This window comes from Hyaena hyaena, unplaced genomic scaffold (genome assembly GCF_003009895.1).
Source record: "Hyaena hyaena isolate Hyena2069 unplaced genomic scaffold, ASM300989v1 scaffold_4, whole genome shotgun sequence".
NCBI classification, from domain to species: Eukaryota; Metazoa; Chordata; class Mammalia; order Carnivora; family Hyaenidae; genus Hyaena; species Hyaena hyaena.
In genome coordinates this window covers 5868034-6008136 of record NW_024080636.1, presented here as the reverse complement: position 1 = coordinate 6008136, position 140103 = coordinate 5868034, and the positions used below count along the sequence as shown (strand labels likewise).

General features: G+C 53.4%; 4 protein-coding genes across 9 annotated transcripts in view; 2 read left to right on the top strand and 2 right to left on the bottom strand.

Moving 5' to 3' along the window:
• TTC38 (tetratricopeptide repeat domain 38) overlaps positions 1–18161 on the bottom strand; it is a 22908-nt gene extending 4747 nt beyond the window's left edge. The window contains exons 1-11 of one of the 2 annotated variants that reach the window (XM_039236915.1): positions 18073–18161; positions 17047–17124; positions 14671–14752; positions 13340–13511; positions 11990–12163; positions 9371–9446; positions 6532–6651; positions 4629–4688; positions 3498–3536; positions 2195–2276; positions 71–236 (exon numbers count right to left, since the gene is read on the bottom strand). In XM_039236915.1, the coding sequence (XP_039092846.1) occupies positions 71–236; positions 2195–2276; positions 3498–3536; positions 4629–4688; positions 6532–6651; positions 9371–9446; positions 11990–12163; positions 13340–13511; positions 14671–14752; positions 17047–17124; positions 18073–18105 (1082 nt within the window). In that variant the 5' untranslated portion in view covers positions 18106–18161. The remainder of the gene's footprint in view (positions 1–70; positions 237–2194; positions 2277–3497; positions 3537–4628; positions 4689–6531; positions 6652–9370; positions 9447–11989; positions 12164–13339; positions 13512–14670; positions 14753–17046; positions 17125–18072) is intronic. The other variant, XM_039236921.1, reaches the window with a different exon arrangement.
• A 4103-nt stretch (positions 18162–22264) lies between these two features.
• Positions 22265–30078, top strand: PKDREJ (polycystin family receptor for egg jelly). Its single transcript, XM_039234535.1, has one exon. The coding sequence runs from the start codon at positions 22265–22267 to the stop codon at positions 29132–29134; it is 6870 nt and encodes a 2289-aa protein (XP_039090466.1). The 3' UTR covers positions 29135–30078.
• A 3703-nt stretch (positions 30079–33781) lies between these two features.
• On the top strand, positions 33782–38681 carry CDPF1 (cysteine rich DPF motif domain containing 1). 2 transcript variants are annotated; one of them, XM_039237672.1, is made up of 4 exons: positions 33782–33826; positions 34496–34608; positions 35430–35541; positions 37381–38681. In XM_039237672.1, the coding sequence occupies exons 2-4, from the start codon at positions 34496–34498 to the stop codon at positions 37525–37527; spliced, it is 372 nt and encodes a 123-aa protein (XP_039093603.1). In that variant the 5' UTR covers positions 33782–33826; the 3' UTR covers positions 37528–38681. The 2 variants fall into 2 exon arrangements, with proteins under 2 accessions (XP_039093603.1, XP_039093593.1); XM_039237662.1 differs by lacking the exon at positions 33782–33826 and adding an exon at positions 33836–34148.
• A 6970-nt stretch (positions 38682–45651) lies between these two features.
• PPARA (peroxisome proliferator activated receptor alpha) lies at positions 45652–115379 on the bottom strand. 4 transcript variants are annotated; one of them, XM_039235366.1, is made up of 8 exons: positions 115295–115379; positions 112607–112756; positions 68624–68859; positions 58964–59124; positions 57209–57347; positions 56273–56475; positions 49329–49776; positions 45652–46538 (listed from the first exon to the last, which is right to left on the bottom strand). In XM_039235366.1, the coding sequence occupies exons 3-8, from the start codon at positions 68829–68831 to the stop codon at positions 46291–46293; spliced, it is 1407 nt and encodes a 468-aa protein (XP_039091297.1). In that variant the 5' UTR covers positions 68832–68859; positions 112607–112756; positions 115295–115379; the 3' UTR covers positions 45652–46290. The 4 variants fall into 4 exon arrangements, with proteins under 4 accessions (XP_039091297.1, XP_039091288.1, XP_039091305.1 ...); XM_039235357.1 differs by lacking the exon at positions 115295–115379 and adding an exon at positions 113693–113829; XM_039235374.1 differs by lacking the exon at positions 115295–115379 and adding an exon at positions 113446–113525.
• Between the last annotated feature and the right edge of the window lie 24724 nt (positions 115380–140103).

Below are 140103 nucleotides of genomic sequence, written 5' to 3'. Positions count from 1 at the left end.
CAGCGCCCCCGGCGGGCACGCCCCCAGCACCCCGTTGCCCCCGCAGCAGGGCCCAGTCTCTGGTGCCTACTCGCTGGCGTCCTGCAGGGTGGTCAGAAGCTCCTGCGTGGTCAGGGGGTCCCGAGCGCCCAGGGATGCCATCAGGAAGTGCGCGTCGTTGAACAGCAGGATGTGGTCACGGCTGTGCTTCTGGGTCACCGGCAGGACATCCTGCCACCGCTCACCCACGGACACCCCTGAGGACACGGGGAAGAAACCCCAGGCCTGGCGTTCGTAGGAGCACGTCCTGCGCAGGGGCCCCTGGACCCCCACACCCCCCAGAGGCCAGGCAGGTGAGCAGGGCTGGCAAACGGCCTCATACCTTGGGCCCGGTTTATGTTAACTTTAATTATTTTTTACATGTTTATTTACTTTTGAGAGAGAGACAGACAGACAGACTGCAAGCAGAGGAGGGACGGAGAGAGAGGGAGACAGAATTCCAAGCAGGCTCCAGGCTCTCAGCTGTCTGCACAGAGCCCGACACAGAGCTCAGATTCAAGAACTGGGAGATCATGATCGGACACCTAACCGACTGAGCCACCCAGACACCCCTAACTTTGTTTAATTATAAAAGCAATAGACGCCTAAGGTAGAAAGCAAAGTAATCTATTGAAGGGTAGTAAATGAAGTTTCTGGACCCTTTGACAACCCCCCAAACTGTTTTTAAAACTCTTCCTGAGGGGTGGGGGGACCTGGGTGGCTCAGTCAGTTAAGCATCCGACTTTGGCTCATGCCATGATCTCACGGTTTGTGAGTCTCAGCCCTGCATCAGGGTTACTGCCGTCGGCACAGAGCCTGCTTCAGATCCTCTCTCTCCCTCTCTCTGTGTCCCTCCCCTGCTTGCACTCTTTCTCTCGCTCAAAAATAAAACTATTTAAGAATACAGAAGTAAAATAAAATTCTTCCTGTGATTACCGTTGGTATGACACCTGAGAGGTAAAAGGTGTTCGATAAAAATCCTCTCAGTTAATAAATAATCTTCCCACCTCTGTGTCTGGCTTTCTCAACTCTGGACAGCCCGTACTTCTCCGCTCCCCAGGACCACCTCCCGATTCCTGGAAGTTACTAGCTGCTTCCTGCCTCTCGGGGCACCTCCCAAAGTGGAGATGTTGCACTTGACCTTTGTCTCTCAGCCCGTCAAGTCAGACACGTCTCTTGAGTCTCCACTCTAGCGGGGTGGGGGTGGGGGGGCATGTACTTTCTCTTCCCTCCGCGTGCCCCTGGCCCAGGACTCTGCCTCCCAGCCTCTGTCCTTCTGAGCCTCCCCCCAGTGTTGAGAGGCTTCAGGGTCCCCAGAGAGTTCCAGGTGGCTTCAAGGCCCTCCCGCTGCAGGCGAAGGGCTCACAGGGTCTCCGGGTCAACAGAATTCCACTTTTTTCCAGGCCCCTCGACAGCCCAGCTATCCATTTTGCCATCTGACCATCGTGAGCTGGCCTAGAATACGCGGTAGCAGCCTCCGCTCTGACCCCCGGCCTCTGGCCTCCGCCCACCCGAGCTCAGCCCCAGCTGCCCGCCTCTCAGCCCGGACCACACAGACCCTGCTCTCCGGTCACTCATCCTGTAGCAGGTGCTGGTATCCGTGTCCTGGGGGCAGTGGATGGACTGCTCCCTGCACCTAACACCCTTCCCATCCCCGCCTGGCAAAACCCTACACACCCTTCCGGGCCTCACATTTCACCTCCTCCAGGAAGCCTTCCTGGAACCCTCCAGAAAAAGCTTGCCCTGCCCAGGCCTCATCCCCACATTGTCTTGCTGACCCGGGGCCTAGAGTGGATCCGGGCTGGGCCTGAGGGAGCAGGGAGTAGCGTCTGGCACCAGGCTACCTGCAGAGTGTGGGGTGACGTTGAGAAACCTCACTCTCTGAAATCCCCGGGAGTTGAGAAACCGTCACCTCTCTTGTTCTAGGACAGGAGGCAGCACCAGGGACAGGCGGCCAGGTGCTGCCTGTGCCCCCCAGGTGCGGTGTGCGGCCGCGGGAGGGCTGGAGGCACCTGCAGAGCCAGCACCCAGGGCCACAGATGGGCAAGCCGCTGGCGCCTGCGGCGGGGCCTGGATCAGGAGCGCCTGCCCGGCTCTGGGCCCAGGTCCCCTTCCTCTAGGCCTGTGGGAGGGGAGAGGGCAGCGGGGCGCGAGCGGAGTGCGCAGACCGGGCTACCTTCCATCTGCAGCCGGTACAGCATGGAGCAGCTGTCCACCACATCCAGCATCGCCCCGCTGGCCTTCAAGCTGGGGAGGACCTGGAAGACACAGGCAGCCGGGCACGTGAGGGGCCGCAGGGACGGCCGCGTGCGGGCCAGCACGGAGCCAGCTCTCGGCCAACAGGAGCGCCCGCCGCCGCCCCCTCTGCCTCAACTACCAGGACCATCCCCTTGCCCAGGCGTGTGGCCGATCCGAACGCGAGACCCAAAGAAAGGACCGTAGCCTCCAGCACAGGCCGGGCCTTGGCACCTGGCACCTCCCGTCCCCGGTCTCAGGCCATGCTGGTGGGAGGCCAGGTCGCCCGTTCCCGGGTCCGTGTTCAGCCGGCCTGTCCCTCGTGGCTGTCCAGTAGTCAGCCTTCATTTCTCACTACACACTCCCGATAAAACTCAACCGAAACTTTACTAAATGGTTTCCTTGGGTTCAGAGCCCCAGGCACCAAGCATTTCTGCAACCCTGATCTGCTATGAAGTCTGCACGGGGGAGAGGGGGGTCTCAGGAGCTGCACATTAGGCTTGTTTTCTCTTAGAGGCATACGTAGGGTCTGGAGGAGGGCGAGCAGGGGTTAGTGTTCAGTGGGCACGGAGCTGCAGTCGGAGAAAACCAAAGAGTTCCAGAGATAGGCCGTGGTGACAGTGAATGAACCCAGGGCCACCAAACCATATGCTCAAAAATGATCCCAATGCGGGGCGCCTGGGTGGCTCGGTCAGTTGAGCACCTGACTTCCGCTCAGGTCATGATCTCACAGTCTGTGGGTTCAAGCCCCACGTCGGGCTCTGTGCTGACAGCCTGGAGCCTGCTTCGGATTCTGTATCTCCTTCTCTCTCTTGTCTCTCCCCTACTTGTGCTGTGTCTCTCTCTGTCCCTCAAGAATAAAGAAGTGTAAAAAAACAAAAAGATCCCAATGCAACTTTTGTATATATTTTGCGACAGTAACAAAAGTTCCCACGAGCAGATCGCTGATCCTACCAAAGAAAAGCAATCTAAAATGACTAGGGAAAAGTGCATGATTCCAGAAAGGAGCAATTTCGAGGCGTCATTCTACCAGTGCCCACGGCGCACAGAGCCCGAGTGCCTTCACTCCACCCCGGTTATGCCACCGCGTGGGGCAAGAATTCACCCCGGGAGGCTTTACACGAGAAGTGAGTTCTTGCTTCAGCTGTTGTTTTTGGCTGAGATGACACTGACCTCAAATACCCGCTAGAGACTAAAAGGCAAATTTTTGCCAACAACCGAAGTGGGTGCCAAGGCAGACTTACGTGCTTATCGTAAATGGTCAGCGCAGCCTCGTATTCGCCCTGGAGAAACCAAGGTCCTGTGATCAACATGCAGCAAAGGTGAGGGGCGCCTGGGGGGGCTCAGTCGGTTAAGTGTCCAACTCTTGATCTTGGCTCAGGTCAGGATCTCACAGTTTGTGAGTTCGAGCCCCACGCTGGGCTCTGTGCTGACAGTGCGAAGCCTGCTTGGGATTCTTTCTTTCCCTCTCTTTCTGCCCCTCTCCCGTTGTGTGCACACCCTCTCTCTCTTTTTCTCTCAAAATAAATAAGTAAACTTTAAAAAAAAATACAAAAACATGTAGCAAAGGTGAAATGTAAAACTGAGAAATGAGCCGAAAAGTCAATCCCCGCCCCCCACCCCCAGGACGTTCCACGGGGGATGGGCAGTGTCGCCGGAGGGTCTTAGGGTGAACAACCTGAACCACTTCTGCTCCGGACTCTTGGTCCCTCTGCCACTAAGGGGACATTTTCTGTCGAAGCATTATTTATTGTCCACTGCCCTTGTCCAAATCTTACGAGCTTTCTCACGTTATTTCTTCTAGTCTTTTTTTTTTTTCTCTTTTTTCTCTATTTTCCTTGCTGTACACTCAGTGGGGGCCGCTGCTCACTTCCAGACACTGTATCACAATGTCACCGTGTCACCGCTGGCCCCTCAACTTCTGAGCATTTTCCTTTGGACTTTTTCTAGATTTTCTGATAAGCACCATCGTAAGAAGCTCCCGTACAAACGGGACCGAGGGGCGGAATCACTGGGGTCAAGGGCGTTCCCCACATCCCCGCTCTCACTGGGACAAAGCCTTTGGAAGTTCCCATGGCTCATCCAGGTGCAGTCTGAGGGGTGGGGGCTTAGTGGCTCATGCCAGCAGCAGAGGACACTTGGTCCAAACCGTCTCCACCAATTACACACAGTGCACATGACTTCTGCGTCCGCACAGTGAAAAACACCTGACGCAGTTTAAGCCTGAAAGCTATCTGAAAACGTTAATGCTCTGTTACTCCTGGGCATCATTTAAACGTGCAAACCCAAACTATTATCCCGGGGACATAGCAAAATGTAGAAACATATTTATTTCTCTGGACATCTTTATAGTATAAGACAGCTAACCATCTTACCTTCTCAATCAGATACAGAGCCCAGTGCCAATAATTATGACAAGCAAGCATATCAGCGTCCTGGGGGGGGGGGGGGGGGGGGGGGGGGGGGGGGGGGGGGGGGGGGGGGGGGGGGGGGGGGGGGGGGGTGGAATAAGAGAATTAGAAAAATCTGATGGCCTGTGGGGAAAAAGTGCCGGCTGTGGTTTTGTGACAATGCAGGATGGTCCCTCAAGCGCGAGGGCGGGACGCATCCCCCCGGCGCCCATGCCGAGGCGGCCTGTGCGGCTCCGTGCCCCGACGTCCCTGTCATATCTGAGGGATGGCCACCACGGAGTCGGAGACCCAGGGAGCCCGGCAGCTAAGGTAGGAGGAACAGGGCCGGCACAGAGGCTACCCCTCTCCTCAAGCCTCGAGAAAACGAGTGATGAATCCACAAACAGGTGCCAAGGCTCCCGGGGTGTCCGAAGCCCGTGAGGATCCCTGAGCCCAGGGCTGGACTCCCCGCAGGTACTGGTGACGCCGGCAAACAAGAGGGGGGGTGCGGCTGGCATCTGGGCGGCTGCTACCGGCAGTCTGTCGGCCCCATCGCGAGCACTAGCCCTTCCTTCCGGGAGGCTACTGCAAACACTTTGTCCTCTGCCTGGACACCAACTTCCAGCTCCTGGAAAGAGGAACGTAGCCCACGTCCACCTTGCACCTGTGCTTGACGACACCCTGGCAGCCGGTGTCCCCTCTTCCTCACCGGCCCCTGCAGGTCTCGGTGTCTTTGCTCAGTCTGACTGGAATACCCTTCATCTCCACATCCATCACCTGGAAAACTCCTATCCATCCTTCAATACCCAGTTGAGGGGTTGCCTCCTCCAGGAAGCCTTCCCTGACCACTTCACCCTCAAGTCCTGTGGGGTTGGAGGCCTCCTCTGGGTTTCCACATCCCTGAGAGTGCCCCGGTCATGGTGTGGTTCGTGGTCTGCTGGGAAGCTACTCACTCCACTTCATCAGGCCTTTTGAGGACAGAGAAGTCTGGGACAGACTCTCTGTGGAGTCCCCAGGGTAGGATCTTGACTGAGCTCCAGTCTGGGGCAGGAGGAGTGGGAAAGGGAGGCCCAGGCCTCACCATCTACTGCAAGACTGGCCTGCCCGGGCCAGAGGCTGCCAGGAACCACAGCAGGGGACAGATGCAAACCTTAGCCTGGGCTGGCTGTCTAGAACCAAAACCAATAAGAACTCATTTGGGACCAAGGGCTTCACAGTTGTTACAACAGCAGATATACAGATGAGGAAACCAAGGCTCACAGGGATCACTTTATTGCCCTAGGGTCCAGCCAGCCCTCCAACACCCAGTAAAACCACAGCGTCTGGGGGAGGGATGTGAATGGAATGTGCTGGAAGGTCCTGGCCCAGGCCTTCCCTGGCCTCCTGTGGTTCTGTCTGGGCAAGCCCCTGGCCCTCAGCCCGGAGGATACGGCCATGCGGCTGTCCCTCCCCCAGACTCAGCACTCTCACAAGCACTATCCGTATCTGCCTGGGGGAGTCGAGTGCACACCATCGGCTCCTCTGCTCCCCGCTACAATGCGTGCTCCCCGAGCCCACTCCATGGGCTCCGTGCTGAGCCAGCTAGCTGGTGGTGACAGAAAATGCAGCTCAGGCTGCTGACAGTTCTCACCCATGCCAGGCTCTTCTGTCCTAGGTAATTTCCTGATCGTTCCTTTACACCAAATGCCCCAGCCCAAAACCTCTTCTAGAATCACCTGCAAAACACTGGCAGGTTTCGGCGAGCCCTGTGGCTCCCTGGAGACTGCGGCTTGACAGAAACGAGCTCCCCCAGAACTAAGCTGCGCCCTGTGACTTCTGTCCATAAATTCTTAACTCAAGAGCACAGGCGGAACTTTCCAGGCACATGACCCATTGCCAATAGTCATACCTTCCAGTGGGTTTCCGAGTGCTGCATAAATTCCAATCCACCCTGGATTTCTGCCTTCATCTCGTGAATGTGGGCAACGGTGTGCACCGACCATGCGTCTGTTGGGTTGATGGACAAAGCCTGCATGGGGAGGGGGTGGAAGTTGATTGGAGATCATGAGGGTTGGTCAAGCTGCGTCTCCAGGTTACCCGGAGACCAGGGGTCTGAGCTGGACGGCGGAGTGCGGGGATGGAGCAAGTGCGCGCACTGGGCTCTGCCTCAAGGCAACAATGACCCTGAAGTCTAGCCCCGCTGACCATGTACAGGATGTCCCCAGTGAGGATGTCACCGCCCATTTCAAAGGTAAAGAACTGAGCTCAGGGAGACAGACTGATCTGCTCAAGACCACAGCTGGGTCTTTCCAAAGCCAGGACTCATCCTCCTGGCCCCGGAGCCTCCTGCACACAGCTGAGTCACCTGCAACATGCCGGCTGGCCTCTCTGGGCCTTCCTCCCCACCCCACCTCCCTGGCAAGAAGCAATGCCGCCTTCCCCTCGGGACTGCCCGTAGAGACGGAGTGGGTGAACGCTGTGCAGACTGCAGACTGCCGAGTGCTCGTGGCTGCCCCTTGTGGATGACCACGCGTATGGCAGCCTGGGCTCATTCTGACGTGAGTGCTATTAATAACAACAGCCACTCACATGACCAGCGAGCCTGACCGTGACCAGCAACGCAGGCAGGACACAGGGTATGATTCCTACGCCCCTGGAGCTTCCTTCTAGTCCCGTGTTCAGCTCACGTTTACGGCGGCGCCTCCTAAGCGCCAGGCCCAGGGCAGTAGGCTGAAGCTCAAGGTCACCCAGTGGACAATCCACCCGAGCCCAGGTCCCGCACAAGTCACTCTTTCCCCGGCCCCACTGACTGCCTCGGTGCCCCGCGCCTTTCACAGAGGCAGAGCCCCCGGCCTGGCACCTGCTGTGAGGTCCATGCGGACAGGCCGACCCCAGTAAGTCCCGCCTCTCTGCTCCCGCCCACTGCTTGTAGGGGTCCACCCAGTCCACATGGGGACGCTGTAAGAAAGAAGGTGTCCTTGGGGACAATGAGCACCCGAGCAGAGCCCTGTAGGAAGGACCAGGACACTTCGGGGGGCCGCAGGGGCACAGCTGTGCAGGCCCGGGAAGGCGCGTCTGGAGAAGGGACGGCCTAAGTGTGCTGCTCTCGTGTGGGGTGCAGCTCAGGGCAGGGAGCTGCTCAGACCGCTGCCAGGATTAGGCCCCACCCTCTACGATGGCTCCTGACCAGCTTCCTCCCAAGTCTCCCTGGGACAGAGCACGAGGCACTGCACGACCTGCCCCGACTGGCCCCCAACCTTGGCCCCTAGGGCCCATCCCACCCCCACACACCAGGAGCCTCAGCCTATCACGAGGCTCCAAGCTTCCTGAGCTGGAAGGCTGTGCTCCCTGCGCTTCGCTCCTCCAGCCCCTGGGGTTTGCTCCGCAGATGCTCTCAGGCCCCCGCATCACCGCCATCAGCACCGCGAGGCCTCCCCAGGCTCCAGCGGCCTGGTGCAGCTGCCCTCGCTCTCCGAGAGGCCTGGCGGTCACTGTCACAGCACGGCCCTGCCCCATAACCATCCCTCGGGTACTGGTGTTGGGCTCCGAGCATGGCGCCCACGGGAGCGGGTACAGCAGGAGAAAGGGGAGCCCCATTCCACCTCATCCTGTTCCCGGTGGGGCGTAAGCCTGCACCTTTTGTCTGCCCTCTAGCTTCCTGGGCCATCTTGACAGCCCTCAGGTGCCCAGGGCCACCTTCCTGTGGCTGAGCCGCCGGACGGTGTGGAGCCCAGACGGCCGTGAAGCACGGACCCTTCCATCACCCTGGGCCCCATCTCTATAACCAGAACAGGCTTCAGAAGCCTCACGGCCTCCTGGGCCCCCCGAGGGTGCAGGCTGCCTCCAGGGGAGGGGTACTGCGGGCAACCAGGGTGCCGTCTGTGGGGAGGAGCACCGGCTGGGATGCTGGGGAGCCGGGCCTGGTCCAGGCAGCTAAAGACCGGTAGTCAGGTCAGGTGGCCCGGGAAAGCACGCGCTCTGCCCTCCCTGAGCTGCCTGAGCGTGAGCAGGCCCCGGCCTTGGCCTCTGACCGTGGGCCCCCCATCTGGACAGCGAGGAGAGGACTGCCCTCTGGCAGAGGGGATGAGGAGCCTGGAGCCAGGCACAGGAGGGGCGGCACCCCCTGGATCTATTTCCACTCCTGTGAGGTGGGCCTGGAGGGCAGGGACTCCAAGGGCACAGGGGACACCTGGTGCCCCAGGCCCCCCGCCACGGCCTCCTGCGTGGTCCTGGGCCGCCGGTGAGGCGTGTCCACTATGCGCCTCGGTACGAGTCAGCCCACCAGGCGAGCGTGACAGGAAGGGCCTGGGCCGACAGGAGGCACCTGGCAAACCACACTCCTCTGCACCCTTCACCACGGTTCCCCCACCCCGGAGGGAGGCAGAGGTCAAAAGAAGGGCTAGCTGGCAAGACCCCAATGCCCAGGTCAGGGCCCACCTGCAGGCAGCCTTCGTGATCATGGCGCAGCTCCCTGGAGCTCTGGACAGAGGCAGACGAGAGCTCAGGGAGCCCGAGCGGCCCTGTGCCGGGAGGGAGGGAAAGTGGACACAGCTTCCCCGGGGCCTTGTTCACCTTCTTGGCCCGTGGACGCAGTTTGCAGGCTGTGGGAGGGCCAGCTGCTTTCGCTGTTAATACGAGTCCTCCCCCAGGCTTCTAAGGAAACGGGACCTGAGTGGGGGTGCTGTGTGTGTGCTCAGCCTGCCTGACGCCACTCCCCGAGGGGAGGCCCTGGGGAAGGGCCCGCTTACCTCTTTGGCAAGCTTTTCTGCCTTATCATAGAAGTTGGTTTCCATCAATCCAAAAGAATAGATGCCTTTCACGTAGCTAAAAGAGAGAGAGAAAAAAAAGTCTTGGACAGCAGTGGACTGTTCCAGCGTCAGTATGGGCTGAACTGTGTCCCCCAAAATGATGCTTGAACACAGACCCTAATTGGGAATGCGGGTGTTTGCAGATGCATTTGAGCTGAAGTCCTACGGGATGAGGGTGGGCCCTAAACCCAGTGACCTGAGTCCTTACAAGAGAAAGGAGAGGAAGACTTGGACAGGGACGTACAAACAGACACAAAGGACGGACCCGTGTGAACACAGAGGAGACTGCAGCCATGTGGCTACAGGCCAAGGAACGCCCAGGATTATCAGCTACCGCCAGAAGCCAAGGGGAGGCGAGGAAGGTGCCTCCCCTAGAGCCTCCGGAGGAAGCGCGGCCCTGGTGATGCCTTGATTCCCGATGTGTGGCCTCTGGAACTGGGAGAGAAAGAACTGTCGCTTTAGGCTGCCAGTTTGTGGCCCTTCGTGACAGCAGCCCCAGGAAACGGACACACGCTCCCCCCCCCGGTACCACCCTAAACCCTGGGCTTCCCACCAACTGGATGCTTCTGATCGGTGGGGAGTGCCGTGACCTTCATCGTCTGCACAATCGTCCGACCCCCAAGCCCCGTCTCTGCAGCAGGCACCTCTGCAATTTGCATCCCACCCCCTAAGACATCAGTGCACTGTCTCCACTGAGGATGACAAGGGCCCTCTCCTTCCTGTCCGGATGGTGACACCTCCCTTGGGAGGCACTCATGAGCACAGGCCGGCAGTGCGCCCACCCCCGCCCAGCCTGGCCTGTGCCCGCTGGACAGCTCCTCCCCCGCCCCCAGCTCCTAGAGGCCAGGATCCCATCTGTCCAGCTGACTTTTGGCCCAGCCCCAGCCCAGGATGGGCTTGAAGGCACTTCACTGAATCAGGGCGCGCTGCCCTTTCTCATCTGTGATCACGGGCACCGAGTGCCAGGGCAGTCACATGTGAGAGGCGGTCTTTCCTGGAGTTTTACGGGATTCCGTGAAAAAAGAAAAGAGCAATAGAGTTTCTATTTGTGGCTCAGACGTTATCTTTATTACCATGCAGAGTGACAAAGTCTAGCTCTCATGATTCACAGAAGGAGTGTTCTGCCACACCGGCTTCCAGACTTGTCTCTTAAAAGTTTCTTTCTCTTTTTTTTTAAGTTTTATTTATGTTGAGAGTAAGAGAGAAAGTGGCGAAGGGTCAGAGAGAGAAAGAGAGAGAGAGAATCCCAGGAAGACTCTGCACTGTGAGCGTGGAGCCAGATGTGCGGCTCAAGCTCATAAACCATGAGATCATGACCTCGGCCGAAGTTGGAGGCTTCACTTACTGACCCACCCAGGCGCCCCTTAAATATTTATTTCTTTTAAGTATTTAAATATCTATATCTTTTAAAGATTTAAATATTTTAAATATTGCTTTAAAATATTTATTGGGGTCATCTAACCTTCCACATTTAAACATGCATTGAATGCTTATGGGGTACCCGGTATGGTAGGCTCTGTGATGGTTACTCTCATGTGTCACCTTGGCTGTACCCAGTTGTTTGGGCAGATACTATATAGACGTTTCTCTGAAGGTACCTCTCAGACGTGATTCACTCAGGCTTCGAGTGAAGCAGTTTACCCTCCATAATGTGGGTGGGCCTCGCCCAAACAGTTGAAGACTTAAGCGAAAGGACCGAGGTCCTCAGAAGAAGGAACTTTGCCTCCAGATAACAACGCAGACTCGCCGGACCGCTGGCCCATCCTGCGGATTTCAGATTATTTGCCAGTCCCTGCACCTGCGTTAGCCAATTCCTTAAAACCAATCAACCTTCCCCCAACAGCCATATAAACGTGTAAATAATATGGCTACAGACATTCATATCCTGCTGTTCTGTTTCTACAGAGAACCCCTGCCGAAGCCAGCTCTCCAGTCCACGGGGCTGTCTGACCTCCACGACCTCCCTGTGATTAAGACCCGGCGGCGGTGACTCTGTGGCAGTCCCAAGGCCACTCAGGTCCTCCAGGCCCCCCTCTCCTCCCCAGCACACGGCAGAGCTGCACCACTCGGCGTCCTGTGGTTGGGTGACCAGCTCTGGCCAACAACTCGGGCGTGGCAGGGCAGCCCTTCCTCTCTGAGCCTTGCAGCTGTGAGTCCCTCAAGGGTGCCCTCTTCTCTCTCTCAGGGACCAGTGTGTCCAGAAAGCAGCTGCTTCATCACCTGGGACCCTGACGTGGGAGGGAGACAAGGGCAGGGGTGCAGAGCCCCAGGGCCCCCGCATGACAGGGGTGAAGCCGCTGGAGAATCAGATCTAGAGGATGCTTGTTACTGTGGCAAAAACTAGCCCGGGCTGACCACCAATACACCTGCTACTGCCTTGTTCACAGGGCACGGGGAGAGCAGAGAGATTTTTTTCACTTTCAAGAACTAGGAGAAGAGCCACAGCAGGCTCACTATTTTCGGGGCAGGGCCAGGAGACTCGCCGTGTTTTTGGGGCAGAGGAGAGAGAGAGCGAGAGTGAGAAAGAAAGAAATGACATGGTTTCCAGTTGGCACATACCTGCTAAGGGGGGTGTCAGGTGTCCAGAAGGGGTAAATCCGAGCCACGGAGTCCCGCATCTGTTCCTGGTAGCCCAGGTAAAAGTAGGCATCGTGGGAAAATTTTAGGGCTAACATGTCTGTTGGGTGGTCCCAGAGAATCTGTTCCCATAGTTCACAGGCTCTGGAAAAGTTCCTGAAAGCCAAAGAGAGATTTCTCAGCAGCGCTGAGCACGGAGTTCACACACGTGTGTGCAAAAGGCATCGTTTCTTGCCAGAGTCTGAACTGATCAGCTATATACATGGTGCATATGTATATGGAAGGAGATACATATCTATATATAGATATACATAGAGAGAGACAGAGAGACACAGAAAGAGAAACAGAGACACACACAGAGAACATATTCTATAGACACCCACACAAAACAGTTTCTATGCTGGGTTGTGGCTCAGGAAATTGAAAACCCAGTGGTAAGTTTTAGTCTGGAATGCAAACAAACAAAAAAACTGGTTTAACAGGCTGCCAAAGGCAATCTCCCTGAGACCATGAACCAGCTGCGGGAAGTCTGCGAGGGGGCAGCCACCGCCCCACCCCGGCCCCATGCCAACACCTGCCACTGATTCACTCCCTTTGTTGTTAACTGCTTCGGGACCCATCAACCATCAGCCCAGGTCGCCTAGCTGTGTGGGGCGTCTCCCCTGCCTGAGCGGAAGCAAGGGGCTGTCCCAGAGATGGGCTCCGGGATCATGACACACAAGGGGACAGCCATGGGGACAAGGGGCGGGTTGAGGGGGGAGACAACCCAGAAGGCTATGACCAGATGCTTACAAGGCTACGTTAGGGCAAAGAGGATATGGTGAGTGCTTTCTGCGCTCTTCTTTTCGGTATTTCTGTAACGTGGTCCTATCTGTTTTGTAACAAACAGGATACCCAATTGATGTAAAGAAAGGAAGCTGTCGGGGTGCCTAGATGGCTCAGGCGGTTAAGTGTCTGACTTCGGCTCAGGTCATGATCTTGCAGCTCACGGGTTTGAGCCCCGCGCCGGACTCTGTGCTGACAGCTCGGAGCCTGCTTCGGATTCTGTGTCTCCCTCTGTCTCTCTGCCCCTCCCCTCCCCCCCAAAAATAAAAAATAAACATTGAAAAAAATGTTCTTAAAGAAAGAAAGTTGGTTGAAGGCTAACTGGGAAATCCTAGCCACTGTTTTCTCGCCCTGCAGTCAGGAGAAGACAGAGCAGACAGGCAGGATACGATTTTTCACTCAGAGATGGCCACGGGAGGCAGGCCTCTTCCCAAAGGCGGTGCGGGAGCCCCGGGGCATGGCCCAGTGAGGTCTCGGGGTGCCAGCCACGGCCGGGGAGGCCCTCACCCGTTGGCAAAGGTCTCCACCGCAGACACGTGCAGCTGCTCCCGCCGCGTCAGCGGCTGCGTCTTGGAGACCTCCACCATCGTCTTCACGGCCAGGTCCAGCTCCCTGTCCAGCCTCACAGAACTTCCAGTGCCGATCAGTACGAGGCCGTTCGAGATGGCGTGGCCCATCGCTGGCGGAAGGTTGGAAAGTAGCTGGTGATTCAGAGGGTCTGGCCCAGCCCAGCCCCGCCCTGCCTGCCCAGCCTCAGGTGTGAAACAACTACCCCACGTCCCAGGAGGGGCAGGCTAGGCGGCTGGGCGGCTCTGTGCCCCTCTGCACGCAGCGGCAGGGAACCCGGCCTGGGCCCTCGCCATGCACAGAGGGCAGAGCATCCTTCCCCACCTTCACTGGGTGAACTGGTTAGGGCTGCCTGTGGGCTCCCAAGACCCCCCAGCCCCAATTTCCCTCATTGGCTGATACTGTCACCACCACCAACACCAGGCCTTTCGGGGGCTGCTCAAGAGATATTCCACACAGGGCGCTGGTCCCTGGAGTACAGTCTGTCTCAGCCACTCTCGTGCGTGGAGAGCTTGGGGGGGTGCGGTGAGGGCAGGGTGCCCTTGGAGAAACCTTGCTGGCAGGCCTGCAGCCCCCCCGGGGCCCGCCTTGGGCTTCCTGGGGCCCAGCCTGACAGATGCACGGGGTCCGCCAGCATTTGGAACTCAGTCACTGGCCCAGGCCTGAGACTGAGGACCCAACCATGGTGTTGGGACCACCCGTGTGGCCCCCGCTTCTATCCTGGGGCCCGAGGTTCTGCTCAGAGAGCCCCAGCCCCCTCCTCGCTCCTGGTCCCCCATAGGCTGGCCTCAGCTTCCTTTGTCCCGCATCCTGTGCATCCCGTCCTCAGCGGGAGCCGGCCGCAGTGGCATGGAAAGGGACAGCGCTTGCTGCCCAGCCCTCCTCAGCCCTTCTCCCGGGCCTGGAACCCCACCCCTCCTGGGGCTCCCTCCCGCTGTGTTCCAGGCCGGGTCTGGAAAATAACAAGCCTTATGTGGTCCTCGCCACCCAACATCTACCGCCTGGGTGCTTTGGGGTACATCTCTCATTCTCTCTCCTCCTCCAGAAATAGGATCAGTGTCTTCCCTGTTGAACTGACCAACAATTGGGGAAAAAATTAGGAATATGCCTTCCATGGCACCTGGCAACACTATGAAGGCGGCTGCGACGCCAGCCTACCAGGGGCTCTCACCTGCCACCAGCCCGCCCCCCTCATCCCAGCCAGTCTCCCAGGCAGAGAGGGGTCAGACCCGTGGGACGTGGTACCTCAACCCGGGGACAGCATCACTCACCAAAGGTTGGATCTGCTGCTTTGAGCTTTGACAGGCAGCCCTCAATGCCACCAAGACTTTTGTCATTGGTCCATTTGACGTACTGAAACAGAAGGCAAAACAACACTGTCCCCAGGGATCCTTAGTTCATGTCAAGGAAGGTATGCACCTAAATCTGGATTTTCTCTCTAGAGAGTTAAGTATTTCATGACCTGAACTGCACCTGAGTCGACATCATGCAAAGAGCCTGGATACTCATAACTCAAAGCACATTTTCTAGGACTGGTAGAGGCCACCATTTTCAGAAAAGAGACATCCAAAGGAAACTTCTTCCCGACAGGTGATCTGCCCAGACATCGACTTCTTTAGCCATGAGAGGAGGGCCTCAAAGTCGGGAACCACAATTAGAACCTTCCTACTTTTCATTCAATCCTTTCAAAAAAGACCATTAGGGGCAACTGGGTGGCTCAGGTGGTTGAGCGTCCAACTTCAGCTCAGGTCAAGATCTCACGGTTCATGAGTTCGAGCCCCGCGTCAGGCTCTGTGCTGACTATTCGGGGCCTGGAGCCTGCCACAGGTTCTAGGTCTCCCTCTCTCAGCTCCTCTCCTATGCGCCCTCTATCTCTGTCTCAGAAATAAACATTACAAAATTAAAAACAACACAAAACATAAAAGACCTTTAGTAAAACATTTATGATATAAAGGTAGGAAAAGGCAAAAATCCAACTTAATCACATCCCGCTACCATTTTTGACAGCTTGTTGTATCTGCTTCTAAACCTTTCCTTAAATGCCTATTTTTTCTACAAATACTAAAACTATAATAACACATTCATGAGATGTTAAAATGCGTCCTATCAGAGGGGCGCCTGAGTGGCCCAAGAGTTGAGATTCCGACTTCAGTGCAGGTCATGATCTCACGGTGTGTGATTTGAGCCAGACATGGGGCTCCCTGCTGTCAGCACAGGGCCCACTTCGGATCCTCTGTCCCTTCTCTCTGCCCCTCCCTACCCCCCCCCCCGCTCAACAATAAACAAAACAGGTATCATATCAAATGTCTGACCTACATCCACACAGAATTAGCAGACTGTATTCTGATAGGACGTGAGGGAGTTGATGCACACACTAAAAACACCCTTGCTCTAACACAGGATGGCACAGAGACCCTGACACGGGGGACAGAAGACACACAGGCGGGGTGTGGGAGGACAGTCTACACTGAGGAACGGGGCTCTTTAACAAGTCCAGCGCTCCACCGAGGCCAAAACGTGCAGGAAGGGCCCAGAGCTCAAATGCACAAAGTGGAGTCCTTTTCCAAGCTAAGAGTGTTCCACTGCTTGCTTCTGGTACTAATGTTTCTAGAAGCTTCCTCACTCCTCCTGGTGTGTGGATGGCGTTCATAGGCAGTGTTCTCCCTGCTCATGACAAAAACTGACTCTAGTTTTCCATCAGTGTATACAGACCCAGGCACACCTGCTCTTCCTCTACCTCACTGCATGAGTCAGCTCGGCTCTCTGAGCCTCAGCTTCCCCATCTGTCAAACAAAGTAGTTGGACCCTACCTCGGAGACCCTCCTAGTTCTAAAACTATAGGCTCCTTCACTGGTGTTAGAAATGACTGGTAATATGGTGGAGAGTCTTAGAACAGCCATAGTTGAGAGTGCTAGATTCAATGATGAGCCCCCAGCCAATGGAAGGGCCCCACATCTACGCTCAGCAGACCACAGAGGGATGCCTGGGGAGGCTCGGCACCCTCATAAACATCCCACTACCGTCTGCCTGACCCCAGGGCCACCTCCCATCCATGCCATGTGTTGCCAAAGATGTCTAACGCGTTCCCGGGTACCAGGGTCCAGAGTACATGAATTCCACTGTAACCCATTGTGAAAATCATTGTGCACTTGAAAACAGCACACCCCCTCTCACTTTCCAAGCTGTTGGCTGTGGGGATTCGGAGCATTATGAACCATGCTTGGAGCCCAGTTCGGACCTTCCTGTACCCAAGTTTGCCAGGAGAATTGGGCAGGAATGGGGCTGAAGCCCTTCACTGTTTATAAAACAAGAGTGCTGATGGAGACGTAAAGCTTAGGAAGCTTCGAGGGCTGCCCTTGCTCGTGGTCGTCATCGCGTGCATCATCTCGCGGCTTTCCTTGGACAACACCTCACAGGACGTGTGAGTCTGGCCGTAAATGGAAGCAAAGCCACACTGGAGGAGGCCCCGGAGCTACGTCGTAGCCTTGTGTAAGGACCGTTTACTGCGTGGCATAAGTAAATGTAGCTGTTAGATGGGCCCAGACTTTTAATAACGAAAAAGAAATCCATTCAAAGCATTCGGTAATTTTAAAAACCTCCCCACCGGCCTTTAGAGAGGAGGCCAGCACCCTGCTCAGCAGGCATACCTGGGTCAAGGTAGCATCAAACAGCCTGCAGGCCTCGTTGCTAGTTGTCGATAGAGGGAGGCCCGCATCTTTCCACGCCTGCACGCAGCAAGAAGAGAATATCAGGGCTTCATTCCACATGGTCCTCCAAACATAACGTGAACCCCAAACCCAGGCACGGAAGAGCTCCCATGCCTCGCGTCATGTGGGCGTGGGTTTCCATAAGAGCCAGGCTTGTGGGGCTCGCCTGAACTCTCGGATTTCACAGCCGGTGCGGAGCAGAGGAGGCTGAGCCTGCGTGGGTGGGGGCAGATCCCGAGGCAAATCCCAGGGGTCTCCAAGCGGCGGTGTGCCTTCTGGCAACATCCTCCCTCAGACCCTTCGCTGGCCCCAAACGGGGCTCTGGAGGACGCACGCGGGGACCCTGAGGGGTCGGCCAGGGGAGCACTCAGTAAATGGGAGTCCCTGATCTGGCTGAGGGGAGGTCTGGGAGGGCAGACAAGGGGCAGAGCCTCGGAGGGCTGGGCGGGGCAGGGTGGACTTTCCACCAGGCAGGCAAACACGGCACCTGCCAAGCACGGTACCAATTCCTCTCCTCTCTCCCCTTTAGCAAATGATTCAGACCTACAAGTCTGCTCAGCAGAAGGATCCAGAGATTATCAGAAGTGCGCACTGTTAGGGCTGCCCTTGGAATCCTGCCAGGGGTGCTCAGACCTGCGACCCCGCCCAGGGAACGAAAGGGTCCTCTGCTCCCCCAGCACAGCGGGCAGCTCCTCCACCTTCCTCATCCGCAAAATAGGCTCGGGCACGCCGCCCTGGAAGGTCCGAAACAGACACCCCTGCGCCGCGCCAGGGCCAACGCGGTGTAGGTCTCGGGGTCCCACAGGAAGGTACCCTGGTCCCTTCCTGCACCCAGGACGCACGCCGGTCCTTCTGGGGCCGGTTCCCCGGCGGATCCGGGTCTTGCGCAGCTCGGTCCAGTCCCCGCCGCCGGGCGCCAGGCCCTCCCGGGGCCGCGGTGCCCGGCCCGCCTCAGCCTCCGCGTACCTGGCAGTCGCGCAGCGAGGCGGTGGCGGCCATGGTGCCGAGAACGTGGACGGGTCCGGGGTTCTGGGTCCGGCACCTCCTCCGCCTTCCGCTTTGGGGCGAGGGGGCGGGGCGGACGCCTCGGGGCGGGGCCTCCGCGCTGCCCCGCGAGCTCACTGGTCCGCTGCGCCGGCCTCGCCCCGCCCCGCCCCGTCCCGCCCCGCCCCTGGGGCGCTCCGAGGGGTTCCGCGCCGACCGGACTCCGGCCCCGCCAGGCCCCAGTGGGCGCACTTGCCTCCCAGGCAGGGCCGGAGGGCGGCTCGGGATTGGCTCGCCGTCCCGACTCCTCCCCCACTTCCTCCTGGGAGTCCTCCCTGCAGGCGACCCTGCTGGGGAAGCTACCGAGGAGTCTCTGGGGAGGCAGGGGGCCCCTAAGGTAGGGTCACTTTCAAGATCTTTGGGGTCCCACGCGGAATCCTGGCGCGCGCACGTTTCTAGAGGTCAGTTTTTTGAATCGAAGCAAACTGTGCACCCGACCATAGTCGTTAGTAGAGAATGTGCTATGTGACCCCCCTTAGGTGACGTTTACTAGCAAGCAAAACAGTGCCTGGCGGAGGGATGGGTGCCCTGGTGGTGCTGAGGTTTCTGTCTTGCGGGGCACGCGGAGGCCTTGACTGCCCTGGGGTCCTTCTGTCTACTGGGCTGGCATGTGGGCATACCAGTGCCCTTTCCTATTTTTCCTATATCTTTGTCTTCTCTGCTCTGCGGTGCGGGCAAAACTTGTCTAGAGCTTACCGTGGTTCTCTGAACCACTGACCCCGCACTGGTGTGGGACACTGACGGCCTCCCGGTTCCAAACCCGCCGCCTTCCTCATCCTCATTTGGTCTGACACAGCCCCCTTCATTGAACCACCTCCCCTGCCCTCGCCCCCTTCCTATGGCTTCCGGCCCCACTACCTCTGCTTCTCTGTCACCTTGTTGGCCAGATCTCTGAATACTGAGAAGTCCAGAGTCTGCCTTCTCCATTTGTGCCTCCTCCCCCAACATGACCTCTGATGGCCCAGTCTTGAGTTTTCAGCCCTGATGTTTTCTGAGGTCTTAGTCAGCAAAGGCTTTCAAAAGAAAACACCTTAGAGTGGGGCCTTGAGCGGTAAACACTTATTCCTGGCAGCTCTGGAGCCAAAAGTCCAAGGTCAGGGTGCAGGCATTTGGGTCCTTAGTAAGGGCCATCTCTCTAGTTTGCAGATGGCTGCCTTCTTATGGCCTTTTCTTGGTGTGGGGTGCACTCAGAGAGAGAATGCTGCAAGAGTGGATAAGAAAATAAAAGTCTATTAAATGTTGCCTTCAAAAGGCCACTTTAAATATAAAGACATAAAGCCAATGTAGTGAATGAAAAAAGGTATGTCATATGGACATAGGCATAAGAAGGCTTGTACGAATAGGTAACCAATGGAATGGGAAAAGATAGGTACAAATGACAAAGCAATAAAGGGCTAGTATCCAAAATCTACACACACAAAAAACAAATAATCCAGTGAAGAAATAGGCAGAAGACAAGAATAGATACCTCTACAAAGAGGACATCCAGGTGGCCAACAGACACATGAAACGATGCTCAGTGTCACTCATCATCAGGGAAATACAAATCAAAACCACACTGAGATACCACCTCACACAGGTCAGAGTGGCTAAAAGGAACAAATCAGGAGACAATAGATGCTGGCGAGGATGTGGAGAAACGGGCACCCTCCGACACTGTTGCTGGGTATGTAAACTGGTGCAGCCCCTCTGGAAAACCATATGGAGGTTCCTCAAAAAAATTAACAATAGAACTCCCCTATAACCCAGGAATAGCACTGCTAGGAGTTTACCCAAGGGACACAGGAGTGCTGATGCATAGGGGCACATGTACCCCAATGTTCATAGCAGCACTTTCAACAATAGCCACATCGTGGAAAAAGCCTAAGTGTCCATCTACTGATGAATGGATCAAGAAGATGTGGTTTATCTATATAATGGAATAGCACATGGCAATGAGAAAGAACGAAATATGGCCATGTGTAGCAACGTGGATGGACTCGAAGGTGTTATGCTAAGTGAAATAAATCAGGCAGAGAAATACAGATACCATATGTTTTCACTCATATTTGAACAGGAGAAATTTAACAGAGGACCATGGGGAGGGGAAGGGGAAAAATAGTTAAGGATAGCGAGGGAGGCAAACCATGAGAGACTCTTGAATACTGAGAACAAACTGAGGGCTTATGGGGGAGGGGAGATGGGAAGGGGGGTGATGGGCATGGAGGAGAACACTTGCTGGGATGGGCACTGGTTGTTATATGGAAACCAACTTGATAATAAACTATAAAAGAAAAAAAAGAAGGCTAGTATGACTATTTTACATTCCAGTTTCACTGAGATACAATTAACATATAACTTGGCTATTTTAATATTTCAAAAATAGACTTCAAAACAAACATTACTGCTAGAGATAACCACAGAAATTTCATAATGATAAAAGGGCCAGTTCATGAAGACATGATCTCAAAATGTGTGTGCATCTAAGAGAGCCTCAAAATACATGAAGCAAAAATTGACAGCATTAAACACAGAAGATTCTAGTCAGACTAGGAGAGGTTAACATACTTTCTCGGCAATTGGTAGAAAAGCTAGACAAGAATCCAGAGAAGACATGGATTATCCAATGCCAGTACCAACCATCTTGATCTGGATGACATTTATAGGACACCTACCCCCACCCCACCAAGGGTGGGGTAAGTGCATGTGGACATCACGGCAGACCACACTATGCACGAGCTTTCGAACAAGACTCAATAAATCTAAAGCGATCAAAATCCCATAGAAAGCGTTTTCTGACCACAACCGGCATAACTTAGAAATCAATAGCCATAAGATTTCAGAGAAAATCCAGATCGTGGGAAAACAAACCACACATCTTAATTTTCTTAAGGTTCTTACCCAGTTTATGTTTTTCTTTATTTTTTAATATAATTTATTGTCAAATTGGTTTCAGTACAACAGCCAGTGCTCATCCCAACATGTGCCCTCCTCAATGCCCATCACCCATTTTCCCCTCCCCCTCTCCATTAGCCATCAGTTTGATCTCATATTTAGGAGTCTCTCATGCTTTGCCTCCCTCCCTCTCCTCAACTATATTTTTCCCTTCTCCTCCCCCATGAGCCTCTGTTAAGTTTCTCCTGTGCAACTTATGAGTGAAAACATACCGTATCTGGCCTTCTCTGCCTGCCTTATTTCACTTTGCATAACACCCTCGAATTCCATCCACGTTGCTATGAATGTCCAGATTTCATTCTTTCTCATTGCAAGCAGTATTCCACTGTATAGATACACTACATCTTCTTGATCCGTTCCTCAATTGATGGACATTTAGGCTTTTTCCATGATTTGACTATTGTTGAAAGTGCTGCTATGAACATTGGGGTACCTGTGCCCCTAAGCATCAGCATGCCTGTATCCCCTGGGTAAATTCCTAGCAGTGCTATTGCTGGGTCATAGGGGAGTTCTATTGTTAGTTTCCTGAGGAACCTCCACACTGTTTTCCAGAGGGGCTGCACCTGTTTGCATTCCCACCAACAGTGTCCGAGGGTGCCCGTTTCTCCACATCCCCACCAGCATCTATAGTCTCCTGATTTGGTCATTCTAGGCACTCTGACCGGCGTGAGGTGTTAACCACACATCTTTAATTCTTAGTTCAAAAACCAAACAGGTAGAATGATTTTTAAATGAATGACACCGGAAATACCACGAATATGCAGGAAGCGGTTCAGCGGCCTTTGGCAGAACACTGTATTAAATGCTTCTGTTAGGAAAGAAGAAAGATCCACAATCAGGGACGTGGGGGTTCGACTTAAGAATGTAAAGCAAAGCAGAGTCAGAAACCCACAGGCAGATCTCCCTGGGCTTTCAGGGAGCTCACAGACCCCGTCTGGTACCGGATGTTCCCAGGGGAGTGGGATTCCCGCTGAGGGGCCTTTCCAGGCTGTTGGGAACCTTGGCCCCGTTAATTCTGTTACCACTCGGTCGACCCGAAGCAGGCGTGGGAGGGGGCGGGGACCCCGGAAGCCCAGGTCCTCTCGACATCCAGGTCGTGACCCCACCGCGCCCGTGACCCCGCGGCCCGCGCCCTGCCTCTGAGGCCGTTAGCTGGACCCCTGAGGCCTGCGGCGGCGCCATGCGGCCCGGGCCGGCGCTCCTCCTCTTGGGCCTGGGCCTCGCTCTGGCCGCGGGCCTGGCTCCGGGCCGCGGCCAACTCCCGCGGCCGCCGGCTCCTCGCAGGGCCCGGGCCGCCGTCCTCGTCCACCGGGCGCCCGGCCCCCGCCGCCCGCGCACCGCCTCGACCCGCCGGCCCCCGCCCGCCTTGCGGACCCGCGTCCCGGCGCCTGGAGCCTCGGCCGCGCTGAGCGCCTCCGGGGGCGCCCGGGGCCCCAGACGGCCCGGCGGCGCCGTCCGCCTCCGCCTGCGGCCCCGCGCGGCCCCGGGCGGCGGCGCTCTCCTGCGCGGCGCCGGCGGCCTCTGCCTGCCCCGCGGCCGCGCGCGCCCGCTCTGCCTGCGCGTGCGCGTCCTGCTGCGCGCCCCCGGGGCCGCCGCGCCCACGCTCGTGGACCTGCGGCTGGCGGAGCGCCGCGGCCGCCTGTCCCTGCTGTGGCGCAGCCCGCTGCCCGGCGCGCTCGGCCGCCCGCAGTGGACCTTCCGCCTCGCGCCGGTCCCGCCCGCCGGCGTGCGGCGCCCCCGCCGGGCCGCCTCTGCTCTGCCCGCCGCCCCCCGCCGCCCCTACGCGGCCTTCGCGGCCCAGGCCGAGTGTCCCACGGATGGGCCCACGCCTGTTGTGTTAGAAGCCGTCGGCGCGGACGGCCCCCAAGCCATCGAGTCGTCCGTTTCCTGCCAGCTACCCGCGACGTTGCCCTGTGTTGTCGCCCTGGTAAGGATCAACAGGAACCAAGACCCGGTGGTGCTGAACAGGAGAATGGACACGACCTTGAATGCAACCTTTCAGTTTGACTGCCCGGAAGCCACGTTAATTAATCCAAAGTGGAGAGTCTATTCCGTGCCCTCTGTATCGGATGTGCCGGACTGGAATCAGCCTTTGGACGTCCCACAACTCCGCTTAGGGAGAACTCCAGCGTTTATGCATATCCCCCCAAATTCTTTATCTTGGGGAGTGTACGTGTTTAATTTCACTCTGGACATCTACACAGGGAGCTCAAATACGCCTGTGGCAACAGGGTCAGATGCCGTCTATGTCACCATTCTTCGAAGCGACCTCCAGGCGGTGGTTATGCCTGCCGGGCCCAGCGTAACAATAAATTTCACAGATGCCCTGGTTCTGGATGGAACAATGTCCTCGGACCCAGATTCAGGCAACGCTTCGGCCGGACTCCTGTTTTCTTGGTACTGCACCACGGATAACACAAACTACCAAGGAGAGAGAATTACCCTGGTGAGCACGAAACTCTGTCTCGCTGCGAAGCAGGCCGATCTGCGGTGGCCGGGCGCCTCGGGCCCCATCCTGTCCCTTTTGCCAAGAACACTGAGAGGCAGAGGCGTGTATTATTTCAGGATGGTGATCCGGAAGGGCAGTCGAACAGCGTTTGCGGATAGGATGGTGCACGTGCTCCTGGGACCGACTCCTGCAGCACACATTTCGTGTATTGAAAATTGTGATAACTTTTTGATGATTTCGGATCGATTCTCTTTGTTGCTAAACTGCACAGGGTGTGCAGGAGGCCATAATACCTATAACTGGTCGATTCTGTCGACTTCGGGTAAAGAGATGGCATTTGATTGGGCAACGGAAACCACAACAGGGAGGACCGGGCCTTATCTGTCCATAAAACCTTTTGCTTTTAGGGCTTTTCCTGAAGCCACGTTTTGGGTTTCTGTATATTCAGTAACGTGGAGCGGAGCACCCCTGAAGTTGAGATACTCTTTTATTATTAACTATGCCCCTCAAACTGGAGCGTGCAACATTAATCCAGGTCAGGGACTTGCATTTTTAACCAAATTTGTCATCCAGTGTACCAATTTCACGGATAAGAACATCCCTCTCACATACAAAATGGTAGTTTCTGATTTGTACGGTTTTGGGCAAATCAGTTCTGTGAAAGAGAACACGTTGGGGGCCATCCTGTACTGGGGGAATGAGTCCACATCACCGCCTTCCTTTCTCCCTGTTGGTGTGTCGGCTAATCATTATGTCATGAAGATCATTATTCAGGTATATGACACCCTAGGAGCCTATACTCTGGAGACCCTGTACGCCACTGTGCGGCCTCCTACGGACAGAATCTCATCAAGGAGTGTGCTCGATCGATTATTCAACTTCACCATGGGACCGAATTCCTCACTCTCCACTTTGCTTGACGAGCAGGACTTTTTACCTGCAGGTTACTTAATTTATATGGCAGCTTCTGTTGTGAACAACATGAAAACTAACTTAACTTTGCAAGCCGACAGAACCAGACTCCGGGATCACCTTGTGAACCAGACTTTTGTTCTTCGCAACAGCACGTTGGAGGAAATTAGCCAGGTGGTCATGTGTGTGACCAAAGTGACGCAGACAACCTCTGGATTCAGTCGAATGGCTCAGAAACTTGCCACACGGAGGATCTGGCAGGCCAACCATGCCCTACTACAGTCTCCACAAACAGGCAAACCCTTTCACGCTGAACAAATAGAAATCGTGAGCACAGGGATATTAACAAGTTTGTCTAATATCCTTAAACTGACTGTTCACTATGAAGAAGTAGATGAGCCTTTCTATGGCTTGGAGTTGCTAGCAGACACAATATTGGCTGGAATGGGGCCCGGGAATGAAACCACTGAGATGACAGCCTCCAGCTTTAACATGTCCCTCCAGAAAACAGAAATGCGGCATATCAAGGAGCTCTTCAGCAATGAGAAGCTTGGTCGAAGTTATTTTCATCTGGTGCTAAATGTGAGCAGTGTCCCCAGCGTGCCCGAAAATGCTCTGATATGTACCATGTTTTGTGAGTTTGCAGATGATCCCTTTCCTTGGCTAAGTCAGCAGGAAAAGTATTCCGCTGAGGTGGTTGGGTTCAGAATGGCAGGCTTCGCCGCCAACGGCGACGCGATAGAGATCATGCCCGATGTAGCAGAAGTGCATATCCTCAGAAAAAACTTGAGCTTTGCAGTTTTCAGTCTCACAGTGGGACCCGACAACACGCCCGATAAAGTTAATCAGCCCTTCAAAAGGACGACAGGGGGGTTTAGCTTTGAGGTGGACAGCAACACAGTGAGTGAGGTACTGGTCCAGATCGTGACAGAAGTGACCCTGGTGTTCACGGTATCGGTATACTCTGGACGTGAGATCACCCCCACCGCCCTGGTGGCCACCTTCTTCGTGCCCTATGACATCCCTCCCATCAGCAACCAGAGTGACCTGTTTCATCCGGCCTGTGTGGTGAAGGTGGCCCGCGTGATTTGCCTTCCATCGTCCCTGCTGCAGGTCATAGCTCAGAGAGGCAGTTCGTCAGAGTGCACCGTGACCATGACTCTGCAGGCACCTCGCTTTGTCATGGCACCCAGTGACAAGCTAGTGAGCCTTGCCCTTTTCAGCGTTCAGTGCTTAGACATGTATGGCATCCAGACTGATTGGAGAGAAGACACCTGCGTTCTCGGAGAGAAGACCACCTGGGACAAAATGCACTGTATCTGCCAAAACCCAAGGAGGGCCCGGCGGCAGCTGGAGGTGATCACAAAAGCCAGCATGCACCTGCGAACCCACTTTTTGACGGCCAAGGTGATTGTGGTCCCTAATCCCGTAGATCTACGGCTGGAGCTCATCAAGAACGTCCCCCAAAACCCCGTGACCCTCTTCGTTGTACTTTTCATTATGCTCACGTATATATTCCTCGCGTTCTGGGCCTTGCACAAAGACGCCATGGACCAGCTTCTGCGGCAGTACGTGATAACTCTGCCCGACAACGATCCTTACGATAAGGTGTGTTACCTGCTCACCGTTTTCACAGGCATCCGCTGTGGGGCCGGGACCAGAGCCAACGTCTTCATCCAACTGAAGGGAACAGAGGGTGACAGCAACGTGCATTGCTTGAGCCACCCCTACTTTACCACCCTCTACCAGGGAAGCATCAACACTTTCCTCCTCACGACGAAAAGGGACCTGGGGGACATCCACTCCATTCGCGTTTGGCACAACAATGAGGGCAGAGCCCCCAGCTGGTATCTGAGCAGAATCAAAGTGGAAAATCTGTTCAGCAGACACATCTGGCTCTTCATCTGCCGGAAATGGCTTTCTATTGACTCCTCTTTGGACAGGACATTTCATGTGACCTCCCCCAACCAGTCCCTGAACAAAATGGACTATTTCCTGATAGATTCAGCATATAATCTGGGGAGAAATCACATGTGGTTCTCTGTTTTCTCCAGGGCCACTGCCAGGCCCTTCAATAGGCTGCAGCGACTGTCCTGTTGTCTGGCCATGTTGCTGTCCTCCCTTTTATGCAATATTATGTTCTTTAATCTCAACAAAAAAGAAGACGCCATGGAGCCAGAGAGAAAATACACCAGGTCACTGATGATAGGACTGGAAAGTGTCCTGATCACCCTCCCTGTGCAACTCCTGATCGATTTTCTGTTTACTTATTCTCAGAAGGAAGCTTGCCTGACTTTAGAAGAGATGTCTTCCCAGAAAAGTCCCTTGATGCGAGTCCCAAGTGAATACTGGGAGGAACGTCTGAAAACATGGCACGCTCAGGAAACCGAGGGTGCCCCTGCCAGGGAGGCTTCGAAGGGCCCCCCCAGGAAAAGCACCAAACGTCATCAGGAGGCTCCTGACAAAGTGGCCTTTACCAAGCATCACCAGCGTAAGAAGGCAGAGCGCAAGGTCCCCCTTCCCCAGGATGTAAATGCGAATGCCAGTAACCAGAACGCAGAGGGCCATCAGGGTGTCGCTCCCGAGCAGCAGACCTCCCTGAAGAATCCTCTAGAACTCCAGAACGAGCACAGGCTTGTCCTACCCAGGTGTTTCGTTTATATAGCGTGGTTCTTGGTTTTTGCCACTTGCAGCGTATCTGCGTTCTTTATTGTGTTTTACGGGCTGACCTACGGCTACGAAAAGTCCATAGAGTGGCTCTTTGCTTCGTTTTGTGCCTTCTGTCTGTCCATCTTTCTGGTGCAGCCGTCCAAAATCATCCTCCTGTCGGGCTTCAGGACAAGTAGGACCAAGTTCTGTAAAAACCTCTCGTGGGCAAGCAAGTACCACTACACAGAGATCAACCTGTTCCGTGAGAAGATGACCCCAGAAGATATGCGAAGGCGTCATGAGCAAGTCCTGCGGCTGCGGAGCTCGAGGATGTATCAGCCCCTCACCAAAGACGAGATCCGAATATTCCAAAGAAAGAAGAGGATCGAGAGGAGGGCGCTCCTGTTCCTCAGCTACGTTCTCACCCACTTCCTGTTTCTGGCGCTCCTGCTGAGCCTCGTGGCCGTCCTGCGCCACACCGACAGCTTCTACTACAACCAGTTCATCCGCGACCATTTCTCGGTGGACCTGGGCACGGTCACCAGGCTGGAGGACATCTACCGGTGGCTGGACGCCGTGCTGGTGCCTCTACTCCACAATGACCTGAATCCAACTTCTCTTCCCGACAGCTCCTCCAAGATCCTCGGGCTCCCGCTCCTGAGGCAAGTGAGGGCCAGACCCGGCGCGAAACTCTGCCCGCCCGCCAAAGATTTCGTGCAGAACAGCATGGAGAGAGAGATCCGTTGTCACCCCGAGTATGGCACGGACCCGGAAGACACCCAAAGCTACTCTAACATTTGGAACAAAGTCAGTAAGCGGGCCGTGGACAAGAACACCAATGGATTCACTTATAAGCCTCAAGAGAAGACGTGGGTGTATTTCTCCCATGGACTCTTACACACCTACGGGTCGGGAGGCTACGCGTTCTATTTCTTTCCAGAGCAGCAGCGGTTTAATTCCAGCGTGAGGCTCCAGGAGCTCCAGAGCAGCGACTGGCTGGACGAGAAGACCTGGGCGGTAATTCTGGAGCTGACCACCTTTAACCCGGACGTCAGTCTCTTCTGTAGCACCTCTGTCATTTTTGAGGTTTCGCAGTTAGGAGTCGTCAACACAAGCATCTCCACGCATTCCTTCTCGCTCGCTGATTTTGACAGGAGGACCTCCACCGAGATCTACCTGTACGTGGCTGTTGTCATTTTCTTCTTAGCCTACGTTGTTGACGAGGGCTACATCATTTTGCAGGAAAGGGCCTCCTACGTGAGAAGCGTGTACAATTTGCTCAACTTGGCTCTAAAATGCATCTTCACCGTGCTGATCGTGCTCTTCCTCAGGAAACACTTCCTGGCCACCGGCATAATTCAGTTCTACCTGTTGAACCCCGTGGAGTTTGTCCCCTTTCATGCAGTCTCTCGGGTAGATCACAGCATGAGGATCATCTTGGGCTTCCTGTTATTTCTGACCATCTTGAAGACCCTCAGGTACTCCCGGTTCTTCTACGACGTGCGCCTGGCTCAGCGGGCCATTCAGACCGCCCTCCCCGGCATCTGCCACATGGCGCTCGTGGTGTCCGTGTACTTCTTCGTGTACATGGCCTTTGGCTACCTGGTGTTCGGTCAGCACGAATGGAACTACAGTAACCTGATTCAAGCCACGCAGACGATATTCTCCTACTGCGTCTCCGCTTTCCAGAACACGGAGTTCTCCAACAACAGGGTTCTGGGGGTCCTTTTCCTCTCGTCTTTCATGCTGGTGATGATCTGCATACTGATCAACCTGTTTCAGGCGGTCATCTTGTCTGCCTACGAGGAAATGAAGCAGCCCGTGTACGAGGAGCCCTCGGACGAAGCGGAAGCGATGACCTATCTGTGTCGCAAGCTGAGAACCATGTGCAGGTGTCTGTCCTTCCAACCCAAGGCCCGGGATGAGCCAGAGTTCTTTGTGGACATGCTGTACGGGCAGCCGGAGAAGAACAGCCGCCGGTATCTGGGACTCAAGACCAGAAACATTAATGGGAAGAAAATGGTTTATCTTGTTGTGTGAGCCGCGACAGTGTCAAGGACCACAGGCGAGACTTCCGCACTCCACCCCCACGCCGCCCTGCCCCAGACTTAAGGAATGTTCCTTGGCTCAGCTGTTCTTTCTACCCGCCACCTTCAAAATGCACACCTTTGTGTTTGGCAATATCTCCACTTTTGGCCTCAATTCTTGGGTGTTGGGAAGGAAAGGCAGGTCTGGGGCAGGGAGGAGGGTGCCCGCATGGGAGCCCGACCGATGCCCCTCTGCAGGGGGAATTAGGTATCTCTGGAGCCCACAGCAGAATAGAGACCCAGAGTTGGGGGAGAGAGACTCAAGGACCCCCTCTCCATCTTGCCAGGGCAGAGCCTTCTCCTGCTGTGACTTGGCTCCTTTCCCAACCCCCACCCATGGGCTCGGAGCCAAGAACCCTGTGCCTCCCTCAGCCCCTCTGGGACCTCCCTCTGCAGACCAGGGCCGGGAGCCTCCCCCACCCTACCCACCCCCACACCCCAGGTTACAGCTGGGGCAGGGCTGCAGGGGCCTTGTGGGCACTTCTCGGATTTGTCCTGCTGCCTGTGAATTCAGGGATGGGAACGGAGGCTCAGAAGTCTGAAGCGCCCCACCTATTCCTTAGGGCAACTGCAAGTTAAAGATGTCAAGTTTAACAACACTTTCTGGGCCTTGAGCCCTGAACTTCGTTAAGTGACACAAAGGTGTGTGTGTTGGGGCGAGGGCTCACCCCGAAAGACAGCACATGTTGTGTAGAGTGACGGCAATAATGTATGCGGCCAGGACCGGGGCGTTGGGGGTTGATGGCATGGTGGGGTACTTAGGAGTAATAAGGAACATGTGGCTTATTGTTTAAGAGAAACAGGGGAAGCAGCTCCCATAGTTCCACTCGGAAGCACGTTCATTGATCTAGATGCCACTTTAGCTTTATGAGAATTAAACGTGAGCTTTCTTCTGTGGAAGCGGCAGTCATTTCTCGTGAGGGGCAGATACTCGGAAGGGTCCTGCCTTCCAGGTGGAGGGCCCGAGAAGGGGAACACCAACCCAGGGGGGGCGCTCATCCCAGATGCTCACTGTGTACCCAGCGCCCCTGCGGGCCTGAGCTGTGCGGGTATGGCCGAGCCATTCCGCGCCCCTTGCCGCTCACGCTGCCGTGCCCCCAGGGCACATGTCTCCAGATCCCTTGGCGGGGAGGTCATGGGAGTGGCCGGGTCCATACTGGCTCACTGGCCTCTTCTGGAGTGCACGTTCGTAGCCGTCACCCCTCTGTACCCCCCGACTTCTGAACGGGTTGAGAAAAAGTCAACACATGGCCAAATAGCTTCTTTGTACTTCCAGAGGCCTGTTATGGCCCAGTCAGGTCCATGCACTTGCCTGTGGGAGGGCAGGATGAGAGAGTTGAAGCCCAGCCTCTGGCAGCCCGGGCTATCCCCCCCTTGGAGCTTGGAGAGCCACACAGGCATGGGTTGGTGAGGCCAGACGCTCTTCCCAATCAGCAATCAGCTGAAGTCTGGGTCTTTCTCCAGGCTCAGGGTACCCTGGTTGGGCTCCCTTCCCAGGAAGAATGCTCCTGGGCTGGCTGCACGCCATGACCCGGAGCTGTTGGGAGGGAGGGAGGCAGTGCCATCTGGAGTGGCCTCCTGGCGTAGGACCACCCCCTCCTGGTACCGACATGGCAGCTGTCAGAGCGGGGCCTGGAAGGAAGCTCCGGGTCCAGCCAAGGAGACTTCTGCTTACAGTGAGAAGTCTCGCAGGCACAGGACTTTCCCTCGCATGTCGGGAAGACAGCACCAGGGGCCTTTTAATCCAGTAAAGCGAGCAGTAAGTGCATATGTTTATGAAATGTAGAAATGCCAATTACCACATTATCAGGAAAACAAAGTGAAGACAAAAATACAGGGTGTTTTTTGAAAGCCATATATTTACTATCATTATCATTACTTAATCTCATACAGAAAGACGTAAAACTTGAAGTGGTTCTAGATTTTTCCTCCTGTAAGGTTGTGGCCACTTCCTCACCTCGGAGGGGAAAAAGTAAATCCATGTCGGTTTCTCTGAGGACCCAGTGCGGTTCAAGCAAGAGACCAAGGCTCAGCAAGTTTAAAGCCATTTCTAAAGATTCCTTTGTCCTCATATTTCTAGGAATAGCACAGCTGTGTTCTAGAAAACATTGGCGACAGTTCTGAATACCCTCCCAAGTCTGCACCAAACAGTAATCCAGGATGAATGCTCTTGGATTTGATCTCAGTTTAGCCCCTTAAGATCTCAGGAGTTCAATGAGTCTTCTGGGCAGAGAGAGCTCTCCATCCGTGGCTTCAGGGCCCACCTCTGCTGCAGACTCTGGTTCATTCTGGAAACTTGCATTTTTTAAAAGTTTATTTTATTTTAAACTGGAACCTGCCCCAGGCCTCTCACTTGGTTCAAATCCCTCTTGATCCCAAGTGGCCAGAACGTAGTGTCTATAGAGAGCACTTCCAGATTATTTGTGCATGAATTGTCTCATGCAGACTGCAGCTAATGTTTCTGTTCTCTAGTTCTTATTTCCCTGCATCAAATCTGAATGCTTTTTTGGTGTTTTTTTTTTTCTTAAGCTTTAATTTTTAGAACAGTTTTGAGTTCACTGTACACCTGGGTGGAGCCTACAGAGATTTTCCATTGACCCCTGGCCCACCACACAGGCACAGCCTTCCCCATCACCAGCATCCACCACGTGGTTCATTTGTTACAACTGGTGAATCTCCATTGTCACCCCAAACCCATAGTCGACATCAGGGCTCACTCTTGGTTTCACATGCTCTAGGAATTTGGACAAATGTGTAATGATATGGTTCCACCATTGTATTACCATACAGAGTAGTTTCAACACCCTGAAGACCCTCAGTGTCCCATCAATCCATCCCTCCCTCCCCGTAACACCTCACAAACATTGATCCTTTTCCTGTCTCCATAGTTTTGCCTTTCCCAGAATGTCATATAGTGGGGATTATATAATATATAAGCTTTTCAGATTGGCTTCTTTCACTTAGTAACATGCATTTACGTTTCCTTCCTGTCTTTTCATGACTCAACACCTCTCTTTGTAGCCTCAAGTAAGATTCCATTGCCTGGATGGACCACTGTTCACTTATCCATTCACCTACTGAAGGACATCTTGGTTGCTTCCAAGGTTGGGCAATTATGCACAAAACTGCTATAAACACCCACATGCAGGTTTTTGTATGGACATAAGTTTTAACCCCTTCGGGGAGTACCAAGGGGTATGACTGCTGGGCCGTATGGTGAGAGTATATTTAGTTTTGAAACAAAATGCCACACCATCTTCCCAAATGGCTGTACTATTTTGTATCCCCACCAGCCACGAAGGAGGGTTTCTGTTGCTCCACACCCTCATCAGCGTTTGGTGCTGTCAGCGTTCAGATATTGGCCATTGCAGTAAGTATGGAGTGGTAACTCAGTGTTTAAATCCACATTTCCCCGATGACCTAGGACGTGGAGCTTCTTTTCCTATGCTTACCTGCCATCTGTATATTTTCTTTGGTGAGCTGTCTGTTCAGGTCTTTGGCTCATTTTTTAATTAGGTTGGTTGTTTTCTTTGAGTTTTTAGATTTGTTTGTGTACTTTGGATAACAGTCCTTTATCATATACAGCTTTTGCAAATATCTTCTATTCCGTGGCTGGTCGTTTCATTGTTTTGATAGAATGCTTATTCTGCGTGCAGTTACTCTTCTTTTTAACAATCACATTTCTATTCTTTGCAAGTGGTTTATTGTATTTCCACAATTATCTGTAAATATGTAGCTGCTCCTGGGAAACCATTTTAAGTTTTTTTAAGTTTATTTATTTTGAGAGAAAGAGAGAGAGAGAGGGAGACCATGTGCACTCATTGGGGGTGGGGCAAAGGGAGGAGAGAGGTTCCATGCTGTCAATGTAGAGCCTGACATGGAGCCTCCATCTTGTCAACAAACCATGAGCTGAAATCAAGAGTTGAGTATTTAACCTACTGAGCCACCCAGGGAAACTGTTTAAAAGTATAGATATTTGGAGATAATTTTAAACCTTGTGGATTTTTTTTTTTTTTGGTAAACTTTTTCTTATATTAAAAACTGTGGACAGCTCAAACTCAAAATTAACTTTATTTTCTACCAAAGACGAATATTTGCTCTTTGATTATTTCCCTTGGCTCCCTTATCTAGGCCATCTGGTAAACTGTCTAACCTGTGCAATGGGTTTAACAGTATTCCTGAGACCAAGGTCATGTATCTGAGTGGTTCTAGGTCACATATGAAATGCTTCATCCAGAGAGGGTCCCCCTTTGGGCAGACCCAGCAAAAAAAACCCCCAACAGTAGATCTTTGAATTGATGCACAAAATACCCTTGCTGTAAGCACATCGAGGTCATAACCACTAGTAAGAACATTAGGGTGCTTGCTAAACTCCCTGGTGGGCCCCACCTTCGGAGCTGGGTGGAAAACCCTGGGAGCGGCCACAACACTAGGCAAGCTCAGCTCACCAGGGTTTAAGGTCCTAACCCGCCAGCAGCCACCGTGCTCCGCAGACGGAAGTCCCCCCTGAAGCTCCGCCCGGGGCTGCCGGGGGCGGAGTCACGGCGGGGCCGCGCACGCGCCGTGGGCCGGAGCCGGCGAGGGCGGGACCGCGCACGCGCCCTGGGCCGGGACGGTCCCCGGCGGCGGGTGGCGCGGCTTGGAGGTACCGGCGGCTGCGCTGAGGCTTGTGTCCCCGGCGCCGCGGCTGGGGCGGGACGGAAGACGCGGGAAGGGCCCCTAGGGCGGGCTCGGGCGTGCGCGGCCCTCTAGGAAACTGAGGCAGTCAGGCGGAGATGCGCGGGCGCCTTCCGGGGCACGTCGGCGGGCTGACGAACCCCGGGGAGACCTGCGTCGGCCCCCTTTGCTTAGAGAAGCACGAGCAGGATAAATAAAGAAAAAAGGGAACCCGTAGATGTCTATTTTCAAACTGCCGAAAGCCAAAAATAAGAGAAAAACCCGGAGCTACCCCGGGGTAGGTTCCGCAGGTGCGCGGCAGGGGGAAGGCCTTGCGGGGAGCGGGAGCTCGGCGAGGAGGTGGGCCGGTGCCCGTGGCGAGGGGGCGGCCCTGGACACGGGCACTTGCGGGCCCAGGAGGGCTCAGGCGGCCGGGGCCCAGGGGATTCTGCAGCCCTCTTGCGCCTGGAGCGCCGCCCGGAGCCTCGACTCGCAGGAACTGGTGTTGAAGTCTGTCCCGCTTACTCCGAACTTGAGGTTCCCTGTGTGGAGGGGCGTCCTGGGTCTTGTGGGTTCGAAACGCGCAGCTGGAGGCTTGGAGGTGAGCGTGGTCGGTCCCGGGGCTGCAGGTGACCCGCCCTGTCTCCTGAACTTGCAGATGGAGCGTGAGGCCGAGGGCCGTCCCCTGGGTGTGTTTAAGTGCCAGCTCTGTGCGCTGACAGCCCCCTACAGTTACGTGGGTCAGAAGCCCCCCGACACGCAGTCTGTCATGTGAGTACCCCCGCTCCTGGCCCCGGAAGCCCCCGCCCCCCGGCCCTGCAACCCCGTGGCGGGAGCTGGCTGGCTGGTGCTCCGCCTGTGGCGGCGTCTTCATTTGCGGCTGTGCCTGCGGCCGTTCCTCCTGCCTCCCGTCGAGGCACTTTCTTACTGGGAAGCGTCTCGCAGAAGGACCGCTTCTCGTGACTCTGCCCAGAGCTGGCCTCGAGTAGAGCCAGCGGGTCCTGGGGCTTGAACTTGACCTTTCACTTGGCCTTCGTCAAACGCCATGTCGCCGAGAAGCTGACGAATGCGTGGCCCACCCAACGTGTCACTCGCGTGGTGGCTGGTTGTCCGCCAACCAGGAACATGGGTGTCGTCACAGAGCCCCGTTGGCCTTTGATGTGCGGCGTGAGGCCGGCACCTCGCAAGGGGCGTAGAGCACCCTGGTTTTTCCTGCGTGGTGGAAGCGGGCAGCTTGGGAGTGGATGTCCCCACGCCAGGGCTGTAGGGACGGCCTTGGAGAGCCCGGAGGTGGCCTCATGCTCCCTGGCCCCATCCCAGGGAGGCAGGCCGGGGCCTGGGGCCTTGCGTTGCAAAGGCCCGTCTGTGGGTGTTCTGTGGTTCTGTCCACCGCGGCCCCCGAGAGCCCATGGCAGCCCCGACTTCGATTGTGGCCGGCGCCCCCATTGCTTGTCTTTCTGTTACTACTCGGTGGTGCAGGGGTCCCAGCCCCTCCACCCGTGAGCCCACCGGGTGTGTGGCCCCCTGCCGCCAGGCTTCTGCCCGCAGAGGTTTAGGCCGTTCTGACCTCTGGCGTCACTTATGTCCCGCAGCCTTCTGGAGGAGAGTTACGTCATGAAGGACCCCTTCACCCCAGACAAGGGCAGATTCCTGGTCCTCGGCTCTCGGTGCAGTTTGTGCAGCCGGCTGGTGTGTGTGGGCCCGGTGGGTAAGCTGTGTGGGCTGGGGCTGCCTTCCCTCCCTTTCTGCCTCCCTGTGGCCGGGACTCCACACCCACGAATGTGGGAAAGGTGACACGTGAGCCTTCCCGAGGACGGTGAGAGCGTTGGCCTTTCCTTGCCAGGGTGACCCTAGGAGCCCTCCTAGTCACTTGGTGGGGGGCCGGGGGCTCTTGGAGGCCACCTCGTTATGGATGGGTCCCGCGGGCCAACCGACGTGAGCAGACAGGCAGAGGGCTGAGCTGGGGTCAGTCGGAGGGTCTCCGTGCCTCTGTGGCCGCTGACAGCCCTTCCCCTCCCTATCTCCACCAGCCATGGCAATGGCCATGGTGCTTCTCTCCGTGGGACAGTGACTTTCTTCCTACTTGTTCTTGGCGGGACCTTCCAGAGGAAGGAACTGTGCTTTCTGGAGCATTCTTGAGTATTCCTGCTCTTGGAGCCCATTTTACCAGTGCTAATTCCTTCAGTCCAGCCCCAAGCCTAGCCGGGCAAAGCCGTATTACACCCATCTGATAGATGAGGAGACTGAGGTTCGGAGGGGCTGAGTAGGCCCAGTCCACCAGGGGGCTGAGCCCATTGTTTGAAAACCTGGGGATGGCTGGAGGTGGAGCAGTGTGGCTGAGGAGTGTGACCCCTGTAACCCAAGTGACCCGGCAGTAGAGCGGTCCCTGGGCATTCTGCCAGCAGACAAAGTGCCCACAAGGTTTAAACAGTCAGCCTCCGTCCCTGTAAGGCCAAGGTGATAAGATTTGGTGGGGTAGGAGGAAGCCTCTGTGAGGCAGAGGCCTGGGGTGTTTGGAGATGGGGCAGCTGGTGAGGACTCAGCGGGAGAGAAGCAGTTGCAAGATGATGACTGGAAAGGGGGGCAGCACCAGGTGTGGAGAGGCCTTGAATGCCACACTTACAAATTTGGGCAGCACTTGGTGAGCAGAAGAGAGGTGGTCTTCTGAAGCCTCCAGTGTTTGATGAAACGGTTTGTTAGTGACCAGTGAGTCCTCTCTCTTACGTGGGAACCGACCTGAGAACTATAGGAAGGGCAGCCTTGCCTGGGTCCACACCGTGGCTGCTGTGGCTCCTGCCATCACGCCTTTGCTCCTGCCAGCAGGAGGAGGCAGGGAGCACATCCCCATTCCTTCAAAGGGCATGACCAGGAGGTGACACAGAGCTGCCACGTGGCCACACCCAGTGGCAGAAGGGGCTAGGAAAGAAAGCAATCTTTGGACAGGGCCCTGGGGAGTGAGTCTCTGGAGTTGACTGGCAGAGATGGGCGCAGGGGAGAACGGCCGTGGTTGGACAGATGTGACCTCCTGGCCAGACCAGCCAGCCGCCCGTGGCCCTGTAGGTGGGTGGGGCTGCCCCCAGCACTGGTGGTCACCAAGCCTGTGTCCTTCTCATGCGATGACCAGAAGGAGGGATCTAGAATTTCTGATGTTTAGGTGTGGCCTCTGCTCCAGCTCACTGTTCCCCTTGATGGTGACGGAGCAGGGCAGACTCCAGGGTCTCTGTGCCATCCTGCCTCTTCCACCCTGGTCAACCCGTTGCTTTCTCTTCAACGCCTTTGCCCACGTCACTGGGTGCTGCCCGCAGGCTCAGAACCCCGGACTCCCCACTGCCTGCCGGGTCTGCGTGTCCTCCCTGGGAGTCCTCCATCCCTGTTTCCCTTAGGTGAGGACCACGTTCCTGGAGGTGGCTGGCCACCCCCTCCCAGTCGCCTCTCAGCCCCCCTGCCCTGTGCAAGGGAAGGGCTGGGCTCAGGGAGGAGCTGCTCCGTGCTCCCCATTCTGTGGACTTAGCCCCCCCCCGCTTGGCCCCCTTCCTCTTTCAGGAGTGCAGTTTATTCTATTCCAAGAGATTTTGCCTCCCCTGTGTCCGGGAGAACCTTGATGCCTTCCCTCGGGAAATCCGGCAAGACTTGGAGAAAAGGAAAGGTCCATCCAAGAGGCCTGCCAGCCAGCCTGGTTCTCAGACGTGAGCGCAGCTGGGCACCAGTACCCGGCGCGGCGCTCCCGGGCCCCGCAGGCCTCTGCAGCTGGGTCGGGGAGGGGGCTGGGCTGGGAGCTGCTGTGCCCAGCCTTTCTCGGGGCCATCGAGAGCAGCGCTGGGGGCTGGAGGGAGCTGGGGTTCTGCCTGCGGCAGCAAGAGAACAAGAAGCCACGCAGAAAAGGCACCCAGAGGGCCGACCTCAGACCAGACGTCCTGCGGACCTAGTCGTGTTCAGAGCCGCCCTTGACGCCGAGACCACAGGGCGGGAACTGAGCCACGGGGCTGGGGCTGCCGGCCCTTCCGCTGTCCTTCCGGACCTGGGGCGCAGGGTCTTCCTGCAGGGTCATCCCTTGGCTGGTTCCTGCTCACTCCCGGCTGGCCCGAGGGCCCTTCTCACACTCCTCAGGTGCCATGCTGCTCCACCCAGCCCCGAGGGCACAGAAGCCAAGGGACAGGGCTCCGGTCTTGGCCCAGGTCATGCAGTCACTGCTCACGCGGAGGCAGGAGGGCTGGGCTGGGGCCTCCCGGTCCCTGGAAGTGACTGTGAAGATGTTACTCGGCAGGACAGGAGTCCTTTAGCTGCCGGAAGGTGCCCGGGTGTGCGAAAGATTAGTGGGTCTGGGGACAGTAGGATTTCACTTCCCATCCTTGCGATGCTTAGCAAATGTTTTTAATCTCGATTGTGTTAGATTTATAATTAAAAAACCAGAGAACCAGTTAATGTTCTGGAAAGTAATCCTTCCCCTGAAACATACCCGAAGCAGCTGTTCTCCGTGGCACTCTGGGTCTAGCCAGGGGGTGGGGGTTGGGTGTTGCCACTTCCGGCCTTTTCTGTCCCCTCAGGCTCTGGCTCCAGCCCTAGGGAGAGGAATGCCTTCTCTTTGCCTTCCCTTCCCTCACTCAGCTCTCAAAACTTCCTGGAACTCAGCACCAACCTTCAGGAAACTGTAGGCTGCCCCGGGGCACTCCTCCCCCATAGGCACCCCCGCCCTCCCCGCCCCCAGGTGGTGACACATTTACCAAGGCTTCCAGGGTGGAACTGGCAGTCTCACCTCTAAGTCCTGCAAGGCCAGCTTACTGGCAGGGAGAATGTCAGATGTGTGTTTGAGGAGAGAATGAATAAAGACCTTTTTTTTATTGGTTGATCTGTGCCTGGGTTTTAGTTTCATATGCTCCCCCTGTGTCATGTGACATCAGACAAATGACTGTCATCTTGGGGCCACACTGTTCTAGGGCCATTCTGTCCGCTTAAAGACAAAAGGCTACAAGTGAAGACCCCTGTGCAGGCGGGGTAGGGGCTGTACTGAGCTGAGGGTGGACACTGGCAGCCAAGGATTTTCAAGCTAAACGCTCACCCCACAGCATCACTCAAAACTCACCAAATAATTTTAAAAAATAGTTTTATTTTTTTTAAACCATTAAGGCAACACTGTACCCTGAAATTAACTCCTTACATTCATCAGTCTTACAGTAGGACATTCCAAACCTGTACGTTCCCACAAACTCAGGATATAAATCAATATATGTGATCAGTTCAATCTCCTAGCAGGAAAAAAGACGACCAAAGATTTTTAAGAATTAAAGTTATTTTATAGCCCTTTTCTAATTGCTTGGAACCACTATCATTAATGTGACTAGAAAGATTACCTTTGCTTTTCTCTGCACACCCCTGCTCTCTGAGGCCCAGAGCCAAAGAGAGGACATCAGAACCTGCTCTAAAAGATCAGCTTTGGAATTGCTCCTGTTCAGTATTAAGACAAGGGGTCTTTCTGCCCCTGAATCCTTGGGGAGTATAAGGCACCTAAGAATGGTAACGATAAACACACCAAGAAACCAAGCTCAGTCTTGCTTTGGAAATCTGCACCCATCTGATGTGCTGATGTGTGTGGGTCACTCTCCCCCGTGGCTTTCAGTATAACGGCCCTGCGGATCCTGGGGGTGGGGCACAGGTAGGCACCAAGTTTTGCCAAGGCACTGAAAATGACACGTGGGAGCACCAGGGAGTCTCGTTCTGCTTATGCCACGGGCCGCCCGTCTGGGCCCAGCCCGTGCACGTGTCCCATCAGAATATTTCAAACTGCCCAAGTTCTTTGGTAAAAACCCACAGGCACTAATTCCCTGAAGAACAGACAGCTACTTACTGCACAGGATTAGTTCAGGTCTTCAGCAGGGTGCGGCTGTGAGGAGTAAGTGACTTGTGACCTGGGTCTGTGGCAGCCTTGCTCGAAGAGGTGGTGAAGGTCCCCTCGGTCGGGCTTCATGCGTGTGAAGTATGACGAAGGGGACAGATTTACACGGGAAGTCAATTCTGTGTGGCTCGGGAGAAATGAAAAGTGGTGTGTGTGCACGCGTGCGCACGTGCGATTGTATTTCAGCTGTTCTGTTCCGGCTTTTGTGTTTCCAGTAGGGTTCAAGAGGCAGGCTGGGAAGAGCATATGTCGACTAATACTGATTTCAAGAGATTCCAAATCTTTTGTTATTAGATGCATGATTTTAAGTTAGTAAAATATTTATGCTATATTTTTAAAAACCTTGAATCACAGTATTTAAGATATAGCTATGAACATGGTTCTTTTTAACATACAGTGTAGAAAAAATAACGATGCTCAAACCAAATACTGTAGTCTTACTGAAAAGGGTACTGAGTGGTATTCATCTTTTGTGAGGTACATTTTTTTTTTTGAGGCCTGAAAAAAAGGGACAGACCATCTGTGCTTTTTAAAAGAGGAGACATTTTCCAAAAGTGAATGATTTTACTCTGAAAAGATTGGTCACTCACTTGTCTTCTGGGCCTGACGCATGATCTCCCTGCCTTGAGGAGGCCACGCGGAGGCCAGGGGACCCCCTCTGGGCCAGGAGACTTGGTGGCCCGCAAGCCCCCACTTGGGGCTCCCCCGCACCCCCGGAGGCAGGGCTCAGGGTGGAGGGCGTGTCCATGCCCTGGTTTGCATGATACTGGAGTTGATCGTATTAATGAAGTTTAGTTGTTGGGGGCGGGCAGAAGGGTAAGGGAGGAGAAGGCTGGTATAGTCCCTTCTCTGGAGAAGCACGTGGGGAAGCTTTTCCCATCTGACCTAAATTAGCAAACATTTTATATGAAAAACCCTGACCCAGGACTTAACACTATCTCCAATGGAAAGAAAAAAAAATCTGTTCCATAGTTTTTTGTTTTGCAAATAATGCATTTAACAGCTACGGGGCCACTGGAGTCCTTGATGCACTCAGTCACTCCAGTGAAGGTGAGACACCGAACATGGCAGTTAGGTCTGTTCTATTCCGAGTTCCGAAAGGGCGTGGCTGTTTGTCCGTCAGCTGGGCCACGGGGCATGGGCCCCCCAGTTCCCGCGGTGGGGGGTACACTGTTGGACTTCTCCTGTTTCAGACTGAAGTGTCGAGAGGCAAGTGGCCTGCTGGGAGCCACCCCCCTAGATGTGAGAAGGCCGCCCTGGGCCCCAGCTGGCCGAGGGCAGTGCCAAGTGCACCCCCGCCAGCAGCCTCCTGTTCCGGGCCCGACACGTGGGCCACACCCACAGCTTTTTTTACAAGTTTAAGACACCCCGCCGCATTCCATGAAAACAGCACAATGGAAAGAATTATGTAATTCTTTGAAGCGCGAAGATTGTCTTTGTTTTTCCCCCTCTTATAAAACTTTCAGTACCACATTCTACTTTGCCTGTGGTTTACGGAGAAATGCGATGGATCTCCCATATCCCGAGTCCGACCTAACCCACTGCTTTCATTCTTACTCTGGTGTGTTTTGCAGGCTGGGGGTCAATGACCGTTTTCCCGAATTCTATTAAAAGGGCAGTGGAGGGGGGCCTGCGTAGGCTCAGTAGGTTAAGTGTCCAGCGTTTGATTTCCACTCAGGTCAAGATCTCACAGTTCATGAGTTCGAGCCCAGCGATCAGGCTCTGAGCTGACATCGTGGAGGCTGCTTGGGATTCTCTGTCTCTCCCTCTGTTTCTGCCCCTCCCCTGCCTGCACACTCTTTCTCTCAAAATAAAAGACATTTTAAAAAATGGCAGGGGAGCCCTATAAATCAGCTTGGACCAAGAGTTAGGAGAAGCCAGGCCACTTTTTACAAAGGAGAACAAATACAGAGAGCCCGGCTTCGGAGCTGCCCAGCGCCCAGCAGTGCCAGTGCTGTGAAGACTGGCCGCATGGAAACAACGGCCACAGGCGCTCTGTAAGGATCCGTCAGCCCTCAGTTGGTGGCACCGATCTTAGTGTGTGAGGTCCACAGACAGCAGAATGTCCCTGCCGTCCCGAACTGACGTCACTGCCAAGTGACCCTCCAGGAACACGCTCAGCAGAGGACCGGCTTGGCTGCCCCGGCTTGGCCGCCCCGGCTTGGCCTACAGGAGGCGGAATGCGCTTGCTCCCCCCGGGGCCCAAAGCCAGGCGGCCCCCACCCCAAGCCTGGGTGTTTCCACTTGAATCTGGGGATGATCTCCACACGGAGCCACTCAAGGGGCTGGGAGCCGGAGGCCCCAGCAGCCTGCTTTGAGGGCGGTAAAAGTCTATGCCATAGGTGGCGGGCCGTGGGCACTCGACATGTTTTCCTAGCGGACCTGTGCTTTGAAAGACCACACAGCGGGGAGAGGCACTTTGAAGGTGGCTGGCTTTCCCTGGGTCCCCGCAAGTGTCCCATGTAGGGCCAGGATGGTGGTCCGGTCAGTCTTACCTGGGAGCACTGGCCTTGGTGGCAACAGGGCACCCCCTATTTAAACCGAGTTCCAAAGACAGGTGTGGCCACTGGGTCAGGAAAAGAAACCATCGTATATGCAGTGGCTAGGTCTCAGATGTGCTTGGTGCCACTATGGTTTGAAGAAGGGAGCAAGAGGCAGGAGAGGCCCAGAGTCCGCACAGGGGCACGGGGCACGCGCCAGGGGTGCCCTGGGGCAGTCATGGCCCGGCGAGGTTTGCCCGGAGGCACCTCCTCCCACCCTTGCCTGGCGGGGTCTCTCTGTGAACAGGCTGAGGCGGAGGGGAGGCAGGCCAGTGCCGGGAGTGACCTTTGTCAACGTCTCCTAGACCTGGGTCATGTTCAAACTCAGTCCCGCTCAACAAGGGTGGCAACTCCCGCCCATGTGTATCTCTGAGGCTCCCTTTAAACAACAAAAGTGCCCTTAGAAACTTCTATAACCTTCCATTTCTCCGTGCGCAGTCCAGCAAAGAAAGGTGAGTGTGACTCCAGATGTTCCAGAAGGACCCCAAGTGCTTTGTGTACCTTCATGTTAACAGTGCCTTTTGATGTATCTCATTGAGGTAGCTCTTACCTGGATTCGGGGACACAGTAGTGGCTAAATTGACAGTTTACTTCTCAGCAGACACTAAACCAAGGATTCTATGTGCGCCTCCAGCTTCTGCTCAGATCATAGGGTGCTGCTCGGTCTCTGGGACCCCAACACGACCCCTGAGGCCGCCCGCTTCCTTAGACTTCTAGATGGCCCAGAGTAAGAAATGCTTCCGAAACCCAGAGAGAAACGTTCTTGCTTTGAAAACATGAAGAATCCCTCGACCGCAGGGACAGCTCTTGCAGGCATTCTGGAATGCCCTGCGCGTCACCTTTCTTCTCCTGGGCTTCACGGTCTCTCACATAGCCGTATCTGGACTCCTTAGGAAGCTGCTTTCAATGTATCTCGTCTGAGAGTCCCAGGAAGGCCGCAGGGAACCGGAGAGCAGTGCGGGAAGGACGGGGGCAGCTCCCTGGCGCTCTGACCGTTCCCGCGTGGGCTCACGTAGTTGCCAGCACCCTGGTCTTGGGGACACTCGGCCTCACCGAGAGGCCACGGTCACATCCAGCCCTCGGAGGGGGGCAGGGGCAGAACTCAGCGTGCGAGACACCTAAGTGGATGCGCCCAGGAGGCGGAAGAGGAGGGATGCTGGGGCATCAGGTGGAGAGGTCGGGGCGGCTCCCGGGCTCAGGTTCATCCTTGTCAGCCCTGCGCACAAAAGCTGTTCATAACTCTGTGGTCTCCCAGGCGTTTGGCACTTGTGGGTACACACGGTGTCCTGGTGAAGAGGGGAGCTGCCCCGCGGATGACTCCCCAGGAGAGGAGGGGCTCCAGGCTCTGGCTTGGGCTCCTTGAACCTGTTCTGTCCCCTCTACCATACTTGACGCTGACGTCAACTGAAACCCGTGGCACTACATGCACCTTAAATAGTCCCTACTAGAAATGCTACTGTATTTTGAACGGGTGAATAATTCATCCATATCTGACTCTCTGTGGTCTGAGAAATCTTTGATTAGGTGACCCAAAGTATCCTGAGTGGCGATTAGTGACTATTATGTAAAACGGATGGGAATATGTGCTCAACGTGAACAAATTCAAGTGGCTTTCAAGCTGACGTCCCTGTGGCCTCCTCTGTGGCTTCATTGGGAACATGGCTGGGAGTCTAGCTGGGCCCCAGGAGTGCCACACGCTCGTCATCACTAGGAACGCAGTACCTGTGCCTTCCTCAGCCTGTCACTGCAGGATGCATGAACTAAGGAGCTTCTGAGAACAAGTTTCTGAAAATATAGAGACAGTGTGAGCGACTTTTCTGAAAGCCTGTGTCTTGAGGGTCATTTTCCGAGGCTGTGTCCTTGAATGGCATCTACCTGGGGCACATCAGGAGAGAGGCTGGTGGTCAAGAGAGACAACAAGGACTTGGCATTGGGGAACACCTGGGTGGCTCAGTCGGTTAAGCATCCGACTTCGGCTCAGGTCATGATCTCACAGTTCGTGGGTTCAAGCCCCGCGTCGGGCTCTGTGCTGACAGCTCAGCTCGGAGCCTGGAGCCTGTTTCAGTCTGTGACTCCCTCTCTCTCTGCCCCTCCCTTGCTCACGCTGTGTCTCTCTCTCAGAAATAAATAAAAACATTAAAAAAAAGAAAGAAACAAAAAAGAACTTGGCATCGGAACGCAGCCTCTGTCCCCCAACCTGTGGGCGAGCCACGGCCCTCCAGCCCCACAGGTCCGGGGAGCCCCGTCCTGGGGCAGGACGTGGACACGGACTTGCCCTCTGACTCAAAGCTCAGCTCCCTTCCGATTTCCGATGACCTCTGGACTGGTGTCATTCATCTGTGGAAATACCTGTACTTGCTTCCAACAGACCCTTTATTTGGATCTTTCCACAAAATGAAAAATACCACTCGTGTTTAATTCTGGAAAGGATGCGCCCGTCGTAGCATTTGCCTTTCCCAGTTGAAACCTTGCCTGCCCTCTCTACGGCTGCATTTCTAGGATCCTGGTCTTGGGAACTTGATCCATTTCAATCCTGATCATTCCTCTAACGGCAAATAGCATCAACCTTCTAGAACCACATTTTCTAAAGACAGAGGGGGAGGGAACCTGAGGGCACAGCCAGGTCCTAAGTGCTACTGGGAGGAGAGGTGGCTGGTGTCCACCCCCTTCCCCGTCCCCCCCCCGCCCCCACTAGAAGAGTCAGCCCTGCCCGGCCCAGCCAGTCCTGGCTTGAGGTGGGGGGAGGCTGCCTCACATTGTCTGCTGGGACCTTCACCTTCCATGGCGGACAGAAAGAGTCTTTCCAGGTCCAGATGTTCTGGACAAAAGCCACGATCATCACTGCTTCCCTAACCAGAACGAGGCTGAGAAATGATCTTTAAGGCCGAAACAAGTACTTTAGATGCTGGGAAAGCTGGACCTGGAGGACTCTGTACCTGCCCCCCTCACTCTCCAGCGCGCGCCCCCCCCCCCCCGGCCCACGTTTGTCTCATCTTCTCCAGTAGCGGCTCTACCACCGAGGGTTAAAAAAAATAAAGCTGCGCATTTGAAAAAGCGACACCGGAAAAGGCCAAGGAGCTGCCTTGACACACAGGGCTCAGAGGGACATCGACAAACAGTCGCTGAAAATGCTTTCGTGGCCCCCAAGCAACCTGGCTCGGTCAGTTCAGATTTGGAAACAGAGGTCAGAGGGACGGAGAGCCTGACACACTTTCCGTTTGCCTTGCTCCTGCTGACCACAGGCGTCCCCTCGAAACGGGCAGGCCGTCAAGCCCAGGAGCAAGCTTGAGACGTGGGTTCTGGGATCTTCTACACAAACGTGGAGACAGGCCTTTCCTGCGTCGCAGTTACAGCCACAAAGACAGCGAAAAACCAACCGGCCGATGCATTCTGACGGCTTATCAGATAATTTTCAGAAACTTTAGATCCTCCGATTAAAAACCAGCATGTCATCATTCCTCAAATGCAGGACACAGAATTAACACCCCTCCCAATAAATATTTTGCCGCGTTTTAAATATCTAACCTTTGGATTCTTCTAGATTTACAGGATTATAAAAGTTAAAAAGTGCTGATTAGTTTTCAAAACGATACAAGGGCACAAGAGTCAAAAGGTGGCGAAAGGAGGAGCCAGACCACGTATTTCGAGGTCACCAGTTAATCCGACGGTGAACTGCTAACGTGATGTAAAGAGATCTGCATTGATTATCGCTGGGTGGGTTAAAATCAGACCGCCAAGCCTCGCTCCCGTTAATTTTCCAAGAACCGCATATTAGCTACTCGTCACCGGCTTTTTGGTACTTCGTATGTTCTGAGAAGTACTGGTGTAAAAAAAAGAAAGGAAAAGAAAGAAAGAAACGTGGACTCGCGTTCTGGTTACCTAGAGCTCTTTCGTCCTAGCCTCTAAGGTGAAAACGGGGGAATTTGTGCAAAGCGGGCATTGCTCCCATCTCTCACTTTGTAGTGCCGTCGACTCGGGAAGACCCTTGGAAAGCTGCTTATTTCGCTGCTCGCTTCGAGGCCATCAGTACATGTCCCTGTAGATTTCCTGCAGCAGCGGGTGCAGGGCGGCGTCAGACTCCGTCTTCTTGATGACCTGCACGAGCTGCGCGTGCTCGGTGACAAGCTGCCGGAGGTCTGCCATTTTTTGGAGGAGTTTTGGGAAGAGGAAGGTGTTGTCTGGATGGTTGCTCTGCAGGTGAAGTTTGAGCACATGCACGATGCCCTCCTGCATTTTTTCAATGTGTCCCACGTTTAGAAGGCCTGGCCGATCTATCCTCAAAAGAGAGAAGAGGGGGTTGTGATCATCGCCGCATTAGTGCCTGCCCCATAACTATTTATCAGCATGGGAGGGCAAACCTCCTATTTTATGTAACTTTTATTATTTTTTACTTATTTCTAGGAGAGAGAGAGAGAGAGACAGCATGAGCAGGGGGGGGTCAGAGAGAGAGGGAGACACAGAATCTGAAACAGGCTCCAGGCTCTGAGCTGTCAGCACAGAGCCCGACGCGGGGCTCGAACTCATGGACCATGAGATCATGACCTGCTCTGAAGTCAGAGGCTTACCCGACTGAGCCCCCCAGGCGCCCCTGACTTTTCTTTCTTCTACCGCCTGCCTTTTGATAATGTCGACTCAGCTGGAAGACAGAACTAGATTCTTACAAAGTCACTGGGTCCAGCAGGGGCAGACAGGGCAAATACCCGGCCCTAAATATTTATACAGCCTTAACTTGACCGGCTGCCTCACTGTGTGGCGGTTTCCATTTGGATTTACCTGATCGCCACCGCTCAGGGGAAAGCCCAGAACATGAGGAGAACTATACGTTCTGACGATGCCGGAAACAACCAGTGCTGCATAAAAGGAAATGAAATTCTTCTTCCTGAGTGAAAACTGGGTATTTGGTTTCAAGTTTTCTGCCACTATTTAAGGAGTGTGACTGTCTAAGGCGGGGGTGGGGGTTGCGGGGTGGACAGGAGTCTTCTGAGATGAGTCAGCTGAACAGAAAGCGGAGTGAGGTGTGAGGAGGACAGACAGCTAGCTGGACAGGATGCTTCCTGGAGGCGGAGGCGGGTCCGAGATCACAGCGGGTGCCCTCCCTGGGGTAGCACAGCCCCAGCGCCAGACTTCCTGGCCCGGTTGAGACCACCAGTCCTGCCTTTGCTCCGGAAAGTACCCCGCCCCCACCCTGTCCCCACAGGCAGTGCTCCCTTTAAAGCCCTGCTCCTTACTAGCATTTTTAAATTCTTTTTTTTTTTTTTTAATTTTTTAACATTTATTTATTTTTGAGAGCATAGCGTGAGCAGGGGAGGAGCAGAGAGAGAGGGAGATACAGGATCCGAAACAGGCTCCAGGCTCTGAGCTGTCAGCACAGAGCCCGACATGGGGCTTGAACCCACAAACCGTGAGATCATGACCTGAGCCGAAGGCAGATGCTCAACTGACTGAGCCACTCGGGTGACCTTCCTTACTAGCATTTTTAAAAGTGTTGCTAAGGATGTGGGTTTTTAAATTTTGTTGTTGTTGTTGTAAAACAAATAGAAGTATTAACTTTTTAAACAGAGAGAATTAAAAAGACAAATTGAGTCTCCCTCATCAGGTCGAAGGTATCCTACATGTTTAACGGGTACCCTCAGCAGACACTTTTCTATGTATAGGATTGGTAGAGGATTATAATTTCTTTTAGAAACCATACTACTTATAAATAGTTGTGCCACTGCTTTTCACCTACAACACTTCATCTTTTTAAAAAAATTTTTTACTCTTTATTTTTGAGAGAGGCAGAGGGACAGAGAATGTGAAGCAGGCTCCCGGCTCTGTCTGAGCTGTCAGCACAGAGCGTGATGCAGGGCTTGAACCCACGAACTGTGAGCTAAGTCGGACTCATGAGCTGAGCCGAAGTCGGACACTCCACCGACAGCCACGCAGGTGGCCTCAACGCACCACACTCCATCTCGAGCATCCCAAGCGCAGTGGTAGATAATGTACAGCTGTTTTGCCGTTTTACCTGTTCTGCCAGAGCGTGAGGACTCCCTCCAGCTGCCTGTCGCAGCTGGATGGGAACAGGGATAGGCCTTGCGGGGCAGCCGGATGGGGGGGCGGTAGTCCCATGGGTCTCCCCCAAGGCCGGGTAGGGTCAGCCAAGTTTACAGCACAGGGAGGACCTTGTTATACCCCAACTGGGTTATTTAAAGGAACGTGGCACGGAGCCAAGATTCTGGGAGCTGCAGAGCCAGCGAAAGCCCAAGTTTTCCTTCCCCGGGACCCATGTCCTTGGCAAAGCAAGCTGCAAACTACCAGTTAGCTAGTGCTGTTTCTCACCAGAAACGGGATAAACACACCAACAGCGAATGAAACGGTGCTAACATCTGTACGGCCCGCTATACAATACTGCCTGTAACATGGATATAACCCTGTAACAACAGAATTATGGAATAGTAATCTCTACACCATATATGGTACCATAATTCTATCTAAGATGTATTGAATGTGAGATACATTAGATTGAATTATATTACTGTTATACCTAATATATTATATAGGATATGATTATAAGTAGAAATAGACTTATGTATATAGCATTATAATTATGAACAGGATATGTTTATATAATGTACAAATACATATGTGTATTTTTTAATTAAATGTTTTAATGTTTATTTATTTTTGAGAGCGAGAGAGAGACAGAGTGCAAGCAGGGGAGGGGCAGAGAGAGAGGGAGACACAGAATCTGAAGCAGCTCCAGGCTCTGAGCTGTCAGCACAGAGCCTGACATGGGGCTCGAACCCACGAACTACAAGATTGTGACTTGTGCTGAAGTGGGACACTTAACCGACTGAGCACCCAGGTGCCCCTATGTATTTGTATATATGAACATATGCGATAATATGATTTGATAGGATGTAATTCTCACTTAAGTCTTGTCAGGGGCGACGCAGGGGCTCAGATGCCCTCCCGCCGGCCAGCGCGTGCCCCACTGTGCCCAATTCCCGCACATACCTGAGGCTGTTCCTCAGGATGGGAGGGCGCAGGTGACATGGCACCGGGTTAAGTCAACGACTTACCTCCACAGCAAATTATAGCAGCCACGAAAAGGGAAATATCACTGTCGTCCAGTTCCAGCGCGTTGAACTTCATCGCAAAGTCAAACTTAGGTTCCATGATATCACAAAACGGTTTCCTTAGGCTCTTTAGGAATTCACGAGTTATGAAGCCATTTCCATATGCTACCAGCATCCCATCTTTATTCATCACAGAAGACAGCATCGCAAATATGGCCTCGTAGACTCCGTATTTCAGCAAAGTGACTTGGTCATTCAAGTCCAAGTTTGCGAAGCCAGGGATGGACTTGGCGAACTCTGTGAGCTCCGTGACGGTCTCCACGGATGTGCACTGGCAGCAGTGGAAGATGCGGACTTCCGCCTCCTTGTTCTGGATGCCGTTGGCCACCAGCTTGGCCACCAGAGTCTTCTCGGCCATACACAGTGTTTCCATGTCATGTATGACAAAGGGCTGCAAAGAAACACAGGAAAAGGTCAGTTAGCTGGTGACAGGCAGTCCTCTTGATTATCAGTGAACTGACGAGCAGACACGGTCTCCAGATCAGCCGTGGAGAAGTCTTTATCCTTCGGCAACCTCAAAACAAATCGGGGACACAAAGATGTGCACAGAGAACTAACGTATGAATCAGTAAGATGGTGATAATCATCACCACCCGACATGGGGTGGAGATCTCATTGCTGTGAATGGGAAATCCCGATTTGGGCAGGAAAGCTAACAACAGAAGGTTTGCAGAGCACTTTTAATACTTCATAATAATCTCTGAGCTCCTAAATACTACTGCAACAGCCCTGATTACCGTAACTTTTGAACTTTCATCATCGAGGTACAGTTGACACACGTCACATTAGTTTCAGGTGCGCACCATGGTGGTTCGACACGTGCCCACATTATGCCTTGTCCACCACGACGAGCATTGTCGCCAGACGTGAATACAATATTGCTGACTACAGTCCCCATGCTGTACATTTCATCCCCACGGCTTCTTTATTTTGTAACTGAAAATGTCTGCCTCTTGATCGCCTTCCCCGATTTCGCTCATCCCATAATAATTCTTTTTTTTTTTTTAAATGTTTTATTTGTTTCTAGGAGAGAGAGAGAGAGACAGCGCGAGCAGGGGAGGGTCAGAGAGAGAGGGAGACACAGACTCCAAAACAGGCTCCAGGCTCTGAGCTGGCAGTCAGCACAGAGCCCGATGCGGGGCTCGAACCCACGAACCGCGAGATCATGACCCAAGCGAAAGTCGGCCGCTCAACTGACTAAGCCACCCAGCCGCCCCCCCATAATAATTCTTAATGTTACCATTTTACAAACTTTGGAGACAACCATCGTTATCGAACTCGGCTAAGTGAATAATATGTATGACTCATAATATGTATGACTCAGAAAGTTGGCATTTGCATCACAATAAGCAAACAAGCATTAAGTCCTTGCTCTTTGGGGATAAACTGGGAAAAATCTCAAAGAACCCTCATTTCCCTGTGTATAAGACTGAAATCTGCACTTGAGTGCCCTGTTCGGGAACAAGGGCCAAATCCCCGTGGTAGGCGGCCATCCCGTTTGCTTCCAAGCCCACCGGTCCAGCCATTTCCGAGGACCTAGTGGAGGGAAGAAGAGACGGCTGGCCGTATGTGAAGCCAGCGTGCCCAGAAGGGATTATACATCTGCTGGGGCACAAGAGATTGGACACACACGTTTTGTGTACCTGGACTGTGTGCCGGGTCTGTGTACAGTGCAGAGCAGAAGAAAACGGCAGTCTCCGCAGGACCTCTGTGATGTGTAATGTGTTCTACAGATCAGCCATGGGGTGGCCCGAAGCCTTATTTTCCATTCCTCACGGCATATATCAATGTAGAACGTGTAAGCCCCTCATGATTTTGAGACTCACTCTGCCAACGGGCAAAACACGTCACTGACGTTGCATCTGGACCCGCAGCATGATTGTTCCCTATTCCTGGGCCCCCAAGAGCATCTGGAGAAAGCACACGGCACCTTCAGGGCACCCGTGGGCTGCTATCTGTCCCAGACGCAAGGCAGACGTATTAGAGCAATACAAGGGAGTGTTTCTGAAAAAAAATTTTTAAAACGTTTTATTTATTTTTGAGAGAGCACAAGCCCGGGAGGGGAGGGGACAGAGGAAGCGGGCTCTGTGCTGAAAGCAGCGAGCCCGACGTGGGGCTTGAACTCATTAACCCCAAGATCCATGACTCACGCCAAAGTCGGATGCTCAGTCAACTGAGCCCCCCAGGCGCCCCATTTCTGAAATGTTTAAACAAAATCAGAGTTTGCAATATGGCGTTGGACAAAGATATAATTTGATTGCACATAGGAAGAGGATACTCTAAAAGTTTGCTGCGAATGAGTGAAAAACATTCTAAATACAAAATTCAGAGCAAAAATTTCTGAGTATCCCCAGTTTGATTAAGGAATACTAAAACCATCTCTCTCCAAAGATCGTAAAAGCAGGCCAGATTGCTGTTGTTTGGGGAAAGCTTGGTGACAGCTCTGCTTCATGAGAAGCTGGTCAGATTTGAGGAATGAACATTCTAGGATGGACCAGAGACACACTTTTAAAGGGCTTATGGGGGTGCCTGGGTGGCTCAGTCAGTTAAGCATCCAACTTCGGCTCAGGTCATGATCTTGTGATTCGTGGGTTCGAGCCCTGTGTTGGGCTCTATGCTGACGGCTCGGAGCCTGGAGCTGCTTCTGATTCTGTGTCTCCCTCTCTCTCTGCCCCTCCCCCACTCATGCTCTGTCTCTCCCTTTCAAAAATAAATAAACATTAAAAATTAAAAAAACCAATGTTTATTGAAGAGAAATTGTGGACACTAACACACTTGATAAACACAGTTAATAGGACTGTCTAAAAATCCATGCTGCTTATACATAACTATGGAACGGGCCCTTTAAACTTAAGTTTGAATATGAATGTATCTGCCATCACAGGTGGTTATTTAAATAAATATATATATTTATTTATATAAATACATAAAGCATGTTGTGATGAGTTTAAATAGCATGAGACACAAACCTGCCCAGTTTCCTCCCACATCACTCCCCACTGAGACCAGAAGCTTCTCTTAACTGACATCTATCATTCATGCTCACACCTGATGGTGTTCTGTGTGCGTTAATGATGTTACTAACGAGAACTCATCTTTATTTATTTAATTTGTTTTTTAATGTTTACTTATTTCTGAGAGAGAGAGAGAGAGAGACAGAGTGCAAACAGGGGAGGGCAGAGGGAGAGAAGAATAGGCTCTCAGCACAGAGCCCGACACAGGGCTAGAACCCACAAACCATGAGATCATGACCCAAGTGGAAGTCGGAGGCTCAGCTGACTAAGTCACTCAGGGGGCCCAAGAATTCATTTTTAAATTCATTTAAACAGCATTTTCTATGTAAAGTCAGGCAGCACCAGCTTTTAGGAAGAATTTGTGAATTATTGGTGCAATTGCTTTGGGTGAAACCATTTAATTAGCTTTTGCTTAGGTTTTACTACACATTTCTAATAAGCAGTATGAAATATTAAGTATGTTTGTCAATTCTAAGGGAACTAAAGTAGTAGGTACAGTGTTCAGCATAACAGAGCGAGCAAAACTCCTGTGGCGTCAGGCCACGTCCCCTAAAGAGGTGATGCTCTTTCAGGATGGCACCGGGAGACCTTGTCCTGAAGACTCAGAAACACTGAGAACAGGGGTGCCTGGGGGGCTCAGTCGGTCATGATCTCACGGTTCATGAGTTCAAGCCCCGCATCGAGCTCGCTGCTGTCCGCACAGAGCCTGCTTTGGATCCTCTGTCCCCTTCTCTCTGCCCCTCCCCTGCTCATGCTCTCTCTCAAAACTACATAAACATGAAAAAAAACCCAACTAGTGTTAGAATCCATTCCCAGCCACAGGTCAAAAATTAGTTCCCTTGCTGCATTTATTCTTTGCAGACAAGACGCCTGACTCTGTTACTATAATCCCAGTTTGCATCCAGGCTGGCTGCTACTGACTCACGATTCTGTCTAAAATTCAATGATGTTCTCGGAGAATGAAGATTTTCCATGACTGCTGACATTCAAAGACCCTAAAGATAATCCCTGACAATTGTGGGCAACATGGGAATCTTTGAGACGAACGTTTGAATTAAAGTTGTAGAGGCGCCTGGGGGGCTCAGGCAGCTAAGCCTCTGACTTGGGCTCAGGTCATGATCCAACCTGACCGCAGCTGGTAGGTTCGAGCCCTGAGTTGGGCTCTGTGCTGACAGCTCGGAGCCTGGAGCTGCTTCAGATTCTGTGTCTCCCTCTCTCTCTGCCCCTCCCCCGCTCACGCTCCCTCTTTCTCTCTCTCAAAAATAAACATTTTAAAAGATTTTTTTAAAAAGTTGGGCCGTGTGTGTTCTGTCACAAAGTAGCAGTAAGACTGCGTTACCGTCGCCTTGTACTCTGAATTGTGGAAAGTTCAAATAGTCGGTGCTAAAGAACTGTTTGTTTGTTAACTGAACACCCAGTTCTCATAGGTGTAACCAGCCTCGGAAGCCAGAAGTGAGCTGGAGCAAGGGCGGGTGTGTGTGCGTGTGTGCGCCTGTGCCCACCCGTGTGCGCGTGCACGTGTGGGGCTGGGGTCCGAGCCCTGGGAGGCGGACCTCGCGGAAGGCGCAGACTTCACGCCCCTCGCCATCTCATTGCAAGTGGCCTCCCGGAATGTCCCCTGTAGCATTAACACCTCACACATCAGCACACGGACTTTTTAGGCCACTGTTGAAAAGCACGTCTTTTGGAAGCCAAGTTCGGGTGTCACTGGTGTTCCCTCTGTGCCTCGGCTTCTGTCCCTGTCACCCTCATATCAAAGGGCAGCACAGGACCCGACAAGCTGGGACCAGGTGACTGAGGGCCCTGGTCGTGTTCTGGCCTCCGCTTCTGAGACCTCAGGGGCCCAAGCAGCCCCTGTGCAGACAGAAACATTCGCTAGCCCTGCCATGCCCTCCTGCCCTCAGCCGAAACCCATCTTTCCTCAAGGCCGTGGGATCTCCATGCTTCCTCAGCCCCCTTCCTCCGCTCAAGACCCTCTCTGCACCCCTCCCCCCGCCCCCAGCATCCCCCTCCTGGTCCACCCAGCCTCCTAAGTGGTTCCAGGTCAGCTATAGGTCTCTGTAGAGCCTGTGTTCTGCACTGGGGGCTCTAGGTCCCAGGAAGCGCCCCGCTGGGCTGGGTGAGGGGGCGCGGGGGGAGGGCCTAGGGTGGGAAGCGGTCCGGCTCTGCGCAGACACCATGATCACAGGGTCACGGCTGTGCAGCAGATGCCTGCATGCTGCCTTTCAGGCTGGTGACCAAGTGCTCTGGTTGGGGGTGGGGGGGGCAGGCACGTCCCCCAGCAGTTTGCTGAACTCCCTTCCCCCTGTACCATGAAGCCCCAGCCCAGACTTCAAGTCTGTTATTTATTTCCTTAAGACAAAAATACAGATTCCTCGCCAAGAGGAACTGCCCAGATGGCCTCAGCTTGGGCCGCGGGGGGTCCTTCCGAGGGCGTGTGGATCTCAGCTGAAGGATACTCCAGAAGGATACTCCTTGGGAATGAAATTAATATTAAAGAAGAGTGTTTGGTTGAGAGTAAAGATGACTTTTAAGTTCCCTTTAAATTCTAAAAACCCAAGAGACCAACAGAAGATCTAAAAGATCAGAATTGTTGGCTCCTCTAATACGGGGCTATTCGAATCATTTCCAGGAGAGAAACTCAAAATTAAAAACTTTCTTGGCTCTCGCCCTTGTGATCCAGAAAGCGTCTAATGTATAAAAGCCTCTGGGGCCTCCTAGCATGGGTGTGGCTTTGCCAATTTAATAGAGTTTGCCTGAGCCCTTCTGAAATGTCTCAGCCTATTTAATGGGAGAATTTCACTGAAGAATTAAAGACTTGGTCAAAGAGAGGTTTGGTTTGTTCATGAAAGTAAGTAGCTTGTGAAATACTTCATTTTCCTGTGACTAAAAATTCCGGCTTGTAATTCCCAATCACGATTGCTTTCAGCTACTCATTAGCACAAATTAAACCTGTTCCACCATGCTCGTAGGAAAAAGGCAAAATATCTTCATCAGCCAAGCTTGGGCTGGCCCCTCTTTGAAGTAGCCCTGAGATTAGTTCTGTAATGGAGACGGAGACTGAGCTGCCCGCGGGGTTGGGGGGGCAGGAGGTAAAGTGAAGGAGGACCCCCAGACGCCCCCTCGGTGCTACAGAAAAGTTCCGGAACTGTCTGGAGAAGACAATAAAATTTTTGTAAATGAACAGCCCTTTCTAAGCCCAGAGATACCCTTAACTTTTCAGTGAAGAACTAAGAAGACGGGAGGGGGATGGGTGATCAGAGAAGGGGGAGGAGTTTTAGGGGAAGGATGTAAGAACGCACGGTGGGGGGACCTAGGTGGCTCAGGAACTTAAGCATTCGAGTCTCAATATCAGTTCAGGTCATGACCTCATGATTCGTGAGATCGAGCCCCACGTCAGGCTCTGTGCTGACAGTACAGAGCCTGCTTAGGATTCTCCCTCTCTCAAAAATAAATAAAATAAATAAATAAAAAAAGAATACAAATTGAACGAAAGAAAATGTTTTCATTTTCTGGCATTAAGATAGAGATTTAAAAAAAAATACACTTAAGAAATGCCCCTAAGCTAGGAACCAGATTTTTTTTTTTTTTTTTTTTTTTTTTTTTTTTTTTTTTTTTTTGGTGAATTAATCAGTCACTGTAATAACTTGGTTGCTAGGAGCTCCGAGGTGCAGTGAACCCAGGGGTTGCTGGGAAGCTGCCTCTAGTCTCTGGACGCTTGCTTCGGCCCGCGGTCTCTCGCCCACCTCGGGGGTAGACACCATGCTCCCCGCATCTAACACCTGTTGCCTCAGCCCCTCTGTGGGGCTCCAGCTGACGTGTCACCAGGGGGACACTTGAGGCTGGACGGCAACCAGCCGCGGGGCCACCTACCGGGTTGTTGTTGGCTTTCCCCGCCAGGATGACCCGGGCCTTGACCTTGTTCATGTTGAAGTTCTTGAGGTAGGCCTCGTAAATTCTCTTGGCGAGGGATTTCAGATCCGCCGTTTCAGCATCTTCTGGGTCATGTTCACACGTGAGGATTTCCGCTTTCAGTTTTGCTTTTTCAGACCTTGGCATCCGTCCAAAACGAATTGCTGAGGTTGGGGGAGAAACAGGAAGGGGGAAGCGAGCAGAGGTGAGCAACGCAGCCCGCGACAGCCACCAACCACCAGGCGGAGAGCTGGTACCGCGAATTCATCCACGAGTGAAAACCCACCCTCCATATGGGCCAATGTTCTACACTGGAGCGAGGAAGAGAAAACTCAACCTTTGTAAACCATGGACTTTTTTTTTTTTTAAAGGTGAAAAGAAAAGGTCACACTGTTACCCATTTCATCAATAGGACTGGCTGGGGGTCGGTTACTGTCGTCAGGTCCAAAACTGACCCTTAGGTCAGGGAGACGGAAGTGACCACTAAAACGAGTTCGTACGACACCCTTCTTCTTTTTCCAGAAGGGCGACTGCTAGGAACTCGATACTTGAGCTTTACCTTCCTGTCCTCACGGGCATGTTCTAAGCTTAGAGCAGGATTCCAGGTAATGACATTCACGGCGGTGGGCCGTGCTTCCCTCGCACGCTGGGCCCATCCCGGCATCCCCAGTGGAAACCTCAGATCCCAGCCTCACCGAGTGGAGCTTCTGACGGGAACGCCGAGTGCTCCGCTTAAGCTCGGCTACGGGAGACTTTTACTCTCTGACGCTGCTCTGGTTGCGAAGTGACCTGGGCACTGAGTGTCCTGCAGAGCATTCATGGAAAACACCGTCCACTGCGACCAACGGGGGAGGTAGGCTGAGGCGGGCTGGGAAGGCACGCTCCAACCTTACCTACCGTTATGGGACATCCCAACCGAGAGGCACTTGTGGAAACGGCAGTATTGGCACTTGTTCCGATTCTTTTTCTGGATCTTGCAGCTACGGTCACATTTGTCATACGCCAGCTTTAGCCGGATAGTTCTCCGGAAGAAGCCCTGAGGGGTGGAGACACAGTCGATCAGCGACTCTGGGCCGCAGCCAAGTCGGTGTCACTGCCTTGCTCGTGCTCCGTGGTGCTCATTTATTATCCTTTGCAAATGAACCAGAATCAGCAGACCGGCTCTAAAAAGTCTGACACAACCGGGACAGACCACAAATCGAAAATTTCATTACACGTAAAATGGAAAACAACACCACGAGGCAAAAAGTTCAAAGTAGTTTCTGAAGGTCCTCACCTGGTTTGGGAGATGCAAGTGTGCTGTCCCAGAGCTCCTCGGTCCTGCTCCGGGCCGGATAAGTGCCACCCCCCCAGTCCCACCCACAGCCTTGCTGGGGACTAGACACCTCCTTGGCGTCTTTGTAAGAGAGTATCAACTCGCAAGAAAACAATGATCCTAAACCGTAATAAAGGGAAGCTGACTGTCAAGAATGTTCTTGCTTTATAGAAGCATCTCAAACAATCCCCAGTAAGAGAAAACTTTGCTACTTAGTCCATAAAAAAAACGAAATGAAAGGAACGTAGGTGCGGCCCCGCAGAAAAGGCCACTTTGCGAGTAGCTTCGTTACAGGTACGTGGTCTGAAGGCTTGTGAGGGTGTCTGTGTATTTGCTTTGGTTCTTTAGCCGTCTGCTTCCCACTCCTTCCTGCATGTTTCTGCTGGGGCAGGTCCCAGGGGCCCACAGGAGAGGGGACAGCAATTTCTTGGGGAGCAGGAGGGGAGGCCGGTGCCTTCACTCCATTGGTGGTGTGGGTCTGTGCAGCGGGTTGGCCCCTGTGGCACGGGGTCACGTGGGGGGTTGAAGAGAGAATCCTAACCATTGTCCCTGCTAACGCAGCCCTTTGTCTCCCTGCGACCCAGGCCTCCAAGGCCACCCCAGGCTCGGTGCTTCAACAGCATTTCAAGGAGGCGGGTCGCGCCCGCACCAGTAAGGCCACGGCATCTTCCAGAACTCAGTAAGCGGTCTCTTTCTGACCGTAACCGAACGCTGAGATGGCTACATACTGGTGTACCATGTCCATGAAGCCCCAGAGCTGAGATCATATACACTGTGCTAAAGGCACGATCGGGGTCCGGCCACCTCTGATGGCCTTGAGGACCACTGTCCCCCTGGCCCGCTGAGGACGGAAAGAGCGAGTAGGCTCCCTGGCCCCAGAGTAAAATAAAGGGATCCTTCTCGCTGTGGTTTATTTTCTTCCAAACATGCTTCTTTAGCTTATTTACCCAGTAGAGTCTGGCAATTTGCCACAGACTCTCTGAACAGAGAAATTAATCTCTTACTTGGGTCTGTTTCTTATCGCTGTCTTCCGACAGATCTTTTTAGTAATGATGAAAATCTGTGTAAAAAAATAAAAGGAATCAGGGCGCCTGGGTGGCCCAGTTGGTTAAGCGTCTGACTCTTGATTTTGGCTCCAGTCCTGATCTCACGGTTCATGAGTTCAAGCCCCATGTTGGGCTCTGCACTGACAGCACGGAGCCTGTCTGGGATTCTCTGTCTCTCTCTGCCCCTCCCCTGCTCTTTCACTCTCTCAAAATAAGTTACATAAATAAGTAAAAGGAACGACATGCAGCCCCTGGAGCAGGGACCGTCCCCTCTGCCAGGGTCCACCGTACCTTGCAGCCTTCACACGCGTGAACTCCGTAATGGTAGCCCGAGGCTTTGTCGCCACAGATTCTACATTCGATGTTCAGTGCTACGCTGGAAGGTTCATCAGCACTGCCTGGAGCCACCGGGTAAGTGACCGACGAGGGGCTCGAAGCTGGTGAGAGGGTTTCTGGGAACAGAGGGAAGACTGATGAGCCCTGCAGATGCGTCATCAACGTCTAAACCAGGTTTCCGAGGGCACGACTGCCTGTGACATACAGTGGAGCCCCCGTCCCGGGCTGGCCACCCCCGCCTCTGCACCTGCTCCTACCACGGCAGCGTCCCCGGGCCTGCCCCTGGGCTGCCCCTGCTCTGGACCCGCACAACCAGCTCCCTCCCCACCCACACCAGGCGTGGCCCTCACACAATCTGTCACTTTGCTTCCCTCCCAGCACTTCTGCAGTTGTTAACTCAGTCAATCACACCAGAGCACAGGATCAAAGTCCCTGTGGGCAACACCAAAAGCAAAATCTATGAAAGATAAAAATATAATAATAATAATAATAATAATAAGTTGGGCTTTCTTAAAATTAGGAACTTTCTGCTCTCCGAAAGACACTGCCAGGAAAATGAAAAGACAGTCCACAGATACGGAGAAAATATTTGCAAATCACACATCTGATCTGAGACTTGGACCCAAGGCACACAGAGGAGTGTTAAAACTCAACAACAGTAAAACCAACAACTCAAGTAAAAAGTGGGGAGGAGACTGGACAGACACCTCCCGGGAGAAGACACAGAGGCCGCAAAGAGGCACGTGAAAAGATGTTCCACGTCCCTGGTCGCTGGGAAACCGTGAATGAGAACAAGCAACCATCTCTGCACCTATTAGATTGGCTTAAAACAAAAGAAAACAAAACAATGACAGCACTCAGTGCTGGCGAGGACGTGGAGCAACGGGGAACGCTCAATCGTGGCTGCTGGTCTGACGATAAGCTGCTGGGGGAAGTTGGGGGGCTCGAACGGGTGAGACAGAGGTTTTTCGGAGATAGTGAAACAGTTCATATGAAAACGTAGTGGTGAAGACGTGACGCTACGCATTTGTCGAAGCCCACAGAACGTTACAGTGCAGAGCGAGCCTTAACGTGTGCAAATAAATAAAAGCCATTTAGGAGGCTGGGGGAGCATGCGGGGGAACACGGAATGGGACAAAGCAGTCTCGCTGCGTGACATGTGTGCGAAACGACCTCCCTGAAGGAGGCGTGGAGGAGACATGACCCTGGGAACCCTGGAAACCAGTGGAGTCTATGGGACCTAAGGCAAAGGAGCTGTTTTCAGGGCGCATGGGCAGATAACGTGGCCCCCACGGGGGGACAAGCCAGCCACACTGATGCAGCCCTTGTGTAGACTGGAGCTGGACAGTTAACTGAAGGGACGGTGCAGTGGGAGCCGGGCCTCTCACTGCTGGAGCGGGACCTTGCAGATCGGCTGGGAGGGGCGAGAACGACCCATGTGGTGGTAGCTTAGAGCTGTCGGCATCAGTGTGAGCTCATGTTGAACAGAGAACCAGACGGCTACGTACAGAAATATGTATACACCTGTGTGTATACACGGGTTAGCACACGCACATATCTCTTTGTTCCACCAGCTAAGAGACCCTAAAGGAAAAGATGCTTCAGCAGTGACCAGAAATGATGAAAGGGATGTCATCCAAGGCTCTGATAAGGGCTGTATATAGTTCTGTGACCACCATTCACAACCAAGTCTCAGAATTCATAGGCCATCAGGTAAAGTACTCAGAAGGGTTTTGGCTCAGGATTGGGGCAAACTTACCTGTAGAATCCACACTGTTAGGATTCCATCTAAAATAAGACCTGAAAGGTCAAACATTTTCCAATAATGTAACTGTATCCCAGAACAAAACTCAGAAATATTTATGGGGAGACAAAAATATCCATCTTGAACTAAGTTTACAATGTATGGCATCTGATTAAAAACTTAAAAAATACTTGGGGCACCTGGGTGGCTCAGTTGGTTAAGTATCTGACTTTGGCTCAGGTCACAATCCCATGGTTCATGAGTTCGAGCCCTGCGGTGGGCTCTGTGCTGACGGCTCAGGGCCTGCTTCAGATCCTTGGTCGCCCTTGCTCTTTGCCCTTCCCTGGCTTGCGCTCTTCTCTCTCTCTCTCTCGCAAAAATATGTAAACATTAAAATAAGATACTTAAAAAAGATGATCCGCGATGAGAAGAAAAATCAATGAACTTAAACTGACCCAAAAGTAACAAAGATGATAGAAATTTATGAGTGTATCCTAAGTGTTCAAGGAGCCGAATGGAAGACTGGATGTGTTAGATGGTGACTGGCCATGCTTCTTGTGAGTAAGGCTGCACTAGCTGATGCAGAAAATACCCTGGATGGGATCAGGGCCAGATTAGACACTGCAGGAGACGGGATTAGTGAACTTGAAGACACAGCAAAGAAACTATCCAGAAATACGACCAAAAAAAAAAAAAAAAATTGCTTCCTGTGTGAAATCTACCAAGCATTTAAGGAAGAAAGAGTGTCAATTCTATAGGAATATACAGAAAATATGGAGGACTTCCAAGAATAGGGAGGATTTCTGAACTCATTCTGTGAGACCAGCATGAATCCGACACCAAAACCAGATGAAGATTTTACAAGAAAACCAGAACCAATATCCTTCATGAACACAGATGCAAAAACTCTTAACAAAATTTTTAACAAGTTACACCCAGCAATGAGCAAGAGGACACCATGTGATGACCACGTAGGATTTATTTTGCTAACATAAAGGTGACATAACCTTTGAAAATCAGTATAATTCGTCCTGCCGATCGACTATAAAGAGAAGCCATTTGATCATCTTACCACATGCAGGAAAAATATTTGTGAAAATCTAACATCAATTTCTGATAAAAATTCACAGAAAACCAGGACTAGAAGGGGAATTTCCTCAATCTAAGAAAGGGCATCTATGAAAAATGATGGTCATTGTCATACTTGGTGGTGAAAGGCTGAGATCAGGAATGGGCCAGGGGTGTCCCTCCACATAATGCAACATTTTACTGGACGTTCTAACCAGTATAATAAGGCGAGAAAATGAAATGAAGGCATCCAGCTTAAAAAGGAAGAAGTGGGGCACCTGAGTGCCTCCATCGGTTGTGCCCAACTCTTTGATTTCAGCTCAGAACTTGATCTTGGGGTCATGAGTCTGAGCCTCGCATTGGGCTCTACATGGGGCATAAGGCCTATTAAAAAAAAAAAAGGAAGAAGGAAAACTCTTTATGTGCAGATGACATAACTCTCTGTGCATAAAATCTTAAGACCCTATAAAATATGAAACACTTAGCAATAAATCTGACCAAAAATGCGAAAGCCCTATGCACTAAAAATAGAAAACAGTGAAGAGCTAATCTAATGGGAGCAGTAAGTTCATGGCTCTGAAGGCTTCGTGTTGTTATGATGTCCATTCTTCCCACATGGATCATGTGACTCCAGGCCATCCCAATCAAAATCTGAGCAGGCTGGCTGGGTAGAAATTAAACAACTGATTCTGAAATTAATAGAATACCCAACACATCTTGAGCAAAGAAGAAAACATTTGGAGAACTTAACGCTACTTGACCGCAGGCCTGATTATAGAGCTACAGTGACCAGGAAGTGGCAATGATGTCAAATGAGACAAACAGATGAGTGGAACTGAACAGAGGGTCCAGAAATAGACCCAGGCAGGTAAGGTCAATGGATTAAAAAAAAGAATTTTTTTAATGTTTATTTTTGAGAGAGAGAGAGAGACAGCCTGAGCAGGGGAGGGTCAGAGAGGGAGACACAGAATCCGAAGACAGGCTCCAGGCTTTGAGCTGTCAGCACAAAGCCCAATGCGGGGCTCGAACCCATGAACCATGAGATCATGACCCGAGCTAAAGCTGGATTCTCAACCGACTGAGCCCCCAGGTGCCCCAGGTCAATAGATTTTCGACAAAAATATAAAGGCCATTTAGTGGAGACAGCAGTCTTTCTAATAAAGTGTGCTAAGAGAGAGAAGAGAGAGAGAGAGGGGAGTTTTGATTTACATATGAACAATAACTCAATAGATCCAGTCCATAAATGTAAAACCCAGAAAACAGAAAACTTGTAGAAGAAAGCGATTTCAGGTCAGGCAACTGTTTCTTAGATATGACACAGAAGGCATGATCCAGGCAAGAAAAACACTGATGAATTGCACTTCCTCCAAATTAAGGACTTCTGGGTTTCAAAAAACACTGTGAGGAGAAAGAAAAGTGAAGCCACAGACTAGGAGAAAATATTTATATATCACATATCTGATACAAATACTTTATATGAATAACTCTCAGTAGTTATTCATTAATAACAAGGAAACCATTCAGTTTAAAATGGGCAAAAGATCTGAACAGAAATGTCACCGAAGGAGGTGTGTTACATGGAAGAGGTACAGACTTGGGGTTATCAAATAAAAAGGCCACTGGGATAAGAAGTGTGGCCTAAGACTCACGGTCCACACTATCATGATAACGCTGTAGGCACCAGACGGGGACTGCACTGACCGTAGTGAGCGCTGTGTAAAGCAGAGAATATTGTATAGAAAATTCACTATGTTGTGCCCCTGAAACGAACACTGTCCACTAAACTTCAGCTAAAAATTTTTTTAAAAGAAGATACCTGGCAAAGGATCCTCAGCATCATCAGGCCCCGGGTTGATGCAAACAAAACCCAGCACCATGGCCTATTGTTACACGCCCATTACAAGGGTGCAAACCCAGAAGACTGACCACTTCTCTAGTTGGTGAGGGTGTGCCGGGGCTGGAGCTCTCACACGCGCTGCTGGGACCATAAAATGGTATCATGCTCTGGAAAAGATTGTGGCAGTTTCTTTTCTTTTTCTTTCTTTCTTTTTTTAACGTTTACTTTGAGAGACAGAGAAAGACAGAGCCTGAGCAGGGGAGGGGCAGAGAGAGAGGGACACACAGAATCCGAAGCAGCTCCAGGCTCCAAGCTGTCAGCGCAGAGCCCGGCACGGAGCTTGAACCCACGAACTGGGAGATCATGACCTGAGCCGAAGTCAGACGCTTAACTGACTGAGCCACTCAGGTACCCCGGTTTCTTTTTTTTTTAATTTTCTAAATGTTTTATTTATTTCTAGGAGAGAGAGAGAGAGAGAGACAGACAGCATGAGCAGGGGAGGGTCAGAGAGAAAGGGAGTCACAGACTCTGAAACAGGTGCCCCGGTTTCTTTCTTTCTTTTTTATTTTTTTAATTTTTTTAATTTTTTTTAATTTTTTTTTTAATGNCAGAGGGAGACACAGAATCTGAAACAGGCTCCAGGCTCTGAGCTAGCTGTCAGCACAGAGCCCGATGCGGGGCTCGAACCCACGAACTGTGAGATCATGACCTGAGCTGAAGTCGGACGCTTAACCGACTGAGCCCCCAGGTGCTCCCCCCCACCCCACCCCGGTTTCTTAAAAGTTACATGAATATCCGCCCTACGCCCCAGCGGTTCGCTCCCAGGTGTTTACCCAGGAGAAGTGAAGGCACACGTCCACACAAGGCTGGTACGTGGATGCTCACGGCGGCTTGATCTGTGACAGCACATGGAAGCAACTCAGATGTTTAGCAGCCGGTGTGTGGAGAAATCGGCAGGTGTGTGGAGAAATCAATCAGCAGGTGCGTGGAGAAATCAATCAGCAGGTGCGTGGAGAAATCAATCAGCAGGTGCGTGGAGAAATCAATCAGCAGGTGCGTGGAGAAATCAATCAGCAGGTGTGTGGAGAAGCAAACGGCGGCACAGCCACACAGTGGATGAAAAGACGGAACTACTGGCATGTGCTAGGGTGCAGAAGAATCTCCAAATAATTTTGCCAGGTTAAAGAAGTCAGACTAAAACAACATACTGGGGCGCCTGGGAGGCTCCGTTGGTTAAGCGTCCGACTTCGGCTCAGGTCATGATCTCGCGGTTCGTGGGTTCGAGCCCTGCGTCGGGCTCTGTGCTGACAGCTCCGAGCCTGGAGCTCCTTCAGATCCTGTGTCTCCCTCTATTTTTCTACACCTCCCCTGCTTACACTCTGTCTCTTCCCCCCTCTCTCTCTCCCTCTCTCTCAAAAACAAATAATAAAACATTAAATTTTTTTAATGTGTGTATGTATACACATCAAATCATACACTTTAACTATGTGCAGTTTACCGAATGCCAATCAAGTCACTAAGTAAAACTGGCGGAAGAAAGACCAGCTGCGCCAGCAGCCTCGTCCGTCTGGTCTCCTGGGTGTAAAGTTCAAAGTGAATACATTTTATAGACGGCCCTTCCATGGGAGCAGTTTATGTAGTTTAGCAAAATCACCCAGGGATGGAAAATCTAATTTACAAATGAGGGATAATCTCTCTCAAATCAGCTGGTGACACCGGCACCGGGAAACTGGGAAAGGAAACAAAGCAATGACCAAAAGGATCGGCAAGAGTAAGGGGCTGGAGGGGGTACGGAGGGCCGGCCACACGCCCACCACCTCCAAGGCCACTGGCCCCGAGGCCGGGGTGTGTACCCAGCACACTGCAGCGCGATCGCCTTTGGTAAGTCCCCCCTCTTTTGTTTTGGCCACAAAGTTCCTTGGAATTGGCTGAAGGCCAGTGTGGAACTCTCTCCCCCCAAAGCCTTGCCCTTTACTTCCTTTAGGCGGGACGTGCCTGGCAGCCCGCGGAGTTGGGTCAAACGTGGCTTTCGACGAAGCGTATGGACCACGAGGCCAGTTTATGTGACATTTCCAGGTCTTACTGTGTCACAGCTTTCAGATGGCTTGGAATATATTTTAGATGAGAGTTCTTGGCAATGACCTGAAAGATGTTAGTTCTAGAAAAGCAACCTTGACCTAAACTGGAAGAATGTAATTTCGGCTTCCTGCTGTTGGAGGGTGAGGACCTGGGAGAGAGAAAGCCAGGCCGAGCGGCCCCTGGGTGGGCTCCACCTTCCCGGAGAAGGTGGGAGGGCGTCTGAACACTCTCCCCACCCACGCCCACGGCTAGGACAGAACTCTCCAGGGGCCTCCCCATGACACGCCCACCCTGCTCATGCAAGTTCCTTATTTCAGAAGGACCTTGAGACCGTGTGTGACCCAAAGCAAAGTGTATCCTTGAATCCTTTCATTATAAGACGGGCTCTCTGTTTTCCACAGAAGGGGGAAGAAACCACTTCCTTTAAAAAAAGAAAAGAAGCAAATGGACACAGATAAATCTCAAATCCAGAGGAAAAACAATTTCTGAGAGTCAACCTAACCACAAACGGCATAAGAAAACACACCAGCGCACAGCAAGTCTGCAATGTGGTGAATAAAGGACCCATTGTGAGGGGCTGAGAGCTGGGTTTTGAGCCCAGGTTTTCTCTTACTCTGGGCTTGTCACCTGCGGCATGTCCCAAAGTCCCGGGGTTGGCTTCCTCTCCTCTTCCCTTAAAGAAACATAACAATGAACTCAACCACTGCTCTTGGGACTCAGGGAGATGAGGCGCATGCAGTGGCTAACCAGTGCTCGGTAGCTGGGCTGTCACTTTCCCTGATCCCAGCACAGGTCGGCCCCCAGACTCTACACGGTGGGTCCCACAACACAGAGGCTTTTCCTCACTCCCCTCCCTCACTGTTTCCAGAAGCCGCCAGCACCCAGGATGCTTGCTCTCTCCCTACATCACACGTCATGGGGAAAAGCAGTCAAAACTCGCGCCATTTATAAAGGTCTGTTGGGGTCACTCCAAAGGCTGCATGGCTACAAAGGCCACGGAGTCCTTTAACGCGTCATCTTCATAGGGTCTCACGTGCACCACACAATCCCTGAGTTACGAGGTCGAGGATGCTGCCATCAAAAGGGACATTCGTACAAGGAACATGGCTGTGGAGCCAGTGGGGGGTGTGGGGTCCCGTCTCGGTGCGGCCTCTTTCTAGCTGCGTGACCGGGCCATGTCACCTAATTCCTGTGGGTTTATTTCCACTTGCAAAATGGCAACACTCTGGAGTTTTTACAAGGATTACTCGAACCTCTGCACAAGCTGCCTTTTTGCCTCCTGCCAGGAATGCTCCTTCCCGTGGCTTTTATTTTTCTTTAAAGTACTTCAAACATAGAGAAAAATATGGAGTGTAACACCCACCGCCCAGATTTACAAACCATGACGCTGTATCACACGGCGTCATGTCTTCTGTTGAAAGTGCTCCTGCAAGAGCTGAATTCCGCACGGAGCCCCCCGCCCTCGGTGGGTGACTGACGCAGTAAAGCTGGTGCCGGCTTTGCGAGGTATGCGTCCAACCCAGCAACCGCATGCCACATGGTCTGCTGTTGGAGATTTAACAGGAATTGAATCCTACTGAAGAGATACTTAAGCATATTTTCATTCGAAGCCGCGTTTTACATGGATTCATGTTGATACAGGTGGAGCTAACTCATTCCTGGAAGTTACCATGGAGTGTTCTGCTGCAGGGAACGCTCATGATTTCTCTGCTTTCCTTGTTTCCTACTCATCCCCATCAGACGTGCAATCCACCATGGCTGCCGGGCACGTCCTCATTCCCATCTCCTTCTATTTATTTATTTTTAATTTTTTTAATGTTTACTTTTTATTTTTGAGAGAGAGACAGAGTGCGAGTGGGGGGGGGGTGCAGAGAGAGAGGGAGACACAGAATCCGAAGCAGCTCCAGGCTCTAAGCTGTCAGCACAGAGCCCAACGCAGGGCCCAAACCCACAAACCGTGAGATCATGACCCGAGCCGAAGTCGGATGCTTAACCGACTGAGCCCCCCAGGTGTCCCAATGACACCTCCCTTTAAACAATGTCCGACCCTGGAGGGGCTGCTGGGTTCGGAACGCATGTGCCTTCCACTACTCTCTCTATACAGGTTTTATCAGCCTACACTGTTCAGCAGAGCATGAACCCTCCTTCCCACCATCGCTAAAGTCAGTGCAACAGTCACAAAAACCATCTTCCTGGAGCAGGAATGAGCGAGAAGACAGTTGGGGGAAATATGCTCCCGGTTAAGGACTCACATGGGGGCCATGGAAGGGAAAGAACACAGAGAGCTCTCATGGACATTGCCATGGAGAACATTCTCCCTCAGTTCCCTGGAGGGCCTCAGTATTCCACTCTCAGAGTCGACAACCACGTGTACCCCTCGTTGCCAACAACAAGCTGGGCCAACCCCAATCCAGCCTGGTCAGTCCCGACCCGAGAACCCCTTGTGCCAGGAAGCCTGGGGGTCAGGTGCGCCCAGATGGAGCCTTCTCAAATCGAGGGCATGGTTTCCACCACATTATCCCAGGCTTACAAGTGCTGTTTTACATCTTCTTCCTTCCCGGTGATACCAGAGGTTACCGGAGTGGAGCCCGACGCGGGGCCAGAACCCACCAACTGTGAAATCATGACCTGAGCTGAAGTCGGATGCTTAATGGACTGAGCCACCCAGGCGCCCCCATGTATAGCCTTTAAAAGAAGTGTACTGTGAGACACAGGTATACCAGGCCCAGTGGACTTGACTACGCTTTATCATTTCTAATGAGTTTGCTGCACAAAGATGTGGCTTCTCTTCCAGCTAAAGAGAAGAATCTTCTCTGTAGGAAAAAGAAAAAAAGAAACAAAACCAAAACATTTCTAAACAAAGCTTTTAAGGATACAGCACACTTACCTGTAATAACAGATCCATCTGATCCTGGACCACTTCCTAAATACTGGTATTCTGCGAAGCCAAAGCTTCCGGAACTGTCTTCACCAATGGATTGAGAAATCTCTTGGATGTTTCCCATTTCTTGTAGGAATTCTTCAGATAATGGGCTTTCTAGATCCTCAGCCTCGAATGGGGAAAGGGGGCAAATCGGGCTTTCTGTGTCCACCATCTTGATGAGATGGTCCTGGAAACGCAACCTGGAAAGACAGAGAAGTAATTCGTGAAACGTGGATATAGAAGGACGTTGGTTTTCCTTTCATGCGAACTCATATGCGAAGAAGGAACGTCACTGACCACCTTCTCGTGGCGTGCCTTTAGATACGCCTGCTAAGAAAATGAAAATCTTTTTTTAACGTTTTTATTCATTATTGAGAGACAGAGACAGAGACAGAGCATGAGTGGGGAAGGGGCAGAGAGAGGGGGAGACACAGAATCTGAAGTAGGTCCAGGCTCTGAGCTGTCAGCACAGAGCCTGACACGGGGCTCGAACTCACAAACTGCGAGATCATGACCTGAGCCGAAGTCGGACGCTTAACCGACTGAGCCCCCAGGCTCCCTGAAAATGAAAATCCTTAAACTCAAAATGTTTAAGACAAAGCCAATCCTGGTATAATCGCTCGCCTGCTACTGAGTTTACACTGTGTGCTCGGCACAATCTACCATCTCAGAGCAGGGCAGAAACAGCAGTGGACGCAGAGTCCCCATTTTTCTGGGACACCCCTTTTGGTGAGGACACAGCTAGCAGATAAACAAGCGCACGTGTGGACTGTCTGCTGCTGGTCCAACGGCGCATCAAGAGCAGACAGGGAACGGGTACTGCCTTATATGGGGACACTGCCTTGCAGATTTGGGGATAGCAGAGTCCGGAATGGGGAGCTGTGCATGGATCTCGGGGGAGAATGCTCCAGCAAAAAAATGGCCAGTGCAGAAACCTCACGACAGAAGCCTTCCGGGAGCACGTGGGCCGAGGTGGCTCAGTGGAAGGCGGTGTGAGGCGAGCAGAGGGACACGCTGTCAGCACATCCTCCCTGTACTCACCAGGTAATTCACGCGGGTTTTCCTGAAGAATGTGCACTTACGGATACATCGTAGAATTACCAAAAAAACCCTCACCCTCCAGGTGGGTCCTGTTACGAGCTGAACCGTATCCCCACCAAAAGTCCTATGTTGGGATCCTCACCCCCGGGGACCTCAGGAAGCGGCTATATTTGGAGAGAGGATCTTGAAGAGGTGGTTATGTTGAAAGGAGGTCTTTAAAGTGGGTCCAAATCCAACCGATTGGTGTCCCTCTAAGAAGAGGAAACTCGGACACGCACGAGACACCCAGGGCGTGTAGGTGCAGAGGGAAGGCAGCCGCCCGCACGCCCAGGGGAGAGACCTCTGGAGAAACCAGAGCCGCCAACACCCAGTTCTGGGACGTCTGGGCTCCAGCACGGGGGGAGAGAGACGCCCAGTGTGTGGCGCCCGGTTTGGCCTCCCCAGCAACCGGTCACAGCCGCAGAGTCACAGCAGTGCTTCAGCCCATGTTGGCTGGTTTCACGCTCCTGCCCGAGCACCTGACACCACTTCCTGTGGCCTCCAGACTCAGGCCCGTCTCCTCCTGCCGCGCCTCCTTCCTGATCTCACCCTCTTCGCCGTCCCCCTGTCCCCACTCTGACCCGCGGCCCTGGGCCACCACCTGGTCCACGCCTTCCCTGCACCGCCTCGCCCTCCCATCCGAACTGCCCTCCCATCTCCGTCCCCCTGAGATCTTGCCCCACGTCCATCCCCGGGCCTGGCGGCCATGCATCATCCGATGAGTTGGACGAGGGGCCCTTTAGCTTCCGGAGCTGCTTCCCCGGCTCAAGTGGCCACAGCAAAGCCCACGGCTCCCAGCACTGACAGCACCCAAGGAGGTGCGTGCCACCCACAGCCAGGGCTCGCCGTGCGACACGGCCACTCAACGCCAGGCTCCCCCGGCGGAGCGAGGATGCGATTCCCCCAGCGAACCCGCCGGGCAGCTCTTGCGAAACATTTTCACATCTCAGCCCTGCTGACAGGGAACAGCAGCTGTGAGTGCAAAGTGAAGGGATGCCTTGACTTCTGTTAGACGTGAAAAATGGGTGCAGTTCACACATTTTCATGAAACTCACATCTCACGCTAAGAGTTATGACAATAAACCATGATGGTTGTCAATAACACACAGGAAAAATAAAAGAATCGTTAGCCTCTCCTGAGCTTTAAAAGACTTCCCTTCTTTGCGATCTAGGAGTGTAAATCAGGCTGTGAATCTGCGCAGTTTTTCTGTCGTATTTTATTCTGCATTAAATCTGAAGGAAGATCTTCAAATGGCAAGCAAGACGGTGGGGCAAGCAAGCACTCCTTACAATGGTTTGCGCCATGAACAGAGGTTAAAAACTGCAGTCCCGAACTTAACGTAGTAACATAAAGTTCAGCCTAATAGTAAGTAGGGGCTGGGCAGAGGCTGGGCTGTCCGTGCGCTGCGACCACCCGCTCCGCTACCCCATCCCACCCCCGTGCCACAAGGGAAAGTGCCTGTGGACGGCAGCCTTTTTTTTTTTTTTTTCCCCTGCAAGTATTCAGTCTTTCCAGGCAGGAAGAATGGACCGTGGACTGTAAGATTATGTTAGTTTCCCTGTCGTCACATCCAGCGAGTTAGAATACTGCGGGATTTTATCATTTTATTGTTAGGTTGCTTTTAAAGCATACCTGAGGTTTATCCAGGGAAACTGGTCTCACTGCTAATGAAGAGATAACAAGATAAAATCCCTCCAGAGGGTGAGGCAATACCGCCCTGAACTCTGGCCAGAGGACTGGCGTTTGCACAGATCACTGAACACGTGGGCCCTTTCTGGCTTCCGGCGCGAGCAGATAAGGCTCGGCTCCCTTTGAAGGGGTCCCCGGCTAGAGAGCGGAGGCTGCCCGGGCACTGCCCGCAGCCCACCTGCCTGGCGGCTCCCCGCGTGCTCGGGCTCCCGGCCCTGCCCCCCGTCGCTGTGGCTTCTATTCAAGAAGCAGAAATATCACAGTAAGTCTGGCTCTAAAGCCCACATAGCACAGCCACTGCCCAGTTCCTCGAGGAGAGCAAACCGGGTGCCAGTTACTGTGTCATCTGCCCCAAGTGTGTCGGGAGGGACAGGCGGGCCCAGCAACAACCTGCTTTCTCCGCTGCTCCCCGTGCGGGCAAGGAGGCAAGGCAGAAACGGCAGGAGAAAAGCAGAGCGCGCCGGCGGGACGTCAGAGGGGCCTGGGCCCCAGCGCAGAGAGGATCCCGCGGAGGCCGAGAGCAGCCCCCACCGGGACACGCGTGCCTGCCACCCTGGCCCTCCTTCCCTGTGCCCGGGGCCCGCGGGGCCCTCAAGGCATCTGTTCTTTCCCGACCCATCGAAATGTTAGAGTCGCGTCTTGTGTACGGGAAACGCCAACGTGAACGGCTACACACAATTCTACCTTCAGGGGTCAAGAGAGCATCTACCAATCAGAATATTCCTTCGAGCAGAGGCAACAAAGACAATAGAACACTAAGAGAAATGGCAAGAAAGCAAAGAAGGAAGGGAGGGAGGGAGGGAGACAGAGAGAGACGCAGAGACCATGAGCGCCTTGTGTCGCGGAGGACAGGTGAGACACGGAGGGACTATAACACCTACAGGTAACCTTAAGGCGTCTGGAGTATCAACAGCTCTTGTGTGGCATTTTTTCAAAAGATGAGGCTGAAATGGGTCACGAATGGCATGACGAGCTCTTACCCTGAAGCCAGGAAGGTCCTGCACAGGCTCCTCTGGGTCGAGGCAGCACCACGGCTCGGTGCCCCGAGGGCCCTCATTCCACGCGGTGTGGGACCTTCTGACGTCTGTCTTGAGCGTAGAGAATGCATTTTGCTAACCTTTGCACCCACCCTTCTAGCACGATCGGGCAGGAGGCGCCTGGCTCAGATTTCTGACGCGTAGCTAAGCCTGGCGCAGCGCGTGCACGTTACCCCACCGGGAACTGGGGGAAAGTCCGGGAGGACTTGGCCCGCGCTGCGGCAGCACGTGTGACCTGCCGTCACCCAGATGGCAGAATGGCACAGCCGGCGGATCCAAAGACAACAAAACGCCGGGGAATCTGGAACAGAAGTCAGACTGACTCTGCATTGGGAAAGTGATCAGAAATTTGCACAGCGAACCCCTCACGGGGGCTTAGAAACAAAGCACAGGGCGGCTGGGGTCTCAGGCGGTTCAGCGACGGACTCTCCGTTTTTGGCTCGTGTCATGATCTCACGGTTCGTGAGTTCAAGCCCCGCACGGGGCTCTGGGCTGACACCGAGGAGCCTGCTTGGGATTCTCCCTCCCCCCCGCCCCTCTCCTGCTCATGCTTTCTCTCTCTCAAAATAAATAAACTGAAAAAAATAAAACAATAACAACAACAAATCTTGGGGCACCTGGGTGTCTCAGTCAGTTAAGTGTCTGACTTCAGCTCAGGTCATGGTCTCACGGTTCATGAGTTCAAGCCCCACATCCTCTCTCTGCTGGCAGCACAGAGCTGCTTCGGATCCTGTCTTCCTTTCTCTCTGCCCCTCCCTGTTCGAGAGCATTCTCTTTCTCTCTGGTTCTCCTTCTGTATCTCAAAAATAAATAAAAAATTTAAAAATATTAAAAACAAAACAAAGCATACAAAAGGAAAAATGAATCAAAGCCTCTAAGCCTTTGTAGTGAACGAAGTCCCATATGGGCAGGAAAGAGTGTGCATCAAACAGGGATGTGGGGAGCTGAGCCCCCAAGGGAGAGACCTGGGTACAGACTGTGGGGTAGAGACGTGAACAGATGACTAGTTTGGCTCTCCACCTTAGAAGCAACAGAGAATCTGAGAGATATTCTGTGCTCACATGAAGTGGGTGCTTCTAAGAAAAAGTGAAGTCTCATTTCATTGGATGGCTGGAAATCACAGAACCAGGAGGGATTGGGTCCTTGTTGGCTCCTGGGGCTATTACCCTGTCCGACCCATCCCTGCACCCCTACATTAGTAATGGAGTTTCTTGGACCTGTGAGACCCGTCGTAAGTATTTTCTGAAATTAAGTATTAAATAATAGCTTGATACTGTCCCAACTGTCAAAACACTTCTGTTTTTATTTTTTTTTCAAGATCAGCTACACGTTTATTTCCAGGGATGTGACTGTAACAATGTAATGGCATCCCATTTACATACAAAAAAGCATAGCTCATCTCCACCTTATACTTCTGACAATTAAAAGCAATTTGTTTATGTTTACTTTTTATTTTAAGCATTAGTTATCTTAAGGTTCAAGTTTATTTATTTTGGGGGGCGCCTGGGTGGCTCAGTTGGTTTAAGCGTCTGACTTCAGCTCAGGTCATGATCTCCCAGTTCGTGGGTTCGAGCCCCACATCGGGCTCTGTGCTAACAGCTCAGAGCCTGGAGCCTGCTTCCGATTCTGTGTCTCCCTTTCTCTCTGACCCTCCCTCACGCTGTCTCTCTCTCTCAAAAATAAATAAAACATTAAAAAAAGTTATTTTTGTACAAAGGCTAGCTTCCCTCTTTTTTTCCCCAAGATAAGTACTTTAAAATATTTTGCTGTCATTATAGTTAACGCTGAAATAACACTGAAAAAAACACTCACCCTTGCATTTGCATTTTCCTAGATGATCTTTGCTACCACTAATTTTTGCAACCACGTAATTTGGTTCCAAATTTACGATGGTGACCTACACTAATTTAACTGTGAATCACTTTTTTTGTACTCAAAGTCTTAGATTATGTATATGAAAGCTAACTTATTAAACCTTTGCACACAAAGATGAACGTACCTGCATAGCAAACTTATATGAAGAATGAAATTTAAAAAAAAATAAGTGTTACTAAAATTGATGAGCGTAAATCACGTATAAAAATCCCCCAAATGGGATAAAACTGCTCATCCCTGATTTGTCTCATTTGGTTGTCAGAGTTGAAATAGGAAGTTAAAATGGTTAGAATTCGAAACATTTTTATATGCTAGGGGATCAGAGACTCAAGAGAAAAGACAGATGAATTCCCCCCCTCAGAGCTTGTATTCGACACAAAAGGGTCCAAGTAAATGGTTACAAACATTGGATTTTACTTTGCTACCACTTATCTTTCTGTAATCCACCTGAATGTATCATACTGTAAAATCCCCCTCAAAGTACCACTTAATGTGCTTAATAATGCCACCTTATAGGAACCTATTTACATTTCCTTTGGCTAAATTAGGTCTGATGAGACTTCACTGAGTGGTGGAAGGGTCAAGGCTGGAATTTATGTCAGAGGAGAACCATTCACATGGCAAGAAAGAGAGGCATCAGATCATTTTTCCGTTTTCTATCAACTATAATTCACTACCCTGTCAAGACTCTTACACGTTTCTGTCCACCTCGTAGATACTTAACATTTAGAGCCTTGTAGCTCAATTTGTTGGGCTGGGGCTTAAAATCACATTTCAAAATCAACAAAGAAATGCTAAAAAGCCTCTTGTACCTTCCCTGGCACCGGAAGTTCATAGAAATGGATTCATTGTTGCCGCCTGTATAACGCTAACGTGCTCCCAAGAAAAATGTCTCACGAAACACACCTGAAACAGACGAGGAGGGCCCCTGGTGTGGCAGTGGTGCAGAAGGCAGGGGCTGGCTGTTGTAACGAATTAAACCCAAAATGGGATACTTAGGACTGGTCTGCGCAGTACGCAGGTTTATCTGGGAACATCTAAGATCTTCCCCAACGACGCCTAAGGCCTCGGCATTTTGTAATCACAGGAATTTGGCCTGTGAAAATGGGAGAGGAGCCCGATGGGACAGAGTAGCCGTGAACCCCTACGTGCTTATCTTTAAAGGCGCAAACAGAATGTTCCCCAATATTTCCAAGAAGGTCCTGCCAGGTTTCCACAGAGTTCACACTGCGTGGTACTATTTCCCTCACTTCAAACCCAGCGAACCTTCCCATCGTCCTGGCACAGAATTCTCGTTTTTTAAATCTAAGCTTACCTTTGTCGGTGGGGACACTAGCATCGCTACAGGCCAGCTGTCACTTTGGACACGTCGTGTGCCCGTGAGCTGAAAGGCGTGTCAAGAATCAACAGTCCACGGAGAGGAGATTCACATTTGCCCGGCAGAGGCTTTGCTCCGATGCGCACAGAAGCCCGGCAGCGAGGGCGACGCTGGAGCGCTGACCCACCGGACGGCAGAGAAGCAGCATGGGGCCCAGCGCCACGCCAGGGACGAAAGTGATGGTGACATTCGGGGCGGGGAGGGCCTGATGTGTTATGGCAGGGTGGCCTCAGACGCGGCAGCGAGCTTTGAAAGGCTGTGCCTTCGTTTTTGGAGTTAAACCGATGGTCACCTTTGGGTGGAAAGATCACATTTTCTGAACCTCATGAAACACACGAGTATCCCCGAGCTGGCAACGGGCTTAACCCTGGAGGGCACACTGGAGGAGGCAGTCTTAGCCCTGGAGGCCCCAGGGCAGAGGGTGCGGGGCCGGGAACAGGGCAGAGAGGGAGACGGTAACACGGACTGAGCCCCGGTAACAGTCACAGGCGCTGTTCCGATTCTCCCAGCGCCGGGCTGGGCGGGCAGATGGGGGCCGTTTCCACAGGGGAAGCGCCACGATCCAGAGAGGTAAGCGCCTCGTCCGGCCAGGAGGTGAGCAGGTAAGGAGGGCCAGGACGGCGGGGGCTGTGATGCGGGGGGCCGGGGGCCAGAAAGGCTGCTTGATGGAGGGGACGCCCAAGCTGAGTCCTGAAAGGCGACGAGAAAGAAAGAAAGGATAGGGGCCAGGGGCGCCTCTCAGAAGAGGGGCCGGGACTGCGGTACACGCGCTTTGAGACTTGTCGCTGTGTTCCTGCCGCACGAGCCACCCTGCCACGTCATGGCTCGAGACACGGGCACGTTATGTGCCGGGGGTTCTGTGGGCCAGCGGTTTGGGCCACGCCTCTGGGCGGGCCATCGTGCGGCGCCACCACGCCCGGGGGTCCGGGGAGGTCGGCGCCCTCGCCCTCGGAGGCCAGCCCAGCCACCTTCGGATGCGGCGGTATCCCAAGGGTGAGGGCAGGAACTGCAAGGCCACGCCGTCGCTTCTGCCACGCGCTGTGGCCCAGGGCAGGTCGCGAGGGCAAGCTCGGGGACGCGAACCCTCCCCTGATGGCGGCTGGGGGCCCAAGGACGTCGTGCCCATTTCCGACATCACAACAGGAAGTGGAAGAGATGAACGGCGGTGGCAGGAGGCACCGGTGAAGGGGTCAGGGCAGGCACTGGGCAGCGGTGCGGCGTGGCCACACCTGCCTTAGGGTGGGGGGAGGGGCTGGTTTTAAAGGAGACGATGAGGGGTACGCGCGGGGGGCTCAGTCTGACTCTCGACCTCAGCTCAGGTCATGATCTCAAGGTTTGTGGGCTCGGGCCTCGCATCTGGCTCTGTGCTGAGCTTCCTGCTTGGGATTCTCCCTCTGCCCCTTTCCCCCACTGGTGCTCGCTCACTCTCTCAAAATAAATAAAGGAACTTAAAAAAAAAAAAAAACAAAAAACAACTTTAAAGGAGAAGCAACCAGAGAGCTTATGAGGCTGGTGAGACCGTCCGCAGGAGGCGTGCCCGTGCCCCTGGGAGGGAGGCCCAGAAGGGCAGGAAGGGCGCACGCTGGGGCCTCGCTGCAGCAGGGTGTGGGCACACTCAAGGGTCACCCTAGACCCTGGCACAGCTAACTGGGAGGGTGGGGCGATGTCCAGGACGTGAGAAGAGCGGGTGTCCTGGCGGAGGGAGCAGGGGGGAGGCAGAAAGACGGTGAGGGTGGTGGTAAAGCAGGGTGCAAGGTTTCTGAGGGACACACAGGCTCCGGCCCTCAGGCCTCCTCCCCTCCTCTGGGAGGCACCGTGCAGCTAGCGGGGCGCCCCCATCCTTAGCAGCAGCTCGGGGGGGCGGGGGAGGACGTGAGTCCCGCCCTCAGGGCACGGGGCGGTGCTGGGTGTCACCATGACCCCGTGACCACATTTCTTGGAGCCTGGGTTTCAATACCTAGAGTTGGGGTCAATGACATCTGCCAGGCAGGCTGTTCTGAGTGTGCTTGGAACGACGGGCACGTGGTTCTTCCCCAAACAGTCCTGCCCCCAGAAGCAAGACCGGGCCTCCTTCAAGTGCACTGCACAAAACACACCCTGGAAAGCGCTGAGCTGAACCAGAGGGAAGGGGAAGGCCCAGGAGCCGAGAACAAACGCGGGCTACGCACTTCACGGGACGCCAAGCAGCGACAGCCTGCAGCGGAGCACTCGGGGTGAGCAAGGGCCGCCGTCCCGCCAGCCTCAGACGGACACGCGAGACCAGTTCTAAAGAAAAAAGTCCCTTTATCTTTAACTTCTAGGGGACACCTCGCTGGAAGTCCAAATTCGCTCAAGATCAAAAGAAAGGAGAAAAGAGAAGGACTTCGGGTAACCTCCACAGCCCACAGGCTTACTTTTGCTTTTATGATCCCAGGAAGACGATGAAAAGACGGGTCTGTCTTTCTCCCTCAGTTTTCAGACTCGGGCCACGGTATCGCGGGTGTTGTGCGTGGCCAGCGCAGACAAGTTCTGGACGCGCCTCGACTCCTTCAAAGTCCAGCAGAAAGCAGCGGCAGGAGAGCAGAGCGGGGTTCCGGGCGAGGGAGCTGCGGGTCACGGAGACCCCCAGAAGCTTTCGGGGAGGGCGAAGCCTCTCCAGCAATGGTCTGGGCGCCCAGCGGCCCCTCGCCCGTGGTCCGCGGATTCAGCAGCGGCCCTTCCACACTCAGAAGAATGACTTCACCAACGGGGGTCCGCGTCCCGCAGGGTGAGAACCATTGTCGTAACGGGCGCCGCGTGAGAAAACCAGCACACCTGTTGTCAGGGTTTTCTGCCTCCGACTTTTCCAACCAGACCGAGTGATGGGTGCCCGCTCGTTCTCATCCCGTGCTCCACTCTACGGCAACTTCGACAAAAGTGTGGGGGGGGAGCCTGAATGCGGGATAGCTAGTCCAGTATTTTTGCTGGTCTCCTGCGTAAGGAGAAGGAAGGGCTTCCTCTCGGCGTCGGTTTGAGGGAGAGAGCTGACATACGAAGTCAGAACTGTGTTTCTCTCGTCACCAGGCCGTCGTTCCTCTCGGCATCCGCGTGTGGCCTGAAACAGGCAGCTGGGGCACAGCTGACGAGGACACGGCTCTTCGGGCTCCGGGTTCGGCACCGCCTCCCCCTCCCGGCCCGAGCTCCGCACCCCCAGGACCCCGGCCAGCGTGTCGGTTCCTCGCTTGGTCATGGAGACGCAGACAACCCCCAAGGAGCAGGCTCGTTCTGAGGAAGGCCTCTGACAGGGAACACAGAGCCAGCCAAGCGACACATGTGGGAAAGTCCACTTGGAGGGAACCACGCTGGGGAGGAATAAAACGACAAAACCAGAGGACCGTTCTCCCCAGCCCTGGAGAGAGAAGATACTGCCCTCGTCAAAAGAGAAGAAAAGGCCACAGAAAGGAATGTCCAGAGAACAGAGAGCTCCCTTGGGACCCCCCATCCCCCATCACAAACTTAATCAGAAGCTGCAGGATGGAGGCCTCCGTCTCCCAGAAGGAAGTGAGGCGCAGGGGTGAGGCGAGGCCCAACAGCAGGGGGAGGCCCGGGGGAGGGAAGAGAGGACAGGAAGTTAGCGGCAGATGAACTCAGGAACATTTCTCGGGAATGAAGGCCGCGGAAGGGTCCACCCAACAATGGGTAAACACAGACCCACAACAAGGCACGTCGTGGGACAAAGAGAAGGTTCTACAAGATCTCACGGGCTCTGGGAAGAGGGCAGACACGTCACGTGTGAAAGATCAAATACCAGGGGCGTTTGGGTCCCTCGAGAGAGCGCCGGGGGTGGAGGTACGGCCCCTCACCCCTACAGCGCTGAAGGAAACTTCCTTCCAGTTAACACATTACTAAATATTCAGGTGAGCCACCCACCAGGCGGGCAGAAAAGTTCCCACTCGCTCCCTTCAGGCAATGACTGTCTCTCTGGGGCTCTAGACCCTCTCCCTGCATGATGCTTCGTACGTGTCTCGTATTGGGGGTAACTCTTGGGGAACGTGGGCTTCCACAGGGGGCTGGGCTTTGACATCCAACTTTCAGGGGTGCAGCAAATGTTGCTTGTGTGCATTCTGTCATCACAGTTTCACAGACCTCCATGGGTCAACTCCAGGAGCTGGTCACGGTTGGCCATTATTCCGGCCCGACACCGCTGTAAGTTAGATTCCGCCATTGCGATGACAGCCGTAACACTTCTTGAATCCTAATCACGTGCCAGGAATGTGTGACCTCCTTTCGATCTTAGAACACCCCCGTAAGGTGGGCCCTATTAATACACTTACTTACTGACAACGACACGCTCGGGGTCACAGAACCAGCGGGAGCCTTGGGTTTCTGCTCCTGGGCACCACGGGACCATCCTCTGGGTAGCGTCCCCCAGGACTAACGTTCAATCCGACTGTCAGCAGTTTAGGGATCTGATCATCTGGTCTCTGATTACCGACAAGTAACCACCCCAGCCCATCCGTGCCGTGCCTGCGCTCCACCGTGTGAACAGAATCCTTTGCCAGGGTCCACAGTAAAGTTTGGAGATGAGGAAAAAAAAAAAAAAAAAACAGCATTGTTCTAATTTGCCTTTATTTTTATTTTTTAAATTGTATTTAGTTTTTTGAGGCAGGCTTCATGCCCCACATGGGGCTTGAACTCATGACCTGGAGATGGAGACCTGAGCTGAGATCAAGAGTCGGTTGCTTAACTGACTGAGCCACCCAGGTACCGCTAAGTTGTCTTTAAAATAAAGACTGGAGGTTTCAGCTAAAGGCAACAGGAAACGTAGGGACTAGGCTCGGAGAAGGACATCAGAATCAAAGCCTCAGTGCTGGGGCTGACTAGGCACCAGTTACCTTAGCCTTTTTTTTTTTTTTTAAGTGGGTTTTATGCGCCTCAGTGGCTCAGTTGGTTAAGCGTCCGACTTCGACTCAGGGGATGATCTCGTGGTCCGTGGGTTTCGAGTCCAGCATCGGGCTCTGTGCTCTCAGCACAGAGCCTGGAAGCTGCTTCCGATTCTTCGGTCTGCCCCTGCTCTCTCTGCCCCTCCCCCACTCCCACTCTGTCTCTCAAAAATGAGTAACTGTTAAATGTTTAGGTGGGCTTTATTAATGTCGTATAATGGGCACACAGTCACCATTACATACTTAAAGTATACATTTAATAAGTTTTGATACAGGTATACACCTGTGAAACCCCATCACAATCAAGGTACTGGACATGTCCGTCACCCCCAAAGTTTCCTGGTGCCTTTCTGTGATCTCTGCCTGTTGCCCTCCACACTCCCGTCGCCAATGACCTGCTTTCTGTCACTGCATGCGTTTGTTTGCATTTTCTAGAGTTTTATATAAATAGAATCACACAGTATATGCCCATTTTGTCTGGCTTCTTGCACTCAGCATAATTAGGTCGAGATTCATCTACATTGTCATGCATATAAGTGGTTCATTTCTCTTTATTGCAAAGAAATAGTCCATTGTATGGCTGGCCACTGTTTGATTATCCTTTCACCAGTGATGGGTATTGGAATTGTTTCCAAGTCTTGGCTATTGTGAATAAAGCAGCAGTTTTAATAAAATTAAAACTCACATACGGTCTCCAGATGGACATATGCTTTCTTTTCATTGGCTAAGTACCTGGTCATGGGATTGTTGGATCATACGGCAGGTGTTTAACTTTTTATTTAAAAAAATTTTTTTTAATGTTTGTTTATTTTTGAGACAGAGAGACAGAGCATGAACAGGGGAGGGGCAGAGAGAGAGGGAGACACAGAATCCAAAGCAGCTCCAGGCTCCGAGCTGTCAGCACAGAGCCCGATGTGGGTTCAAACCCACAGACTGTGAGAGCTCACAGACCGCGAGATCATGACCTGAGCCAAAGTCGGGCGTCCAGCTGACGGAGCCACCCAGGCGCCCTTGTTTAACTTTCTAAAGACTGCCAACTGTCTTCCAGTGTGTGTATATCATTTCACATTCCTGCCAGCGGTGGAAAGAGGTCCCGTCCCTCCACACCGTGGCCAACACTTGGTACAGTCTTTTTCATCTGAGCCATTTTAATGGGTACGTCGTGCTATCATACTGCCACCGTGAAAGCTGTGAGCGTTAGCACGTGACTGCAAGTTCAATGTCACCGGGAAAGCTGTGAACCTTAGGAGGCGGATCGTCGCTCCAATGTGCCCTGCTCTGATGACTAATGATGCGGGGCACTTTCACACTGCTCTCCATACACCTTCTTTGGTGAAGTGCCTGGTTAAATCTCTTGCCCATTTCAAAAACTGGGTTGTTTATTTTCCTATAGGTGAATTTCAGAGGGTATTTTTTTCCTGCATTCTGAATACAAGTCCTTTATAGGTGTATGCTCTACAAAGATTTTTCTCAGTCTGTTATTAGTGTTTTCATTCTCCTAAAACTGCCTTTTGAAGAGCAAAGAGTTTCATTCTGATGAAGTCCAATTTATCAACATTTTCTTTTACAGACTGTGCTACTGGTGTCATATTTATAAAATCTTTGCCCAACCTAAGGTCACAAAGATTTTCTCTTGTATTTATTCGAGAAGTTTTGGAGTTTTGTATTATATTTAGATCTAGGATCTATTTTGAGTTAATTTTTGTGTATGGCATGAGGTATGGACCAAGTTTACTAGGGACACATGGACAGCCAATGGTGCTGGCACAAGTTGTTGAAAAGATTGTGTCAACACAAGACTTCTCCAAAGAATTGCCTTTGTCCCTTTGTATAAAATTAGTTGCTTTATTAGTAATGATTATGAAGTTTTACCAAATGCTTTTTTCCCTTTTTAATTTTTTTTAATGTTTTATTTATTTTTGAGAGAAAGAGAGAGACAGTGTGAGCATGGGAGGGTCAGAGAGAGAGGGAGACACAGAATCCGAGGCAGGCTCCAGGCTCTGAGCCGTCAGCACAGAACCCGACGCGGGGCTTAAACCCACAAACCGCGAGATCATGACTTGAGCCAAAGTCGGATGCTTAACCGACTGAGCCAGCCAGGTGCCCCCCCAAATTCTTTTTCTGTATCTATTAAATATTCATATAGCTTTTCTTTTTCATTCTGTTAAGATGGTAAATTACAAACTTTTTTTTTTTTTTTTTTTACTGTTAAGCCAACTTGCATTCCTGGGCTGCACCTACTTGGCTATCCTATAATATTCTTTTTTTATATTGTTGAATTCAATGTCCTAAAATTTTGTTTGGAATTTTTGCATCTATGTTTACAAGGGATACTGGGCTTTAGTTTTCTTTACTTGTAATGCCTCTGTCTGGTTTTATTTTTATTTTAATAATTGGCATTATTTATTCCTTAGATATTTGGAGAATCTACCAGTGAAGACACCTGAGCCTGGAGTTGCCTGGGGAGAGGGTTTTTAACTACAAATTCCATTTATTTAATAGATGTATGGTTTCTCAGGTGGTCTATTTCTTCTTGAATTCAGTTTTGGAAGTAATCTGTCCTTTCCATCTGAATTGTCAAATATACTGGTATATTTCATTTATAATATCCTCAAATGTACTGACATACATCATTTATAATACAAATACATTAATAATATAAATAATATATGATATTCTCTCTTGTTCCAGATATTGGTTATTTGTGTCTTTCCTTTCTTTCCTGAATCAGCCAAGCTAGAAGTTTATCAATTTTATTGATCTTCTCAAAGAAACAGCTTTGTGTTTCGTTGATTTTCTCTGTCACGTTTTGGAACTTTTTGTTCATCAATTTCTACTCTGATCTTTATTATTCCCTTTGTCTGCTTACAATGGATTTAATTTGCTTTTCTTTGTCCAATTAAAAAAAAATTTTTTTTAAGTTTTATTTATTTTTGAGAGAGAGATATTTCTGACACAGCGTGAGCAGGGGAGGGTCAGAGAATGAGACACAGAATCTGAAGCAGGCTCCAGGCTCTGAGCTGTCAGCACAGAGCCCGACGTGGGGCTCGAACCCACGAACCGTGAGATCATGACCTGAGCTGAAGTCGTACGCTTAACCGACTGAGCCACCCAGGCACCCCTCTAACTTCTTTTTAAAATTTCTTTATCAACCCATGGATTGTTGGGAAGGGTGTCCTTTAGTTTCCAACTATCTGTTGGTTTTTCAGTCATGTTCATGTTATTGATTTCTAACTTAATTCCATTATAGTCAGAGAGTCTACTGTGTACGACTTAAATTTATCGAAACTTGTTTTACGGCCCAGAATATGATGTATCTTGGTAAATGTTGTACGTATGTTCAAAAACAGTGTCTATTCTGTCATTGGGTGGAATGTTCTATATATAAAGGTCAATTAGGTCAAGTTGGTGTTGTTCAAATATTCTATATCTTTGCTTATATTCTCTATGTTTGTTCTACAAGGGGCCTCTGACTAAAACTGTACACTTGTCTATTTTTCCTTCCAACTCTGTTCATTTTTACTTCATGTATTTTAAACCCCTGCTATTAGGTGCATAAACTTTTGCAATTGTTAAACCATTCCAATGAATGGACCCCATTGTTTTTTCAAATATTTTTCTGTTACCCACTCCTTTCCAGTTAGACCTATCATAAGCTGTTCCCCACTGTCGTTGTGTTCCACTGCTACTGATGTAATTTTCGTTTTTTAAAATTCTTTTTTCTCTATGTATGTCATTTTATTTTTCATTGCTATGCCTTCAAGCTCATGAATATTTTCTTTTGTAATGCCGATTCTGTTATTAATTCTATCTGGTGTAGTTTTTTATTTATTTATTTTAAAAAATATTTTTATTTATTTCTAGGAGAGAGAGAGAGAGAGACAGCGTGAGCAGGGGAGGGTCAGAGAGAGAGGGAGTCACAGACTTTTATATGCTCCAGGCTCTGAGCTGGCAGTCATCACAGAGCCCGACGCGGGGCTCGAACCCACGAACCGCGAGATCATGACCTGAGCCGAAGTCGGACGCTTAACTGACTAAGCCACCCAGGTGCCCCATGGTGTAGTTTTTTAAAATTAATTTATTTTGAGAGCAAGAGAGGAGCAGAGAGAGAGGGAGACAGAGAATCTCAAGCAGGCTCTGCACTGCCAGCGCAGAGCCCGACGGGGCTTGAACTCATGAATCGTGAGATCATGACCTCAGCCAAAACCGAGTCGGATGCTTAACCAACTGAGCTACCGAGGCTCCTTTACCTGGTGTATTTTTAACCTCAAATACTGTAGTTTTCAGTGTAGAAGTTCAATTTATATCTTGTGTTATATCTACTTAACTTTTCGAGTACCTAAAATACAGTCATAATAACTACTTTAATGTATTTATCTGGTAATATCTATGTCAGTTCTGAGTAGGTTTCAAATCACTGATATGTTCCCCCCCATTATGGGTCCTCCTTTCTTGCAACTTTGCATGTCGAGTAATCTTTGATTAGATGTCAGGTATTTTGATTTTACTTTGCTCAGTGCTGGGTAGTTTTGTATTCCTGTAAATACTCTTGAGCTGTATTCTAAGACGCTACTTGGAAAAAGCCTGATTCTTTTGTATCTTATTATTAGAGTTTGTTACGTCGGGCCACAGCAGTATGTATTCTAGTGTAACTATTTCCCACTGCTGAGGCAAGATCCTGCTGGGTACCCTATCCAATTCCGTTTGAAGTATGAGGGTTTCCAGACTGGCAGGTGAAACGGGCTGTGTTCCCGGCCCCATGTGAGTGTCAGGCACTATTCCTGGCCCGGTGTGAGTTCTGGGCGCTGTTCCCTTTCATCCTCTCAGAAGGCTCTTTCCCTGGCTTCACTGCACGTACCAGTCGGTCCCTCAGCACATCCACAGAGGTCCCTTTCTGTGGGGCCCTCTCTTCTGGCACTTTGCCCTGGGAACTGTAGACATCTCAGTCTCTCCGGAGTCTTAGCTCCCCCTCCTCAACTAAAGGAGTGCTCCTCCCCCCTCATCATAGCCGGTCAGCTCTCGAGTCACACCTCTCTCCTCGGCTGTTTGCGCCTCACCACATCAGTGCCATTCGTCGCCTGATTCCAATGTCTTGGAAAACATTGCTTCATATGATTTGCCTGGATTTTCGGTTGCCTCAGGCAGGAGGGTAGATCAGCCCCTGCTTTTCCACCTTGGACAGCAGAGCCAATCATTTTTATACACATAGAGTAAGTTGGTTACAAGGCCACGGCCACTATTTCTCCATTTTTTAAAATCCACGTCCCCTTCTGATACACAGAAATATCTCATCTGCTCCTTCTATTTTGTTTTAAGTTTTTAGGTAAATTAATTATGAGACTATACTTTTAAACTCCACCCCCTCCTTAGAATCCTAAGCCTCCTTGGGTATATACCTGAGATTTTGACATATCTTGATTATAAACCTGAGATCTTAATAGAAATTCTCGGCTATACACCCAGAATTCCAATTGCCTCCTTGGGTCTATAGCGGTGGGTCTGCCATACCGCCTTGGGAAACTACCCATGATTCTGACACATCTCCTGGATAACCCTGAGATCCTGACAGCTTCTGTGTATACTCCCAAGATTCCAGAACATCTTCTCCTCACACAGACTTGAATCCCTGCTTGGGCTCAATGCTGAGATCTATCTAAAAATCCATACTGGGGCACCCGGGGGGCTCAGTCACTTAAGCCTCTGACTTCGGCTCAAGTCATAATCTCATGGTTCATGGGTTCAAGCCCCGTGTCGGGCTCTGTGCTGACAGCTCAGAGCCTGGAGCCTGCTTCCGATTCTGTGTCTCCCTCTCTCTGTCCCTCCCATGCGCACGCTCAGTCTCTCTCTCAAAATTAAATACACATTAAAAATAATAAAATAAAAATCCATATTTATCAAGAATTCTTAAGACGGCTCAGAATTCATTTTGAATCTTGCAGAGCATAATAGTATCAAATTTTCACATACCATACTGTCACTTCTGACATAACATTAAGATTAATAAATGCCAAATAAATAAGAGAGGCAGAACACTAATAGACTATTGAACAGATTATTTTAAAATGTACTAAGGGGATCACAAAACGACAAAAGGATTCACCCACTAGGAAGATATGACAATACTAAATGTGTGTGTATCAAACAGTCGAGCCTTCAAATACATGACATGAAAACTGGTAGTGCCGGCAGGGGAAGAAACTCCTGGGGGGGGGGGGGGTCCAGCCTCCCTCTCGGCAACTAACAGAATTCCTGGAAAGCCAATAAGGTTATAGACCTGAACAGCATAATTGACCAGTAGGCTCTAACTGACATAAATAGAACACTCCATCCAACAACAGCAGAATACACATCTTTTTTTTTTTTTTGAGCACCCATGGAACATTCACCAAGACAGATCATAGCCTGGCCGATTAACCAAACTTCAACAAATTTAAAAGAATTGAAAGTTTACAGTGTGTACTTTCTAATCACAATGGAATCAAGGCAGAAATTGAAAACAAAGGCAATAGGAAAATCCCTAAATATTTGAAAATGAATTAATACACTTCTAAATAATCCGTAGATCAAGTGGAGATCACAAAGGAAATTTAAAAATACAAAAAATGAAAGAAAGAGAAAAATGTAAAAATACGTAAGATAAAGCAAAAGCGGTGCAAGAGGGCATTAAATGCTTAAATAGCATTAATTCATTGGAGCGCCTGGGTGGCTCAGTCAGTTAAGAATCCGACTTCAGCTCAGGTCGCGATCTCACAGTTCGTGGGTTCAAGCTCTGCACTGGGCTCTCTGCTGTCAGCACAGAGCCTGCTTCAGATCCTCTGTCCCCCTCTCTCTCTGCCCCACCCCTGCTCACATGCATTCTCACTCCCTCTCTCTCAAAAATAAAATAAAACATTAAAAAATAGCATTAATTAACTAAATAGCATTAAGTGCTTACAATGGAGAAGATCAAATGCCTAAAATCAATCATCTAAGTCCCTGCCTCAGGAAACTAGGAAAATAACAGCAAAATAAACACAGAGGAAGCAGAAGGAAGAAAATAATAAAAGTAAGGGTAGCAATCAATGAGACTCAAATCAGGGAAACCACAGAGAAAAGCAATGAAACAAACAGTTGGTTCTTTGGCGGGGGGGGGGGGGGGGGGGGGGGGGGGGGGGGGGGGGGGGGGGGGGAATCAATAAAACTGATAAGTCCCTAGAATGATTGACAAAAATCACAAGACAAGGTATAAATCACTGACACCGGAAGTGAAACAGGGTATCATTACAGATCACAACCTGTAAGAGATTTAAAAGAAACTACTACAAATAATTTTAGGCTCATAAAATCGACAGCTTGGAAGAAATGGATCAATTCCTTACACACTACAAGCTACCAAAACTTAACTAAAATGAAATGGACAATCTCAATAGCTCTATAACCATTTAAAAATTGTGGGGCACCGGGTTGGCTCGGTTGGCTCAGGTGATGATCTCATGGTTGTGGAATTGAGCCCTGCATCAGGTTCAGTGTGGAGCATGAAGCTTGCTTGGCTTTCTCTCTCTCTTCCTCTCTGCCCCTCCCCAGCTCATTCTCACACACACACTCTCTCCCTCTCTCAAAGTAAATAAACTTTTTTAAAAAACTGAATTTGTGATTAAAAAAAAAAAACTCCTAAAAAAGAAATTTCCAGGCCCAGCTGGTTTTACTAGAAAATTCTGTCAAACATTTAAAGGAGAATCAATACAACACCAATTTCCTATAATCTCTTCCAAAAAAAAAAAGAGGAGAAAAATTCATTTTCATGAAGTTAGTTTTACTCTGATACCAAAACCAGCAAAGCCAGTACAACTATAGCAACTAACAGAAAAAACTACAGACCAATATTGTGATCGTAGACATAAAAATTCTTGATAAAATATAGTATTAGCAAATCAGGGGTGCCTGGGTGGCTCAGTCAGTTAAGCGGCTGGCTCCTGATTTTGGCTCAGGTCATGATCTCACAGTTCATGAGTTCAAGCCCTGCTTCAGACTATCAACTATCAAACTATTATTTCGAACCTGCTTGGCATTCTCTCTCCCTCTCTCTCTGTCCCTTGCACAAGCTCTCACTCTCTTTCTCTCAAAATGAATAAATAAACTTAAAAAATATGTTTAAAATATTAGTAAATCAAATCCAAAAATACATAAAAAGAATTATACGCAACAACCAAGTCATATTTATTCCAGGTATTCATGGCTGGTTTACCATTTGAAAACCAATCATTTTAATCCACCGTATCAACAGATGGAAGAAGAAAAATCATACGATCATATTAACTAACACAAAAGTGTATTTTATAAAATCTAACACCCATTCATAAAAAGTTCTTAGCAAGTTCGTAATAGAGAAGACCTATTTCAACATGATGAAGAATATCTACAAAAACCCAACATCTTACTTAATGATGGAAGCTGAATGCTTTTCCCCTAAGACCAGGAACAAGGCAAGGATGTCTACTCTTACTACATTTGTTCAACATAGCGCTGGGGTCCTAGTCACTGTGATAAGGCAAGAAAAGGAAATAAAAGGCATGTGGAAAAGGAAGAAATAAAAGAGTTCTTATCTGCTGATGACATAATTGTCTAGGTAGAAAATCACCCAGGAATCTACAAAAAACCTCTTAGAACTATAAAATGAGCTCTTTACTTCAAGGTTACAAGATCAACACATAAAAATAAATTGTTTCTTTCTAGTAACAAATATTCAGAAATCAGAATGAAAAACAATGCCACTTATAGTCACTCCACAGACAATAAAACACTTACGGATAAGCTTAACAATACATATACAGGATCTATATACTGAAAATTACAAGGTGCTGATGAAAAACATCAAAGGAGACCTAAATAAAGACAAAACATACCATATTCATGGAATGGGAGAGTCAACACAATAAAGATGTTAATTCTCCCCAAATATGAGTTTAGTAAAATTCTATTAAAATTCCAGCAAGATATTTTGTAAACATAGATGAGTTTACTCTCAAATAATATGGAAAGGCATATGCCCTAGGAGGGCTAAGATAATCATGAAAAAAAGTGTAAGGTATAAGGAAGGACTCTACTTAATAGTAAGACCTAGTCAGTAAACAAGATAGAGTGTTATTGGTGAAGGGATAGACACACAGACCTAGGGAACAGGTTAGAAGACCCTGAAATAGACCCACACAAATATTCCCAATTGATTTTTGACAAAAATAGGAAAGCAATTCAGTAGAGGAATGAGTCTTTCAATAAATGGTACAGGATCAAATGGACATCCGTTAAGAAAAAAAAAAGTCAATTGAACCCTCACCTCTTACACAAGAATTAACTCAAAGTGGTTTATGGACTTAATGTAGCATATAAAATCATAAAACTTTGAGAAAAGACATAGCCGAACATTTTCAGGATCTACAGCTGACTAAAAAGTTCTTAGCCTCAATACTAAGAAGCACCGTCAAATAAAGACATTGACAAATTGGTCCTCAACAAAATGGAAAATGTTTGGTCTGTAAAAGACTCTATGAAGAGACTGGAAGACTAGTACACTCTAGATGAAAATATTTGCAAATCACGTATCTGACAAAGGACAGAATATATAAACAAATTTCAAAACTGAACAATAAAAAACCAAAAATCCAATAAGAACACACGCAAAGACAGGAAGAGACATTTTACCAGAGAGGACATATGTAGGTGACGAAACATACACGTGATAAGATGTTTCACATCATGAGCCACTAGGGATTTGCAGACGAAAATCACAGTGAGATACCACTCAATGCCTGTCAGAATGGCTAAAACAGAAAAGAGCACTAACACCAAATGCTGGTAAGGACGCAGACAAACAGGGTCATTCAGACATTGCTGGTGCGAACATGTAACGGTACCACCACTTTGGAAAAGAGTCAGCCGATTTCTTATAAAACTAAACACACAACTACCATATGACCCAGCAATTGCACTCCTGGGCACTTATACCATTGAAGTAAAAATTTATGTTCGCAGAAAAACTTGTACACACACCAAAGGTACAAGTGATGAAGAAAAAAGCAAGTCTGATATCAAAACTTGACATTTTTGTGCTATAAACACACCATTATGAGCACGAAGACAGCTCACCAAATGGGAGAAAGTATTTGTAAATCATGTATCTGACAAGACACTTGTATCCAGAGCATACAAAGAACTCTTACAACACAATAAAAAGACAAATAGCCCGACTTAAAAGCGGGCAAAGGATTTAAATAGACACTTCTCCAAAGAAGGTGTACAAAGGGCCAATAGGCCCACAAACAGATGCTGGTTAGTCATTAGGGAAATCCAAGTGGAAATGATGGTCAGCGAGCTCCCCACACCCGCTAAAGGCTTTAATCAACAAGACAGATGATAACGGGTCTTGGTGAAGACACGGAGAAACTTGGAGTCTCCTACATGGCCAGTGAGACTGTAAAATGATGTAGCTAGCTGTCTGGTAAACGCTCCGGCAGGCAGTTCCTCAGGAAAGTGAAACACAGCGTTACCGCGTGAGACGGCAATTCTACTTCCAAAGCATGAAAACATCTTCACGAGAACCTGTATACGAGTGTTCATAACGGCATTACCCGTCAGAGCCCAGAAGTGAGAGCTGTCCAAACGTCTACCCGCTGATTATTGGATAAATAAAATGTATTGAGGACAATGTACTATGTATCTCCACACTATGTTTTGGCAATAAAAAGAAATGAAGTACGATTCATGCTACCACATGAATGGCCCTTGAAAACATCATGCTACATGAAAAAGGCCGGTTGCAAAGGACCACGTGCTAGAGGATTCCATCCCAGGATACGCAGTACAGAGATGGAATGGAGGAAACGGCAAACGGGTATGTGGTTTCTCTCGGGGGTGATGAAAATGTTCTAAAATTAGATGGTGGTGACGGCTGTACAACCTTGTAGCTGTAATAAAAACCATGGAATTTTCTGGTACACTTAAACCAGTGCTGTGTGGTATGCAAACTACATCTCGATAGAGCCATCCCGAACAGAACCGGAGGAACTGGACCAAGGTCCACAGCAACTTTACGCATAATAACTCATAACCGGAACTACCTAGGTGTCCTTTGTGGGCGAATGGGCCCGCGAGCTGTGGCCCGACCGTGCCGTGGGGCGCCCAATGATGCGGATGAATCTCAAGGGAATGGGGCCGAGTAAAAAAAAAAAAGCCAATCCCAAAAGGTTACATGCCACAGGATTCATGGCATAGCATTCTTGAAATGACCAAGTGATAGAGATGGAGAACAGATGGCCAGAGACGAGGGAGAGGCGGGTGGGAGGGATCAATGTGGCCGTATCAGTGTGAGGGATCACTGCGTGACGAAAAATGTCTTTTCGGTATCATGCTGATGCCCCGGGAGATTCTCCTATGATGTTGCACCACTGTTGTGCAAGAGGAAAACTGGGGAAAGAGTCCTGGGAATCTCTCTGTATTCTTTTTTCTTTTCTTTTTTTTAAATTTTATATGTTTGTTTGTTTAATTTCTGAGAGAGAGAGAGAGAGAGAGAGAGAGAGAGACAGAGTGTGAGCAGGGGAGGGGCAGAGAGAGAGGGAGACACAGAATCTGAAGCAGCTCCAGGCTCCGAGCTGTCAGCACAGAGCCCGACGCGGGGCTCGAACCCACGAACCGCGAGATCATGACCTGAGCCGAAGCCGGACGCTTAACCGACTGAGCCACCCAGGCGCCCCTCTCTCTGTATTATTTCTTACAACTGTATGTGGATCTACCTTGTCTCAAAAAAACACTTTCTATAAAATTTTAATTAGGAGTGATTACTTTAAGAACTTGCAAGCTAGGGTTCCTGTGTTCCCATCCAAACCTGGCAGTCCATGCAGCCAGGATACCTGATATAGCTACTATCTTTTGTGTTGATTCGTTTGCTTTTTAACTTTTAAAAAACAATTTTTAATGGTTATTTATTTTTGAGAGACAGAGAGACAGAGTGTGAGCAGGGGAGGGACAGAGAGAGAAGGAGACACAGAATCGGAAGCAGGCTCCAGCCTCTGAGCTGTCAGACGCGGGGCTCGAACCCATGAACTGTGAGATCATGACCTGACCTGAAGTCGGATGCTTAACCGACTGAGCCACCCAGGCGCCCCTTAACTTTTTATCTGGAAGAAATTTCACTTGCAGGAAAGTTGCGCCTCCACAAAAAACAGCACAAATAATACTGGACTCCTTTCACCTGTATCCCCTTATAATACCATTCTGCCCGTCGTCTTTCTCCTCTGCTTTGTCTGTACAGGCAGGGAGCCATAGAATGTGTGTGTGCACGAGTCTGACGTGGAGCCCCTCCCCCTCCATACTGAACAAAGTCTTTGTTTTCAAGAATAATGATATTCTTGGGGCGTCTGGGTGGCTCAGTCTGTTAAGCGTCCGACTTCGGCTCAGGTCATGATCTCACGGCTTGTGGGTTCGAGCTACGTGTCGGGCTCTGTGCTGACAGCTCAGAGCCTGGAGCCTGCTTTGAATTCTGTGTCTCCCTCTCTCTGCACCTCCCCCGCTTGCACTCACTCACTCTCTCGAAATAAACAAACATAATAAAAAAATAAAAATAAAAAAAGAATAAGGATACTCTTTCATACCGCCGTGCACTTATCAATCTCAGTAAATTGTGCAGAGATACATACTTTACGATTCATGGTCAAGTTTTGTCAGCTGATCTGATAACGCCCTGGAAAGCACTCTCTCCTCGTTACGGGATCCAGTCCGGGGCCAGGTATTGCATGGTGTTGTCAGCTTTTCTCAATCTGAAATACTTCCATGGTTCTTCCTTGTCTTTTATAACATGACGCGTCTCTCTCTCCTCTTGTTTTCAAACAGGAGTAGAAACTGGGTGACTTATCTACTTGCACTAAATAACCCATTCTCAGGAGGTCTCTGTGGAGAAGCGGCACTCGGTAAGGCCCCCTGACTGAGGTGCCCGAGGCCCCTCCTGGAGCTGGGACCGTCCACAGGCTCCGAGCCTCTCTGGCAGCTTCCACGCCTTCGGTTTTGTCAACACGCCAGCTGGAAGACCTTGCGAGGCTCTCTTCCTTGGAACTAGAGGTTCTCAGGGCGGCACAGCTTCAATTCCCATTCCCCATAACACAGCAAGCTGAAAACACGCTCATTCTGTCTATTCCCAAGTAAGAAGAGGGTGCAAAGAACACCAAAGAAATCTACCTACTGCTGAGGGGAAGCAGCTGGACACCATTCAAACGTTTAGCTCACGCTCGTAACAGCAAACCAAGGGCCCACATCAGTGCAGAGCAAATGCTTTCCTACAGAAACTCGGAGAATGCAGTTTACAGAGACAAGAGCGCGGAGGGAATGGGAGCGATCGTTTAAGGGGGAAATGCGGGTTTTTCTGCCACAGAGCCCTGCATGCCAACACGAGAGAAACAGGAGGCTACTAAGCGTTTAGGCCTAAAAGCGAGCGCCGGGGATCTGAACCAGGGGACGGGACGGTGCCATTTCTGCGGTAACTGATTGGGCGCTTCCTTGGGGCCGAGGAAACTGCCGGAGCGAGGACGCTTTACGTGCAGAAGGCTCCTCGGCCACCCTGCCAGCAAGAGGGCACATCTGAGGCCAGGAACAGCTGTCACCATGCCCTGTACCCAGCACGCCCTGATATAACCTTGCTCTTTTACGTGGGCACGGGGTTACAGCTTAGAGTCCTTTGGACGCTCTGCTTTGTTTGTGCTTTGTTCTGAAGGATCGCTTTCTTCTGAAGTCACCTGCATCCATCCACCTCCAGCCCCGCGCGGGGCACCACACCGTCCGCCTGGACTCGTGCAACAGCCTCCTGACGGGCCCCTCACCACCTGTCCCCCCCTCATGGGGTCGTGCTGCCAGGTTCATCCCCAAGTACAGCCCTGATCATTCCACCCCCTGCTCAGGGACACCCCCCACTCCGACACACACACCGAAAAGCATTGGTTCAATGCCTGCTTTTGCAGGTAAGGAACCTGCAAGCATAAGCATCGTCCAAGGGCACACGGCTACTCAGAGGCTGGGCTGGACCTAAAGTCAGGGCTTCGTGCCCAGGGTGAGGTTCAGGGCCCCCCGAGGCTCCCTCTCTGGTCCCTGGTAAGAGCAAGAGGGAACCTCTAACAGCTAAATCACCTCCCCCGTGGCTGCTTCACAGAGCACGACCTCACCCTGCGCCCTAGGTCCCCGCGGTGACCTGCTGCGGCCTCTCCTCTGGGACCTCGCGTTCTCCTCCTCCCCGTGATGCTCCTCCCCCAGAGCTGCAGGACGCTTGGGCTCCCTCTCACCTTCCAGCCCTCCCTCAAACGCCCCCCCTCAGCCAGGCCAGCCCCGCCGCCCACGCCTCTGCACCCAGCAGCCTCTAGCACACTGAGCCGCGTACTGCGTCACCACGCTCATCACCTGTCTGTCTCTGCCGGAGCGCCAGCTCCAGGAGGAAGGGGACTTTATGGATTTTTGCTCGCTTCGCGTATCCCCAGTGCTCACATCCATGCCTGACACCAAGGAGCTCATTAAATGTTTGATCCTGAAGGAATTAATCTCGTCCTCGTTTCCCTTTGCAAACCCTGTATTCTGGCCACAACAGACTACTCATCACTGGCCAGGCTCAAGTCGTGTTTTCCAGCTCCGATACTCTATCCTGTTTCATTGGCTGGGATGCTTCCCATTCCCACATATTTCAGGGGAACTCAAATACCAGTTCCTCCCCAAAGCCTTCCCAGACCCGCGGTCTGTCCTCTGCGTCCACACAGCTCACATCCCAGGTTTTGACCAGTGCCTTTCCTGCCCAAATGATCTGTAACTTCTTAAGGCAGAGTTCACATCTGCCACCGTCCTCTGCTATGCGAGGCAAGCGTTCTATAAAGTGTTGGGTGAATCCAACACTGGCACTAAATTAAAAGCACTGGTCCCTTTCTTACCAAAAAAACCCTCAAATCATTTTAAGTAACAAGCCTATGAGAGAGTGCAAGTGGGGGAGGGGAAAAGAGAGAGGGACAGAGGATCTGAAGCTGGCTCTGTGCTGACAGCAGCGAGCCCAACGTGGGGCTCGAACTCACGAACTGTGAGATCATGACCTGAGCCGAAGTCAGACGCTCAACCAGCTGGGCCCCCCGGGTGCCCCTTAAGCAATGAGCCCATGAAAGGAACACCACCAGCGTCTACAGGGCAAAGGCCTGGTGAGGAGCTTCTCTGAAGACACAAGGAGAATGCAGCCTATAGTGATAAGAGCACTAAGGGAATAGGATCCATCCGTTTAAGAAAGAAACGGAAATTTCTGCCATAAAGTAAGGTTCCTGAAGTGCACCCTAGGACATCCTAAGAGCCTCAAGGCCACTTAAACTGTCAGCAATCAGGGGCGCCTGGGGGCTCAGTCAGTTAAGCGTCCGACTTCAGCTCAGGTCATGATCTCACGATCTGTGGGTTTGAGCCCCGCATCGGGCTCTGTGCTGACAGCTCGGAGCCTGGAGCTGCTTCAGATTCTGTGTCTCCCTCTCTCTCTGACCCTCTCTTGCCCACGCTCTGTCTCTCTCTAAAAAAATAAACATTAAAAATTTTTTAAGAAAAACGATCTGCAATCAGCTCTGAGAGTCCACACTGTTGAGCTGACGCCTGCAGGGTGCTTGCATGTTGGTATCCCTGCACAGCACGTGAAACCTTCCCAAAGAGAACCACCTTTCCGGTACCGCACGTCTCCTCCATGAACATGGTATAACCTCTTATTTACTCAGGCTATGTAGAATTTCTCTCAGTAATGTAATTAGTTTCTGAGTAGAGGTCTTACATGCCTCTCTTAGATTTATTCTTAGGTATACAACATACACATTTTTAAAAAATTAGACTTCACACCCTCCGTGGAGCCCAACACTGGGCTTAAACTCATGACCCTGAGATCAAAACCTGAGCTGAGATTAAGAGTCAGGCACTTAACCAACTGAGCCACCCAGGCACCCCACTTTTTCCTTTTTAAGCTAGAGGTCATTTAAAAAATTTTTTTAAGTTTATTTATTTATTTTGAGAGAGAGCAAGCATGCACACACAAAGCAGTGACAGAGAGAGGTGAGAGAGTCCCAAGCACACCTGAACTGCCAGCGTGGAGCCTGATGTGGGGCTCGAATGCACGAACCATGAGATCATGACCTGAGCCAAAACCAACAATTGGACACTTAACCGACTGAGTCCCCCAGGTGCCCTGAGCTGGATGTCATCTTTAATTTTGCTTTCAATTAATAGATTTTATGATTTAGAGTAGATTTAGGTTTACAGAAAAATTGAGTGGAAAGTACAAGAGTTTCCATAATATCTCCCAACACACACACACACACACACACACACACACACACACCTTTCACAGTTTTCCTGTTAGTAACATCCTGGTTACCTGGTAACATTTTGTTACCACTGATACATCAATATCAATATATTATTATTAACTAAAGTCCACGGCTTGACTTAGGGTTCATTTTTGTTGTATGTTCTGTGGGTTTTGACAAATGGCTATATCGGACAGCTAAGTCTCACTGCCTGCAAATCCTCTATACTTTCCTTACATCCTCCCTCCCCCGGCCCCTGGCAACCACTGATGCTTGCACATCTCTGCACTTTCGCCCTTTTCAGAAGGTCATGTGGTTGGAATCATACCATGTGCCTTTTCATTGGACTTCTTTCAGGTATACGGTATTTCTGATAATAAGGTCAGTGATACCATTTGCCAAAATGTTTTCCAGGGCGGCTGCACCATTTTACATTCCTGCCATCAGCGTATCAGGTCCCTGCTGTCCCTCACCTTCTACCACACTTGGTCAGGCTTTTACATTTTACATTTTAAATTCTAGTCGGTGTGTAGTGATGTTTTTCTAGGACTACCATGATATCTACTGCTATCAGTCTCCATTTCCCTAATGATAATGATGCTGAGCCTCTTTCCATGTGCCTGCCTGCCAGCCAGTGCCCTTTGCTGAAGAGTCTGTTCAAATCGCTGGCCCATTTTTGCTTTAATTCTTAACTGGGTTCTTTGTCTTCTGATTGAATTATAAGAGTTCTTTATATATTCCAGATGCAAGTCCTCTGTCAGATGTACGTTTTACAAATATTTTCTCTGAGTCTGAGGCTTGACTTTTGATTTTCTTGTATCTTTTAATGAGCAAAACTTTATAATCTTGATCAAATACAATTTATTTTTTTTCAGAGTTCATTCGTTTAGAATCATGTATACGAAATCTTTGACAAATCCCCAAACACTAAGACTGCTACGATATTTTCTCCTTGAAGTTGTAGTTTTCATTCTTCCACTGGGTCTGTGACCCATTTCAAGTTCCTCTTCCTCCTCCTCTTTATTTTTTAAATGCTTTATTTATTTATTTTGAGAAAGAGAGAGAGAGAGAGAGAGAATGCACCAGAGGGGGAGGGGCTGAGAGAGAGAGGGAGAGAATCTCAAGCAGGCTCTGAGCTGTCAGCACAGAGCCCAGTGTGGGGCTTGGAATCACGAGCTGTGAGATCATGCCCTGAGCTGAAATCAAAAGTCAGACACTTAACTGACACTTAAGCCACCCAGTCGCCCCTAGGTCCTTTACATTTCTATTTAATTTTGGAATCAACTTGTCAAATTCTATAAAAGGGCATGCTAAGATTCAATTTTGATCGCTTTGGAATCTGTAGATCATTTTAAGAAGAGCTGCCATCTAAACAATACTGAGTCTTCTGATTCAAGACCATGGGATAACTTGCCGTTTATTTAGGACTTTTAATATTTCTCTCAGCAACGCTATGCAGACTTCACTGTGTGCATCTCATGCATTTTATCCCTAAGTAGTTCCTCTTTTTTTGAGGTTTGATTATTTATTAACTTTTAATGTTTATTTATTTATTTTGAGAGAGACAGACAGAGAAAGTTTGGGGGAGGGGCAGAGAGAGATGGAGAGAGAATCCCAAGCAGGCTCCACGCTGTCAGTGCAGAGCCTGATGAGGGTCTTGAACCCACAAACCGTGAGATCATGACCCAAGCTGCAATCAAGAGTTGGATGCTCAACCGAGCCATCCAGGTGCTCTGACTTTTTAAATGTTAAACTGTTCACCCCTGGGAAGAGAAAACAACTTACAGTACCCTGAAGGGGACTTTTCATTGTCCTCTGGCTGAAAAAATTATCCGTTTTGGGTCGAGAAATCTGAAAATTGGGTTGAGAAATGATTTCTGACTTGCTGCCCCTCTCAAAGTGAGGCCTTTTCCAATTGTTTTTAACTCCTAGCTTCTTTTAAGATGATCTCTTTGTCTTTTTCAGCTGTCTTTTGTCTAGATACAGATCTGTTTTGTTTTTAATTCTGGCTGCAGCTCTGTCCGATTCTTGAGTTTGCGACTTGATGTCTTTCCTCAATGTGAGAAAATCTTCAGCCACTATGTCTGTAAATGTCGCTTCTGTTCCACTCTCCCCCTCTTGTCCTCCTAGGATTCAATTACACGTATAATAGAAGTCTCTGTATTTATATTCCACCCTTTTGTCTCTTTGTGCTTCATTTTAGGTATTATTTTCTGACCTATTTTTAAGCCAACAATTCGCCCAGCAGTTGTGTCTGCTCTGCTGCGTTACTGGCCTACGGAGGACACCACTTCTGTGTTTCCATTTTCTACTCTTGTAGTTTCTACCTGGGTATTCTTCCAATCAAGGCCCTTTCTAAATACATAATGTCTCGGGCTCTACCCAAACTCTCAACCTTGCTGTGTATCTTCCTGAATAGAGTAAGCAGGTGATTTTAAAGTTTGTATCTTATAAGCCTAACATTTGGAGTCTTTAAAAAAAATTTTTTTTTTAATTTATTTGAGAGAAAGAGACAGTGTGAGCAGGGAAGGGTCAGAGAGAGAGGGAGACACAGAATCTGAAGCAGCTCCAGGCTCCGAGCTGTCAGCACAGAGCCCGACGCGGGGCTCGAACCCACAAACTGTGAGATCGTGACCTGAGCCGGAGTCGGACGCTCAGCCGACTGAGCCCCCAGGCGCCCCTCGAGCCTGGCGGGTCCGTTTCCATCATCTATCATTTCTGTGGTTCCTGAGATCTTCTCATATGCTCGGTCAGTTTTACTGTCGGTCACTCTCTGCCAACAGCCCCGACGGGCACGGCCGCCCGAGCGCGCCGTGGATCACGCAGGCGGAAACCGTGCCGAGGGATTTTACTCATCAGTGGTGAAAATTACCACGACTTTTCAAAGGTTTTGGCAAAACAGTAAAAAACGTCCCTTATCATCAGTTGTAAATGAACCTGAGGACAAAAGATACAGTAACACGAATGCGCACTTAGTACACTGTAATCTAAAACATTAGAAACACTGAAATTCGAGTGACTTATTTCCTTGTAAAAACGTTACGAGGAGGGTGTGAGCTGCGACCGCCTCCCTCTCCGTGTAGCCCGCGGCGAGCATCTTTTCTGCGCTTTCGTAACCGCCCAACGCCCGACTGGACCGGCCCCCAACGCGTCCTCACCCCCGCCCGCTCAGCGCCCGGCAAGGTCTGCAGCGCACCCGGTGAAACGCGCGCGACGCCCCCGCCTCCTCGGACGTCTCCGTCCGTCCGTCCGTCCGCTCGCGGCCCGCGTCCACGCGGGTGGGCCGCCCTTACCGCTGCCTCTGGCTTCCCGCCGAGCGGCTCAACTCCCACCGCCGGCGCGGTTTCTGTAACCCGCTTGCGCCCGAGTCCAATCTTATGCCCAGAGTTACCACCCTTCGTTTACCTGCTGCACCGTTTTCCTCGTCCCGGGCTCCTCCCAACAGGTGCATCTGGGGCTGGAAAAGGGCGCGTGCGCCTGTCCCGGGGAGAGGGGGCGGGGCCTAAGCGCGATCTGTGCCAATCACAGTCCGGCTTTGAAAGGAGAGACGGGATTGGTCACAGATCCTTACGCACATGTGTTATCTGCATAGTGATTGGAGGACTGGAGAGCGGGTGGGCGCCCGGCAGCCTCCGTTCTGACGGAGGGAACTTGAAGGTGCGGTGACAGCCTGGTGCAATCTAACTGGTCATTGGAATTCGTGCATAACGGGACTGACAAGCGAGGACTACCTATGCTTGAGAATTTAGTCCTGGGAACAGAGGCCCAGCATGATGCTTTGTTCTGGTGTCTGCCAGGGAGGGTCCTGGCAGTCTGGGACCACCGTCACCCAGCCTCAGGGAACGAGATTAGTTAGAACTGGGCTCAGTGGTGATGATTTCCGGGTTACTGTCTTCCTAGAGGGTGGCTGTCTGGGTCTCAAACCAAAGTTTGGGACATTTCCCGGGGTCTTCCCTCCTTCCAGGCTTTATACCCCAGTTTTTACTTTTATCCACACAGACACACTGTTGAGCCTCTTAATGGCCTCATCATAAATTGGCCAACACGCCAGGGACAAACCGACTCCCAATGTCGTGTCCAACGTCTCCAGACCTTGGCCTGTCAACCGTTCACAGCCCTGTGAGCTCTCCAACGCCTCTGCCTATGTTTAAAGCTTTTGTCCACCTTTTCCGGTTGACTTTGAAACTCCTAAGCCATTATCAAAAATGGAGCCCCTCCCCTAACATTTGTAAACCACCGAATAGTTGTGACTATCAGCTCTGCAGTTTGAAATGGCTGTTTCTCTCGAGTGCTTCCTTCTGGAGCCACAGAGTATTTCTGGCCCTTAAATAACCCCCATTGACTGGTGTATGGGGGAACGACTACATTTCCTCAAGGCTTCTCCCATTTTCAGGCAATATGACTCAAATCACAGCTTTCTAATAAAATGCTAGTATAATTTTAGAACAGAAAAACTGTCGTATTTTCAACTAGCATGACGGCGCAGATCATTAAGTAGAGAGGGAGGCTTTGTCCGTTCAACGATAGTTTTAGGTGCCTTCTACGCTGGGTCATGTTCTAGGCACTGAGGGTACAGGAGCCCAGAAAATAGACAAGGTGCTCCTGCCCGGTTGCCATTCTTGCAGGGCGGGGGGAGGGGAGAAACCAACAAACGGAGCACATCCGGTTCTGGATGGAGATAAGACAGGAGGAAGGGGCTGCAGTTACAAATATGGGGTCGGAGAAGACCTCCCCATGTTGGGGATGAGCACGGCCAGGGTGTCCTTCCTTCCTGGAAACAGGGACACAGGGCTGGGAGAGTCCCATGGGCCCATGACCCCCTAATACTCTAGCACCTTCCACTGCTCATGCCCTCCATGGCCACAGCAGGAGCTCCTCCCGGGCATCGGCCGGACGGAGGGAAGGAAGGAAGCCACCATGCTCTGCCACTCACAACGCTATTATGCACGTCCCCCTAAAACTGTCCCCGCTTATGTCTGTGGGGCCTGCCCTACCCGAATGGCCTCATGAGCCGGCAACTCTGGTCCCAGCTTTTCCTCTTGGATATTCCAGAGTCATCTTTAGTTGATAAGGCTGGACACTAAACAGCTCCCTCGTATTTGAGTATGAGCAGGAGAGGCCGTGAGTTCCATGAAGACAAGATCATGGTGTGGTGTCCAATAACTGTCCCCAAGGAGGTCCGTGGATACGCGGAGCCTCGATCTCGAGCCCGTGGATATGTGACCTTGGATGGCAAAGGGGGCTCTGCAGATGTGACTGAGGGTGCTTTGTGTCCCGCCCCGCCCCCCCCCACAACCCCCCGCCAAGAGATTGGTCCATGTCCTACCTCGTCTCTGGGACTTCAGAATGTGACCTTATCGGAAACACCATCTTTGCAGCCATAGTTATGACGAGGTCACCCTGGAGTGGGGTGGGCCCTTAATCCAATATGACTGGTGTCGAGGGGGGATTTGGACACAGACACACCGCCTGAGACCACCGTGTGATGACACAGGCAGAGGCTGGACGGATGGGTCTACAAGCCAAAACAACGCCAAGCCTGACAGCCATGACCAGGAGAGAAGGCGAGGAAAGTTCCGCCCCAAGCCTCAGAGGGGAACGGCCCCTGCCGGCACCTGGACGGCAGACTTCCTGCCCCCAGAAGAGCCCAAGAACAAACTGAGTTTCAAGCCACCCAGACTGCGGTGCTGTGATACAGCTGCTCCAGGAGACAGACACGGGCACAGCCCCCTGGGCGAGGATGTGACCCTGGACCAGCCGGGCGGTGCCACCCGAGCATCCTGAGCCCTCGCAAGCGGAGAACTCTGGCTGCGATGAGGCAGAAAGGGAGGTCGGAGAGATTCAGGATGTGAGGACAACTCAACCCATGTTGCCGATTTTGACAGTAAAGAGGCCGCTAGCAAAGGGTTGTGCGAAGACTCGGGGCCGAGAACCACCTCTGGCTGACAACCAGCAAGGCAACGGGGACCGCAGATGGCATTCAAAACTCACAACTGTAGGCGCACAGGGAGGGCAGGGGGGCTCAGGCGGTTAAGCGACCGACTTGGGCTCAGGTCATGAGCTGTCCGTTCGTGAGTTTGAGCCCCGTGTCGGGCTCCGTGCTAACAGCTTGGAGCCTGGAACCTGCTTCAGGTTCTATGTCTCCTCTCTCTCTGCCCCTCTCCCCTCGCTCTCTGTCTGTCTCTCAAAACATAAATATAAAAAACAAAAAACAAAAAAAACAATAAAAAGGGGCGCCTGCGTGGCTCAGTCGGTTAAGCGTCTGACTTCAGCTCAGGTCATGATCTCTTGGTTCATGAGTTCAAACCCCACATCGGGCTCCGTGCTGACAGCTCAGAGCCTAGACCTGCTTTGGATTCTGTGTCTCCCTCTCTCTCTGCCCCTCCCCTGCTCATGCTCTGTCTCTCAAAAAGCAAATAAATGTTAAACAACAACAACAAAAACTGACTTCAAATGCATCTCGGTCATCTGATTTTTAGGGAGCCTACAGAAAGAGCGCGGTCTGCTGTTGGAAGCCAGCTCAGCACGTCATCGCACCCAGGGACGAAGGCAGCCAGGGTCACCTCCCAGCCACCTCAGGCAGTCAGCCCTGCTCCCACCTGGCGTGACGGGGCTCATGACAGCCCCGGGCAGGACACGGCCGCCTCCCTCCCCGCCGCCACAGCCACGAAGCAAGACGCCCGTCTGCTCTCAGAGGCCTTGACATCACTCGTCGTATGTTATCCTGGGAAAGGGGCTCACACTCGTCCAAGGGAATAATTTGCCTGGTTCACTGCGATCAAACCCGATGGTGTCAAGCTAATGGCACACGATTCAGCTCCTGTCCCGCCAAGTCTGCCTTTCAGGAAGCAACTGCCATGCTCCTGTGATTAACACAGACTCGCTGCGCAGAGGGCTTATCTGCTTTTAACGCTGAAGTTCAGCGGCAAAGAGAAGGCAGAGCCGGTAACTAAATGTACCATGTTTCCTGCGTGAAGGTCATCAGACGCACGATTAGAGTTAATATTCACCTAAGATTTAAACTCTGCAGAACGAAGTGGGTCAGAAGGATTTCACTTGAGCACTTAATGCCTTTAAGATAATAAGCAGAACTAAAATGGGTTCTGAAATCTCTTGGATAATTGTTCCCGACTGCCTCTTTCTTGACTTGCTTCCTTTAATGAAAGGACATTCTGAATTTAAAAAAATTTTAAATGTTTATTTATTTATTTTGAGACAGAGAGCAAGGGGGGGGGGAGAGAGAGAGAGAGAGAGAGAGAGAGAATCCCAAGCAGGCTCCGAGCTATCAGCACAGAGCCCGACACGGGCCTCTATCTCACGAACTGTGAGATTATGACCTGAGCCAAAAGCAAGAGTCGGACGTTTAACTGACTAAGCCACCGAGGTGCTCCAGGAATTCCGAGTTTTAAAGACAAATATTTTCGAGTCACCATTCAGACCACTGTAAAAACTCCGGCATCATTTGTTTTGGGACCTGCCTCGCCTCAGCCTGGGAGTCCTGCTCATCGTGAAATGCAGCGTTTTCTGAAGGCCGGTGGCTGTGCCTGCTGCCTTCCCACTGCTGCCCCAGCGCCTAGAACACAGCCTGGCACTGGGTGGGCACTGGGTAAATATTTGCTGAATAAATGCTCGAGCCCAGAAAGAAATCACTGAAGTACTCCGCGAGCGGCTGCTGGAGTGAAGGCAGAATCTAATCAGGCAGCTTCCTGGTGCCGCAGGGTCTGAAGACCCGAGGGACAAAATTCTCGCATCTAGTCTGGGGGAGGATCTCGCAAGGCTTCCTGAAGGAGGTGGTACCCGGTTGGACCTTTGGGGAATCTCAGTGGGAGGGCAGCCCGACGGGGGCTCGCAGCTCACTCAGCGGGCACAGCCCGAGCCGGCAGCACAGTCCTGGCGATGCCGGGCCGACGGAGAGCGAGGCAGCCGTGGCTCGGGGCTTTGGGGTCTGCATCTTGCCAGGACGGTGATCGTCATCAGGCCACCACGACGGCGAACCCGTGACACGTGCGTGCTTTGGAGGAAACGCACCGGGCGTTGCTAGCGCCCACGTCAGAGAGCTCCAAGCTGGACAGGTAACCCGGAGAGGCTTCCCTGAGGAAGCAACTTCAAGCTCAGATCTCCAGGGCAGAGGCCACGGGGGCGGCGTGGGGGCTGCGGGCCCGGGGTAACGCAGCGCCCCGGACATACAGGAGGCTCTGGGGGAACAGGAGCGATGCGGGCCCCTGCGAGTGAGGGCCGGGCCTTCCAGGCACGCGGGTGCTGGCGAGCAAGGGCTGCACGCGCCAGCGTGAAGGCTGACCGTCAGGATAAGCCAAGAAACACGTACAGACTTCCTACCAGGTGCCAGCTACAACCAGCCGTGGAAAGCACCGGGCGTCACCTCATCTGTCGCTGCGCAAACTGGGGGGCAGGCCAGGTGGGCCCGGGGGAGCCCGAGAACCACAGGGCACAAAACCCTGCCCCTGTCTTCCCGGGGCCGCCCACCCCCACCGCCCAGTGGGGGCTGTGAGCTGGGCCCGGAGCACGGGCTGGACAGTCTGGGTGGGAGGCCCCGGGGGGGTCAGGGGGACATCCGGGGGCCGGTGGATGTCGGACCCGAGGTCACGGCAACGCAGGCCAAGTGCACGGGCCTCCAGGGAGGAGACTGGCCGCCGGAGCCCGGAGAGGGGCGCCCAGGGCTCTGCGGAGGCGCAGGCTCAGGACCCGAAAGCAAGCGTCCACTTCCCTGGTCCCTTGACAGCGCAGCTCCGCGTGCGCAGACGCGATGACGGAAGCTGTCTTTGAGCATCGGACTGTGTGTTACCCCCTCGGCTGGGTTTCGTCTCTCATCCCCTAAAAGCCACTCCCTCACTGAGCTCTAAGTTTTGGTTCTTGCTCTCGCCCTTCCGAGACTTCGTTCTCAGAGAGCGTGCCAGTTCAGACACCGTAACGGCCATGGGTCTTTCTGGAATGCCTTCTCCAGAGTGACTTCTGCACGCTTGGAAAGCTCACATCTGAACGCACCGTGGCTGCGCGCTCCGCCGCCTCTGTCTGCTGTTCTCAGTGTGTGAATCAGCCACGCGTGTGTCTGCTTTTGCGGCCAGCTTTTCCTTCTAGAGTCCTACTGTCCCGTGCCTCCGTGAGTGCTAAAGACTACCGGCTGTCCTTGAACGTGGTTAAAAATTCACCTTCCTGTAGACTTCTGACCCAGACATGAAAAGCTAACTTTGTTGGGTTCATCTAAGTCAAGGGAACAGAGCAGAAGAAGGCCCAACATTTTCGGGCTCTGGGTTGAAAACAAAGTGCCGCCTTTTTTTCCTTTCCTGGTACGGAAATCGTGCTGAATGTCCTCTGCACCCCATTCACGCACCGAGCCCGGGACCGTGTGCATTCCTACCGCTCCTCACAGAAGGTGCTCCCTGAAATCATTCTCTTCGGGGTGGTTTCTACAGGCGGCTCCAGCTGTGTGAGCCCCCCCACCCGGCTCTCCCAGGACCCCCGCGCCCTCACTGCGCCCTCCTCCCGCATCCAGAACCTCCTTTCCCCGCGCTGGAGCGGGGCTCCACCACTTGCGCCCCGTGTCCCTTACTCACGGCCTGGCGCGCGGGTTTTAACCCTGTTTGCGCTGCTCTCTTCTCCCAGTGAACACCAGCTGCAGACACCGCGACACACTCCGCACTTTTCTCCTCGGGCCTCTAATGTTTCAGAGCCTTCTTCCCAGGGCACCGCTCCCCACGAACCTCCCACGGTCAGCGTCCTCGCACAGCAGCCACTTGGCCTTTCCGGGCCTCCTCACTGAGGAGGACGGATTAGGTTGACTGTCCTGATCTCAGAACTACAGCAAAACAGAATGTCTTCCCAGGGCTCCTGGGTGGCTCCGTTGGTCGAGTGCCTGACTCTTGATTTCGACTCAGATCATGATCCCAGAGTCGTGGGATCGAATCCCATGTTGGGTTCTATGCTGAGCGTGCATAAATTACAGATTCTCTCTTTCTCTCAGGGCGCCTGGGTGGCTCAGTCAGTTGAGTGTCTGACTTTGGCTCAGGTCATGATCTCACAGTTTGTGGGTTCGGGCCCCATGTCGGGCTCTGTGCTAACAGCTCAGAGCCTGGATCCTGCTTCAGATTCTGTGTCTCCCTCTCTCTCTGGCCCTCCCCTATTCACACTCTGTCTGTCTGTCTCTCTCTCTCAAAAATAAAAACATAAAAAAAAAAAAAGATTCTTGTTCCCTCTCTCTCTGGCTCACACATTCCCTCTCTCTCTCTCTCTCTCTCTCTCTCTCTCACAAATAAAAAAAATGAATAAATAAGAATGTCTTCCCTTCTGGAAAAGGCTCTCCACAAGCGGGCATTTCTGAGGAGAGGAGAGGAGGAAGGCAGTTCCGTGATCCTGTGTGCACTTGGCGCTGGGCTACGGGAGCCGTCACGGGGGCCCTGTGGATCCGGGAGGAAGTTTCCAGCCCAGACCCAGTGACGGAAGCTGGGGCGTCTTCCAAGTGGAGGAAGGGAGCCAGTCATCACACTCACGCCAAAGCTTCCTGTCACGGATCCCGATACCTGTCAGGGCACAGGTAGTTCAAACACTGCCCTGTTTCCACTGCAGGTCACTTCCACACCCCAGAGATGGCCCCGTTCCAGCCACACTTCAGAGGTCTCTGAGCCCTTTTCCTTTTAAACATCATTCATGTTAATTCCATCCCCGGTGCGCAGATGGAAATCCAGAAATGGAGGGGTGCCTGGGCGGCTCAGTCGGTTAAGTGTCTGACTCTTGATTTCGGCTCCGGTCATGATCTCATGGTTTGTGGGTTCGAGCCCCACATTGGGCTCTGTGCTGACAGTGCGGAGCCTGCTTGGAATTTTCTCTTTCTCTGTGCCCCTCCTTCTCTCTCTCTGTCTCTCAAATAAACAAACAAACAAACAAAAAAAAAGATAACCAAAAGTGGAAAGTAAGTGGACAGTGAACAAATAAGACTCTGACCCAGGTACCAAGCTGTCCTGTAAAATAAGCCAGAAGGAGACCATCGAATTTATCAAATTTCCTCATCCTCCTAGACGGGGCGAGTGTGCTCCTCAGGCCGGTAGCCGAACAGGTGTCAGCTTGTCCAACAACGGAAGCTGCCTGAGATGCTTCTAAAAATCCTTCTGGCAAAAAATATCCCACTTAACAGACAGGTGATAGAAGAAAACTCGCTTTTGGATAATCAAGACTGGGTCGCAGGCGGATTCTGCAATCCTGTGTTTTACAAGCCGTGTTGCTTAATGGTTAAGTCTGCGTTTACGTATCACCTCAGGCTGATGACTGTCGTCTTAGTGTATTTCAGAAGGGGACGTGTCCACGCGTCGACCTCTAAATAACCGGGTCCGTTTTAATGGAGTTTGGCAATCTGTCACCTCAGTGTGGTTATCACATAGCCACAGACTTTTTCAGTTACAAATGGCGGCGAGAAAACGTGGGGCCTCCCTCACACGTCAAACTGAAAAAAAAAAAAGGAACTAGAGCGTCCCATTCACTTAACTGTATTATGATTTCAAATCGTTCACGTGAAGCTTCGCAATCTTTGAGGCAATGAGTCATTCTGCGTGTGCTTTCCTAACCTGGACGACTCAAAGTGACTCTTTCCTAGAGGTTGACTTGCGGTCTCTAAGCTAAAAGCGTAAAGCGCGTAGACCAGACTATAAACGGCCGCTCCCCTTTATTTACAAATCCCTTGAAATGGAACAAAACGGAAGCAGGCAGAGGAGTGCTGCGTGCTGCTTCCTGGAATGTCCCCGGTGCCCACCTTCTCCCCGCAGCTGGGGCGACAGCTGGACCCCTGCCCTGTTAGATACAAGCGCTCCCCAACTCGCACAGGTGTCAACATACCCCCTGCCTACGAAGTCCGTTGATTGGCGTCTAAATCCGTGATCTCGCAGAAGGAAATAACATTCTAATTACACTCTCGGGCCATCTCATAAAAGGTCTATCGAGTACATAACATACCCCAAACCTAGTGATGAGCACAGTCGGAATCGTCTCAAGTGCAGCTACCACTTTAGAAGAGGGATGCAGTGGACACAGCACGCGGAGGTCCGGCTCGGGCACGGCGACACCGTCTCGTTGGGTGAGGGAGTGTGGTCTCTCCGTCCCAGGGGGAGGGGAGCTGCCAGATGCCAAGGGCACGTGGCAGGCAGGCCTGCTGTCTGCACAGCGAGGGGCGGCCCAGCGAAGCCAGGTGCGGGAGGATTTCACCCTCCAAGGACGAGGAACAGTGCTTTGCGGGGCCAGGGGCAGCAGAGCGAGGGCCAGTGCAAACTCTATCAGCACCGAAACGGGAGGGCGCGTCCACATTCAGAGAAAGCCCCAAACCCTCGTGACAGCTGTTCTGTCCCACTGACGTGGGACACAATCACCTACTCAGAAATGGGGGATGAGATCCATGTGAGTGGGGGTGGAGGTTTCTCTCTGAAAGCCTTTGAAAATTCATAAAACGGGGGCGCCTAGGTGGCTCAGGCGGTTGAGTGTCCAACTTCGGCTCACGTCATGATCTCACAGTTCGTGAGTTTGAGCCCCGCGTCGGGCTCCGTGCTGACAGCTTGGAGCCTGGAGCCTGTTTCAGATGCTGTCTCCTTCTCTCTCTCTGCCCCTCCCAGGATCATGCTCTGTCTCTCTCTCTCAATGATCAATAAATGTTACAAAAAAATTTTTTTTTTTTTTTAGAAAATTCATAGAATGGCCAGAGCAAAACTCCCAGGGCTGCCGGCGAGCTGAGGCTCACTGAGAAGGGGAGCCGGGGACCTGGCCTCTTCCGCCAGGGCTGCGTCCAGTGTTTTGTATTTTACAAAGAATCTTCACGCAAGCCACCACTTTTGAGCTGCCCGACCCTTCAGGTGGAGCGGAAAGGAATTCCATTTTCTGATGAGAAAGGAGCCGTCCAGAGAGGTGGGTGAAGACCCTGGGCCTGGCAGGCGGCAGCTAAGGGTCAAAGAATCCAAGCTGAGGACCCAATGCGACTGAGGACTGCTTTCCAGTACATTGAGCTGCTGCCCTGATGCAAACCCAAATGCTCAAGTACTTTTTCTGAAGCTACACGACAACCTCAAAACACACGCCGCCCAACCACAAAAATAATTCTAATGGGGCTGACGGAGCAGGGAGTCAATCCTGCGCTTCCCAGAGTGTGCACACGCTTCCAGACACCATAATACCGCCGCTACGAGACGTTACAGAAGTATATACTCCGGAGGCAAAAGAACAAACCCACCTGCCCAGAACGAAAACAATCAGACCAGGTCATGTCTGATTATCCGCAGAACCAGCTGGAAAACTCGCACACATGTGCTCTTTTCCAGAAGAAGAGGCGCCTGGGTAAGTATTTGACTCTTGATTTCGGCTCAGGTCACGATCTCACGGTTACGAGATCAAGCCCTGTGTGGGGCCCTACACTGAGTGTGGAGCCTGCTTCAAATTCTCTCTCTCTCTCTCTCTCTCTCTCTCTCTCTCTCTCTCCCTCCCTCAGCCCCTCTTTGCCCCCCCCCCAAATAAATAAATAATATAAAATTTTAAAAAAGAAATCCTTGGAAGAAGAAATAAGAAACAGGTTCTTTCATATACGGTCCGCTGGGACATCCAAGGTCTTCTGTTTGGCTCTTACCTGAAAACTATCTCAATACCAAGAGGGAAATTAAAGCTCATCGCCAAGTTTTCCTGACACGGCCTTAAAGGTGAGTGCCCTGGTTCCCCGTCGCCAACAAGGCTTCCGTCACAGATGCAGCAAGTGTCTGCACCACATGCAGAAACTATGCCCTTCTTTGAAATGTTTGTGGAACGTTCAAGAGAGGGATTTGCCGCCAGCAAGAACAAAAATAAAGAAAAGCTCCTCAAATTCAGGGTGAAAAAAAAAAGCAGAAATTGCACAGGCCACACCTCCCTGCGCTGCAACAAAGGTTCAACAGAAGCACCAGCCCCTTGGAAGCAGAGCGACTCACGCTGTGTACCTTTAAGAATATTCAGGCGCGGGGTGCCTGGGAGGTTCAGTCCGTTGAGCAGCCGACTTAGACTCAGGTCATGATCTCATGGTTCATGGGTTAGAGCCCTGCGTCGGGCTCTGTGCTGACAGCTCAGAGCCTGGAGCCTGCTTTGGATTCTGTGTCTCCCTCTGTCTCTGACCCTGCTCTGCTCACACTGTCTCTCTCTCTCTCTCTCTCTCTCAAATAAATAAATAAATAAAATATTTTTTAAAAAACTAAAAAAGAATATTCAGGTGCAGGGACCGTGGGAGAGGAAAAAGAGAAAAGAGAATTTGTTATGTTTACAATCTGCACTAAGCAAAGGAACATTTAATTAATTTTTTTAAAAGTGTATTTATTTTGAGAGAGAGAGAGAGAGCGTGCACACATGAACAGAGAAAAGAGAAGAGAGACGAGGGTTAAGAGAGACTCCCAAGCAGGCTCTGTGCTGCCGGCACAGAGCCCCATGTGGGGCTTGATCCCGTGAACTGTGAGATCCCGACCTGAGCTGAAATCAGGAGTCAGACCTTTAGCTGACTGAGCCACCCAGGCGCCCTACCATTTTTTTTTTTAATTTTAAAGACGCCTTAAAGAATAGTTGTCATAGGAACACATTTGCTCATCGCATGTGAGAAAAACCTGGCTGGTCTGCCAACGACCAAACAGTAAGATGTTTTGACAAAAATACTCTCCATTCTAGACCCCCTAGAACCAGCTTTTAGGATGAGGACAATCTCCAACTTTCTTTTTTGTGTTCTGGTATAAAAACCAGTGTCATGAGCAGATCCATGGTTGTCTTGCTCAATACTGAGCGCATTAGCCTGTAGCAGCTACTCAGTAAATATTTGCGGAATGAATAGATAATATATACATTACACACAATAACATATAGACACTCACACATTAAGGGACTGGCTAAAAAGTAACTGCACCTAAGCACAGTGGAATAGCACACCCTCATTTAAAACGATGAGGCAAAAACATTTATTTCACTCGGCAGGACTTCTTGTTACCCAAGAGTCAGAGATACAGAAGCTGACGGCAAAACGGTTTCTATCGAAGAAACATGCCTTGTCTCTCATCTCTCTCATTCTCTGTCTCTCTCGCACTCACGACGTTGAAAAATCTGCTTACGAGCCTGACAGACATGAGCCAGTAAAAGCTATTTCATGATTATGGGATGTCTCTTATTATATGGCTAAGGTCTGAGGAAAGAGAAAGACGTTTTCTCTCCCGTGGGTCAATCTGCTTTCACTTCGGAGTTGTACAGAATCGTGTCCCATCCCCTGGGTGGCCCCTTGCGGACGGTGGCGGCTCCCTTGTGGCCGCTTGTCCAGGCCACCTGCTTGATACTCGAATCAGCCTGAACGCAGCAAGGAGCCACCACGCTGTTCGGTACTTGTCACCACCTGTAACTGCAGTGTCTGTCATGGAACTGTAAGAAACCAGTTCAAATGTCGGGTTTTATATCACACAGAACCCACCTGCTATAAAGGAATGAAATTCCCAGTTAAACAAACCCAAGAACCAGCAACTCAGCACGGCCAGTATTTATCTCACTTTCAAAGCACAGAAAACACACCTAACTGTGCACCACTGAGTAAGAGTTAACCCCCGCATGGCCAGTGTGTAGGGCAACAAGAAGTAAACGCTCAAATATGTCGGTCTGGATACACGAGCCAATCAACCCTTCCATTTACCTGTGATGACAACTTCTTAGTGCTGAGCCTGGGTCACCGGGAGCGGTTCCTTCACGGGGGCAGGGCCTTTCACGGCAGCCTTGGCCGTCAGAAGGTAAAGGAGGAAATGATGACGATGTGTCCTCTGGACTGTCCCCAACTCTCCACCACCTTGGAAGAGGAAAGTCACCGTGACCCTACTTGGACAGCAGTGGAAAATCCTATGCCCCCCTCCCCCGCCCCCCGCAGCGGCCCCCAAAGAGGAGGGGGCTCTGGGGCCAGGGTGGGCGTGCAGCCCCGAAGGTCCCCGAGCGCCGCGCAAAATCCCAGACGTCAGACCACCGTGGGCTTTTCTTAGGAAGACGTTGACACTGACACTGGACGCCGAGCCTCCCTGCAACTTAAGAAGGCGGGGAAAGCACGGACACGCAGCGGTCCGTCCCCGGTCGGCGTGCGGTGGGCGTGGGGGCAGAGCCCGGCTTCCGGACGGCGGCCCGCACCGCCCCGCGCCCCCCGGGGCCGCGCCTCCGGGACGCGGGGAGACCAGGGCGCGGAAGCGGCGCGCCGGACCCGCGAGGCCGGGCTCGGGAGAAACGTGGCGCGGCGCCGCTGCCCTGGGTCGTCCCGGCCGCGGCCGGGGCGCAAAGTGCGGCAGCGACTCCAAGCCGCTCCGCGGGGGAGTATCTCCCGTCCGTCCGCAGCCTCGGGGGTCCCGGGGTCCCGGCCTGCGGATACCCAGCCCCGGGGATCCCAGGGGTCTCAGGTGACGCCCCCCGTCGGTGACGCCCCAAATCGGCAGCGCCGAGGGAAGGGCGCGCCCTAGGCCCCCGCCCGGTAGGCCTTCCCTCCCGCGGGACAACCTGTGGACGCGGCGTCTCCGGAGGCGTCCTGGGCGCTCGGAGGGAGGCCCGGCAGGGGGCGGCCCCCCTGGGCCCGAGGATCCCCCGCGGCCGACCCAGCGCTCTCGGCCCGCGCCCCCGGGTCCCGCGCATGCGCCGCCCGGCCCGGCCCCTCCCCTGGCCGCCGCAGCTCCGGGTCCCGAGAAGGGGAGGCCCGGTCCGCGGACCCCCCGCCCGCTCGCGCGCGCGCCCGCCCGTCCGCGAGCACCTGGGGCCGGTCCGCCGCCTGCGGGTCCCGCCGGGCGAGCGCGCCCAGGGAGGCGGCGCGGGGCAGGGCGCTAGCTGCCGCCGCCTCCGCCCCCGCCGCCCGCTGCCCCCGCCGCGGGGCCGCCTCGTCCCCTGCCCATGCCCGGCGCCGCCTCCCCGGGCCCGTGCCAGCCGCGCCCCCCGCGGCACGCGCCGCCCCTCGGCCCCCCGCCCCGGCCCGGCTGCGCGGGCGGCTCGCGCGGGTGGCCGCCGGAAGCCCCGCCCCGCCCCGGGCCTCCGGCCTTGCCCCGGGCGGGACACACCTCCCCGGCGCCGGCGCCCGATTGGCTGCACGCGGGGTCGGAGGCGGGGCCGCGGCCTCGGAGGCTCCCACCTCGTGCCCGGCGGCGGCCGCACCAGCGGGGAAACTGAGGCCGGGGAGGCGGAGGGACTGCCGGGGTCCCCGGGCGGGCGGGTGGGGCAGCGGACGCAGCTGGAAGCAGGGAGGGGCTGAGGTCGCGGCGGGGGCTGGCGCGAGGCCGCGGGACCCTGGGGGTTCCCGCCCGGCGCCCAGGCCACGCTGGCGAGGCCCCTCCGCCCTCGGGAGCCCTGGCCTCCGACCAGCCGGTCTAGACCCGGGCGGAGGCGCGAGAGCCCCCGAGTCCCGGGGTGCGCGGGGTGCGCGGGGTGCGCGGAGTGCGCGGGGTGGGGGCAGGCGGGAAGAACCAGTCCCAAGGACCCCGGAACGCCCGAGAAGGAGAAAGAGAACGCGAGCTGGGAGGACGCGTCAACAGGTGGCGGAGGTGCCGCGGTGCGCGGGGGACGGAGAGGGGTGAAGGGCAGCGGGGACAGCGCGGAGACGCGCGGCCAACTCCGACCACCCGCCCCGCACCCGCACCCCGGCTGCGGGAGAGCCGTGCCCCCTCCCGCCGTGCGTCAGGGGACAGGGCCTGACTCTGTGCCCAGCCAAGGCGCTGGGCCCCCGCCCGCGCAGGGGGAGGCCGCGGCCGGCCAGCCAATGACGACGAGCAGGGGGGAGGCTGCAGAGCCGCTCTGTGTGCGCCGCGACGCACGGAATGCGCAAAGCCCCCGGTGCCAGCGCATCAGGACACCCCTCCCTTGGGAACGAAATGTGTGCTATGCCAGCTTTCCTCCCTGCCCAACCGCCGCTCCTGCCGCCGTTCTATTTGTAGCGGCGGGCGCCCGGGGGACCTGCTCGGGGCAGGAAACCCAGCGCGGACAAACCCCCACATTCCGCAGGGACTGGGGCCCAGGCCGCACCTGGCCCTTTCACAGACACTCTTCAACTCGCCTGTGTGATCGGCTCCTAGGTGTGGTGAACTTTGCCCCACCCTGCAGACACCCACATAACCTTCCCACTCGCACAGCGACAAGCCCAACTTTTATTGCACATCCTAGCAATAGCCAGCATTTGCGTTATGCTTCGGTTTTCAAGGTGATCCTAGTTATGTGCTGGCTCTTGCATAGCTTGTGCAGGCAGCAGAATGTCTATGAACGCAGCTAGGAGCCTCCCCCGCCCCTGCCCTGGGTGTCATGGATATAAGCAGCAAGGGAGGTACAGAGCTCATGTCCTCATGAGGACATCCAAGTTCAAAGACGTCACCTGACACACTCCAGATCCCAGGCTGTGAAGAACCGAGAATCCAAACGCAGGGTGTTGGCTCCTCTTCCCAGATCCGCTGTGATGGTCAGCCCCGAGCCCCGTTCCACCAGGCAGCCGGGAAGATCTGGTAAAAATCGTTTCCAGGGAGGACAAAGGAGTGGTGTTTACATCTAGCAGAGTGGAGGAATTATATTCTTGGGTTCTTGGGGCTCCCGAGGTTTTAGGGAGACAAAAGTCTGTTTTTCATGCATGTGCTCGAAGTCGTCACTTTTGAACAAAGTTGTCACTTTTGAACAACAGCTTCCACCTCCCACGCCGCCAGGTACAAACAGCTCCATGAAACAGCTCCAAGCATGGGGGCAGGGGCGTGGGTTTCTGTTGGCCATGAAGAGCCTGTCACACACTTCCCCCACAGGAGAAACTGTCACAAAGGACACACCCCACCCCCAGCTCCTGTAAGTCTCTCCCTCCTCTCTTACCACCAGCGTTACAGAATGTGAGCAATGCGACAGAACAGAGACAGTACCTATGCAGGGCTGAGCAGAAATCTGTAACTTCAGAGACACATTATTGCTCTTGACAATGTGTCTGAGCACTACCTGGGTCCCTCTGGAGCCTTACTAAGTACTAGGAATGTTTGGGGTACAGAGCTTCTATCTCTTTGGTGCTGATGCTGTTTTAGCTTTCTAATCACGGTTTCTAATCCTGAAGATGTTCAGAGACATAATGTATTATTGTGCCCACATTACAATCGGGAGGCCGAGGCACAAGAGAGGTCCCTTCCTACACTGGGTCCCATAGGCCAGTTGCAGAGCCCAGGTTTGGAGGCGGGTCTGTGGTCCCCATGCCTGCTGAGCCGCTCCTGCATGTACCCACTTGCCCAAGCCTCTCCCCTGGGCCTCTGGGGGAGAATCCGGATGCTGGGCCATCCAGAGAGGAAGGGGGGTAGCCGGCGGAGGCTCCCGCCACTTGATGCTGGCAATGGGATAGACCCTGAACTCGTAAGAAGGCGGTGTCAGCCACCTGTGTTAGGAGAGAATGTAAGACCTGACTGCTGGCCCCAAGCCCTGTGGGGGTAAAGCACCCAACATGAGTCTGGGGGTACAGGCCAGAGTCTGTCTGTTTGCCCTACAGCTTAGGCAAGCTCTTTTCCAGGAACCGAGGCCTCTACAGGTCACTCGTTTGCCCTTTGCTGATCTGCAAAGCCTCTGATGAGAAGGACTTTGTGCCTGGGAGTGTCATCAGTCAGGGCCGTGGCCTCTGATCTCCTGGAGGCCTGCCCTCAGGTCAGATGGTAGAAATCGATGGGGGCAGGGAACACAGACTGAGAAAGGGAGAGTTCACCGTTGGCTAGTTCAGAGCTGCCCCGCGGCCCGTGGCTGGACCTCAGTGGGAGGCCGGCTGAGGGCATGTGCCTGGCTGCCAACCTAGCGATGACAGCAAAACCGCATGGGTCCAGATAAAGACGTCTTGTCACGTTAAGGCATGGAACTCACAGCGGTCCCACAGGGCAGCTAGCTCCCTCCCCATTGTACAGATGAAGAGACCCAGGGCCGGAAATGATCTCATTTGGCTGAAATCTCCAAGAGGGAGCAAGAACCAGGCTGTCTGAGTCCAAATCCATTCCGCCGGCTGCGCCGGTCCCAGGATACCCCCAGAGGTGGGCTGTCTGGTCCGAGAGCCAGCGCTCCGCTGGCCTGGTAACCCAGCTGCCTCCGGCAGATACAGGAATCTGGTTAAGGACCAGTCTTGGCCCCAGCACTGTGGGGTGGCAGGAGAGGCCATGTTCAAGGGGAGACAGTGGAAATGGTCCAAGAACCCAGAGGCGCCCTGGAGGGGCATTTGGCTTGATTCCATCATTTATCATAATAAGTGATGCGCGTTAACTGCGTGTTGTCACTGAGCCTGTCCCCTGCCAAAGTTTACAGGCTGACTTTGCTCGAGGCTCCATCGCACTGTGGGTCTCTGTCTCTCATCAATCTTTCTCTGTCGTTCTTGAGAAGCCCCAGATAGCAATGCTGCCCCGCCTCTCCCTTCCCAAGAGAGAGACAGCCTCCCATCAGCACTGGCTAGCCGTCCCTGGGGGCTTAGGATGGGGGCTGGGTCACTGACGCCTTTTGCCCAGTTTAGAGCAATGGGCTTGGAGTTTCAGGACCCATGTGACCTAGTAAGTCAGAGCCTCGCCATAAAGCGTGATGGGCAGGTGGCTTTCGTTGATAAGGGATGTTCCATGCTGCTGGAGACGGGTCCACAATTATCTGAGCCGGGTACGGAATTATGCTGTTGCGAGTAGGCAAGGTCGGGGGAGTGCAGACACATGATAAAGTGCGGAGACCCGCAAATACATGATAAATACAAGTATATATGCACGTCACTGCCTCTGCCTCGGACACCCCCAAAATCCCTCGTGGAGCTAGTAGACACACCCCAGGGTTAGGAATCAGCACATTGATGGGGCACCTGGGTGGCTCAGTGGGTTGAGCGCCGACTTTGGCTCAGGTCATAATCTCGTGGTTCGTGGGTTCGAGCCCCACACCAGGCCCTGTGCTGACAGCTCGGAGCCTGGAGCCTGCTTTGGATTCTGTGTCTCCCTCTCTCTCTGCCCCTCCCCTGCTCATGCTCATGCTCTCTCTCTCAAAAATAAATAAACATGAAAAAAATGTATAAAATTAAACTCAGCCCTAACACTTGCTCAGATGCTGCTTTCACGTGGAGAAACAAAGTGGTGAGTTTCCAGTCCACCCCCCTCCCCCCACCGCCCAGCCCCGGGTCTGGTTCTCCCAGCAGCCATCTACGCCGCCTGCCAGGGCACTGGTCTGGTGTCCTGCCCCACGCCACTGCCACCGTCACCTTCCAGCGAGGGTGTTGCCATGTGCCCACACGAACGTGTGGATTTCAGCTTTCTTTCTGCCTCCAGCCAGCTGCTTGGCCTGCACAGCTCAGGCTCGAGGCAGAGGGGACCTCTCCCTGTAGAGCTGCCCTCCCCTTCCCCCCACAGGGTGCCCGATGGCATCTGAGCCAGGACCCCACATGGGTGTGACTCTGCAGGCCCCCAAGGCAGCCAGCCGCCCACACCCCGCTCCCTCGATTTGTCAAAGATCACAATCAGGCCCTCACGTAGGATCCTTCGCTGTGTGTGCAGGTCCCAACTCAGCCCAGAATGTTGGCTTGCGAATAAATACCGTAAGTAAATCTGGAGGAGAGAGCTCGCTGGGCACAAAACGACTGGAAAAATGTCAGGAGGCCTTCGCAACATGCTGTGTGTTTACCAGTAAACACAGCCGGTCTGGGCCGGCAGGCCCCGGACTTTGGGCTCTCCAAACCAACAACATTTCAAACAGCTTTGGGGACTGACCTGGGGGGCAGCCGGGTCAAAACACCCATCCCTATCAACCGTTATCGGCACTCGGCCTAAGAGATTTTTATTAAGAAAAAGCATTTTCCGGGGCGCCTGGGTGGCTCAGTCAGTTAAGTGCCTGACTCTTGGTCTCAGCTCAGGTCATGATCTTACCGTTCGTGAGTTCGAGCCCCCGCGACGGGACCTGCGCTGAAGGTACGGAGCCTGCTTGGGATTCTGTCTCTCCTTCTCTCTGCCCCTGCCCTGTTTGTATTCTCTCTCCCCCTCTCATTTTAAATAAATAAATACATTTTTAAAAAGAGGGGTCATTTTCAATAACAACACAAGAGTGTAAATGACATACTCTCAGGGAGAAAGGGAATATTTCTTTAAAATCTAGATGAAGCGTTACAGGAACCCCACAGTGCCCTGGCTTGTCTTCCCCATCTTGCTGGGGACCAGGAATATCTGGCAAACGTGGCGGTCCCCACAGAGGACTGGGGACTGTGGTTCACGTCCTCATTTGGGTGACAACCAAGGCCCAGAGGTGCCCATGCAACACCCTGGCCGTCCCCTTACACACAGACAGAGCCGCTTGTGTCCCGGCCCCTATGCCGGCCGAGGCTGCCCTGCTCCAGGGAGCTCTCTCTGCAGGCTCGCAGCCGAAGCCGGGGGCGGTGAGGGGGGCCCCGCAGACTACCTGGGCTCCAGTCCATGGTGCCCAACTAGCTGGAAGGACTCAGCTGTACAAGATACCAGGGGAAATCTGAGGGTCCCGGAAGGGAGCAAAAAGATCGGGCCTCTGCCTGCTCTCTGAGAAATCTGAGGGTTCCGTCAATGCCGGCTCACTGGAGGGGTAAGGCCGGCGAGGGGAGGGACAGCTTTGCAGATCGTGCTAAACCAAATGAAAGCTACAGGGAGGTGGGGGCGACCCAGGGAGGAGGGCAGCTTTGCCGGTGAGATGGGTGCCAAGCAGGTGGCACCACCTGGCATCTCCTGGAGGAGGTGACCTTGGCCCTCGGGCAGGTGGTCATCAAATCTTGACTATGACTCACCTACCAGGTCCTGTCCCTGCACTTCCTGGACACTCCCTCCTAATTCTTACCCCAGGGCCCACGGAGATAACCATCACTTTCCCATTTTATAGATGAGGAAGTTCAGCCCAGAGGTCAAAGTCATTTGTCCAAGGTTATAGTAGGAGTAAAAGGTAGAGCCAGGTTTTGACTCTAGATGTTAGATTCCTTTTTTAAAAAAATTTATTTCTTAATGTTTATTTATTTTTGAGAGGTGGAGAGGGGCAGAGAGAGAGGGAGACACAGAATCCGAAGCAGGCTCCAGGCTCCGAGCTGTCAGCACAGAGCCCGAGGCCGGGCTTGAACTCACGAACCCTGAGATCATGACCTGAGCTGAAGTTGGACGCTTAACGGACTGAGCCCCCCAGGTGCCCCTAGTGCTGAGTTTAATTTTGAAACAACCCTCCCCCACCCCAGAAAACACAATCCAGTGATGGCTAAGCAGGTGCCCAGGACTGGGCTGGCGCTTTCCAAACAGGACTCCTGCTTCACCGGCTAGCAACCCCCTGATCTCCCAGTGGGAGAGCAAGGCAGACTCTGGGCTCCTGCAGACTTGCCAGAAAGTTCCCCCACGCCCCGTTGTTCCCCACTCCCTGGCGTGTGTGGCCTTCGGGTCTCCCACTTCACACACATGAGAGCCTCCCATTAGAAACCTGGTACCTGACCCCCACCAAGGTCAAGGCCCAAACTCCCCAGGTTGGCAAAGGCCCTCAGGACAAAAATGTCGGTTGCCACCTCTCTCCAGGCCGGCTGTCCCACCAACGCCAAACTTGGCCTGCAGATGCTCCATTATTTTGGCCACTTTTAGAGGTTTTTAACATAATTTGTAAGCATTTAAATTTTTTTTTAATGTTTATTTTTGAGAGAGAGACAGAGCATGAATGGGGGAGGGGCAGAGAGCGAGGAAGACACAGAATCCGAGGCAGGCTCCAGGCTCTGAGCTGTTACCACAGAGCCCGATGCGGGGCTCGAACTCATAAATGGCGAGATCATGACCTGAGCCGAAGTTGGACCCTCAACTGACTGAGCCATCTAGGTGCTCCTGCATTTAAAAAAAATTTTTTTAAACTTATTTCTAGAAAAAGAATTGATCCAAATAATGTAGCATGCCACTACTTCAATCCTTGGTGATATTTTTCTATCTTTTGGTTCACATGGTAAGCTTGGGGACCTGGCTGTCCCTTATGTTTGGTGCACCCCTCCCTTGCTTGCACGGGGCAATGGTCAGTAATCAGGGGTTACACCTTGAGAGTGGTGTTGATCCGGAGCAAAACGGTCCACTGCCCCTCTTCCTGGGTAGAGGGTCAGGCGCCTGGGCTCCCTCCTTGCTCGGCTGCCCACAGAGGTCGTTGGTGACGTCCCCACTACACACAGGGCACGTTGCACGCCTCAGGCTGCAGGCTAGTGGCCCTCTCCCTGCTCCCAGCTGTGGAAACTGAGGCTGAGAGGTGGAGCCACAGCCCTGAGCCGGCGGCCCGGGAGCCGGTGGCCTGGCCCCAGTCCCCGACGGCCTGGTTCACGTGTCCTTGCTTTTTCCACTGGGCCCACCACGCCCCTCCTGGGCTCTGTGACCTTGGACAGCCGCGACCGTCCTCCGTCCGTTCCTGACTGTAAACTGAGAGGCTGAGCTGGCTGGTCCCAAACGTCCCCTTGCCAGTGAGGGACTCTGAGTTGTGCCTGGGGGTGTGACTGGGCCATGCCCCAGGAGCCAGCTGCCAGTGCCCGCGAGGGAGGCATTTTGTCCTGCCTCGCTGGGGGAAAGCAGACACATGACTCTCGGGGCCGAGCACTTGCCGTGCATTATGATCAGTGGCTCGGGCTCTGTGCTCTGGAAATGTGCTCAGGACCCGCCTCCAGGCCTGGGGTCATCAGAGGCCACAGCCTGGTGGGGGAAGCGGCTCCCCCCATTGGACCCCCACCCCCCCACCCCGGGCCAAGGCAGGTCGGCAGAGAGCCACCCACCTGTGCCTTCTGCAAACGCCCCAACCCCATCCCAGGGAGGGGACACTCACTGTGGCTTCCTATCGTCCAGTGCACTCTTCCCGTGGGTCTCAGCCACTTGCTGCTTTGGTCTAAAAATAGGCTCTGGCTTCTTGTTGGAAGCAGCTGAGGTGATAGACCCTGCCATCAGGTGAAGGGGGTCCCGGTCGGGGCTTTGGTGGATTACCAGAACAGCGGGGACCCGGGGCTCGCTTTTCCCCCTCTGTGCACCGGGGGGGGGGTTGCAGAAACCGGAGGCTGGTTCCCACCCACGCCTGGGCCTCCCTGCCCAGTCGCTTCGGGCCCCTCTGGAAGGGAACTGAGAGGTCAGCCTGTGGCGGAGCGGGGAGGGGGTGGCTCTAGGCAGGACCCGAGGTCCAACTGGAACTTTCTGGACTGAGGGAAAGGGCAGGACCCCACGGAATCCTCACTGGGCCCCCAGGGCCGGGGACAGGCAGCCGTGTGGGTGACACGTGGATCACCGTGAGAGAGGCCCCCTGCCCTCAGCACCCTTCCGTTCAGGGCGCAGAGGTCGGGCTGGGTCTGAGCTCCCATGCCGGCCTCACCCCTCAGCTCCTCGCTTTCCTCGTGGGGAGAGCCGGGGCTGCCCTGGAGGGTCACTGCCAGAGTCAGAGGGAATGAAGACCCAAGGGGCCCAGTCAAAAGGCTCCGGGCCCTGACTCCTCCCCGAGCTGCCCACACAGCCCTTTCACATGGGCCCTCATTTCTCACTTCCCTTCCCCACCAGCTGCCAGGCTCTGACCCACCTCTCGCCACATCCCTGGGGGCCAGGGTCATCCTCGCTCACAATCCGATGTGTCATACTAGCTTTTCCTTGTGCAGGGCACCACCTCTTCCAGGAAGGCCTCCCCGATCTCCTCTCTCCGGGCACTGTTTCCCTACTGAGCTCCGTCAGCCCTGCTGGCCCTCCTGGGTCCCACACGCCTGTTTATAGTCCATCTCTCCTATACGGGAATCTTCGTGGGGGTTACGATCTTATCGGAGGTTATTAATAAAAATAACAACAGCAGGGGGCGCCCTGGGTGGCTTAGTCGCTTAAGCATCCAGCTTGCTCAGGTCATGATCTCGCAGTTCGTGAGTTCAATCCCTGCGTCAGGCTCTGTGCTGACAGCTTAGAGCCTGGAGCCTGCTTTGGGTTCTGTGTCTCCCTCTCTCTCTGCCCCTCCCCTGCTCACGCTCTGGCTCTCTCACTCTCAGGAAATGAATAAACATTTAAAAAATTTAAAAAAAAAAAGCAGAAATGACAATATAAGAAAATTACCCCTTTTTTTTGGTATTTTTCCTCCTACATGTTCAGATTTAACAATCTGAGCTACTTTGTGCAGGAGGCTCACTTGGATGTAATATTATTTTGTAGTGAAATATTTTGTAGTGCTCTGTGATTTTGCCCGTTTTTATGATGATACGTATGATATTTACTGTGTTTGAATGAGCTTTTTATTTTTTAGATAGTAATTATTTTGGTGCAGTAAAACATGCATCAGATCAAGTTTACCATTTCTAAGTATATAGTTTCATGGCATTAACCTTCCCATCGCTGCGCGAACATTACCACGGTCTGTCTCCTTTCCCCTTTCCCAACTGAAGCTCTCTACCCACAAAACACTAGCTCCCCACTTCCCATGCAGGATTTTTAGTTGCTGTAAGATTTTGGAACATTTGGTGGAATCAGAGTGAGATTTGCAGCTCAGACACTGTCCCATCAGGCTTAGTTTAACTTCCTGATGCAAGTCACTGTGCTGTGGTCGCGTAGTACAGCCATTTTCAAAGATTTTGTTTTCATGACTCCGTTGCACCCCTAAAAGCTATTGAGAACCCCAAGGCATTTTGCTTACGTGGGCTATCCTTGTCGATATTTCCAAGGAACCGAATTAAAATGAAAAAAAAAAAAACACCTTTGAAATAATTATTAATTCATACAAAAACAAGAAACCCCGGATATATGAAATATGTAACATTTTTTTTTTAACAAACTGATTATATTCTTCAGAACCCCCTCAAATTTGTTAAAGTGTTTCTGTAAGGCTCTTGAACGCCTGGTTTGAGAGGAGTCGGCTGGGTTCTCAGCTGCGTCTGTAACTGTCACGCTGCCTTCCGTTGTTTCTGTCGGCGTCTGCAAAGAAAATCTAGCCTCACGCATGGTCGGGGAGAAGGATGATTTAATAGTTTTCTCAAGTAAGTGTGGGTATTTGATACTGCACCAAAAGTCAGCAAATGAGTGGTTTTTTTCAATTTTTCTTTTTTGATTATTTAATTTTAGGGAGCGCGAGCAAGGGAGAGGGGTAGAGGGAGAGAGAGAGGGAGAGAGAGAGAGAGAGCGCGCGAATCCCAAGCAGGGTTCACGCTCAGCAAGGAGCCCTACACAGGGCTCGATCCCACGACCTTGGGATCATGAGTTGAGCTGAAATCAGAAGTCGGACGCTCAGCTAACTAAGCCATCCGGTGTTTCTTTTCTTTTTACTGTAATGTCTTTATTGCAGTATATTTACACACCATAAAATCCATGCTCTTAAAGGACACAACTCCATGGTGTTTAGTCTACTCACACAGTTGCAGCCCTCACCACGACCTGTTCTTCCCTGGGGCCTGGGGCTGGGTGTGAGTTTGAAGGGAGTGTGCTCCGACCCCCCCACCCCAGACAGGAAGACACCACGGAAGGGGAGGAGCCAGGCAGGCAGGGCGCCTGTTAGGAGAATCCCCCAGCCTGGCCGCAGGTGGATGCGGAGAGGCCTCTCCCCTCCTCCTGAGGACGCACAGGAGTTGGGCCGTGTCAGTGATGACGTGGGAAAGAAAGCCCATTCCCACTGCCCAGCTCATGTTGGGGGGCGGGGACAAAGCCTCTCTGGAGAAACATGGAAAACGTGTGAAGGTCAAAAGCACAGTAACTGTATGAGTGTCCTGTGGCCGCTGTAACGAAGGACAACAAACTTAGTGGCTGAAACAACCTGACTTACTTTCCCAGTTCAGGAGATCAGAGTCTGTCGTGGGTCCCGTGGGGTTGGCAGGTCGAGCTCCCTCTGGGGCTACAGGGGAGAATCCATTTCTGGGCCTTTTCCAGCTTCTAGAAGCTTCCTACCATCCCCGGCTTATGGCCCCTTCCTCCACGTTCCAAGCCAGCAGCCTGGCACTTTCCTGTCTCTCTCTGACTCTGGCCTCCTTCTTCCTCTCGTGACCCTTGCGACGACATTGGACCCAAGGAGAAAATTTCCGATCATTTCCCCATCTCAGGATTTTTAACTTGATCACATCTGCAAAGTCCCTTTTGCCGTGTGAGGTAACTCACTCACATCCTGGGGTTGAGGACGTGATTATCTTGGGGGCGTTGCTTTGTGCCCCCACAGTGGCCGAGAGCGTGGCCACTGGGGCAGACTGGTTCTGCCATTTATGGGGCCACAGGCAAATCATTTCGCTGCTCTGTGCCTCAGTTTCCCCATCTGTAAAGAGGGGATAATGATAGTCCTGCCTCATCAGGCTGTTGGAAGGACCAATGAGGTGACATCCCCAAGGTCCTCAGGGTGGAGCCGGGCACCTGAGAAGGACTGGGAGAGGCCTGCCCCTGTCAGGCCCTCTTACCAGGGGGTCAGGCTTTACTGGCCACGGGCTTGGGGGCAGGGACCTTTGCAGGCCTTTCGCAGCCAGGAACCCGGTCCTGGCAAGTCACCAGGCAGCCTCCACAACACAACAACACCTTGCCTGGGGCTGCTTTGCTGTGGCTCCTTAATGGTGACCATGCGACCCTGGAAGGGAAGCCAGTCTGGACCCCAGAGCCCTCAGCCCCAGCCTCCCAGAGGACTTCCTGTGACCTGAGCAGGCCCTTGTGGGTGGCAACGCATTGGCAAGACCCAGGGGAGATGTCCCTGTGCACCCTGCCCCCCAACCCCCCAGGATTTGGGGGAGGAGACAGAGGCCCCAAGAAGGACCGGCCAGCTGGGGTGGCCTCGCTGCTACCCGCCTCCGCCTCCTGGCTCAGCGCTGCTTCCTTCCACACCTTCTGGCAAACACCAAGTGATATGGGTACCAGCAGTGTTTCTAGAACCTTCCATGTAGCTGCGGAAGGACTCGCCGCTTGGGTCAGTGGTCAGGATGCCGTCCACCTGTCCGTCACCCCTTCCTGAGGGCACCATTTGTTGCAGATGCACGGGACGCGCAGGGATGGGAGGGCAGGTAGGAGGGGCCTGCTGACGTGGTCACGTAGGGCTTTTCCTTGGATTTGACCGGTATACAGGGAAGGCCTGGAGTTTCCTTCCCTGTCAGGGCTCCCACGTCCAGCGAAGTCAGAGGTGCCGAATGTGCACTTGGTGGATAACGAAGCATCCGGTGGTCGACTGGTCGCCAAGAGATTGAATCAGAATTTCTCCCCCTGGCTGTCTCAAAGCCTCCATTTTGTTCTGCTAACATACAATGGAAGAGCTATTTATTTCAAAACAATAACAAGAACTTGGCCTCAGCAGGCTGTGTGACCTTGAGCGAATCACCCCGCGGCTTCCGCCTATCCGGTGGGCACAGCCAGCCCCCAGCTGCTGGAGGGGACTGCCCTTGGAAGTCAGGCGCCTGGGTGGCTCAGTCTGTTGGAAGCCCGACTTCGGCCCAGGTCATGATCTCACCGTTCGTGGGTTCGAACTCCGCGTTGGGCTCTGTGCTGACAGCTCAGAGCCTGGAGCCTGTTTTAGATTCTGCGTCTCCTTCTCTCTCTGACCCTCCCCTGCTCATTCTGTCTCTCAGAAATAAATAAAACATTAAAAAAAAAAAAAAAGAGGAAGTCAGGCGCTGTACCTGCTTGAGCTAATCCGGCTGTTTCTCGCGGAGGGGGGCGAGGGGGAGAGCTGGGAGCCCGGAGGCCCTGACTCTACTTCCTCCTCCAGCAGGGGAGAAGAGGGGAGGGCTGAGGGACTCTGCAGGGGAGCGGAGGCTACATGGCCCTCTCAGCTCAAGACTCCACAAACCACCTTGGGCGTGTACGTGTGCACAAGGATGTGTGTGTGTGTGTGTGTGTACAGGTGTGTGCACGTGGCTGTGCCACCTGAGTGTGCATGGTGCCCGCCTGTCTGTGAGCATATTGTGTGCTTTTACACGTGCACGCACATCAGGATGCCTGCAAGCCTGTGTGTGTGTGTGCCTGTGTGCGTGAGCGCCCGTATGCACATATGTGCCCCTGTCTGTGTGTATGCACATGCACCTATTTGCACGCGGTGTGCATTCACAGCTGTGTGTGTGAGCCTATTTGTGTGTGCGTTCACGTCTCTGTGTGTGCGCACAGGTGAGTTTTTCGTTTCCTCCCTGGGCCCTCCCCGGTGCTGCGGAAATGTGAGGACGGGTGCGGGTGGATGCTGGAGAGAGCGGCCAGCTTGGGCCTGGTCCTGCCCTTTACTCACCCACAGTCTGCTCCGATCAGAGGACCTTGGGACCTTGCACTCTGCAAAGCCAAGGTCAGCCGGGCAGGATGCTTCCCAGGAAGATGCTGCCAGCACCTTTGACCGTCTCTGTTTGCTTATTTCCATCTTGACCCCATCTTGCTTGTGGGTTTTTAGTTTCTAGCCCATTCTAAGAGCCAGCTGCAATGCCGTCCCTGGGGATCTCCATCTTCCAGTTGCACAGGGAAGCGTCCCCAGCCCAGCGAGGGTGCCAGGCGCAGCCTGCTCCAGGCCTGACTGCGGGGGGACGCCCTTCCCTGGTGATCCGCCTCCCCCCCATGGCCACTGAGCTCGCCGCCTGGCGCCCGGCCCCCTGGGCTCTGGGGCGCTTGTCTTTAAGGCTCAACCATAATGCGAACAGAGCAGCCATCGGTTTCTCTATCGTTTGCTCCACCGGAAACAAAGACAGGATTGTCAGGGCTTGTGGGAAAGGGCAGCAGTTCGTGGGGCACAAAGAATTTATTTTTTCCTTCCCTGATCTGAGCCCCATCACCAGGCCCATGGCTGCCTGGGAATTCAGAAGCTCCTTGAGGGAGAAGGCTGGGACAGGTGGTGTGGGCGGCTCCTCTGTCCTCAGTGTGCTCGGGGGGGTCCTGTTCCGGGGCGTCCCAATCCTCCCACATATGTGTCTGGGATGCACTTGGCCTCTCCTTCCTCCCTCCAGACACCGGCCTCTCTGGGCCTCCTCCTCCAGCCTCCTCGCTGGGTTTTGGGGCCTCTGCTCCGGCCTTAAGCACTGGCCTCTGTCGCTCCAGGCCGTGCCCTGGGCAGATCCCCCCCTCTTCCCAGTCGTGCCCCCCAATCCTTGTCTGGCTCCACAGAACCCCTCAGGAAGGAGCCCGGCACCCCACTGCCCCGACACTCCCCCCCCAGCTCCAGCCAGGCTCCCCGTGAGTGCCTCTCATCACCTCCGCCTCCAGGCCAGGCCTCTGTCACCTCCTTGCGCGGCAGAGCCACCACCTGGCCCCAGAGACCCCAAAGCCCCGTTGCCCCTGCACCCCCCGCAAAGCAACCCTTTGATTCCCCACTGCTGCCTAAAGTGTTCCGCAGACTTCTGTGTTGTGCAGGAGAAAGGGCCTCCCAAGAGCGGGCTGAGGGCACGCAGGGGGCGGGCATGCAGGGGGTGGGCACGCAGGGGGCACACGGGGAGGAGGAGGGGTGGGAGGAAGGTGACCCCGGGGGTAGCCAGGCCACGGAAGAGCACGCTCGGGCCTGGTCATCTGGGCAGCGGGGAGCAGGGTCAGGAAAGTCACTCCGGGGGAGGGGGGAGATTTCCAGGCGGAGGGGTCAGGGAGAACAGCAGGACAGAGGCCTGGGGCCTGCGAGAGGCTGGCAGTCACCTGGCATGGCCGGGACAGAGGCTTTGCAGAGCCGAGGCGAGGACTCTCGGGGACCAGGGCGCCCGAGGCCAGGGTCAAGGGGCGGGGAGCGCATTCGAGGCAGAGTTTGGCCAGCAAAGGCCTGGGGGGGGGGGGGGGGAGGGCCCAGAGCGGGCTGTAGAAGAGCGACTACACTCAGTCCCCTACTGGCCCTATAGGATGGTGCTCGGGACCCAGTGTGCAGGCGAGGAAACTGAGGCAGAGAGGCTCAGAGCTAGGACTGAAACTGTGCAGCTCTGCCCCTCCGGGGAGGGAGGGAGGCACCCCGGGTGGGGGCCTCTGTGGGGTGCGGGGCTGGGCCGAGGTGGGGCTGGTGGTTCTGAGAGCGGGGTTGGGAGGACAGAGGAGGGGCGGGGGGACCTGGGTGGGCGGGAGGAGGCAGGCGCTGGGCTGGTGCTGGCGGCCGCGTCCCCGTGAGGTCCCCCGCAGCCCCTCCTTCTGCTCAGGACTTCTGCCTGCTTTCGCCCACGCTCGGCCTTCCTCCGCATCATGGAGCAGAGGCAGGGCCACGCACAGCCTGCATGAACTTGAGAATCTCGAGCTTGCTCTCGGAGGAGGGCCCCGGAGGGAGGTGTCCACCGGGTGACCCTCCCCAGCGGGACGCGGGCCATTGGAGGCCCCTCACCCCTCCCGCGCCCTTGGAGGGTCCACTCTGCGCGCTCTTCCCGCCCTGGGGGCCCTTTTTGAAGACGCAGCCTGGAGAGACTAAGGTGTCGTTGAGACCATCTGGGCTGTGTCCTCGACTGAACCGGGTCGAAGCTTCTATATAAACCCGGGTAATTTTGGTGGGTGCCTGTGGAGAGCTACACATCTTGTGGCCGCTGAAGTCAAGCCTTGCAAGCCTAAGGTCCTTTGCTTTTCAAACCTGTCACCTGCCAAAAAAAAAAAAAAAGTGGAGCATTTGGGGCCCCAGGGAGGAGCCGGGGCCCACACGCCAGTCCACAGAGCCCCGTGAGACCCACGACCCGAAGCCAGGCTGGTGAAGGTGCCAAGCGGACATCTTGGCAGCATCGTCTCCAGGGCAGCCCCGGGGGCATGGCCTGGAGTCACCCTCGGCAGGGGCCAGGCTCTGAGACACCCAGCCTCCCACCTAGCTGTCCTGCCCGGCAGCTGCCCCTTGGGGGCGGCAGAGCGGGTGTCCTCAGGCTCCCTCCACACCCGGGACCCCAGCGAACACAGCTTCCCCGGAAGAGTAGAGAACCACAACCTTGTGCTGTTCCAGCCCTGCCTGCTGCAGGGGGAGGGCGCCGCAAGGGAGAAGAGCCCTGGCTTCTAGCCCTGGCCGGCCCTGACCTTGGCCTGGCCTTTGGACTCTCATGGCCATGTCACTGGGACATTGAGTGAGGCCCTCGGCCCGGTGGCTCCGGGATGCCTGTTCCCGTCACAATCTGCCGCATCACCTCCCCACCCCGCTGCTCCCCTGACCCCGAGCGTCTCCAGTGCACCCCCCCCCCCCCACTGCCAGGCGCTGGCCAGGGGCCCATCCTTGGGCAAACGGCGCCACCACTAGCCGGGGGCAGTGGTGTGTGCCCCCAGGGCTGTGTGAGGCCCAGCTCTTTCTGACATCCCCTCCCTTGGGCCTCCGGCCTCCCCGGGTGCCCAGGACCCCCACCCCCATCCCCACCCGCAGCTACTGCCCCCGGCAACACCCAGCACAGGCCAGGCACCCAGAGAATGTCAACCACAAGATGGAGCCCCAGGTTGGGTCTGGTTGGAGGTCAGGGGTCAGACCAAGGGGTTAAGCCCCTCTGAGGGGTGGGGAGCACCGGGTCCCTCCTTGCGCGTAGCTTCACAGGCGATCTGGACCCAGAGGCCAGAGCCCAGCGTGTGCGAGTCTCTCTGTCCTGGGGGGGTGACTGCAGACCGCCAGCTGCTCCGGCGTCTGGATCTTACTGTTGGGCCTGAGGCCTCAGGCGCCAGACACACACAGCCTAGAGGCCCACAGGCCCCCCTGAACTGAGCCACCTTGACTCACCTTCCCAGCCTGCCCGGGGCTGGGCGCGGGTGGGAAACCCGGAAGCCAGGTGAAGCCGCTTCTGGAATGGGGCTCTGTCCTGGCCACCGTGGGCCCTGGGGCCACCTCACACCCTCAGCCCCCGTCGTGGGCCAGGCTTCCTGAATGGAGACCCTGGCCCCGGCCCTGGCCCCAAGAACCACGGATGCTGGACAGCTCCTTCCAGAAGCGCCGAGGCCCCAAACCATGGACCTGCCCGTTTCCTCATCTGCTCTTGCCTGAACTTACAGACTGCTTTGCAACCGTCACTGGTGTTACTCAGCACCTTGCCCCACAGTCCCCGAAACAGGCCGCAGGGAGGGCTCGGGAGCTATCTTACGGCGACAGGCCTGGCTCTGGATTGCTCTTCCCCATTTGCCCCGCCCCCTCACTCCTGGGCCCTGCAGGCGTCAATCTTGTCTTCTCAACCCCTCACGGGCCCCGACACCTCTGTCCTCCCTGCCTGGACCTCTCTCCAGCATCTGCGCTGTGACTGTAAACCCCCTCCTCCCCGGAGCCGAAACCCCCAGTCTCCCCTGCCTCATCCAGTCACCTCCCTCCGCTAAGGTTCCAGTGGGCCTGCCCCGGGACCTTTGCACCTTTGCCCCCTTCCTGGTCCCTCTGCCTGAAGCCCCTCTCCTGTCCCTCCCGCCTGGAGATCCCAACACGCCAGAGTCTCCCAGCCTCCTAGAGGCTTCTCTGGACCCTAGCGGAAGTGAGCCCCTGGCCCGTGCTCCCCCGGTGAAATGTGGTCCCCGAGGCCGCCGGCAGTCGGGAACAGGATGCGGCTGGCTGCCCTGGAGTCCGCTGGTGCGGGGCGTGAGCTGGGAGAGCTGGGCCGGCTCCAGCACCGGTGCCCCTCTGACTGGACCCCGAGAGCACTGGAGAGAGAAGGAGGCCAGGGGGCCCCACAGCACCGGTCCTGGGCCGGGACGGGGGAGCGTGGGGGTGGCTGCGGGGTTCGGCCCAGTGAGGCCCCCTCTCAAGGCCAGGCCTGCCCGGTGGGGCCCGCGTGCCCCCGCCCGCTCTCTGCCTTGGCTGTTCCGCCCTCCCGCCCGACGCAGAATCCACCAGGCGGCCAGGATGAACTCCCAAAACACACGCCGGTCTCAGCACCTGCCCACTGAAAGCTTTGATCGCTCCCCGTGTCCCGCAAGGGCCCAAGGGTCCCCAAGGCCCTTTGTGGCCTGCCCGCTGACCCCTCACCTCCAGGCCCCCACTGCCTCACCTGTGGACACCCCATGCGTCTATCGCCTGCTCTTTGCCATATCTCAGCTCTTTATCATTGAAGACTGGGTGAGCAGTCACATCACCTCCTCCAGGAAGCCTTCCAGACTTCTTGCTGGTTGGGGGAGGCGTTAGGGTGGTATATGGGGGCCCACACCCAAGGGTGGGGCATGCCAACGGGAAGTGTTGGTCTTGAGTCCATGACCTAGTGCTCCTCCTGACCAGTGTGACCTTGGGGACTCCTTCTCCCCGGGCCTCAGTTTCCTCACCTGTGAAATGAGGGGCCGTCTCCCAGCACAGGGGCAGCAGGGTGGGGTGGATGAGACTACAGCCTGGGCCCACGGACACTGCCCACCCCGGCTCCATCACTCACCACTGTGTGACCTCGGGTTGACCCTGCCTAGCCTCTGTCTCCTGGCTGTGAAATGGGCACGACAGAAGTACCCAGAGCCTGAGACTAAGCTGATTCGGGGCGGCAGCACCCAGCCCACCGGGTCAACAGGTGGGTCCCAGGGGAGGGGTGGACGCCTGGACAGGAGGCGGCGGGCATGCTCCTGGCCCTTGGGAACGTCCCCGCCCGTGGAGCTGACTGCCCCTGGGAGGCCCCCCTGCAGGCCAGGTCCCGCCTCTGTCCCCAGGCCCGGGTGGCGGCCCCGCCTAACACGGTGAAGCCTTGAGCACAGGGCCTGCAGGGGAAGGAAGTGGAGGGGCCCGTCCTCAGCGGGGAGCGGAGCGTCAGGTTGAACATCCTGCTGGCTCCGGCTGGGCTCAGCCCGGCCTCTGCGCCAGAGGGACGCTCAGCCCGGGCTGCGGTCATGATGCCCTTGCTCCCCGACACAGCGGTGCGGGGCGGAGAGCGGCTGTGCCACGTTGCCCCTGGGTCCCTGGGCGTGGGCGGTGGGGAAGGCGTCCCACAGCAGGCCTCTCGCCCCTGCAGGAGGGGGTGGGGCGGCGGGGCCCAGCTCATACCCGGGGGGCAGCCTTGAGGGCTGCTGCTTCCCTTCCAACCACCCGGCCAGGGTGGACCCTGGCCCAGCCCCCACGTGCCGCACGGAACTGAGCGCCACGGCCACGGCGGACTCAGGAGGACGGACAGGAAGTCCCCGCTGACTCAGCCTCGGGCCGCCTCAGCCCCCCACGGCTCAAGGTCACCGCAAGGAGCCTGCCCGCGTGGAGTCCGCTTCCCCCAGGCATTGATGTCATTGATGCCTGCCTTCCCGGGGGCAGCAGCCGGCCACCCCCACCCGGAGTCGGACTCCGCCTTGGGTCCCCTCCCTACCACGGTCCTTGAGGCTGGCTCTGCCCCCGCCACGAGCACACACAGCTAGAGGTTCGGGCTTCAAGCCGGCCAATCGGAGAAGGAGCGGGAGTTTTCCGTGGGGCAGGGGTGGGGGCTGGGGTGTGGCCATCTCTGCCTGCCCGAAAGGGGTGACAGGGAAGAAAGCAGAGGCAGAGTCCTGGGACACCCTTTGATCCAGCCATGCCTGATGCTGGCCCAGTTCCTGGACTTGGGGTTGCATACCGGCCGTAACACCCCCGGGGCCCAAGCTGGGTCGCCTTGGGCTCCTGTCCCCTGCAACTGAAGCTTCCTAATTAATTCTGGGGCTCGTTCTTGAAATGACCTTCACTTTGGGGCACGAGTGGTCCCCAGTGCCCACAGAGGGCTCCTCACCCTTTCCCCGCACCCGCGTGCCTACCTGGCGGCCTCCAGAGGCCCCGCGACACGCACGTGTGATCAGAGTGTGAGGGTGGGGCCTCACGTTCCTTTTCGTACTCTGTGGCTACCAGACTCCTACTCATCCAACAAAACCCACTCGGGGCTCAACTGTCCCAGCACGAGGTCCACGACTTCTCCTCCACGCACACCCCTGCTGCTTCTCCTCAGCCGCGGGCACCCCTCCCTTCCCCTACGGTGCAGTGTTTGCCCGTTCCGGGACCATCTCACACCTGCAATGTATCGAATGATCTTTTGGAAGGCAGCACCGCCAAGGCGATACCTCAAGGTGATGAACATTCTGTTCCAATGAGCGTGTGGCTGAGGCTGCCCTCAACCGTGAACTGCCCCTCCCTCCACTCCCAGCTCTCCACGGTGCCCGGGGTGCCAGGGCCGAGGGGCGTCTGGGTGCAAGCGTGGGGGCTGAGAGGAAGGACTGCTGCCAGGAAGGCTCCCCAGAGGCGGAGAGGCTGGGCCCTGGCCTCCCGGGCGGCTGGTGGGGTGAGGCCAGGCGTGCCCGTGTCTGTGCAGAAATGCCGGGCCCCGGCCAGAATGTGCGTCTGCTGGGCTGTGGGACCTCTGGGAGATTTCTCACCCTGAAGACGGGGAGACCTTCCGTGTCCCACAGAAGGTCAGGTGGCATGACAGTGCCGGCGTGTGTTAGCAGAAGCTGGCGGCGGTGGCTGTGATGGAAGCTTCCGGTGGCAGTGACCGGGGAAAGGGGGCCGTGGGAGGGGCTTCCTGGAAGGAGGGCCCGCCGTGAGCAGAGGCTGGGTGCCACACGCCCCAGGGTGGCCGTGGCTTCTGTGGCTGCAGGGGGAGGGTCACTTCTTCGGCCAGTGAGCTCCCAGGCGCCGGAGACCAAGCCGAGGCTGTGAGCCAGTTGGGGGAGGACTGGGTGGCGTCTGGCCCGGGAGTCGTTCCCTTGGGGAGTCGGGCCTGGTGCTGGGCAGGACTGCAGGCTGGCCTTGGCCTCCTCAGGGCCGCCTTGTCCCGGCCCAGTGAGGCCGCACAGCCCCGGCCTCCCAGGCGAGGCCGCCCCGCTGAGCCCTGCGGGGCCCCTTGGTGCAGCTGAGCCCACCCGGCTCGGCCCGAGCCCCGCGGGCTCCCCGGAGGCCAGGCCAGCAGTCGCCCCGCCCGCTGCCAATGGGGCGAGCTCCCCTGTCACACCACCTGCCCCTCACTGGGACACGGGCCAGCCAGGCTAGAAGAGCCCTTGGCTCCCGTGCCCGCTTGGACCCAGCCCCCATGTGCTGCTCACCCGCCCGTGGCCATCCCCACGCTCCCTGCCCACTTTGCCACCAGTTTGCGCTGGTGAGTCTAGAGCCTAGGGGGTGGGACTCCGTGAGGCTGAGTGACACCTCCAGGGGTCCCTTGGGACAGGGCTAGGATGATGCTGTGTGACACTGGACACGATGCCGACCTCTCTGGGTCTCAGTGTCCCCGTCTGGGCGGGGGGAGGGGAGGGCGCGGAGAATCTGATTCAACCCCGGCTGTGGGATCAGATGAGGCCCCAGTGGGGCCTCTTCCTCCCTGGTGGGTGATGGGTGACAGGGGCTTTCATCCCGGACCTTCTGCCCTGCTGGTGTGACCTCGGGCCACACAGCCTTCTGCAGCCTGGCGGGGCCAGCACCCTCCGCCTCTCAGGAGGCACACGGTGGGGCCAGGGGGTGGGCAGAGGGGGATGCGGCTGCATGCAGGGGATGGCCAGCCTCACCACCCAGGGTTAGTTTCTCTTTTACAGATGGGAAAACTGAGGCTCAGGGAGACACAGGTGATGTGGCCCAGCGCCACGGTGGGTGTTAAGTCAGATGGACATGGGATTGGACCTCAGCCCAGTAGTCAGACCGCCGAACAGTGTATGGGAGGGGCCGGGGGTGGCGGTCCTTCCTGTGACTGGGAAGGTGGGCGTCCTGGGTCCCGCCTCTCCCCTCCCCCACCAGCCACCAGGGCACTGCACCCACCCAGGGGGTGCTGTGTGGGGAGAAGGGCCCTGCCCTCTGCGCGGGTGGTCCGGCTGATGCTGAATCCGCCCCACACAGCCAGGCGGCCCCGCAGCCAGCCCACTGGGGCCTGGGAGCTGCGGGGGAACTCAGCCCCCATCCCTGCCAGCAGGGGCCACTTCCCAGCCCACGCTGCAGTTCTACCGGTCACTGGGTGCCACCTGGTGGTCACCTCGGACATCACCGCGGAGGCTGGACCAGAGCTGCGTGTGGAACACGCAGCTGAAAGCGGTCCGGACCCTCAAGTTCATGTCCTCCTCATGGTGCGCATGGGGAGACCGAGGCTCACGGAGGGGCCAGGAACTCCCCGGATCCCTCAGGGAGGGACAGAGGCCGGCGGTCCTGATGTCAGACCAGTGCCTCTTTGTGCTCGGAGGACCCCCGGTGGGGTGGGAGGGTCAAGGTGGACTTGGGCCAGCCCAGTGGCCTCTCTGAAGTGCTGTTGGCCAAGACCCATGTGGAAATAGCACCGGGGTCCGTCCCTGCCCTGTCTCGGGGCCCATCTTGCTTGGCCTTATCCCCAACGGTCCATCTCGGCCAGAGAAAAGGGGCTGCTTTGGCTCCGCCGGGATGAGGGCCTCTCCTGAGAACAGAGGCACCGGGAACGGTGTATCTGCTCCGGCCCCGGGGGAACCCAGCCCTGAGCCCACCTCGGGGCCCTCACAGAACACTACGGTTCACTGTCCGGCTCTACACCCCATCTTGGGCCCTAGCTGGGCCTGGGTCTTTGGGGACCTGGCTGCTGTCCACAAGCCAGGCCTGGTCCCAGCCCCTGCGGGGCCCCAAGGTCAGTCCCTGGGGTACCTTATGTGGAGGGCATGTGCTAAGCCTCACCAGCTCCGGGCCTTCCCGGCCTGGCTCCTCTGTCTCGGTGACTGTCCCCCTGTCGATCCAGAGAGGCCCGGGCCCTCCGGGTTTATCCCTTCAGCGTCACTGCTCAGGGGTCCTCAGACCCACACACTTCAAGGTCACTGCAACTGTCCAGGCACAACTGCTTTGGCCTGAGCCTGGTAGCCAGCACCTCTAGGGCCCCTCTGCCTCAATGAGGCCCTCTGGCCTCCTGGTAGCCACAGGGAAATGCAGAGCGGCCAGGCTGGGCCGCGCTACAGCTTGCTAGAGTGGCTTCTCTTCTGGAAGATGCCTGCTGGTGCGACTTGGCCGGCTGGGCAGGTGTGGTCAAGTCTGTCTGAGAAACTGTGGGCTGCACTGAGTCAAAGAGGCCTGTGTCCTCCATGCAGGCCTTGTCAGAGCCTTCCACGGGCTCCTCAATTCCAAGAGAGGATGCTGTAGGCAGCTGCTCGGGATGTATTTATCCAGGTAGCCCATTGAATCCAAGGCCTTTTCAGGGGACAACCAGCTCCCTCCTCAGCCTGCCCTCCAGGGTCCCCAGGGCTGCTTCCTGCCACCCACCCACCCTGCTGCCTCCCCCACCCGTTTCCCTCAGAGTGCTGGGCTCCACACCAGCAGACCATGTGCTCACTCTAATTCATTTCTTCATTCCTTCATTCATTCTCTAATTCATTCATTCAGTGGGTACTTATTGAGCACCAGCTGTGTTCTCGGCACTGGGCTTGGTGCTGGGGATACTGCAGGAATAAGACACCGCAAGTCCCTGGAGCTCACAGCCCAGTGGTGGGGGGATGGGCCATGTCCAGGAGGATCTAGAACATGGGGGTGGGTAGTGCAGAGAAAGTGGAACAGCCTGACGGCTGTGAGCAGGCGGGGACGTCACCTGGGCCTGGGAGTCCTCCCAGCAACACAAACAGGTTCGCAGAGGAGCCTCGTTCTGGCCACGGAATGGCCCTCCCCCCTCCTGGCCCCGTCTCGGGCCCCCAGCTGTCCGAGGTCTGACATGTGCAACCTGGCTTGGCTGCTGCCACCCCTACCCCTCTAGAGAGAGAGGCCCCAGCACCTTCCCCAGCTGCATGGGGACCCCCCAGGCCCCGCCCACTCTGGCCCCTCAGAGCCTGCCTGCCCCGGGAGGAAGCCACACCAGGGAGCCCCATCTCTGCTAGGTGACACTGGGTGGGTACGAGGTCTCTGCCAGGGCGCCACGATCCTGACAGCAAGACCCAGGCCCTGCCTCGCCCCTGAGGACACATCCCTCGGGGCTCCTCTGCTGGGGGTCACCCCCATCTCCAGGTCTGCAAACACCCCAGTGCCCCCCATTCTCCCATGCTTTGGGGGGCCTCCCCCTCCCTGCAGGAAGCCTGGCCTCAGGCCAGCCAGCCACGAGGGTCCCTTGAACCCTTGCATTTGGAGGGGCCCTGTGCCCCTCATGGGTTTTTCTCTGGGTGTGGTTGTGCCCGTGGGGGGAGCAGTGATGCTGAGGGCTCAGGGGCGGTGAACAGGACACTACCAGCTGTGTCCCTGGGGCTCAGCGCCGTCTGGAGTGGGACCACAGCAGGGGCGGCCCCAGCCTGTTGGAATGCTGGAGACACGACTTAGTCTGTAGCACAGGCCCCACCCGCTAGAGGAGCAGAAGCGTCCCCAAGGTCCCCTCCCCTGTGTTGACCTTGAACCTGAGGCATCTGGCCCCAGAGGAGTCGCCCAGGGAGTAGAGAGGGGTGTGGGCACTGCTCGCAGCCGCCACTGCCTCTCACCGCCACATGGTGGCGCTGTGGGGAAACGCACAGTATGGGGGCAAGGCCACTCAGCAGCTGGCTGGCTGCACGGGGGCCAGGGGAGGGGGCCATACGGGGGTCGGGGGACGGCCGCAGGACACAGCGAGACAGAAGGAGGCGGAGCTCAGCCCGGCTTCGGGGGACGGGGGCTATCCCTCCCTGGGTCTTTCCTTCATATAACACATTACAGAACATACTATATGACTGAGTGGTATATAATGAATATAATATCCAGGACACGTCCATTATTATACAGGTCATGGGTTGCATACTGTGTATTATTATATCATTCACTGTACATATTGTATACATACAACGTTTTCAAAAGTTCACATGACGCCATTTGCCTTTTACAAAAGACCTGTATTTAGCACCTGCTTTCCCTAACTGAAAAAAATTCCAAAAAAGATTTCTCCTTTTACGAAAAAAGGTGAGAAAGGAAAATAGCCTTCAGCATCGGTTTCACCGTGAGCTGGTATAGATGCAGTGCGCGTCCTCAGCAGCCGATCAGCGAGCAGCCCGCCCAACTCCTTCGGGGGGACCCCACTCAGCTCTGAACGCTGTCTGTGAGCCTCTGTACCGTATCCCGAGTTATTTTGTGCCTCCATTAGCAAGACGTGTCCTAAGAGTATCAGAAAGTCTAAGAGACGTTATTTGTTAGGTCTGGAAACACTCAAGCATTATCCCATATAAATTAATGGTAATTCTTTGCTTTACGGCATTTTGGGTTAACGGAGGTTTTCATAGGAAAACCTGTATTCATTTTTTTCTTTGGATTTTATTTATTTATTTTTTTATTTATTTTTATTTTTTATTTTTTTATTTTAAAAGATTTTTTTTAATGTTTATTTCTGAAAGAGAGAGACAGCGTGAGCAGGGGAGGGTCAGAGGGAGATAGAGACACAGACTCTGAAATTGGCTCCAGGCCCTGAGCTGGCAGTCAGCACAGAGCCCGACGCGGGGCTGGAACCCATGAACCGCGAGATCATGACCCAAGCGAAAGTTGGACGCTTAACCGACTAAGCCACCCAGGCGCCCCTTCTTTGGATTTTAAAGGAAACTGAAATTAATACTCTTGTGGGCCTTAGCTCTGTGCCCACCAGGCCGGTGCACAGGCCAGCCCTGCCATGACCCCCAGAAAGAGGCCCCCTAGATGCTGGGCCTCTGCCGCTTCACCTAGTCCCGGCCCTGGGTGTCTGCCCCAGCCCTCAGTGCCATGTGGCCCTGGCTCTGCTCTCAGCGGAGCTCACAGTGCGGGGCCAAGCCCTTTGCCAGCCTCACCTGCCGCCCAGCTGCAGGCTAGAGCCACCGCCCAGATCCGGCAGCAGGGGGCGCCAGCCGCCCAGCCTCAAGTCTGGCCCCCGCCCTTCCGTGTCCACCGTGAGCCCCTCCAGCCAGACCCGCGTCTCCGGCCCTAGGCAGGCCGTCCTACCAAGCGGGATGGGGAAACAGAGGCTTGGTGAGATGAGCTGCTGCCCGGGGCCTGTCCCTGGAGGTGGGGCCCTTCCCGCCACCCAGCAGGGCCTCCCAGCGCTGGATGCAGGCACAAGAACCAGCTGCTCTGACCCTGCTGACCGTGCCATCTGATGTGTTTCAAGACCAAATGGCTTCCGCGTGTGGCCCATGACCGCAGGATGGGTAACTCTGCCCGCGGCCCTCCCCCATCACTCCGGCCCACATTTTGTTGGGTTCTGACACCCTCGGCTCTAGGGATAGCCAGGTGGCAGAGGAGAGGCTGGAAGTTGGTTGGTTGGAATGTGGCAAGAGACCCAGGGTGATCCAGGTAATCCCCTCCTCCAGGAAGCCATCCCTGACTATAGGGCTGGGTCCAGGGCTCCCAGGTGGCCCCAGCCATGGAGCTGACCACAAGGAATGGCTGCCGCACGGCCCTGGCTGCCCCCACCAGGCTGTGGGCTCCAACTGCAAGGCTTGGTCCAGCGGAGGTGCCAGGAGGGAAAGGCTGGACTCGGGGCATCGGCTCAGACAGACTACCATGGTCAGAGGTGGCGCCTGAGCTGCGGACATCCGGGGAGGGGGCAGGGGGGTC

Excerpts from the sequence above, each read along its gene's own strand:
- PPARA (XM_039235366.1), bottom strand. The coding sequence starts at position 68,831 with ATGGTGGACACAGAAAGCCCGATTTGCCCCCTTTCCCCATTCGAGGCT. Across the intron at positions 59,125-68,623 it reads AGATGGATCTGTTATTACAG|AAACCCTCTCACCAGCTTCG; the intron begins GTAAGTGTGCTG and ends CTCTGTTCCCAG. Across the intron at positions 57,348-58,963 it reads ACGCGTGTGAAGGCTGCAAG|GGCTTCTTCCGGAGAACTAT; the intron begins GTACGGTGGACC and ends TCCACCCCTCAG.
- CDPF1 (XM_039237672.1), top strand. The coding sequence starts at position 34,496 with ATGGAGCGTGAGGCCGAGGGCCGTCCCCTGGGTGTGTTTAAGTGCCAG. Across the intron at positions 34,609-35,429 it reads CCCGACACGCAGTCTGTCAT|CCTTCTGGAGGAGAGTTACG; the intron begins GTGAGTACCCCC and ends TATGTCCCGCAG. Across the intron at positions 35,542-37,380 it reads GGCTGGTGTGTGTGGGCCCG|GAGTGCAGTTTATTCTATTC; the intron begins GTGGGTAAGCTG and ends TTCCTCTTTCAG.
- PKDREJ (XM_039234535.1), top strand. The coding sequence starts at position 22,265 with ATGCGGCCCGGGCCGGCGCTCCTCCTCTTGGGCCTGGGCCTCGCTCTG.